The 103,782-nt window shown below is 39.3% G+C and overlaps 1 protein-coding gene and 1 pseudogene across 1 annotated transcript; both read right to left on the reverse strand.

The window, feature by feature from the left end:
- Positions 1 to 13,156: 13,156 nt before the first annotated feature.
- On the reverse strand, positions 13,157 to 103,230 carry C6H4orf19 (chromosome 6 C4orf19 homolog). The gene is made up of 4 exons (XM_036763456.1): positions 103,100 to 103,230; positions 29,421 to 29,470; positions 14,979 to 15,032; positions 13,157 to 14,232 (listed from the first exon to the last, which is right to left on the reverse strand). The coding sequence occupies exons 3-4, from the start codon at positions 15,008 to 15,010 to the stop codon at positions 13,338 to 13,340; spliced, it is 927 nt and encodes a 308-aa protein (XP_036619351.1). The 5' UTR covers positions 15,011 to 15,032; positions 29,421 to 29,470; positions 103,100 to 103,230; the 3' UTR covers positions 13,157 to 13,337.
- On the reverse strand, positions 32,992 to 34,160 carry LOC118853403 (annotated as a pseudogene).
- Positions 103,231 to 103,782: the final 552 nt, after the last annotated feature.

A 103,782-nucleotide genomic window follows, 5' to 3' on the forward strand; every position in this document is an offset into this window, starting at 1 on the left:
TGTGTGACTATAGTTAAGTTGGGCAGCTAGGAAGTGCAATGGATGGAGTGCTAGACCTGGAGTCAGGAAGAGTGAGTTCAAATCCCACCTGATGCTTTAATGGCTGTGTGACCCTGGGCAAGTCACTTAACCCTGTTTACCTCACTTTTCTCATCTGTAAAATGAACTGAAGAAGGAAATGGCAAACCATTCTGGCATCTTTGCCAAGAAAACCCCCCAAAAGAGGTCACCAAGAGTTAGACACAATTAAAAATGACTAAACAATAACATGGTTAAGTAACTTAAGTCGTCAACCTCAATTTCCTCATCTGTACAAGGGGAGTATTGATATCTGTAGCATCTACAGAGTTTCTGTGAGATTCAGATGAGGTTATTGTGGGCAAAAGAGCTTTGCAAAATTTAGAATACTATGAAAATGTTAATATTCCATTTCCCCCTTTTTTCTGTAAGCCCTAGTTACTTACCAGTAGTGAAGAGAGAGGGAAGGACAGATATCTATTAAGTGCCTGTTATGTGACAGGTACTGTGCAAAGCACTTTATACATATATTATCTCATTTGAGTCTCACAGCAACCGTGTGAGGGAGGTACTGCTATTTTCCCATTATACTGTCAAGAAAACTGAGGCAGACAGCGGTTAAGTGATGTACTCACATAGCTAGTAAGTGTCTGAGGCTGGATTTGAGCTCAGGTTTTTCTGACTCCAGTTTCAGTGCCCTCTAACAGCCCACACCACAAGACTGTGCTTCTCTGTGTGTGGAAGGCAGACTAGCCAATATAAAGTGTTGTCTGTGAGAACATAGATCACAGCCATTTTAGAGACCGGCATTGGAATGAGGAAAGGCCTACACCTGAGATGACAATTCTTCCCCTTCCTACAACTGACCAACACTGGGTTATTTGAAATGCAAACTGGTGCTCTGTCTGCTAGAGAAGAGCTTCTTGACCTTTTAGCGTCTTAGGCTCCTCTGCCACCTGGAAAGATCTATGGACCTCTTCTCAGAATGTTTAAATTTAAATTTAAAAACAAAATAAGTACAAAGGAAACCAATCATAATGAGATATAGTTATCAAAACATTTAAGAAAAGTTCACGGTCCCCAGGTTAAGAACTCCTGCACATCGTGGCGAATATAGTTGGCACAGATGTTTGTTTTTTGTCTCACTCCAATCTGTCAAATTCTGACCTGCTATATGGGATCTAGACTGGATTTGACTGGCTAATTAATGAGCTCTGTTCACTTTTTATATATCCCAGAAATAATGTATAGAAGGGTAGATTATTCTTTGCTGAAATGCAGAGTTTCTGGAATTCCCCTCCTGGAGCTCATGACAAGTAATTTCAATAATAGCATATATAATATATATATAAAATTTGATAGTTTACAAAACACTTTCCTCACAACTCATTGAACTAGGTAGGATTGCCGACTCCCTTTCAGGGCTTATCTCAAATGTTCCCTTCCGCAAGAGGCCCTTTCTGGGCTACAGCTTCCAGGGCCTTCACCTCCAAGGTGGTTTTGTGTCTACTCTGTATGGATCATTTTTATATCTATGTACATGTTGTCTCCACTATTAGAATATAAGCTCCTTGAGGGCAGGGAATTTTTTTGCTGTTTCCTCCTACTCCCTAGTGCTTAGCACAGAGTCTGGCACATTTCATTGTGTCCTACTCTTTGTGGTTTTCTTGACAAAGATACTGGAGTGGCTTGCCATTTCCTCCTCCAGCTCATTTTACAAATGAGGAAACTGAAGCAAACAGGGTTAAGTGACTTGTCCAGGGTCACACAGCTAGTATTTAACTCCTGAAGATGAGTCTTCCTTATTCCAAGCCCAATGCTGTATCCATGGCGCCACCTAGTTGCCCACCTGACACAGAAGAGGAGCTTAATAAATGCTTAGGGATTGATTGATTTGGCTAGTTTCCTCATCTCATTTGTCAAATGAAATAGTTTTACTAGATGGCCTTTCAGGTCCTTCTAAAGACCCTAAATTGAGGAACCTGTGGATTGAAGTGATTCTTCCAGGGTCAAATAGCTAGTGACCAACCCAGGACTCTAACCCAGGGCTCCTCACTCCGAATCCAAAGCTGCCACCTTTGATAAGAAGTGGAAATTTCACTGATAGTGGGCTGATGTAAATGGGTTATCTGTTTTCACGTGAGCCTAAAATGTAGCATATGAGAGTGTTTTCTTTCTCCCCTCATTGTTCTGTTTGCACTAAAATGTTACCCTTAACCAAGTTGTAACAGGAAATAAAAGGATTGTAGCATTCTTAATAAGAACTTAAGCAAAAGTTCCCTCATTACAGCCTTGCACACTAATTAAGAAAACATGATTTTGCTTGAATAGACCTATTTCATTTGGGGCTACAGAGGAAGAGAGAGTAAAAAATCCCCAACAAAACCTTAGCCTTCTCCTTCTCTTTTAGACTTTTGCCTTCTATAAAAATTAACTGGAGGAGGTAATGGAGAAAGGGTTCTATTTTGTCAACCTGAATTTGCTCCAAATAAATATGTGGGTTTTGATACCTTGAACCATCTCTTTTGTCACCTTTTGTCATGGTGTAGTGGCAAGAATAGCTTTGGCACCAGAAGACTTGAATTCAATCCCTATGTATGCCACTGACCCGACCACTCCCCTGACCTTGGCAAAGACAGCAAAATCACTCTGTGTCTCCAGGCTTCAGTTTCTTCCTATCTAATATGAGGTTGACAAAATTCTATCGTCCTAATTTAATTTTTAAGCTCTAGTGCTAAGAGCTTGTTTGGGAGCCCATCTTAATCTCTTGTCCCATCTATAATATGAGACAGGTAGAAACCCTCAAAGGCTTGCCTACGATGCCCATTACTGCCCTCTGTGGCTTGAAAGGGGAAAACCCTTCAAAGCCTAGAAATAGTAAAACCTACATAATTTTGCTAGGATTAAAGGGACTTTTCACCAGTGGAAGAGAGGAACTCAGAGAAGAGAGGTATAGGTGATTCATGGTACATGTCCCCTAAAGAGATCACATTCTGTCCTGTAGTCCAGAGTTGTGAAGTTGCCACCAGCATATGAATTTCCCCATTCATGAGCTTCTTTATTAGTTGTCTCAAGTCTGTGTCTGCCATGAACACAGTGTGCTTTGGTGGGAGTGTGTGAACCAGGTTCGTGGCTGAATTGTTAAGTTTTGGTGAGCCCTGCTTTTGCCTTCTCTTTATTAAATGTCATATTATGATTATTCTTACTTTTCCCTTCTCATTTTGTAAATGTTTATTGTTTAAGAGTTAATGTCATTAAATAAATGCATATTTATTAGTATATTAATTAGTGAGGACTCAGAAGCAATAGTGAATGTTTATTTCCTCCATAGCAAGTAGTTACCCAAGACTCTAAGAATAAGCTGTAACCGTGTGGCCATTGCTCTGAGGAGCTAACATGATCGCTACCATGAATGCAGGTGGGCATAAGGTTGGGCACAGTCCAGGAAAAAGAGCCTAGAAAAAGAGTTGAAAAGTGGTTGTCACATTCTTTATGGGACTTCCTGATCATGGCCAAAGAGGGGAGATGTAAGAAGACACAGAAAAAGAAAATGAAGAGAATTCTTTTCTGGAAAGAATTGTTTTAATCCTCTTACAAAAAGGATGAAGAGATCTCTTGAGAAGTGACTTTAATTGGCATCCTGAGTGAACTGAATGGTTGGACTGTTGTTCTAGAAGTGAGGATAAGTTATCAACCGCACGGTTGTAACATCCAGCTGATAGCACTGACTCTGTGATCTTTCTCACTGCTAAAACACTGCAATTATTTGTTCTGCTCCTGTTAATATTGTATATCCAGAAACTTTGATGCTTATTTAAGCCTAAGAAATTATGATGGATATATAGAAAGATATGAGCAACTGCTTATCAAAAAAGAAGTTGTTCTGGTTTATCAAGTAAGTAATTTTTAACAAACTCAGAGATAAGTGATGAATTAGTGAGAGAAGCTACAATTTAAAAATAAGGAAATATCTAAATGTAACCCTGGATCAGGAGGGTGAGAATGAATGTGGTAAAAAGACCAGTAGAAGTTTGAGGAGTGACCACCTCTTGTGAGAATGTATTCCCTAAACCAGGGGTTCTTAACTTGAGGTCTATAAACTTACTTTTTAAAAATAGCTTGATAACATTTATTTCAACATAATTGTTTTTATTTATAATCTTTTGTGTTTTATTTTATGCATTTAAATACATTATTTGGAGAAGAGATCTATGACACAAAAAGATTAATAACTCATGTTACAATGAAAATAAGTATCATTGCCCTAAAGTGTAAATGTTCTTATGGATAATGATAAAAACTTTTTAATTCTCTGTTTAAATTTTGCTTGATATTTAGATATTCCCCATATAAGATACATATGTGAAAAAATGTTCTTTTTAGTTCCTCAAATGATATGTTAAGAGGTTTGTTTCTTCTAGCACATGCTGACAGCCCAATGAATGATAGGCCAAAGGTCTTCTTCCTTTAGTTTATTGATTTTCTGAAGGTATCTTATATCAAATGTATTTGCTGTACTTTAGATATCAAATATGGACTTTTTTATAAAGAGAATTCTAAGAATTTGTTTTGACCATGAGTAGTAAAATGGAGCTTAGTTTATCAGAGATTTTCAATAACTATACCTATCAATAATAATGATGTTAACAGGAGACATAGAAACATGTAACTTATGATTGGTTAAATTAATTCTCATCTTCATTGTTTGATTCATTATTTAATGGGTATTCAAAGATATATTTTCCTCTTGGTAGCAAAAACTCTTGTTTTTGTTTTTTTTTTCCCCAAAAGAATCCTTTAGATTTCATTAAATGAGGGAGTGATCTTTACTTGTTTACTACCTATTTGTCTTCTAATAATGTGATAATCCTGAAGTCAAATCATTCCATCCTAAATAGATGCATGAAATCTTTGACTCCTATTCTAGGCACCAATACACTAAGCAAATGGAGAAGATTCCTTTTGGTCAGTCATTTCAAATATAAGTGGCAATAACACAGAAGATACAAACCAATGTAAAGGTTACCTGTGTTAATACTTGACTGTCATAAGTCTGCCGTTTCTTAATCTCATTCCTGACCTCTCTGCAACATTTAGCATTTGCCGATCATTCTGAACTTCTATAAATTCCTTCCTCCCTTGGTTTCTGTTGCATTGCACTCACTTGATTTTCCTCCTGATTCTATGTATGTCTCTATCTTTTGATGGGTTCTTTTCTTCTTTCTGCACCTAAAGGTTTGCACTGGCCAAGTCCTGCCCTTTTCTCTTCTCTCTCTGTTTTCTCTCTTGGTGATCTTAGACCTCCCTGTGGCTCATTTCCTCACCTTTCAAACCCTACATAGCAAAACTCACTAACCTGACATTTTCCCAGCATGTTCTGCTCTTTCCTGACTCTTTGCTTCTGCTTATGCCTTTTCCTTCACCAAATGCTCCTCTCAAGCTTTTCCTATTCAATTGCTACTCGACCACCAAGGTTTAACCTAAATGCCATCTTCTCTATGAAGGCTTAACTGTTCTCTCATCAAGAAGTGCTGTTCCTCTTTGAACTCCCATAGTACTTTGTACCTGATAGGTCACTTTTAAATCCAACTGTGCATTAAAGTTACTTGTATACATCTTATTTCTCTCTCCCCCCATAGCACCCAGCATAGAGCCTTGCTGAGATCTAGAGTTGGGAGGGACCTTACAGGTCAATAGTTATCGGGTTATAGATTAAGAACCGGAAGGGATCTATCTAGTCCCTTCATTTTACAGATGAAGAAATCGAGGCCCGGAGAGATAAAGTGCCTTTGCCCAAGGTCACCCATGTACTAAGTTGTAAAGCTGGGATTTGGATGGAAGTCCTTTTACTTCAACTCCAGGGCTCTTTCTACACTCCCACACTGCCTTCTTATAGTAGCTGTTATTGAAATAGCGCTTGGTTTTGCAAAGTGCTATAAACGTACTATTACTCATTTGATCCTCGTGATGATCCTGGAGATCCATTATCTCCATTTTATAAATGAGGAAACTGAACTTAGAGAGGTTGGGGATTTGCCCATAGTCACACAACTGCAAGTGCCAAAGGCTACATTCAAACCTAGATCTTTCCTGAGACAGGTCCAGTACTCCATAATCCCTGCTACTTCTCAATCAATATTTATTGAATGAATGAATGAATGAACTTCTATTTCTAGTCCCATACTTGCCTTTTCTGAGCTATCCTTTCTTACTTCAAGTATACATCTACAATTTTGTCAATGTGGATACTCCTTCCGCTAACATTGATCACAGCCCTCTTATAATTTAGTAGATGATCTTTAAGACTTACTAATCAATTTCTTTCTTACTTTAAGGATCTATAATTTTGTCAATGTGGCTACTGCTTTCACCAACATTGATCACACCACCTTTATAATTTTAGATGATGATCTTTAAGACTCACTAATCAATTTCTTACTTCAAGGATCTATAATTTTGTCAATGTGACTACTCCTTCCACTAACATTGATCACACCCCCCCCCTTATAATTTAGTAGATGATCTTTAAGATTTACTAATCAAATCCTTTTTTACTTCAAGGATCTATAATTTTGTCAATGTGGCTACTCCTTCCACTAACATTGATCACACCCCTCCCCCCTTATAATTTAGTAGATAGTCTTTGAGAGCTGTCATGGCTATAAAATTCATTCTCCTGTAGCCAATCAGGACATGAGCCTCATTGAATTTATCAGGATTGATCCTTAACAGACATGCAGACCATCACCAGGACCATTCCTGAAACCTTTTAAAAATAGTGTCATAGTTGTAATTTAGCATTCAGGCTCAACGGGATTACCCAAATTACAATGAAAGTATCTCTCCTGTTCTTCCCCATGTCCCTAATGTATCTTCAGAGCTACATGAAAGCTAAGTGGGCTATCTTTGGAAGTAGTGAGTTCCCCTTCAGTAGAAGTTTCCAGGCACAGGGTGGCTTCTACTTGGTAGAAGCTGTCAGAGATTTGACCCTACTGGCATAGCTTTTTTGAGCCCAGAGTAACTTTCATTTTACAATGGGGCATCAGGACTTTGGTGAAGGATTTCCCACCCCCCCCCACCCTCTTTTTTTTTTTTGTTGTTGTTGTTCAGACCTGTGACCTTGGCAATAAAAAGGAACAGCCAGTATGGAAAACTCCCTTCCAGTATGGAAAGTCCTTTCACAGGATCCTGGAAACTTCATCTTGTGGAGCTTTCAAGAACCTTTGAGGTTAAGTCACTTGCCCATAGTCACACAGCCAATAGGCATCAGAGGCAAGGTTTGAAGTCAGGCCTTCCTGACTTTAAGGCTGCTTTTTCTGTCTCCTATGTCACACTGCTTTCCTGAGCTAAAAGCTAAATTGGTTTTATGGACATTGTTAAAAAGCAGGGAATCTATAGAAAGAAGAACCTTATTGTTTAACTTTAAAGGTTACAAGATACAAATTGGGCAAAACATTCTTATCGTTATAGATCTGTTTCTTTAATGCAAGCTTGGGATGAATAATTTAATAACTTGGACCAAAACTCAGTTGCTGCATGCTGGTTGCTAGGTCAGGTTTTAACTTAAATTATTCCAAAACGTACGCTCCTGAGAAAATGCCAGTGCACCCTAAAAGCAAACTTGAATTGGCAACACAGGGGTGTCAATGACTGTTGATTAAGTAGTGTCAGGATGGATTTTTTGATGCTTTGTTCTTTTTCAATCACAGGCGTTATTGGAGTTAAAACTGATTTACAGTAACAGAGATTAGAGTATTTTGATCATTGGCTTTGGGAAAAGGTCCCAATGAAGACTTAGTCTCTATTTTTATCAGCATGGCCATCATTGATCTCTGGATAGCTTAGAAACCCAAGATCAGGCTACTTTTGTATCTCTTGTTCAGGATATTTTATGCCATGCTATTCTAAGCAAGACACCCTCTAACTCCCATTGCCTGGCTTCAACCTTGGGAAAGTTCTCTTGGTTACCACGGTGCTGGAAAGTTTCAACAAAGATGCTGAGTTTGCATGAATGTAGTTTCACAATGCCCAGCATCTTCCAGACTGTATGACCTGGCAGTGAGGAGGCAGGCATCAAGAAATATGACCCCGCGTATTTTGTTTTTACCTCTGGGAGCCAGGAAAATAAAAGAACATGAAGTATTTTGTAATAATTTTAAAACAAGGTTCTGAAGCTTGAGTTCAGGGTGATTAAAAAAAACCATCAGTCAAGTTCAGTCCAAGTCAACAAACATTTATTAAGTGCCAACTATCTGTAAGGCACTAGAAATACAAAGTTGAAAAAGGGACTCGGTGTACAAAGGTGAAAAATGAGGTATCCTTGTAATCAAGGAGCTTACATGGCAGAGCTTCATAAATGGGCCTTCAAACATTGGTTTCCCTAATAACTTTGTGCACCAATCTGTTTTTTGTCCTCTAATTCAGGTTGTCGTCAGTTTATAGACAATCTCATTTTATAGACACAATTACCATACGTTCCTCAATCTCTCCCGGCTCTCCTCCTGACTCTATGTTTCTACATGGGTACAGTAAAATCTCCCTGTTCAGACCAAGCGGAAAGGCCAGTTTGTTTGTCAAAATTACAAATTGTGGTGTGTTTTTAAAGCAAGGCCACACAATTATTTTCCAGTACATACGGAAGCTTGAGCTATGTAAACAATGTTGCTTACTAGAAACCTTCAGGGGACCTATTTTAATGAATAGATAAGAATAAATTGTGTACAGTTTTCCTATATGAAATGTTTAAAAAGTTTGTTCTGAAGTAGAATCATAGCATGTCAGGGCTGGACGATAACAGCTTGTCTGAGATCAACATCACAGTCAAACAGCTAATGCATCCATCTAACTGAAAAGCATGTTGCTTACAGGCCTTGTTTGCATAAGTAAATTGCATTATTTACAAAGTGAGGATTGGGCAAGCAAAGGTAAATTCTATTCCAGTCATCCCACACGTCGAATGACCGGAGTTCAAATGAATGAGGTTTCATGGTAGCTGAAAAAGGAGAAAAGGTGTTTCCACATTTTTTGTCATGTCAACTCCTTACTGTACAAATAGGAATCATTGCCTATTAAGAATAAAACTGGGGCAAAGGCTAGAAGAAGTGCCCAGTCTGTGCAAGAGATAGGTGAACTCAAGTCATGGGAGCACAGAGACTGAGCAGAGACCCTTGGAGTCATTCAGCCCTTTTATTTTATAGATGAGAAACTGAGGTGCAGAGGGGGTAAGTGACTTGCTTAGTTAGGCTCCATAACTAGTCAGTGTGTGAGGCAAGATTTAAAGACAGGTCATCCTTTTTTTTTTTTTGGAAGGGGGAAGGTAGGGCAATTGGGGTTAAGTGACTTGCCCAAGGTCACACAGCTAGTAAGTGTATCAAATGTCTTTGTCTGAATTTGAACTCAGGTCTTCCTGACTCCAGGGCTGGTGCTTTACTCACTGTGCCACTTAGCTGCCCCTAATGACAGGTCATCCTAACCCTCAATCCTATTTGCTATATCACGTTCCTGGAATGTGGAAATCAGGACTATGGTGGGAACGGAGAGAGTTCATGTTTCACACTTTCAGGTATTATGTGATGATGGGATAACCAGTGAGGAGAAGAAAGAAGTCCTTCCTCATGGAATCACTTTGGAGAATTCATTTTTTTTTTGATGCCCCATCGCTCTGTTAATGACTGAAGAATGTAACAATATGACTTGCTCCATGATTCCTTTTAAGGAGGCGGGGGCGTAGCATGGGGCAGGGAGAAGCAAAAAAAAAAAAAAATGACTCGTCCCAGATGTTCATTGACCATTGGCAATGTTACATGCTCCATTAAAAAACAATAGGAACTCAGATTGTTGCTACCTCAGAGCACCTGTTTGATTCATCATGGCTTGCTCCAGAGCTTTTCCTGGGTGCTTCTGCTAGGAATAAACACCTTGTCTAAGTGATACATAAATACAGTTATCCTTTCCACATCACTGTGGTTAGGGGTGTGATGCTTCCGTGATCTGGAAAACCCCCGTAAAATTTTTTGGCCCTCCCTTTGTACCAGAGAAGTCTGAATTTTTTTTTCTTTTATGAGCTGTTTACAGTACCTTATTATAAAATTTGGGTTAGGTATTTGGTCATAGGCTCTACGTTGTCTGTAGCTTCTGCAAAACTCCCCCCAAATTCCCATTTAATTTCTTGTGCCAACCTGCAACATATCAATACCACACTGGGGAAAGTTGTGCTGTGGAAGGGATAACTGTATGTGTTTTTATATTCACCTGATAAATTAATTCCTTTATGAAAAGAAAAATGCAAATACCTAGCCCATCTTGCTTATGTACAATACACAGATAATCTTATACCAAAAATTAAATGTGAAGAGAATTCTACCCAGACACAGACATTCAAATGCTATAATTTTCTAAGTAACCATCTCTAGGAATGCTACTTCATCTAATATCCTCCCACCAAATCTTTCCTCAGAGTGTTGTGATGACTCCAAAAGACCTGAAAACATTTGAAGAGGTATGCACATTCAGGTACTGACTGATCTAGTACGCATGTGCACCCAGCTGCTGCAAATCCCTGGATGAGACAGTGCCAAATTAGAGTTTCTTTTCATCTTAAGGGCACCAACCTCTCTGCCATCCTTTGCTCTATGAAACAGATATTACAGCAAGAGCTGGCAGAGGGTAGAATATCCTGAAATCCCTGCTTTGAATTCTCAGGCAGCCTAGTCTTCCTTTGGTAGTGACTGATATACAAATCTAGAAAATATTACCAAGCTGTTCTCGTGTTGAATTCAGAATTCAGTTCTCTTCCCCTGAAGCATTTGGGAGATATGAAAAGGACAGTCGCACCATTATTGTGTTTTCCTTTGTATTCTTTTTCCTCCTCACATATTGAGGAGATATATTAAGATTTTTTTTTTGGTTGCTTCAAATGCTCCCTGCTCACCCCTCCCCCACTTGGCTTAGAAATAACCATCCTACTATCAACCCAGAGGAGGCTTCTCAAAGGCACCACAGACAAAGGATTACATTAATGGAGCCTGGCCACTGGCCACCATTTGAGCTGGGGAAAGTTAGTCAGCATGATTTCTCATCTCTCTCCCTTCTTTGGATCTTTCTTTTACCACCCTTGGCTGGGAGCGGGTAGTACTGCTGGTCCCTCCAGAGATCGCCAACCCTGAGGGAATGTTTAACAGAGCTGGGTCTGCAGTAGCTGTCTGGACCTCCTTTCCATTAAGCCCAAACTAGAAACCTGAAAGGAAATTCTGAATGTAAATGGAATCTTCTAAACACTTGTATGTCATCTCACACTCATCTCTCCAAAACCCAAACAACCAAGCAGTGAGGAATTTTTCAAGGAATAACTTTGCATGTACTGTAAATTAGTGGGTACTGAGATATTAAGAAATTAGTGTTTTAGGTGCCTCTCAAACCTACCAAAGGATGTGATTCGTAACATTGATCCTTCCAGAAGATTATAAGCTTCTCAAAAGCAAGGGCTGGGTCATTTTTTGTCTTATATAGCCAGCACCTGGCACAATGCTTTGCACCTAGTAGGTACTTAATAAATGTTTGTTGAATCCATGAATTTCTAAACAAGGGCTTGATATACTTTTTACACATAGAACTATTCTGAACATTATACTATGAGACAATTGAAAACCAAAATATATGCATTAAACATTTCAAGGGTTGTGCTGCTTGGGAGGTTAACATGATAGCTTTCCCTGAAATACTCAGCTGTCTACATGAGACTGACTGAGATGCACATGTGAACATGACCTTCTCAAAACCAGGGCTTGGGGTGGTACACACGGTTTATTTTTAAGGTTTTGAATTTTTATTGAACACTGGCATTTTCCAAAATATGTTTACTATTATCAATGCTTTACCACAAACTTGTGAGGTATATCAAGGTTCCTGGATATTTATAAAGTAGGATGCTCACACAAATACAGGTTCTTTAAGTATTGAAGAGCAGGAGGGAGGGGGGGCACACAATGTGTCAGTGGCAAAGAAAAGAAGTGAACTTAAGGAATTGGTCTCCTTCCCAGGACTGGGATAAACAAATTCACTTGGTCTGCCTTCCCTTTGGTGGTTTTCCTAGAGCAACATCTCTGTGATTTAGTCACCTAGATACACACACTGTTTCTTAATACTTTCCAATAATATCATCATGGAGCTTTGATACTTAGATAGCTAGGGAAGAATTAGCCCTGCCCACCCTTCCCAGCACAAACACACACACACACACACACACACACACACACACACACACACACACACACACACTCCCCCAGATTTAGAAATTTAGAAGGACTATCTGGTCCAACCTGCATCTTAACGACAGTCCCCTCTACTAACAAGTAGTTGGTCATCGACCTCCAGTGACAGCACCTTTTTCCCTCCCAAAGCAACCCCTTCCAATTTTAAATATAGTTCTCTTCAGACTTTTCCTTCCATCATGTCTTTTGCTACTTTGCAACTCCACCCATCACTGATAGTTCTCCTCTTTGAGGCCAACGAACAAGTTTAAACAAAGTCTGAGGGCTAACAGCATACGATGCTCCTATTTGGAACCCCACCTCCAATCTTTAATAGAGATAGGAACAGTAATGTAAAAAAAGTTAAGGTCAAGGTGTCTGCAATATCCAAACTGAGAGCTAATCATTTATTCATGGATTAATTCTGCTTTACCTCCAAGACTGTCCAGTTTAACTAGTTCAACAGATAGCAAATGATTATTTATGGGACTGATTCCTACCTGAAAGTCACACTCTGCATATACTTCCAAGGAATGCATTAGTTCTTTTAGACCATGAAGATAATGATTTAGAAGAGGCTAGCCCAACCTTCGTCCAATAAAGACCAGGTTAGTATTTGGTAACTGATGAGATTTTGTTGTGCTTTTTGTTGGAGGGAGAGAAGGTGTTGAGGTTTTATAGCTTGTTTTTTTTTCTTCAAAAAACATGTTTACCACAGATCTTTTCATTTTACTGTAAATGTGCCTAAGCTGGGATTTGGGGATTGGTCAGTCAGTCAGCTAGTATTTATTAAGCACCTACTATGTGTCAGGCACTGGGCTAAGTGCTGAGATAAGTTTGTTGACTCTCCTTCTGTACTGGATATCACCACAAGCTTCAAGCTGGCCCAGTTTGATTTAATGCATTATTATTATTTTAATGACCTGAATGACAGACTCTTGAGGGAACTAAGGAACCTCCCAAGTGTTTAGCATACATCCAGGCAGTAGCTTAGTTACCTAGAGGATCTGGCCCGATAGGTAATGAGGAGAAAAGAGTCTACTGACTGATGTCTGAGGCGACTCTTTCCTCCTAGTACCCCTCTTCACCATCCTCTCCTGCAGTGGCAGCTTCTAGGGCTGCAAGGGCTTCTGCCACAGCAGCATCCTCCTGTTCAGGGCTCCAGTCAATGTCATGTTCAGATACATCCTCATTAATGCTAATAGTTAAGACCTCAGTCTTAATGGTTTCATTTAATGAATCCCAGCTTCTCCTTTTAGAAAAAGACAGGTCTGAGATGTGATCTCCATTTGCATAATCCACTCGGTCCATCGGCTCAGCCTGGAGGTGATTACTCAGAAAACAGTAATTTTCATCAATAACCTCGTTTATCACTTGCACCTCAACTTGAGGATAGTCAGGGACTGGTAGCTGGCCGATGTGGTTTTGGATTTCCAACGAGTGGTTACTTCCTGGGGAGGATGCATTTTCTCCCGAAGCTTGGGAACCTCCATTTAGGATGACTTGAGTCTCTTCTACAGCTTGACGCATATGACCGTTTTTCCCTGGGTCACTTTCTTTAACAAAGTGTTCACCGGGGTCACTATCACTCACAGCACTAGCCAAAGACCCGCTGCCACTCTCATGGGGAGTGATTTCTTTTCCTTGGCTAAGACTGGGATTTACATCGGGGGATACAGCAGAATTGGCACCAATGCCATTGAGAGCAGTGTTGGTCTTTGTCAAAGAGTTCCCCGCATGATCCTCGTGGATCGGAGGTCCTCGATGATGCCAAAAGGGCTCCTGGGCGCTGTTCAGCCTGTTTTTGGTTTCAGTCCTCTGTAGCTCCTCATTTTGAAGGTCATTTTGATGTGCTAGTATTTCACTATTCTCTTTGAGTTTGACGTCATGTTCTTCCTCTGGCTTGTAACTGTTTACTTCACTGATACAACCAGCAGGTGGCGCATGAACTGGCTCAAAGAGATAGCTAGGAAAAAAGGTTGGGAAAAACCAGTGGCTTAGATTCTTCAAACCATTAACATTTGTAAAAAGCATTGCTGATGTGCTTTGTTTTTACATTACAAGCATTTATATATCACTCTTACTTTGTGAGAAGTTTCTTGTAACAAATTAAAACAACTGAGTAAAACCAATAATACAGTGACCTCATCTGAAAGTGTGTGCCTGGTTAATAACTTTCTCAATGTTCCATTTTTCATTAATGATAATCTAACCTTCTATAATTAGTAGGTCTTTCAACCCAGTACAAGCTTCTCTTTGAATCAAATATATGTGCCTGGATACAATTTTAGTTTGAATCAATCCATTTTGCACAAATGAACTTAATGTGCAGGTATCAGCTATGGAAAGCCCAGATTTTTTTTTTTCAATCGTGTAGAAGCTACTTGGGAAATGCCAAATTCAAATCATATTCTGCCTCAATAACCCATTTTGTCTAGGTAATTGAAAGGATGGTTACTTCCTCCCCAATTCCCCCCCCCCCCAATTAAAGAGCCACTTATAATGCTGATCAACATAATACTTTGAAAATATAGACTGAACACTTTTTTTAATCAATATCATATCTACAGAAACTCTTAGCTTATCTTCAATATATACTTCCCTCAGAACCTTAAAAATAAGTGTTTCTGAATGGTGCACTAAATCAAGAAACATTGCCTTCTTATGACCCAAAATTGTTTTCTTCAGATAGAAATCTGTGTTCTACTTTACCTTTGTATCATTTTACAGCACCTGCACCCCATCTGGATTATTTTTTGTTACCATCTGGAAAAGAAAATATAAAGGAGAGGGGAAAAATGAAGCTGAGGTGGTGATTGTGTTGTATCTTTCTCCCAAAGACCCAAAATTGAAGAGTCAAAAATTTATGTCTAAAATATGAGACACTCATTACCATAAGGATTTCTTTCACTGATTTATAGGTCTACAGGCAAGGATGTCCTGGTAAATATTTACCAACTGGCTCTCTGAAACGTATACTGGACATACTTTTAAGTTTAATCTTTATTATTAACATTTTCTTCATCTCTTTTTTAAGTGTAGACAATAAATGAAATAATCAGTCAAGCGTTAATTTGTAGTAGCCTTTGATGACTTCTGCTGTGTAAATGCTCATCCGAAAAACTGAACAGTTGGCCCTTGAGAGGTAGTACCAGCCAGCTCCAGCACAGTAGTGCCTATTAGGACATAGACTTAGAGCTTGGGAAGACCTTAGAGATCATCTCATCCCACCCTAATTTTGTGAATTGTTCAAGGCCACGTGTAGAACATAGTAGCAGAGCTAGGTTCAAATGCACATCCTCTGATTCCAAATTGGGTGTTCCTCTACTATTCCACACTTCCCAGTGAAGACACAGGAAGTTCAAAAGCAATGGTCAGCATTCGGTTAAAGGTAGGTTTATTAATGAGGTTTAGCTGCAGGACCAAAAAGGACCTTGTCATAAGGCAGTTCAATATAGGGAGATCTCATGACACAGACCTCAAAACTATGGATCTCCAGGGGTTTGCTGCCAATTTCTATAAGGAATTCCAGTAGTAAATGGCTGTGTTTTCAGTTACATCATTCCCATTTCTTCTGTGGAGGTAACCCTGGATTTTCAAAGGCCATAGTAGTTAAGTGTAAGACCTACTGGGTCCTATTAAATAGGAAAGGATAAAGATGAGCTCAGCAACAGACTAAATGTGCTTATCCCCTGATCAAGAGGATCATCACAAGACGACTGTTCACCAAGAGATGAAAATTTTTAGTTGTAACAACTGGAAGATCTGCTTTACTACTGACAGACAATTCTTTTTGCTTTTAAAAAGATTGTGAAGATGGATTTGGATCCACCTCACCCCTTCCCCTCCAAATTACTCCCCCTACTTCCTCTATGCCTATTCTCCCCCTGGACCAAATATTATTCCTGACACATACCTGAATTTTGTGCTTGTGTGTCGGTAAAAAAAATTGTCAGCAACTAGGAAAATCTTAAAATTAGCACAGTACATTTAAAAAAAATTAAAAAATTAATCTCAAAAAAATGTTCAAAAATTTTCCCAGATCACTGTTAAACTTCTGTACAAACTATGCTAACTACAGTGTGAGGAATTCATGAGTTGTAAATTATATACCATTAACTCAATGCAATTCGACAAACATTTGTTAAGTGTCTATTACGTGTTTGATGCTGTCCTTGGTTCTGGTAGTTTCTTACTACATACTTTCCCAGTTGTTTTCAGTTTCTCGTCCTGATTTAGCCTTCTAATCATCACCCCAAAGTCAATGCCATCTCATTCAATACTCTACTGGACTGGAAAGGAGAGGTTCTCTCTGCCTTAGAGAGGTTGACCCCAAAGTCAACCCTTCATTACAGGTCAAAACTTCTGGCCTCAAAGCATCTCTCAATTTGGCTTTCTATTTTCTGGGCACACATTCTCCTGGTAAGCTTTCTTTGAGCTGGCCCTATTTAAATAATTTTCCTCCTTTCAGTCTTTATTACTCAAAAACCTATTCAGCATAGAGAAAAGAGGATTAAATTTAGATTCAGAGGACCTGGGTTTGAGCTGTAGCTTTGATACCTTCTACCCATGTGACCTTGAATAAATCATTTGACTTCCCTGGGTGTTGGTTTCCTCATCTATAAAATGAGGATGCTGGATTTTAAGGTCCCTTCTGAATAGCAATCTATGGTCCTATGGTCCTAAGTGCTAACCGCACTATTCTCAGACTCGTCTCTCCCCTCTCCCAATGTCAAAGACATATTTCCCAGAATGCTCTACCACTTTATCCATAAAGAAAGGGACCGGACACTTTAAAAACAAACAAATCATATTGGCCATGGTTATAAGGGAAAGGAATCTCATGAATAAATAAAGTCCAGGGATAATCCCCAAACCACACATTAGCCATTACTTCAAATCCTTTCAGGTGGAGAAATATACTGGTTTTTGTGTCCTCTCTTTGCCCCCAACTCATTTTCTGGCAGAGCTACTATCATAAAATGGTCCAAATCTAGGAAATGGAAAAAGAGAATCCAGAGGGTTGGCTAATTCATAATTCAATGATTATGCCTTAAGATTTATATTTCCATATAATAAGACCAATTTTGCTAATCAATTACTTTATCAACTTTTTTTTTATAAAGTATCGATTTGCATAAGGCTCTGGGCTAGCTATGATGATGGTGGAGGGAAGTTGGCAAAGTATAGAATGAAGTCCATGCCTTTCAGTGTGTCCCCCTAAGAGTGAGCGCGTGCGCATGCGCACACACACACACACACACACACACTCACACACAAAACTAAAAATACAAAGCCACAATTTATGGAATGGACAATAAGTACAGCAGGAGCTCAGAACAGGGGGACATTACTGGGCTGGAACAGGCATCTAGACACAGGGCTTTATGTTTGCTTGAAGCACTTTTCACATACATTACCTCATTTCCAAATCCATTTCCTCCTAGCCCCTGCTCCCCACCTTTTGGCCATCTGCTCCTACTTATTCACAGATCAGTTGCTAGATAATCATGGTTGAGATGAAATACTGTGGAAAATCCCTTCTTGGTGCCAGCCCTGCTCCTTTCCATTCTTGCTCAGTCCTCTTATCCCAGATGTATCTCTGGGGTAGGTAGAATCCCTCCTTTAAAAACACTCATGGTAACTACTAGAAGTGGATAGCTTCACTTGTTCGATGAGAGATAGTTTTCTTTGTAAAAGAAGCCCAGCATCTTTATTTGAAGGACAGCTTCCGAGGGCCTCAAAGAAAAGGAGGCCAAGAGTGGCCTTGGGAGCAAACTTCTTGTTGGCTCTGGGAAGCTTTGCTCACAAGTCATGACCAAGGGTCAGAATGTACATGGGAATGAAACAGCGATTGGCTCTCTACCTCTGAGCTTAACCATCCAACCCAGGGAGCTCCTAGAATTCCTCTCTGTGCTTGAATCAACATGTTCTTCATTTCTCTTTTCAGGGAAACAGCCTCAGAGGAAGGGGACAAGAATTATGGTTTTCCTTCAAAGCTATACTTCTGAAAAGTTGCTTTGGTTGGTTTAGCGCCCTCCGCATTATGTTTCTGGCATGATTCATTTTTCTAGTCACTTTCCTTTCAATTTCTATTCTACCAGAGGTGATTTCCTTAAAGATTTAGCTCCCTACCTGATGCAGATGTTGTGGTAGAACTCCAGACTCCTGCGAGTTGAATCTCTGTTCTGGTTTTCAGCTCCCCTGCTTTTTTTCTTCCCCAAACCTCCTTTTTCCCCTTCCCCAGCCTACATTCCATCTCTCAGTAAAACTGGCTCTAATGTCCAAAGTTGTGTGACCAGCTCCTGAACAGGTAATGACTCATGTATTTATATTTAGCCCCATGCAGGGCTAGTATCTGCATTAATTCCTGCTTAGTAACCCTTCCTGAGATACTTTCATCTTTAGGTCATACAAATTCAAATCTGCTTCTGCTCTATTTCCACATCTACTTTTTTCCCCCACCAGGTAGTATTTTCATTTGTAAATCCAAGGAGAAAAAGCTGTGTTTGGCCATGGGGCGTTGCATATGGAGGCAACTTTTATATGGCCTGTGCTAAAGATTCCTCATTGAAGTACACTGGACACAGTAGATGCTAAATATATTTGTGCCAAATGAATATTATTGGATGACTAACATATGACCTGAAAACAAGAAGCCTACACTTGATAGTTTTTGAACTCGGGAGAATAAAATTAAGTTGGAGAGAGTAAAATGTGTAGTTTCTGGTTTCTTTTCATAGCTAGCTAAAAGGTGACAATCTGCAGTCAGGCACCCTGAATTCCCTTTCCCTTAGGATTATAAAAAAGCAACAAGGAGTGAGGCAAAGAGCAAATCCCTCTCAATCATCACTTGGTTTACACAAGAGAAAAGCAAATATCATCAGAATGAACGCGTTCATCTACTTCTGGCTCTCTCTGCTTTATTCCTGTTTTTGATGGGTGAAGTCTGCTCTGGGTATGTGTGGAGGCTAAATGCTGGTGAGTTTTAAGACAACAGTGCTACTGCATTGTCATTTACTCAGGGACAGAAGAAAAACCTGTTCTGTGGCACTGAAGATGATTGTGGGAACCTGCGGGTGCAAGCACTGGGTAAGCACTTAGTAGGGACTTAAACATTTGTTTGTTGAATCCAATTGAACTGCACATAGCTGCGTACACACTGAGAAGATACAATGGAAGGCATGAAGGACAGCAGCTTATCCAGCAGCTGGTCTGCCTTTTCCAAAGTGAGAGTAGCAGGAGGTAGATTTGTTCCTCCCCAGCTTTAGCAAGGGCTAATGATGCCAGACATCCACCAGTGGGTCATCTCTGTTCTTTTATTTATTTAGTTTCCCTTCAAGAAAATAAATGCCTTTCCCAGTAGGAAAGGACAGAGAAATGACTAACTAGAAGAGTTCAGAAGACACCTTGGTTTCTTCTGAGTTTTCTGTACATGCCAGAGACATGAAAGGAGAAGGTAGGAAAAAAGCTCATTTTAAGTCCTGGCCTAAGGTTAATGTTGTCCTTGGTCAAATGTCATCTACATTGGCCAGTAGAAAGAAAAAGAAGTTTTATTCAAGAACAGAAATGTGCCTAGATAGAGAAAGGGAGGAAGGGTGGAGAGAAAGAGAGGAGAGAGAGAAGGAGAGAGGGAGAGACTGAGACAGAGAAAGAGAGGGAGAGAGACAGAGACAGAGAAAGAGAGAGGGAGACAGAGACAGAGACAGAGAGAAAGACACAGAGAGAGACAGACAGAGACAGAAAGAGACGGAGGTGGGGGAAAGAGAGAGAGACAGAGAGAGAGAGAGAGGGAGAGAGAGAGAGAGAAGAGAGACAGAGAAAGAGAGGGAGAGAGACAGAGAAAGAGAGAGGGAGACAGACAAAGAGAAAGACACAGAGACAGATGGAGACAGAAAGAGACGGAGGTGGGGGGGGAGAGAGAGAGAAAGAGAGAGAAAGAGGGAAAGAGAGAGAGGGAGAGACAGACTGAGACAGAGAAAGAGAGGGAGAGAGACAGACAGACAGAGAAAGAGAGAGGGAGACAGACAGAGAGAGACAGAGAGACAGAGAGAAAGACACAGAGACAGACGGAGACAGAAAGAGATGGAGGTGGGGGAAAGAGAGAGAAAGAGAGAGAGAGAGAGAGAGAGAGAGAGAGAGAGAGAGAGAGAGAGAGAGAGAGAGAGAAAGGGAGAGAGAGAGAGAGAGTAGAGAGACAGAGAGAGAGTGAGAAAGACACAGAGACAGACGGAGACAGAAAGAGATGGAGGTGGGGGAAAGAGAGACAGAGAGACAGAGAGGAGAGAGAAAGAGAGGGAGAGAGACAGAGAAAGAGAGTCAGAGAGAGAGACAGACAGAGAGAGACAGAGAGGAGAGAGAAAGAAGGAGAGAGAGACAGAGAAAGAGAGACAGAGAGAGATGGGGGGGGAGAGAGAGAGAGAGAGAGAGAGAGAGAGAGAGAGAGAGAGAGAGAGAGGAGAGAGGGAGAGAGAGAGACACAGAGAGAGACAGAGCACTGCCCCTCTTCTTTTAGGAAGAATTTTTAAATGCTGTTGGGAGCTGGTTTGTGTTTGTGGGACAAGTTTTTCAGACAAAAGAATTCCATACTAAAATCTAGACTCTTTGTTTTCAGGAAGCCAACCTGATAATGTCTGAAAGACACAGACAGGTTGGGATTTAATAATAAATTAAAAAGTCAAACAATGGACAAGTGTTCAGTGAACACCTTTTGTGTAGTAAGCCCAGAGATTCCCTGGAATTAATTAATAAAATTTAATTAAAATTAATTTTTAAAATGTCTCCTTAGTACTCAAACATCTTTATAGTTAAGATTTTCTATCCCCATAGGGAAACCACAGGCACTTCTGCTCTATGATCCTATGAAGTGGAGAAAAGAGAGTCCACATGAAGAATCTATAGCAGAGGAAGGGCTGGAAGACAGGATAACTCTAACTTTAGAGCTAGAAGGGGCCTTGAGGCTACTGTCAATACATTCTTTTTACAATGATTTGCTCAATATCACACAGGCAGTCAGTGGTGGAGGTAGGATTTGAACCCAGGAACTTTGATCTGAGAAATAGTGCTCAGAGGTTCACTACAGATTTTTTTTTTTTGGAGGGGGAAGCAATCGGACTCTCCCAGGGTCAGGTAGCTAGTAAGATTCAAGTGTCTGAGACTGGATTTGAACTCAGGTCCTCCTGATTCCAGGGCTAGTGCTCTATCCACCCACTGTACCACCTAGCTTCCCCTTTACTACAGATTTCTTAAACCGCCAGTATTCTACCTACGACAACACTGTTATTGGCTACAAATAATCTTTGGAGTATTTGTTTCTTAGTGCTTCTGATATTAAACTGATTAAATTCATTTTAACATCTGAGGTGAAAAAATGGAAGAACCTGATGGTTGCGTCTTGATCTTGTCATCAACAAATAATGTATATTAAGTTCCTTCACAACGTGGGCCCATGAGTTGAACAGGAGAAGGAGAGTGGGCTTGATTGATTTGGGGAAATTATGCAGTGTTTTTTATGACACCCCCCTCAGCTTCTTCTTGAAACAAAGGCCCATCTTTTTTAACAACAATATTCTTTCTGTGACTTTACATGGCTGAGAGCTATGAAATACCACGATCTTGCAAGGGTCACCGAAAGGGCAATGGAGAGGTGCATGGTGGGCGTGAGCAGGATTGCAGCCCATTACAAATGAGGAATTGTGCAAGGGCAAAGGCAGAAAAGATGTAATCAGAGAGATGTGTGACTGGGGAATAAAAAAGATGGGCCAGTCACGTGGTAGGAAACTGATAGGATGACCTGTGTGCTCCATTGGCATCCAGGCACTGCATCAAGATCTTGGTGGTTGGGCGGAGACCCTGAGGGAGACTGACCGCGTGATGAGTCAGGAGTCACACAACATTGGCAGGCACAGATGGGCTTTGAACCAGAAGGGAGTATACACTGAGCAGACCCCAGGTCCATTGAAAGAAGTCTGCTATCTGCCCCATCTAGTTACTTATGAAGGGAGTTCTTGCCTGGAAAGTTATTTTACCATAAAAACACCACGAGGAAAAAAAAAAGTGTCTTAATGAGGTCTAGCCCCAGGCAAAACGTGAAATAGGAGATACTGGCTTTGGTCTTTTCTCACTTCCCCTCTTCTTCTTTGTCTCTGTACCTCAGGGCCTAGTTTTCATTTGGCCGTGACCACACATAGGTTCACAGGATCATAGATTTGAAGCTAGAAGGGGCCTTGGTGGTCATCCAGTTCAAATTTTATTTTACAAAAGGGGAAAGTGAGACTCAATGAGATGAAGCGAAGTATCCAAGATATCACCAGGAGTAAAAGAGGCAGAGACCCAATTTGAACCTGATTTTTTTTTTTAAATTCCAAAGCCTGCCCTATACTATACTTCTTCCCAATATGATAGTAATGATAACAACTGACATATACTTATCATATACTTAAGGTCTGCAAAGCACTTTACGTATATTATTCTCTCTGTGTGTGTGTGTGTGTGTGTGTGTGTGAGAGAGAGAGAGAGAGGGAGAGAGAGAGAGAGAGAGAGAAAAGGAGCTACTTTCTATTGCCTTTAAATGTGGGGGGGTAAGGGATTGGGATAGTGATACTGTTGATAGTAAAGTCCTTGAGGCTGGGTGAGTGGATGATCTTCGGTAGGGATTCCTTTTGTGGAGAGTGGGGATTCCTTTCATGGAATAGATGGCAACAGAGGTCTACCTCCCTGCTATGAATCCTGGCAAATCTCACCAGGGAGGTGGAGTGGAACTGTGGGAGAAACAATCCCAGGTGGACCTATATTCCTAAAGATCAAAGAAAGAAGAAAAGGGCCCATTTGTACAAAAAGATGGATAGCATCTCCCTTTGAAGTGTCAAAGAACTGTAAATTCATTTGGGGAAGGGCTGAACAACAACATATGGGTATAAATGGAATACTATCATGCCATAAGAAATGATGAAAGGAATGGGTTCAGAGAAACCTGGGAAGACTTGAACTGATGCATAGTGAAGTGGGAAGAATCAGGAAAACAATTTGCAATAACAACACTTGTGAAGAAAACAACTTTAAAAGACATACTATCTTTATTCAATGCAATGAATCATCATAATTTCAGAGACACATGATAATGTATGCTATTTACCTCCTGACAGAGAGATAATGGATTGAAGATGTAGAATGAGACCTTTTTGGGAATGGCTGATATGAGAAATTGTTTTGTTTGATTATGCATATTTGTTACAAGAGATTTGTTTTTATTTTTCTTTTAAATGGAGGTGGTATGAAAGAGAAAGGAAATAAATGCTTAGTAATTGAAAAATAAAAATAAACCGATCTACCATATAAGGCTTCAAGATCTAATAGTTGGAAATCTCCTGACAATGGTACAACCCTTCCTGATGACATTTTCATTTTAATGGAAGATCTTGACGATGAAAAGCCTTAAAGAGTTGGAAGAACAAATCTTTAACATGACAGAGTTGATTTTGGGGAAGGGGGCAGGGAGGAATAGAGAGTGAGGTAGGTAGGTAGGTAGGCAGAGGCCATCAGCATCTACCTATCAGAAAAAGGAAGTCTGATGGACAAAACTCCTCAAGTCACTCAACAGAGTGCTTTGCACAAAATAAGTTCTTAATAAGTATTTGTGGAGTTGAATTGACAAACCTTCCTCAATAGCTATTTCATTCATGTAGCCTGAAAGTGGTTCAGTCCTTTGGAAGACAGGAATAGATACCATGGTGTAGTAGAAGGAATGCTAGTTTTTGGGGACCTGAGTTCAAATCTTGGCTCTGCTACTTCTGTCTAGGCCTCTAAAGTCTTCTCCAGTTCTAAATCTTATGACCTTATGAAACCTGCTTGGGAAGTTTGCCTGTGGATCCTAGAAAGGAAGCCTTTCTTACAATAAAGTTTCTTCATATCATCTCAGTGCAAAATTCACTAGTATAAAATTCACTACAAGAAAATTAGGTTTCCAGGCAGCTGCTTTCTTTGAGACAGCTGTCCCTCTTCATCCACCAGATGGCAGCACAGTTAATTTCTTTGTAAATGCCTTGGAAGGAAAACCATAATAAATTGAATCAATGGTAGGACTTAACTGAGAGAATATATTTTCTAGGCAGCAAAAAGGGAGAAGGGTTGTTGATTGGACATCTATACCAGAAAGCTTTCTCCATTCCTAGGTTTCCTAGGCTCTTTGGGCTGTGGCCACATCCCCACATTTTCCCTTCCCATGCTTTCTCTCTCCATCATCCTGATGACCAGTTGCAGCTCTTGAGGGAAGAATTTGATTTGGGGATGGAGGACTTGGAGAATGGACCTTGGACCTTGAGATAGATGCCCTTCTCTTGGGAGACACGTTGGGATACTGCTGGTTGGAGAGAGGCACAGATTCTGCTAGTGGGGTGGGGGTTGGGGGGACAGCAGAGGAAGGAGCTCATCAACATGTAGCTGCTGCTAGCAGGAAGCCCATCTAGTAGCTTCCTATTTTAACTAATTATGTGTGTTACATAGTGCTAAGCTTAATCATTTTTACCTTTCAGAGCCCTCTAAATTTCAGCATTCCCAACAGCTTTGCCTTTTCCCCTTTCTAGTCCTGGTGAAAGGCTCTGGAGGGATTACTGCCAGGCCATGATAAGACTCCCACAGGCCATCATTTTCTTAATCACTGCTGTTTCATGTTTCTCCGAAGGTAGAGCCTAGGCTGCTTGGTCTTATTTGAATGTAAAAAGGCCTGGGTGGGGGTCAGCATGGTGCAGAAGGATAGGGCAGATTGCTCCCTCCTTTCTTCCAAAGGTAACATTTGAGGCTGTCAGCTTTGTTCATTCTGTCTTCTGCTGAAGAGCAGCAAGGCATCCTGGGGGAGACATAGGAGGTAGTGTGTGCCAGTCAAGCCAAACCGCTACTACCACCATCTTGATTCTCACTTCTCTTCAGACACTGATGGAGATAATCCAGGAACCTGATCCCAAGAGCCTTGAGAGTGGCATCATTCAGCCAAAACCATTCTCTCCAAAGTTACCAATGTTATTTTTAAATGCCGAAATCGAATTGCCTCTTAAAAATTCTCATCCTTCTTGACCTATCTGTAGCTTTTGATATTCCTTGTCTCTTTGGTAATTTTTTCTCTCTACATTTCCGTGGCACTACTTTGTCTTAGTTCTCCTAACTGGGAGCTGATGAGATCACCAAATTAAATAATCTAGAAGGAGAAGCAAAGAGAGCTCAGGACTAAACCCTGAGGGAGATCTATCTGTATTGGGTGTGGCTCGGACAAAGATCTAGCAAAGAAGTCTGAGAAGGAGCAATCACATATGGAGAAGGGATTTATTCTTCCGGCCACCACCAATACCAATTGTCACTGACTGGCAGATAAGACCAAGGAAAGGGGTAGAGGAGGGTGTCAGGGCCCCTCAGCCCACTTCTGCTTCATTAGCTCAATTATTATCAATGAAGCAACTCTTATGTATAAGGGAGTCAGCCATCCCCACCAACAGCAGACCAATTGCCACCTATGGGGCTGGCAAGCCAGAGTAGCTGAAGCAGTGAAACACCCTAAAGGAGAGAAGGGAGGTGGCATGTTCTCTGTAACTCAAAAGACCACCACCATCTTGACCACCCACTCCCCTAAGACTTGGGAGATACTCCAGCAGTCTGAACCCAAGACCCCTAGGAAAAACAGTGCCCTCTAAACCCTTGGTCCCGCTTCCAATCCCAGCTTCATTGAGAGAAGCCATCACTTTGGAGAAAGAGCCTACCTTCCTCACTATGACCACAACCAACTGCTGACCAACTGCACCTGATTAGCAAGTAAACTCAACAGCCACAGGAATGACATCACCTCCCAGACCACTTCTTCTTTTCACCCTCCCATCCCTTTACCCCACTCCCCTACATACCACTACTAAAAATCCAGAAAAGAAAGTTCTTGCCATCCAAGTCCAATGGTTAAAGCACCAGAAAGTGACATGATTTTATCAGTAAAAATGCCATTAAAGAGGCATGACCATTTGCTTCTGCTGCTGCACCCTAAGGACCTTGAGACCTTTTGCAATCTGACATGCAACAGAAACCTTTTATATGTGTTGTTTCTCTCATTGGAAAGTGAAAGTCCTTCAGAGCAGGTGCTGTGTTACTTGTCTGTTTGTAGCCCCAGAGTTTAGCTCAGTGCTTTGTACATAGTAAACTCTTAATAAACACATTTTCATTCATTCATTCAAAGATCAAAAAATTTAAAAGCTACAAATAGCATTAGGGAACCTTTGAGGGAACTGAGTGTCAACAGTATTCAAATATATGCCATAGACTTTTGTGCAAGAGAAGTGGCCACTGTGACTAAATCCCATGAAGAAAAAAACTGGGATGTTAATGGAATTCCCTAGGGTTTTAGATAAAGACAGCTTTACCTTTGGAGATTATCACCCACCAACTCTACATCTTGTACTCATATAGTTATTTCCATTTTGTTTCCTCCATTAGAACATGAGCTCTTTCAGGACAGGGACTCTGTTACTGCCTTTCTTTCTATTCCCAGAGTTTAGTAGAGTGCCTGGTACTGAGAAAGTGCTCAATAAATACTTATTGTATTGAATGACCAACTGCCCAACCATCCCATTATATAATCCAGTTGGGAACTGGCCACACTTTAGAACCCACCTCCCTGTTTATCTTTAAGAATAGAATAGTTATCCAGGATCTGTTACTCAGTCTCTTGGAGCCTCAAATCTCTGCCTCTAGAAAACAGGCAGAGTGGATTAGATGACTTCTAAAAAGTACCCTTCTAGTTCTCAAGCTATGATCCTATGTGTTGACCAAGAGTTTTTAGAGTAAGAGCAATTCAAGGAAGTTGACCTGGAATCTATAAGCCCAGAAGAGGGAGAACTTCATTCGGGGCTATACTATGGTCAGAACCACATGGGAAATTATCAAGTCAGAGCAGCTTTGAAGAGAAATGCTTGATCAGGAATTGAAAGGTGGGCTTTGGGTCTAGAAAGTGAAGACTACTACTCTTCTCTTCTCTTGCATTGAGCTCAAACTGTAATTTAGAAGGGTCAACTGGGGAGTGGAACTGGAAACTGTTGTAAAAGCACATAATAATAAATTCTAAGTTCCTAGCTCAAAGCTTTGCAGAGAATGAAACAATCTCCTCGAAGGAAAGAAAGAGTCACTTTTATTTTTTTGGTCTTTGTAGCCACAATGCCTAGCATAGTGCAATCCAGGGCTGTCCAACCTTAGGTTTTCATTGAAACAACAGACAATAGATTTTGATTTGCCATTTTAGTGAGAGCTCTGCAGTAGCTCAACTTACTTTACTAAAGCATTTATGTAAATTTCTATGCTTGTAGGTGGGCCACATAAATCACACTGGGGCCTCATTGGTTCGGATGGCCCTGATGAGACTGGCCTCCTTGATGTCCTTCACACATCACACTCTTCTCTACCAACACCAAGCATTTTCATTGGCTGTCCTCCATTCCTGGAAATCTCTTCCTCTTCATCTCTGCCTTTGAGCTTCCTTGGCTTCCTTCAAGTTTCAGGTAAAGTTGCACCTTCTGCAAGAAACCTTTCCCAGTTCTCCTTAATTTTAATTCCCTTCCCTATGAATTTATTCTGTACACATCTTACACATACACAGTTGTCTGCATGGTGTCTCTCTCATTAGACTGTAGCTCCTTAAGAGTAGGGACTATTTTTTGCCTTTCTTTGCAACCCCAGTGATTAGCACAATGCCTGGCACGTGGTAAATGCTGGCTGACTTGACTTGTTGAATTATAGCTTACTTGAACAGCAGACAATATGTTTGTTGAATTAGGTGACTTGTATCATTTATAACCCATGACTTCCTCCACTTTAAACGGCTAACTGAGTGTGTTTCAACATCAACCAGAAATATTTATTGAATTCTTACCATGTGTAAGGCACTATGCTAGACACTGTGGCGGGTGCAAAGAAGTATGAAACATGTAGGATTGTACATAGCAATTTTATTCTTGTGACTTTAGAAATAAGGGCAATGTAGGAATATAAATAATTAGGAAAGGAGAGGGAGAATGTCCAGCAAGGGGCTGGGCACTCACTCTAATTGGGGCATGCTGCCGGATGCCTCCGTGATCTTGTCTCTGAGAACTCAATCTCTGTCCTTAAGGGACTTAAAATTTGATGAAAACTATGTGGAATGGATGGTGCAAAAAAAAAAAAAAGCAATGTGATCATGCAGTCATGCAAAGAAAAGCTCCTAATCCCCTGGGCACTGCCAAGGAAGATGTACTCAAGTGGTGATGAAACTTTGGCTGGGATGTGTTCTGTCACTTCTATTTGAGAAGGTTTTGACGGAATCACAGCAACTACAGGAGAATAATAAGGTTACTTATTATTTAAACTCAAAGGGCAGCTAGGTGGCACAGTGGATGGAGCACTAGGCCTGGAGTCAGGAAAGCCTGAGCTCAAATCTGGCCTCTGATGCTTACTAGTTGGGTGACTCTGGTCAAGTCTCTTAACTCTGTTTGCCTCAGCTTCCTCATCTGTAAAATGAGCTGGAGAAGAAAATGGCAAACCACTCCAGTATCTTTGCCAAGAAAACCCCAAATGGGGTCATGAAGAGTTGGGCATGACTGAAATGACTCAACAACAACAACTGAAACCCAAATAAAAAAAGAAGAAATAGATTTTTCAGGATTGCCCTGTGTAATGCAATCAGAGTTACATTGATGGTAATAAATTCTGTACATGGTATAGTGGAATGAATACAGAATCCCTCTTCTAAAGAACTGGATTTGGAATCAGAGCCCCTGAATTCAAGGCCTGGCTCTGCCTCTTACAACTGTGATCACCTAAGTTCTTTGAGTATCGGTTGCCTCTTTTGCAAACCAGGTGACCTCTCATATCCCTTTCAGATCTAAATCTTTAATCCTATGACCTCAGTTATAGTCTCCACAACTGTGCTTTGAGCCCCTCTCCCTGGGACCTCAATTATTGCACCTATAAAGTGAACAGGTTTGATTAAATGATCTCAAATGTTCCTTCCAGCTCGAATACTATATAATATGATAAATGCAATATATAATATAATATGATATAATATATCATAATAAACTAAACCTACTTAGTGGTAAATTGAAAGTGGAGCTTCTCTTTTAAAACATACAAAAAGAAAATGAAATAGCTTACCTGTGGGGGGGATTGTCCATTAGTTTTCTTGTAAAGTTCAATTTCCCTTCCTGTAAAAAAAACAAAAAAAGGTTAGATATCATGTTTTGTGAGTTGCTATCTTTCTATACTTACAGTATAAGAATATGAGAAATCAAAGAACCTGGGGAAGGAGATGGTTTTGTCTTTCACAGCCCTGCTCCTACAGGAATTATGCAATGTCTAGGGATGGCCATGAAAAGAAAGCATGTGATGGAAAGTAATAAGAATCCAAAGCAACCACAAAACTCTCTTTTACTGTCTGAAGATGATGCCAGGACACCTAACTTACTCGGAGGTCACATTCTGCAGTCTCAACCATCTGGAACACATCCCCAGAACAGCTTCTTCAAACTTAGCAAGGATATTCTTTAGAGGATACATGATTTGTCACTAGGTGTGTATTCAGTGTCTTTTCATGGCCTGACGGAACTTATGATGTGGTATATAGGAGGCACTGAAGTGGAGAGAAAGAATATGGATTGTAGGTAATGAGGTCCTAAACTTTTATAGTGGATATAGAAATGAAAGTGAATTGGGGCAAGGAAAAGATGGATAGATCTGAGTCATCAAGAAAAGTGTAAATTGGGTTCAGAGACAGCATGTTTTTCTGGACCAGAGAGCCGGCCTGGGAGCTGTGAAGACTTGGGTTAAAGTCTAGTCTCTGACACATACTGGCTGTATAACTCTAGTCAAGTCCCTTAAGCTCCCAGTGCACTAGTATATTCTCTAAGAATGTGAACTTTCTATGGAGTGTCGATCTGCATTGGAAGAAGAAATTCCTTAAAGGGAGCTTTCTATATCAAGCCAGGTAGTATTATTATCTTAAAATACCCATCTTCTGGTTAAATGAGGTTAAATATTAGTTTATTCCAGATTTATCAGGGAATCTTAAAATGGTTAAATGTATTTTTGGCTCAGTTTTAAATTTCTCTCTAAAATCCATGCATTTAGGCAATATTTTTTACTTCTAATAACTCTTTAAATATGTTTCCATTACTTGAAAATAAGATGCAATTTTACCTTTTTATACTTCTTGGAATTAATGCAGTCAGAAGACAAAACATTAAGCCAGGTAGTGTTATTATCTTAAAATACCCATCCTCTGGTTAAATGAGCATCCAGATTTATCAGAGAATCTTGAAATGGTTAAACCTATTTTTGGCTCAGTTTTTAATTTCTCTCTAAAAGCCATGCATTTAGGCATTTTTCTTTGCTTCCAATAACTCTTTAAATATGTTTCTATTACTTGAAAATAAGATCAATTTTACCTTTTTGTACTTCTTGGAATTAATGCAGAAGACAAAACATTAAACCAGGTAGTGTTATTATCTTAAAATATTTTAAGCCAAAGGATCACATTCTAATCTCCATTTCTATGGTCTCATCAGCATTCAAAGTATGTGCCTATGTTTGCAACAAAGGCCATATTAGGAGAACATTTGTATAAAGGTAAGAGTCAGCATGGTGTATTATAGCCAGGGAGCTGGTCTCTAAGTCAGGAAGACCTAGGTTTAAGTCCCACTTCTGATAAATACTGTTTACATGGCCCTGGGCAAGTCATGACCTTTTAGAGCTCTAGGCAGCCCTCCAAGACTTCAGGTTATTGAAGAGGCTGACCTAAATTGGAGTAGGGAATTTCCTTATATGGGAATTCTTTATACTAATGAAATCACAGGCTTAGTCCTTTTTCCTATAGGTAGAAAGAGGGCAAATGCGGAATAGACGAGGAAAGAAAATGAGAAAAATATATGCATATACATATATATGCATGTATATATAAACTTGTATAAAGGACAGTGATGAATTCCACTTGACTTTGTAGAGGAAGAATGTGGGAGGATTATAGAGGGCTTAAACTTGATTTAGCAGGCATTATAGAACAAATTGTTCTTTGAGCAAGAGAAATGATGCAAAGAAAGTGATGCTTAACAAAGATTAATTGGGCAGTAGTGTATGGGATGGACTGGAGGGGAAAAGGGCTATGAGCAGAGAGATTACTGTGAGGTTGTTGGAGGTATATGGATGAAGGGTGATGCTCATATGGACCAGTATTGTGGCAGTGGGAATGGTGGGACTGGGGATGAATTCAAGAGTATTTCAAAAACAAAAAGTGGTAAGACAAAGTAAAACACTAAAATTTTTGGGATTAAATATAGGTAAAGGTCAAAGATGATTCTAATATTTAGTCTAGGAGGTTAGAAGAATAGTGATACAACTGACGAAATGAGAATAATTAGGGAGGGGAAGAGGAGAATATGAGAATGAATTTGGCTTTGGACTTGTTGAGTTTAAGCTGATGGAGGAACATTCTATTAGAGTTGCACCATGGCCACTTGGAAATATACAATTTAAATACTAGTGAAAGATCAGGGCTATAGGGAGATAGAGTTTTGGGAGCCATCAAGGTAGAGGTGATATTTGAAGAAGATTTGATGGGACAAAGTCACTGAAGGAGTAAGTGTAGACAGAAAACACAGAAGGCAGATTTCTATCTATCAATAGTATTTCTGCACTTGGAAAAGTTGCCAGGAAACCAGCAAAGATGGTAGAGTAGGAGGAAACAGACAGCCTGGTTCTTTTTTACAGCTACTGCAACAAATATCTAAGAAGAATACGAGATGCCATAGTTACTGGAAAAGCTGAAGAGAAAGTTCAGTAAGTCATTCCTCTAGCTCAAGATTGTAATGTCAGCCCATAGCCAAATGATGAAAAGAGGAGCTCTGGAACAGGGGTAGGCCTGAAGATCCATTGTTCTGACCCTGGGAAAGGATGCAGGTCAGGTGTAGACAAGGTGTAAATCAAGCCTGCTGCTTGATTGCTCTGACAGAGAAGGGGCATTGTTGATTCAACCCAAGGGTGCAGATTAGTACTGGGCCTATAGTTCTATCTTTCTGATCACAGAACATGCAAAGCTCAGATCATCAGAGAAGTGACCTGTGTACTAAAGCAGATTGCTTAAGCCTCACTGAAAGTTTGCATTTCTCTGGACTGAGCTGCCCCTTAGTTCCTTGAAGAATGCAAAATTCCGTGCTTGGAGATTGCAGTGACAAGGCCTCAAATAATATAAGCCAAGACAACATGAGGCCCCAATTTTCTTCTAGAGCTACACAGAACCTAGCCCTAACACAAAGTCACAATTTAGGAAACCAGGCAGGAAGAATGAGGAAACACAAATAGAAACAGACAATAAAGGGCTATTATGGGGAGAGACACTCCCAAGACACAAACCCAGAAGAGAATGACTCCAAAACTTCTACAAGAAATATAATAAAGAAAAATATAGCTTGGTCACAATTTGGGAGTGGTTTTTATTATGCTTTGATGATCTTAAAGGCAGAAAAGAAAGGAAGGGAGAGGAAACGAAGGGGAAGGAACAGTGAGGGAACTCACAACGTAATCAGGATGTGCAAGAAAAAACCTATACAAATAAGGAGACAGAGGTTGGAGAAGCAGGCATCATTTGTACTTTTTTTTCCTTTCTTTCTTCCTTTTTTAAAAAAATCATTTCAATTTATTGATAATCCATTAGCTCCAGGCTGGCTTGGAAACATTAGGCAGCATCTTCTTTAGCAACATGGTCCTTTTTGAGACCACTGAGACCACTCAAAAAGTGGTCTCAGGAAAGTTTTCTTCTTCACAGTCTTGAACCAGCCATGGCCAAATTTGGAGATGATGCTGATGAATTTCAAGTCAATGTTCCCCAGAGCCCGACATTTAGTCTGTACCAGCAGATTTTCGTAGGGTGAAGACATGTACTTAGTCCCAACATCATAGCCTTTCAGCATGATAAAGTCATTGGTCACTTTACCATACTGGACAAATCCTCCCAAGAGTTTCTTGTCAGACAGGGTGTAATTAGTGAATACACGGTTTTTGATCAGTTTCCCACACTTGATCCGATATACCTGGCTTATAGATCATTTGGTTGATCTCAGGGCAGTGATGGTAGCACTTCTGACCAGCCTGAGCCTCAGAGAATGCCATAAGAGTAGGGTGCCAACCTTCAATACAGACAATCTTATCCAGACCTCAGTGGTTTTTTTCAGGGTAGTTTCTTTGTGCGCCAGCAGCTGGTGATATCTTTGTAACCGATGTCATTGGTCACTCCAATAATATCAACCAACTTATTCTTGCACGTCCAGTCTAGTTTCTCAGGCATGCTCCCTCCATTCACCTGTATCTCCATCAGGTGAGACTTCTTCTGTCTCTGAGAGAGCAGGTACTTCTGAGTGCGGGCAATGACTTGGATCACCTGGCAGCATTTTTTTTCATGCTGTTGAAGTCTTTCTTCAATGTTTCTTCCCATCATCACCCAACCATTACTTGCAATACTTGGTGAAGGCCTTCTTCTTGGACTTGTGCCAGTTCTTGTAGAATTGCCTCTTACACTCATCACTGATGTGCTCAGCAAAGATTGTTTTGAAGGTCAATAAGGGTTTGCATGTAGTCCATGATATGATTACAATGACCACGAATGGTAGCTCCACAATGGTAAACAACTCAACTACTTCCTTCTTGTTCACCTTACAGCCAGGTTTGTCCACTTCCTGGATGATGTGGATAATGCCTACCTTATAGTCTGGAAAGGCAATGAGGTGATGGGTTTGGTGGGGTCATCTTTAGGGAAGATTTCACCTTCACATGATGTCTGCTGCTTTGCTTTCAAGGCAGGAAGTCCAGAGACCCACGCCTGGGAGCAAAGAATTTCCAATGGGACATACACAACTGCCACTGATGTGATCTGAGAGAGCTGTATATTGCTTTTAATTGAACCAATTGAAGGAGGGTGGAACACAAACAAACACACACACACATACACACACACTCAAAAAGTTTGGTGTAGAAAAACATTCAACTGAACAGGGAAACTGGAAAGAATAGGGAGAGTTAAAGGGTGGAATAAAAGAGAAGGCAGAATCAGGGAAGGATTAGTCATAAGCAAAATAAAGCTAACTTTAGAGGGTATATTGGGCAGAGAGGCATAAAAGGAAAGAAAGATAAAAACCTGTGATTGGAGTTTGGGAAGGCATCCCACATAAAGCACTGGTGTTGAGCACACTTCTGTCTTACCACCTTTTTTTATTTGTAAATAAGGGGCAGACAACCATGAAGGAAAGGTATAAAAGAGCAGAATAGAGGAAATACACAATTAATAATCATAATTGTGAATGTGAATGGTATGAAATCACTCAAAGTGGAAGAGGAAGGCAGACTGGTTTAAAAAGCAGAATCCAACAATATGTTTTTAAAAGAAACACACATGAAAACATAAAGATTTATACAGAATTAAAGTTAAGGGTTAGAAAAAAATCTGTTAAGCTTTAACTGGACTAAAAAATGCTGATGGATCATGCTAAAGATCATGATCTCAGGCAAAGTAGTAGCAAAAATAGACTTGGTTAGAAGAGATAAACAGGGAAACTGCATTGAGCTGAAAAGTACCATAGATTGTGAATTACTCAGCAAGTATACACTGGATACTTGCAAAAATATAAAATGCTCAGATTAATAGAAATGTAAAATAGGGAACAAGCTGTAAACAAACTTCAAAGAAAAAATATGGTATGATCAGATATATTTACAAGTCAATTCTCTCAAACATTCAAAGAATGATTAATTCCACTATTACTCATATCATTTAAAAAAACAGCAAATGGGATCCTATGACATTTCTTTTATGATACAAATATAATTTTAATATCTAAACTAGGTAGAGTCAAAACAGAAAAAGAAAATTATAGACCAATATTATGAATGAATATTGATGAAAAAATTTAAATAAAATATTAGCAAAGAGGTTCTACATCCAGGTTGGATTTATACAAGGAATGTACAACAGGAAGGAAATTACATACATAATAGAACATGTTAATAACAAGAACAATAAAAACATAGGATTATATCTCTTGATGAGGAAAAAGCTTTTTGAAAAAATATAACACCAATTTCTGTTAAAAACATCAAAAAACCCATAGGAATAAATGGATCTTTCCTTAGTATGGTAAGCAGTAGCTATCTAAAACTAAGAGCCAAAATTATATATAATGGGGATAAACTAGAGGCCTTTCCAATAAGAGCTGGATAAAGCTAGGGTGCCTATTGTCACAACTACTATTTGATATGGTGCTAGAAATGCTAGCTATAGCAATACAAGAAAAAAATTACAGGGATAAGCACATGCAGAGAAGAAACAAAATGACCACTTTTGGCAGATGATATGATAATTTTCTTAGGGAACCCTAGAGAGTCAACTGAAATTAACTGAAACAACAATTTTGGCAAAGTTGGAGAATATAAAAGAAATACACAAAAATCACTTGCATTTTTGCATGTTACCAACAAAATCCTGGAGAAGAAATAGAAAGAGATATTTAAAATTAGAATATATAAAATATGTGAGAGTCTACCATTCAAGACACACAGGAACTAGCTGAATACAACAAAAAATTACTTTATTAATTGCTCATGAGTGGGCTAAGGTGGCAGCTAGGTGACTCAGTGGATAGAGTGCTGGACCTGGAGTTAGTAAGACATGAGTTCAAATTCAACTTCAGGCATTTATTTCCTTCCTTCCTTCCTTCCATTATTAAGTGCAAATAAGTCATTAATCAAGTACTATGTTGAGTGCTGAGGGAGATAATTAAGACTTGATTTCTGTTCTCATGGAGCTTATACTCAATATCCTAAAAAAATTATAGTAAATATACCGGAATATAATAAGAGCATAAGAGAATTATGAAGGTACACAAAACTACAGGATATTGGAAGAAGGGAAGATCATTTCTTTTTCTTTTTTTTTTTGGTAGGGCAGTTGGGGTTAAGTGACTTGCCCAAGGTCACACAGCTAGTACATGTGTCAAGTGTCTGAGGCCGGATTTGAACTCAGGTCCTCCTGACTCCAGGACTGGTGCTCTACTCACTGCACCACCTAGCTGCCCCCTGGGAAGATCATTTCTAAATGTGGTGAGGCAGAACTAACACGAAGGCTTTAGAAAGGATATAGAATTTGAGCTGAGCCCTGAAAAATGAAGGGAAGACATTCTTGATAACAATGTATGGTGTGATCAAAAACACATCGATGGCTAGCACCAGATGTATTTGAAGGATAGGAAATAGAACACTTTGGCTGAAACACAGCACACGTGAAAGCTGGAAAGGTATGATGGTGTCAGATTATAGGGGACTTTGAATGCCAGGTTAAGAAACTGAAGAAATTATTTTTTCATTAGGCAACAGACCATTGAAAAGTATTAAGGAGAGAAGTGATACGTGTATAAAGAAGATTAAACTGGGGAAGTATGAAGGTCGGAATGTTGGGGCAAGGACCTGGAGATGGGAACACAAGTCAGGAGGCAGTTGTCATAATCTATGAAGATGGGGATGAGAGCCTGAAGTGATATGGAGGCTCATGGAAGCAAAGAGGAAATCTGAGACTTGAGAAATATTTTGGAGTTGGTAACTGACTTGACGCATGGGAGAAAAGAAGGAGGAAGATCTAGTTGCTTAACACCAGGGTTTCATGTGGGGTTCTCCTTCCCCCACATTTGCATTGATCACCTCTGTTTGTGTCTTGATTCCAAGACTATGTCACTGTCAGAACAGAAATAAAATAAAATAAAATAAAATAAAATAAAATGACCAAGGAGATACATAGCTGAAGTACATTGCTGACATTCATGAAACGATGAGAAATCTACAAGAAGGCCACTCTGTATTCTGGATAAATCCTGTATAAAGGATGGTGGAATGAGAAGGAATTGTGGAAGGTCCTTGAGGGAGGGAACTCTTTTCTTTCTGTCCTTGTATTCCTAATGCCTAATTACAAGTGCCTTGCACATAGCAGGTATTTAAGAGATTGATGAGAAATAACCTTAGAGTAGCTGCCCAGCATTGGGATCACTGGATCAAACCCAATGATCCATTTTATTACTTAAATTTTGCCAAACCATGTTCTGAAGATATTGGACCAGTTTGGAATGTCACTGGCAATGAATTAGTGTACCATCCGGCAACCACATCTTAGATCTTCCTGCCTTCTGACTTTACTCACACCATTCCCTTAGTCTGGAAATCCTTCCCTGCTTATGGATGGAAGAATGAAAAAAGCATTATTAAACACTTTCTCTGTGCAAAGTAATAGGCTAATTGCTGGGAATACAAATAGAAAAGCAAGACAATCCCTGCTCTCAAGCAGCTGACATTCCAAAGGGTGAAGACATCACATAAAGGAAGTTTCAGCTACAAGTCAAAGAGGAAGGCCCTATGGTCCTTAGGGTACAGGAGCAAAACAGATGGTAATCTATTTTATTGTCATTTCCATCGATAAAACCATACTGAATTCTGATTGTGAGCCATTTAACAATGCTGAGGACTTAGCCAACAAGAACTTTCTTTCCCAGGTCTTCCACAGATATGGCTGCTGAGGAGTTAGGAGCTGTAGAGGCCATTGATAAGTTTCATTTCCACAAGGGTTGTTCCCATTGTTGAAGGCTGTGAGATTCAGTCCGGACCCAGGACTGATGGTCTTAGGGTCACACTAATTCCCAGTGCTCTTGAGGTCCTGGAAAACCTACCAGAGTCCAAAGGAATTGTTGGCTTTGGTTTGATCAACCTGGCCTATGATGCCTCAAGTCTCATCCCCACTTGTTAAAATTTTACTTAGGGCAGCACTGAATTTATTGAATAGGAGGTGATGTGGTTAGACCTCCACCGTAGGAAGATCAACTTATTGGCTGAGTAGATGATTGAATGAAGTACAGAAGAGACTTGAGATGGAGAGACCTACCAGTAGACTGTTGCATTAGTCTAGGGATGAGGTGATGAGAGCCTGCACCAAGATGGCGGCAGTATCAGAGGAGAGAAGGGGAATATATGAGATGTCACCAAAGTAGAATCAACAGGACTTGGCAACAGATTGAATATGGGGGTGGGAAAGTGAGATGCTGAGCATGATACCTAGGTTGTGAGCCTGGGTGAAAGGGAGGGTGGTGGTTCTTCTGACAATAATAGGGAAGACAGGAAGATGGAAGAGTTAGGGGCAGGGGAAGATCATGAGTTCAAATCTCATCCCCGATATTTATTACCTATGAACCCAAGAAAGTTAGTTTCTTTAAGCCTTAGTTTTCTCAATTGTAAAATATAGGGCAGGACTAGATAACTTCTAAGATTCTTTCTGTGATCTTATGATTTCAACAAAAGAAAGAGAAAAAATACTAACATCACAAAAATGTGAGATATATAACACCTATTTAAACTTAGGTTTCCCCTAATTTGAATAGTATACTTGAACTTCCTTCTACTCCACCCTTATTTCTCAGAAGCAAAATATTTCCTTATGCTTTCATTTACTTTTGCTCTGGCTTAAGGCCAATCAATTGGTTTCATTCAAAAGTCAGCATCTATTCTGATCATTCCTGGTGACTACAGCGAAGTTTCTCATTGGAGTGCTTATACTACAAACAGTAGTACAATAGCCTAGACTTGTGCACGCTTTAATAGTGTTAAGATTTTATATTTATATTTACTGTTAATTGTTTTTATGAAATTCTTGCCAGGCTTTGTTATCCATGATGCGTCCCAATAAGCTGTCAATGTGTTATTTTTATTGGGAGTGGATTCCAATCAATAAAAACTGCAAGCAGAAACACCAGAGAGACAGAGAGATCAAGTTATTTTTTGACTTTTTTTTTCAACTGGATACATTCTTGTATTATGAATTTTTACCTAAGCTACTGTATTCAAGATTTATAGGATTTTATAGCTGGCAGGGGGCCTTGGAAATCCTCTAGTCTCATGTACAATTAGTTTTTGTTAATCAAACAGAAAGAAAAAAGAAAGTAATTACCCTAAGTTTAATCATCAACCTAACAGAGAATATTTTCCTTTAAAACCTGGACCTAAACTCCAGTGGTAATACAACTAGGGCACAGAAAACTTTCAACTCATAAAACAAATTCCAGGCAGTATTTGTCTATTTGCAAAGCCACTGGACTAGGAGTCAGAATTCCTTAGTTTGGTTCCTATCTTGCCTCTTGAGCTGTATGACCTTGGGCTAATTATTTTAACTCTCTGGTTGCCAGAGAGTTAAATGGACTAAATGAGCTCTAAGGACACTGACGGAGCCAAGATTCCACGCCATGTAACCTGAAAGACAAATGTGGAAAATTCTTTAATCTAAACCAAGCATAAGAGCGTCTGAAGGCAAGAGCATTGTTAATGCAGTAAAAGTGGACATTGACATAGCCCTTGGAGGTTTAAGCCTCATCGCAAGGCTGTATGGGAGAAGTTACAGATTCTAGGATACCCATTTCATGGATAAGAAAACTGAGGCTCAGGAGAAATAAAATTTGGACCTAGAGTTAGCAATTGTCAGAAGTATGATTCAAACTCAGATTTTCCTGACTCCTTATCAATCACACCACATTGCCTCTCGTTTACTTGAAGAATTTTTAAAGTTGCTGCCACATCGAACAATGTGTAACGGGGGTTGAGAACTTACTAGTATCTTGAGCTTTCCCCAGGGGGAATGCTTGTCCCTCTGAGTTACAAATCCCAGGATGACAGTCCATTCTCAACCCCCATTACAAATGTAAATGTTAAATACAACCTATTTAGAAAATAAAGAAGAGGTGTAGGTTATTAGAACTGAAGAGACCTAAGAGTATAACTAAACAAACTCTGTTATATTTATAGACAAGGAAATGGAGTCACAAAATGCCTTACCCACAGTCCCACAGCTAAAAAGAAGGAGTCACGATTCAAACTCACCATTTCTGGATCTTGGAACAAGGATCCTCCATTCTGCCTAGCCCTAAAGACAACTCTCTTGTAAGGTCCTTCAAGCACAGAACTGATCTCCCATTATTTTGCATTCTCCCCTTCCCCCATACTAGAAGCTCAATAAATCCTTGTTTGATTGAAAATAGAAAAAAAAAATAGGGAATTGTAAATAATTGATAAGAAAGACTGAACTATAAATAATCAACAGGAAGGAATGGGAATATTGAATTCAAATCCATCTGGTATGGATTTAAAAAAAACCACAACAGATCTGTGAATAAAAGGCCCTTGGTTCAAATATCAGCTCAGCTACTCACTACCTGCACGACCTTTGGCAATTCCATTAATCTCTTAGAGTCCCAGGTTCCTCCCTCACCTATAAAATGAGAAGCTGGGTTAAATCATCCCTGACGTCCTTTTTAGTTCTGAATCTCTGATCCTAGGATTTTTAGTCTGGCTCTGTGATTTTGCTGGTATTGGGAAATAATGGTGATGAAACTCCTATCAGTGAGGATGTCCTGAAATTCCTACTTTTACTGAACTAAAGGTGGTGGTGGGAGTATACCAAGGCACAGAGAAGTTCATGACTCACCAAAAGTCACACAGCTAGTTACTATGTTAGAGGCTGGACCTAAACTCAGGTCTTCCTGCATCCGAGGCTGGCTCTCTACCCACCAAGCCAACCTGCCTTTCATGACCCCATGAGATAATCCAGATTTAGAACGGAAGGCATATAATAGACCAGTGTTTGATAAATCCAAGATGAGAAAACACTGGGAAAGAGAATCATTATTCATTAAAAACTATTAAGAAAATTGAATAGCTTTATAGTGAAAAATCGCATTAGGGTGATGTTCCTTACGTCAATAAATTCCAACTACATCAATAATGCTTTTTGCATTGAGTTCAAATCCTGCCTCAGATCTTACCAGCTACTTGATCCTTGGCAAGTCACTGAGTCTCTAATACTCAGTTTCCTTGTTTGTAAAATGAAAATAATGGTATCTATCTTGCAGGGTTGTTGTGAGGGTGAAATGAGATAATATATGTAAGGTGCTTTGAAATTTTAAAGTGCTATAGAAATGTTAGCTATAATAAAATAAATTGTGAAGGAAATTATGAAGGAAAGTGCTTATTATTCAACAAATATAAGAAGTTGAGGTAAAGGAAAAAGTACATTTGAATATATGCATAAATGCTTTTTATACAATAAAAAATAACATATACAGACAAAAAAAAAGAAAATAACCAGATTAAGAAAAAATATTTTGGCATAAATATTTCTGATTAAAAACCGACAGCCCAAATAAAGCTATAAGAAGTTGGCACATCCGAATGATTCCCTAGTGAATAACTGTTCTGATCTAATCCAATCCAATCCATTCCAACCCAATATAATCGAGAAGGAATTTATTAGACACTTGCTCAGTATGAGGCACTGTACTTGGCACTTGAAATAAAATGAAAAACAGTTCCTGCTCATAATTGGATTTGGGATTACACCGCTTCAATGGGCAAAGATAGTTAAAAACAATAAAATTCAACGACAGAGCGGTGGTGGAGAAACAGGAAAGCTATTACAGGGCTGGAAGCACTGTGAGTTCGTGCAATCTTTTTGGAAAAGAATGTAATGCTGTATAATAAGAGCTACAAAACCACATGTACCTTTGACTCGGTAATCCCACAACTAGAGCTATACTTTTAATGGTGTTTTTGACGGAGGCAAAAAGACCCATCTGTACAAAATCATTCATAGCAGCAATATTCATAATACCAACAGACTAGAAACAACCCAAGTGTCAAGAGACTGGGGAGTTGTTGAACAAACAGTGATAGGTAAGTGATTATTCCACCATGAGCAATAACAAATATAAAACCTACCAAAATAGATGAGAAAGCCTGTCAGACTCCCAGTTGCTTTTCCTGCTGCTTTCTCATACTTTCAGTGTAGGTGAAATGGTACAGTTTTTTAAAAGCAAGATATGGAACATTAGCTTGTAAATGTATTTAGGATTCCTGTGTGCTGCTGCATAAATGGATCAACTTAGCCTATTGTAGAAAGACAGCACAGTTTATGAATGGAAAGTATATGATTCATGTTTAAAAGTCTAGGTTATCTTATAATGAGAATTTAGATCTAATCATGGCTTGACTCTACACCCAAGTCAGGCAAGAAGCAGAGGTGACCTTTTGTAGTGGGAAGAATGTAAGATTTTGGCTTTACAAGACCATGTTTGAATCTATCTTTTCACGACTCTAGGCATGTCACTTAACCTTGTTGAGCTAGTTTCCACATCTGAAAACTGTTTACGCTCAGAACCTCAAAGGGATGTGGTGCAATGTTTGGTCAACCTTAAAGCGGTATAGTAATGTGAGTTATTTTTGTTTTTTTCTCAGTGCTTGTCTGTGATTATTCTCAGGCAATTGTGTTTCTTATGAGTGTAGCTAGTAGAAAGAACATTGGCCTTGAAGTCAGAAGAAAATAAGTCTGGTACTTTCTAAGTGAGTGGCTATGAAGGAAAAACTTCCTCTCTTTAAGCCTCAGTTTCCTCACCTGTAAAATAAAGATTATAGTTCCATTTCCTACCTCATGGGGTTGTTGTGAGGAAAATGTTTGTAAACCTTAAAGTGCTGGGGAAAGGTGAGCCATTATTATTACTAATTTGAGAGAAAGTGCTTTCCAAGACACATGATTAAATTCTAAAGAAACAATGCTAAGCTTACTTTGGCAGAAACACCCGGAGCTTCCCCGGGCAGCCCTTGAATGAACCTTTGCATCATCATTTGCAGTTGTGTTTATGTTTGCCTTGCTTGGTTTTGCTCTGTGGTTTTGTCCTCTGTAAATTGGGCCCATAGTTCAATTCCAAGTGTCTGTTTACACTGATTTCTTTTCCTGACCAAGGTTTTTGGGCTCAAGTTGACCTTTCATGGGAGAGATCTCAGACTTCCCTGAGGTCCTGTAGAAACTCCTGTACCTTCCAGGGCTGCCTTGGTCCTAAAGGCTCCAGGAAGTTAACCAGTGCTTTGCACAAGAAAATGTCTGCTTTCTGTGTGAAGCTCCTCAATGGCTGGAGTGTTGGGATTTATGTTGAAAAGAAACAAAGGTGGGATGTACTGCTTCAAGATTTACTGAAAACTAAAGGTCTCAGTTAAATGAGAAAAGTACTAGGCCTAGAGGGCTCTATCCATTGATAGAGTTTTTATATTTTGATCCTTAGTTTAGCTATGTGTCAGTGCAACACTTTTTTTTCCTTTTTAAAAGAAAGCGTGAGCTCCTTACTTCCTTTCTCTGCTTTGTAAACCTTAATGTACTGTATAAGTACTAGCTATTATATATATTATGTCTAACAATTAAAAATGAAAATGTTAATCTAAATTTTTTTTAGGGTGGGAACACTATTTCTTCCTTTCTTTCCTTCCTCCATCCCTCCCTTCCTTCCTCCCTCCCTCCTTTCCTTCCTTCCTTCCCTCCCTTCCTTTCTTCTCAATGATCCAATCTTTAATCAATCAACAAGGAATTGTGTATTTATTAAGCTTCTACAATATGCTAGGCACTGTTCTAAGTACTAGGGATAAAAAGACAAAAGTGAAACAGTCCCTGCTTTCAGGAAGCTTACCTTTTAATAGGACAGACAACATGTACATATATATATATATGTATATAGAACTATATATAATACATATACAGAATATGACATGTAAATGTGATATTTCCTGGCAACTAAGAACCAGTACCAGGGCCAGGAGAATGCCTCATGCCAGAGAAACATTGCTGTTCTAAACCACAACTAGGGGCAGGGGAGGAATGGCACTATAAAACCTAAAGCAATGACCATATTACATGAAGAAATTTAACTCTCTGTGGCTCTCAGCCCATTCCCTGGAAGATAAAACTTCAGACAGTGGTCTCTAGGAAATGTCACTCTAGAGTAGTGAGAGTCTAGGGCTCTTGTAGACTTCCTGGGCATTTGTGAGGGCTCAGAAATGCTTTATTTATCCTGAAGACATCCTCATCCTCATCCCACCCCCACCCCACATCCCCCACCCTCCTGCCTACACACACCGTTTGGGTTTAATTTTCTCCACAAAAGTGTGGCCATAAAGACATCTAAGGTTTTCCAAAAGTCCAAAGGTATGTCAGTTTATCTAACCCTGAGGACAGGACAGGGAGCAATAGGATGTGGCAATGTAAGGACCTCATGAAACAAGTCACCCAGGTTTTAGCCCAGTCAGCATCACTATTTACAGGCAGGCTATGCTCATGTGACTCCCTATCTGCCATGTGCTGTGTAGTATCAGTGGGAGGAAGGATGCATTGGTGAGGGTAAAGCCCTGAGTATGGACTAGGTTTGGTGGTGTAACCTTTACAACTCTCACCCCATTTCAGTCAGCCCAGAAAATCTATAGCCTCTTTCTGGGGCTCTCTACAACCATTACCCAAAGGGTTCTCAGATATAACCATAAATCAGTCTCCTGCTTCTTCTACTATCTTTCCTGCTGATGAAGGGAATTCCTTTGGGATCCTGGGATAAGATAATAAATTAATTGCAATGAATATGTATATGTATGTTCATATACATATATATCACCTTTTACTGAATTTAATTTTTAAGAAAAAAATGTGTTAGTCTAAATGGAATAAAACAAACCTTATTTATATATTCCTTTTAAAAAAATCAAAGGCAACAGTGTGGTATACAAAATTTGCTGTCTGCTTATGATTGATCTTGACTTTTGGCATTATCTGAATGGATTTTTAAAAGGTTAATATTATACATATCATCATGCCTAATTCTTTTCCTCTGGTTACTTAAATGACACACCATAGAAATGATATTGTCCTTTGCTCATTATGAAATGGAATGGAGTTTTTCCCAGAGTGAAGAGGGTTATCCTTATCTTCTTTGCTCCTTGAGAGATGCCTCAGCAGAACAGGAGTATGCTTCTATGTCCTGTTGCTAGGTACCAGGCCTGTCATGTTTGCTAAGGGCACAGTAAAGAGCACTGAAGAAGTCAGATCTGGGCTGTGTAGTCCCAGCTCTGATACGCTTAACAGTTCTGAGCATCAGTTTTTTGTACAATGGGGATAAAAGTACCTGTCTGAAATAAATGGAGGTAATTATAAAATAAGAATCAGAAGAAAGTTTTCTCATTGTTCAAAGAATTCTACAGTTTGGAAGTGACCTCAGGCCAACTACTCCAATCCATACCTGAACAAGGTTGTATTTGTCCTTCGTTTTCGAAGAGGACCATGGCATCAGGGAAATGATGACATGACTGGCAGTTGACTTTGATTTGAGTGAGGGAAGGCTGTGCAAGGTCACCAGCCTCACTTTCTCCTCCAGAGCCATCTGGGTCCAGTGGCCTGATATTCACCAGGATGCTCGACTGGAGATGGTCCAGGATGCATTAGGAGACCCTGGCCCTTTCAGGCTAAGGCCTTTTCAGGTTCTCACTTTGAGTGAGGTAATGCCCACTCAGTGAATAGACCTCTTTAGGAAGTGAGTCAAGGGATGGCCTCTTTAATTAGAAAAAAAAAGAAAAAAAATCAAGTAGGGAGGGGAAGACCCTCAGGGTTGCTCTTCCAAAGAGAAATAGTTACCATGGACATTCACTCTAAGCCAGGAGGGCCCAAAATACAGCTAGTTAAGTGGAACGTGGGCAGGGACCTATTGTGGTCCAATCTATGAGCTTCAGAGTGAAATAGTTATGCCCTCTGTAACAAAAGTAAAGCTAAATGCTTAGGTAGCCTTCACTTAAAGACCTCCGGGAAGGGTAACCCAACACCCCTTTCCCCTAGGCAGCCAATTTGACTTTTGGACAGCTCTAATCATTAAGAACTTTTCCCTTTGCATCAAGCTTAAATGTGCCTTACAGTTATTTCCACTCAGGAGTGGTTCTGCCTACTGGGGACAAGAAGAAAAACCATCTAATCCATCTTTTATATGATAGCTCTTCAAATACTTGAAGATATTTATTACATATACATTAAACCTTTTCTTTTCCTGGCCAGACTTTTTAGTTCCTCCATCTCAACTTCATATGGAATGAGAGGAAGGCCTGACCTTTTAATTAATTTTAATTACCTTTAAACATTTTCTGAATACCCAGATTACTTAACTCAATACTCCAGAACTATCATCTCCTTCATTTCAAAAAATAATGCTGCCTATGATCACAGTAATTTCTTTTTCAAACTTTATCACAGGGTTGATGCTCAGGGATCCCAAGCAGTCCACCAAAACCCCTAGCAATTCACATGAACTATGGTCTAGCCATTCCTCCTCCACCTAGTACTTGCACAGTTGATTCCTGGAACCCAAGGAGAGCATTTTACATTTATCTGTGTTAAATTTCATCTTATTAAGTCTGGCTTATTATTCTAGTCTGTGAGCCTCTTTTTGGATCCAGATGTTGTTGTACAATGCGTTATCTCCCCGCCTAGTCTTGCATCCTCTGCAAATCTGATATGCCTTCACACAAGTCATTGATAAAAACACTGAATAGCACAAGGCTAATTCCTCCACTAACATTCATGCCTCTGCATGGCACTGGATTTTCTCCAAGACTATGCTCATGGAGCACAATCTCTGACAGGCCCAACCAAGTTGGAAGGGTTTCAAGTAGAAGACTAGCCCAGCCCGTGGTCCAGTAGAACTAAATTCAGAGACTCATTACCCGAAGGCTGGCTACCTGGTGATTAATTTCTTTGATCATATTGACTCATGAAGATCATAGTTACCCTGCCACTTCTGACCTGTGTGGTCTTCTGCAATGTCCCTGACTTCTCTGGGTCTCTGTTTAGAAAAACTGAGGCCCGTCAAATGGAGGCATTGAATGAGATGATACCTAAGGGCCCTTCCAACTCTAGAGCCTATGGTCTGCTTTAGTGTGAACCAGTTGGGATTTGTACAGATGAAATCACAGATCTTTAGCATCATCATCAAATATTATTCCCCTATACCTAAGAGTTTATCAGTGTGGGAAACTCCCTCTACCAATGAAGATCAGCTACTCATCTATAAGTTCTAGTCATAGAAAGTTGTCCATGAAACCGAAGAGGTTAAGTGACTGGCCCATGGTCACACGGTCAGTATGTTAGAGGTAGAACATAAACCCAGTCCTTCCTTGGTGGCTACAAAGTAGGCACCCTATCTGTTCTGCCATGCTGCCTCGCTTCACTATTGTGAGCTAACTTATTAATAACATTATTAATACTAATAACAAAAATGAAGATTTATAGGTCAAGGATATGAATAATTAGAAAAAGAAATTGGCCAATTGTATCAAAAGAGAGACCACAGGTGGAAAATCTGAGAGGCCCACAAATACCTTTGTGATAATAAAAGAACAAGCAGGTCTCACCTACCTAAAGAGGCAGATCCTCTTTAGACGATTTATGGGAAAATACGAATAATAATCACGCAGGACTTGAAAGATAGAAAGGCCCATGGGTATATAGTTCTTCTACAACAAAATCTAATTACATTTTGTGGTAGTAAAACACTGGAAATAAAGTAGGGGTCCAACTATTGGGCTGAACAAATTATAGTTACATGAATATATTACTACTATATGCTATAAAAGTGACAAACATGAAAAATTTAGAGAAACATGGGAAGATATCTGGACTAATGCAGAGGTAAGTAAAGGAAACCAGGAAAAAAAATAAAAAAAAAAGAAAGAAAACCAGGAAAACAACATACATAATGATTACAACAATGAAACAGAAAGAATAACACAAGGAACTAAATGATGTGCAATTATAATGACCAAATTTGGTCCTGGAGAAGAGTTGAGAAAATGTACCACCCTTCCCTCATTACAGAGGTTAGAAAATACATGTATGGAATATTGTATTTGCCTTCAGACATAATTGATCCTCTGGGTTTGCTGAATTGACTTTTTTTTCTTTTTTAATCTTTGTTACAGAGGAAGGCTTCTTAGATTGAGGAAAGGGATAAATAGAAGAGAGATAATCGGAAATGAATGTGATATAAAAACAAAAGGCTTCAACATGAAAATGATTTTTTAAAAAAGATCAATGCTCATTTGAAAGCATCATCTGGGGGCTTTTTAACCCAGCCCAGCTGGAGAGGGTAATTTCCATTTTCCAGAATGATATGAGATAATAGTTTGACATAGTAGGGTCAGGAAGCCTTGGAGTTAGGCAGACTTGTCTTTAAGCCTTGACTCTGACACATCCTAGCTGTGACCTGGGCAAGCTGCTCAGCTTCTAAGTGCCCTCAGACAACTCTCTAGGACTATGAATTATAGCTGCAGATTAGAATTTGTGGAGGAACATTGTAAACCTGGAGTTTTCAACACTGACGAAACCATGTATCTGAACAAAACAAAAACAGAGGGTGTATTGGAATTGGCTTCCAAACAGCTGAATCACCATCTCAGCATCTGGGAAGAAACCTACTTTAGACTTGGAATAGACCCCAGAGGTCATCATTTTTATAGATGAAGAATATGAAGCTCAGACAAAGTGATTTGCCCAAGTTACCAATAGAACAAAGTCTTCTAACTCCCAATCCAGTGCTCTTTTCCATGTGTCAGACTGAGGTAATGGGTATCCAGAGGGTTTCAGTACTTTTTGTTCATCTCTGAGAATAATTATAATATCGGTAAAAACAATTTCCCATATATATTTAAATAAATACCCACAGCAGCACTTCTGGCATAGCAGAACATTATAAATGACATATGCACCCACTGATCAGGGAATGACTGGACAAATTGTGGTATGCATAAGCATGTAGGAATAGGGTTTGGAAATGGACCTGTGATTTCCTTGATAAAGGGAAATCTCAGGCAAGAAAACTTCCTCTACCAATGCAGTATTTAGCATCTTCTCTGTAGCTAGGTGGCACAGTAGATACAGAGCTGGGCCAGATAAAGGATCATCTTTATGAGTTCAAATCTAGCCTCATGAATTTACTAGTTATGTGACTTGGGCAAGCTACACAATGCTTGCCTCAGTTCCTCATCGGTAAAATGGAAGGGAGAAAGGAGTAATAATTTATAGAGTACCTACTATGTGCCAGGCACTGTGTTTAAGTGCTTTACAAATATTATTTCATTTGCTCTTCACAACAACCCTGTGTGTTGTTAAGTGCTATTATTATGGCCATGTTATTATTAAGCCCATTTATCATTATCCTCATATGTAAAATGTGAACACCAATAGCACCTATCTCCCATAGTTGTTTTGAGGATAAAATCAGATATTTGTAAAGTGCTTTGCAACCTTTAATGTACTATATACATGTTAGCTATAATTATTTTTCTTTGTTACAAGAGAAGGCTCATGGGATGCAAGGGGTTATATCTGGAAATTGCTATGATATTAAAACAAAAGGCGATAATACAACTTAAATTTTTTTAAATGTAAAAGATATAAAAGGACCTAAAAAATCTCATCAAATTTGACAAGCAAAAGACAAACTACTATGGATGGCTACATCCACTTCCCAAGGAAAATAAATATGAATTTATGTGACTGCATAACTGCTGAAGTGGAGTTGGCTTTTCTTTTGATTTTGAACAAGAGAATGAATAGAATTAACTCTTGGACTTACTTTATAAAGAAACAGTAAAGCCCTCTCTCCCTATGACTTCTCATTTCCCCCAGATGTTATAAGCACACAAATGTTATTGTGTATGTACCCTTTAAAGCTTGCCAAAATCAACGTGCTGGATGGAGCTGAATGCTTCAAGCAGGTGGCAAGCCAGCCACTGTGACCAATCTCTTGTTCTCTGAAATCAAGTGAAGCACAGCCAGGGGGAGCAGAGGGCTTTGTGGAAGAAATGTCACTTAGAATTGGAAAACGTCAGAGTTGGAAGGGAGTTCAGAACTCGGCTAGTTCAAATTCCTTCCTTTTTTGACACAAGGAAACTAAAGTGTAGAGAAAGGAAATGACTTGGCCAAGTTAATTAGTGATAGGGCTCAGATCTTCTGATCTCTCACATCACGGACCCCGAGCTTTTCTGCTCCTGCTGTTGTGTAAATTGCACATAGAACCTCCCAAATGGCTGCAAGAGAATCTCATACACAAGAATGAGAGAGAGCAAAAGTGAGAGAGAGAACGAGAGAGAGAGGGAGAGAGAGAGGGAGAGAGAGAGAGAGAGAGAGAGAGAGAGAGAGAGAGACAGAGAGAGAGAGAGAGAGAGGAGAGAGAGGAGAAGAGAGAAATGGCTAAAGGCTTAAGGATTTTGAGCTCAAAGGAATTTAGAGGTCCAAACTCTGCATTTTGATGAGGAAACCTGGGCCCAGAGAGATTGTGACCTCTTCAAGGTCATTCAGATAGTAAGTGGTCAAATTAGAATTTGAATCCAGGTTTTCTGACTCCAAATCCAGTGCACCACACTGCCCCTGGTCAGAAAGACTTCACAAAAATAGTATTAGGCTTCTGTACTGGTTCACTGATCTTTGAACAACTAAGGCATGTTGCACTGTCATCCTATCCCTTCACTGCAGCTTGTGTCCTCATATGTGGACGAAGTCACAGGCTCACAAAGGAGCCTGCCATCTCTTGCTAGAATGGAAGAGGAATTGTGAGGGATAAGTGTAAAAAGGCTGCAGAGGAATGTGTTGGGGGATGCAGGAGGCAGAGTGAGAGGGAAAACCTGAGAAATGAGAGGAGACTGTACTCCAAGCCATTTCTCCCACTCTGAGTGGTTTATCCCCTTAGGATTAAAAGCAAAATACAATAACTGACAATTTACACACTGCATTATACACTGTTTGCCAATAACTTGGATGCTTCATTTTTGTCTTTGAATCCCTCCCATGTAGCTTAGTGTGGGGGGGGGGTGGGGGAGGGAGAGGCACAGAGCTGATAGACATTGATATTTCTGGGTGTTTTCTTGAATTCTAGCTTTAAGTTGCATAAGTGCATTTGTGTAGTGTGTGTTTGTTTCTTTTTTTAAAAAAATAATCTCTTATGGATGTTTTTAGTCTTCTTTTCTAATGTCTAGTTGTACACAGGATAATTATGATTATTAGGACAAATTAACTCATTCTGTTTCATCTCAAGTCTGTGCAAAATGATTAATGAGTGGATAATTATTACTTGTCTTTGGAAAAAGCCACAACAAAACAAAACTCTTTTTTCCATGAGATTGTAGAGGGAATGGCATTATAATTTTAGACAGTGTAGTCATTAAGAAATCACTGTGAACACAACACAACCACCTCCACCTCACCTATCCTTAAAAAAATCTTTCTGGAAGGCTTATCTCTAGGTCTTTCACTGTGCAGAAGTGGTAACTAGATGGGAGGTGGAGGGGGGTGGGGTGGGGAAGAGGTGTGAAGCAATGCCCAGACAGAGCCCAGGGCCCAGTAGGGGTGGAGAACATGTGGCCTTGAGGCTGCAGGTTCCCCACCCCTGGCCCAGAGGAGTGAGTGTTAGACTTAGCTAAGTTCTATTCTTAGTTCTACATTAACTGGTTGGGAAACACTGTGCAAGTTACTTAGTTTCCCTGTACTGGTTCTCTTGTCTGTAAAACTTGGATGATAATATTAATAATAAAGATAATGATAATGATATTTCTATCACTACTTCAGGAATCTGTAATTTTCACCAGTATGAATACTCCGTTCAATGACAGACTGACTGCAAGGTATCTGTATATTGGTTTTTGGTCTTCATGAGTTGTTGTGGCCAAATGGATTCATTGTCCAGTAACCAGCACTCTGGCAACGAGTCCCTGTATACGTGGCTTGGGAGCCTCTGGAGGATAGACATACAATTCATTTGCTGGTCAGGATGTGAATGAAACCTTTCCACCTTAGGAAGACCTACCAAGCTGGCAGCTAAGTGGTACAGTGGGTAAAGTTCTGGGTCTGGAATCAGGAAGACTTATCTTTGTGAGTTCAAATTTGGCCTCAGATACTAGCTGTGTAGCCCTGGGCAAGTCATTTAAACTTGTTTGCCTCAGTTTCCTCATCTGTAAAATAAGCCGGAGAAGGAAATGACAAACCACTTCAGTATCTTTGGGGAGAAAACCCCAAATGGGGTCACAAAGAGTCAGACACGACTGAACAACAAAAAGGACCTACCAATAGCCTGCACTTGATGTCGTAGGAAACTTTTGAGAAACCAGAGTCCCCTCCATGTCATGATAAGCAGAACTTTAATCTCACTACAAAGACTGCAACAGCCTCATAATTACTTTCCTGCCTCAAGTCCCTCCACACCAGTCCTTCCTATATGTTGCTGCCAAAGTGATTATCTTTAAGTGTACCTAGTGGTGTACTGGTAAATGTTTAACAACGGGCTCTCAAAAAATTGGTATGGCATACTTCTAAGTTTCACCTGCATTAATAACAATTTAATGCTTTTTAAAGCCTAGATAATAAACAAAACAAGAAATCAAACCCAAATTTGTAACACTTGCTGATTTCTGAAGTATAAATGCTTGTACTGAAAACTTAACAATTCACTTGCTGGTGCAAACCTTCTCCAGCAAACAATTGCATTTATCTGACCATGTCACTCCTCTACTCAATAAACTCTAGTGGCTCCCTATTGCCTCTAGGATAAAATATAAACTCTTCTGTTGATGCTCCAAACTATCTTTTCAGAATCATTTGACATTATTCCCCTTCTTACACTCTTTGATCCAACCAAACTGTGACCAATCTGCTCCTCACATGTGATGCTCCATCTTTTTTTCCTCTGTGCTTTGGTACCAGCTGCACTAGCTGGGAAGGATTGTTCCCTCATTTCACTTCCTAGAATCTCTCTCTTTGACTATATGGAACTCAAGCACTGTCTTGTACATGAAACCTTTCCTGATTGTTCCAAATGGTAACTCCCTCCCTCCCAAACTATGTTTTAGTTAGCTACTTTGTATTTATCAGTCAATAAGCATTGATTAAACATTTACTATGTGTCAAGTCTTGGGCTAGCTAAGCTCTAGGCATGTACAAAGAAAGCAAACAACATAGTACTTGCCCTCAAGGAGCTCACAATCTAATGAGGAAGACAACATGCAAACAACTATGTACATACAAGACATATAGAGTTTAAATGGGAGGTAATCCCAGAGTGAAGGCACTGTCAGAAAGGGAGACCATGAAAGGCACTTGTAGGATTTATATGTATGTGCATACATAATGTATTGTATGTACATATATCTGTAGGATCCATATAATCATTTCTGTATAATCTGTATAATTTGATATTGCAAAGATACATAATTATATCACTGTGGATATTCAGTGAAGCAGTGTATTTCTCTCTAATTTTTCACTGTATTTAGGAGGAGACTTGTCCTTATTTAGATCTATCATTCAAATTCTGAATCCCAATTAAATTTCTCACTTTTGAGGGTGCTGAATTCCCTCTTTCTCCTTCACTCCATTAAAAACTGGTTTTCTTTTACTATGCCAATGTTCTCCAAAACTTTTTTGGTCACTTACCCTCAATCAGTAAAAATTTTTTGGGCACATACCCACAATATATGTATATTTACTTGTAAATTATATAAACGTACTATGAAACATATTATGTCCTATATATACACATGAAATGGAAATTAGAAAGTTGTGATAAAGATGAAATAAATATTAAAATTTTTCATTTTATTTTAGAGGTATAAAATATTTTACTCTCATATATTACAGTTAATACCAAAATTAATAATGTTTGAGTGAGAACAATGTATTTGAATGTACTCCATTCATTTTAAAAATATGGTTTAACCCTTGTGATATAGAGATTTGAAGGTCTGAATCTAAGTTTACATTATTTTGAAAATTTGTTTTAGTGACCGTCATACCCAAAAAAAGATACTTCACTAAAATATATAAATCCAACTTGAATAGATATATCATGGACTACATTACTGGCTACTATTTTCTCATTTGCCTGTGCTTACATCATTAGTATCATCTTCAATCTATGGTTTCTTTATAGGAATATTTTTTAAGCCACTTGTATCCTTAGGGAAGAGTAGAAATCTACAATCCCTTAGGATACCTAACATATAGCATATTACTTGCCATGGAGTGGAGGTACCAGCGTCTATCCATATATTAAGAATTAGCAAAGCTTATTTTATTTTTTTAGATTTTATGATAATAGATTTAGAGTTGAAAGAGGTTTTAGAGATCATGGAGTCCAACCCTCTGATTATGCAGATGAGAACTGAGGCTGAAATTAAGTGATTTGATCAAAGTCACATAGCTTGTAAGTATCCTAGGCAATATCTGAACTCTGCTCTTCCTGGCTATGAGCCTAACACTCTAAACAAAATAACAATAAGTACAGATTATACTAGTGTCTCCACACCCCAGTTTTCGCTAATGAAATCATCAAGGTTTCATTGATTTGAACACACCACATATTTACCCTAATTTTTTTTTCTTTTGGTTAAAAGGTCAAAGTGCTTTATGTTCTGTCCTTCTGAGGACTGCCAACTTATCAGTGTGTCACTAGTAATTGTTCAGATCAGCTTAAAGCTTTACATTAAGAAGGTGATTCTCAGTAAGAATAAAGGTAGAGAGGTGGGTACCTTTCACATTTTTTTTGCATGTCAAGGGAGGTTTGCTTATTTCTCAGCTAAAATCAACAGAACCACCACACCTTTGCTTCCTGGAATGTAATGAGGAAATATGTTTTGCAAAAAAACCCAGACTGAATTGAGATAGACTTGAGTAACAAGAGTGACTGAAAATAAAACAAACTTTACATTCTATTGTTCATGGAAAGTGGCATGGGGGGCGGAAGTTATTCTGGGGGAATAGAGGGAAATAAGTTCAGAAAATGAAGCTCTTTGCTTAGCCAAGTGAACTAAAATTAGCTAAGTGTGAAGTAGGGTCACATTCTTACAGAGCTTGAAATGCTAATGACTTAAAATGTAAAGTGTGCTAATCAAGCGGATCTTTAGAAAATCCCCCTCGGTCAGACCACAGCAGGCCAAGTGGAAAGCCTAACTGGCTTCTCTTGCTAACTATTTAGAAATTTAACTATTGAGAATCCCAGAAATGGAACTTACTGACCCATTAACCATGGGAGGTCATATTGGCACACCACACCAGAATGGGTGTGACAGTTCTTTTAGCTGTGACCTCCTGCTGGAGATTTGAAAATCTCCTGGTTCTCTTTGATTACAAACAAAACGTTAGGATCACAGGATCATAACTTTAGAGTTGGAAGGAAACTTAGAAGTCAATTATTCCAACCTCCGAGCTTTGGAGATGAGAAAACTGAGTCCCAGAGAGCCTGAATGATGTATCCGAAGTCACAGAGGCAGAAAGCAGCAATGTTGGACTCTGACCAGTTCCCCTTCCTCCGAGTCCATATCTTTTATCATCAAAACTGAAAACTGATCCTCAGAAGCATTTCTAAGGCCTTTAATTTCTACACTTACTTTTTTTTTTAATGTTAAGGCTAAGACCCAATTAACATTTGCTGGTTGAACTGGCAGAAAACATTCAGCTATGTTGAAAAACAGCTTCTTTTGCGGGGGGGGGGGGGGACGGGGACAGGGGAGGAGAAGGATCCAGAATGTTGTGCCTCACATTCACAGACTTTTGGAGTTTTGATGGTAATTGTCATTGTTAGTATTTTTGAGGCTGTTGTAGGACTGTTTGTTAACGCTAACCTCCAATTACGTCAGCAAAGGCTACCCACTCAATGTTCCTAGGGAATGGCAAGCCCCTTTCCTTCATTTTCTCCAAGGCCCTGGGTTACTAAATTACCAGAAGACTCAATAAAGAGCTCCTAGGTTCCAAATGTTATCCTATGCCGATGATCAAAGGAAGGTTCCCAAGGCTTCTTGCCTATGCTAAATAAAGAAGACATTTTCAAAGTCACTGACATCGAACATTTCTGAGCAGCCCAGACTTCAAGTATATGGAAGGTTTCTAAAAGATACTGGAGGAATCAACTATTTCTCATATCACAAAGGAAGGGAGAAAATAACAAAAATAAGTTAGGTGCCGTGGGATAGACACATATTAATCAGAAGGAATTACTCCCCAACATGAAATAGAGTAAACTTGGGGTCTCTAGCAATAGAAAGGCAGGTTGGCATTTTCTACGTTGACCTCTCTTTCTGCCTTTCAGTCTTTTCACCTAAAATGGAAGGACAAATGATAATAGTGGTGAGAGGGTGTTGGAGGGAGGGCTGACAGGAAAAAAAAAACTGACTTGGTTAAGGATTTTAAAAAAAATCTCTGTAAACACAGGTTGGCAGAGGACAGCAAACATTTTCTTTTGTGGTTATGTTATTTCCATCAAAGACTTCATGATGACATTATGAAACAGCCAATACCCTCCAAACTCTCAATAAAATGGTTTTCTTTTCTTCTTTTGTGGCTGTCACATTTAATGTTATGTTTCTTTCTTTCCAATTAATCTCAGTTTTATTGGAGAGAGGAGGGCAACAACAACGTTATTATGATATCTCTTCCAGAAAGAGATTGTAGAGGAATAAACCAGTTCATTCCAGTCTTCTCAGTGGTGAAAATTAGAAGGCTGAAATCACTCAATTCCACTCCTCCTTCGGAATCATAGAATCTTGGGCTGTTTAAAGTATCTTCTGCTTTGAATACTACAAAGAACGAACAGTTACTATCTCAAGGTATTACGAAGTCATAGACACTGAGGAATCACTGCTCTGAGTTTACTGGGTATTTTGTACAAGACACACAGTCTTGACTAGTCTTTCTCCGGTCCCAAGGTCTCAAGGAGAGATGCATTAGCAGCCTTAAATGAGTAGCACAAAGTGAGAGATAAAAGCTGAATGAAAAGTAATTACACGTGTGGGCCACTAGGGGGCGGAGTGGATCGAGTGCTGGGCCTAGAGTCAGGAAGATCCATCTTCCTGAACTGAAATCTGGCCTCTCATTCACTGGCTGTGTGACCCTGTGCAAGTCACTTAACGCTGTTTGTCCCATTTTCCTCATTCATAAAATGAGCTGGAGAAGGAAATGGCAAACCACTGCAAATGGGGTCAAGAAGGATGACAATTGCATTTACAGCATCAACAATGTAGTATTTCACTCTTGAAGAAATTAAAATGTTAAAGGGTGAAAGAAGAATTCATTGGGACACTTTAGATAATAATAACAACAGATAATTTTATACTGCTTTAAGGTTTGTTTTCTTATTCGGTCCTCACAACAGCCCAGTAAAGTAGATACTGTCTTTATGCCCAGTTTGCAAGAGGAAAGTGAGGCAAGATTTGAGCTCAGATCTTCCTTACTCCAGCTGCCTTCTGCTGACTCCATTATAAAAGCCAACAACAAAATGGTTCAATTTATTGCTTTAATGTTTACATGTCACAAGCTTTTTGAGCCTGTTTCTTTATCTCTAAAATGAAGGGTTTAGATTGGAATCCCTCTAAAACACCTACTAGTTTTATATCCTAGATCTTATAATTCTATGTATTTAAAAAACCATAATTTAGAATGTAAAAACCCTTTTTAGAATATTCAAAGGTAATGGTATAATCTTTCTATGCACATAATTTACGGAACACAGTGGAGTATGTAGAGCAATTTTTCTCAATATCGCTGTATCAATTCTTAGACCCTTTAAAGTAAAAATAACCTTTTTGATGATACATTGTCTGACTCAGACTCAGATTTGAGATCTGGCTACCATAAATGAATGTATTTGGATTGAAAGCAACTACACATAGTAAAATAAATTTTTTTCTCAACTTTGCTCACTTCACAAACTTATCAAATATTAATTTCTTTTTAAAAATGACAAAGAAACCTTCCCCCCCCCCATCAAAATTTCCTAGTGTTCCAAAAAAAGGGTGCAATTCCAAGATCCCTGTCTGGTCTCAAGCTAGGTGCTCTTCTAGACTTTTCACATTTCATTTGTAAAGTTCAAAAGCTAGCTCTCCAGCACAGAACCATTATGAGTTTTCCTGTTCAGAAAACTGAAACTTTAAAACACCTTTAAATTTCTTCTCTTTTAAAATGATATATAACTATTCTGATGACCTGGAAAGATGTTTCTGCAGCAGGGTTTTAAATATTGAAATTTGATATTCTTACCAGAGACAATGCAAAATAAGCTTATGACTCCTAAACCTCTAACCCTTCCTCAGCCTGTCCTTAAGTCTTCCTGGGTTACATGTTATCTGTTTTTTGAAAGGTCTTGATTTGGGGCAGGTTTTTTGGGAGAGGGCTTACCTCCTCAGTGGGACCCCAGCAGAGGGTCTGCCTGGGCCTCCCTTCCTGGGAGAGCCTGGGGTGGGGAAGCCCCCTTGGATCCCAGGTAGAAGGAGGCTTCCAAGGTGCTCCAAACTCCACGTGCAAGGGAGGAAACTGGTTTGTCCCTGGACTCTCTTGGGTGGGGTCCTGCCGGTAGGATATGTGGCCAATTGCTGAGGCTTGAATACACTTAGCCCTCAGCAGGCCAGATCTGCTTCAGAGGTGCCAAGTTTATACAGTGAAAGCCAGAAACAAAACACCTTCCCTTCTCCGAGGGCAAGGAAATGTGTAAGAAGCTGAGAGAGCCTTTCGGTCCAAGTCTTCCAGGGATTGGGTGAGAAACGACAAGGCTCAAATGAATGCTGAGGAGTTCTGGGAAGTTAAGGCAGGTTTTCTCAGGACTGTGTGAGAGGCAATGAGTTTCCTGAAGTTGATGAAGGGAACAAGTCAACTGGAGAAAAAGCCAGAGAGCAAGCCACAAAAACCAACTAGAGTCAGGTCAGCAGCACAGTTCACGTTTGTTTTCTCTGACTCATTTAACAATCTGTCCCCTAGAAGATAACTTTTTGGGGGAATATTTAGCTTTTCCACTGTTGTTGCTATTCAGTCGTGTGTCCTACTCTTCATGACCCCATTTGTGATTTTCTTGGCAAAGAAATTGATGAGGTTTGGGGTTGAGGGGTGCTTGAGACCCCAAAACATCGACACTCCGGGTCCTGCCAAATGGATTCGACTCAAGCCTTCTCAGCCAAGGAAAAACAAAGTTTGTTAAAGATTCGCCATACTGGGTAGTCTCTTAGGGAGCCAGCAGGCCAAAATTACCCAAACTGAGCTAGATTGAATCTGAGTGGCTTCATGGAGGCAAGATGAGACTTATCTACAGAAAGATTGTGGGTGGGATTGAGGGGTGGTATTGAGTAGTCTGGGAGGGGTTTAGAGTGGACTGGGGTGAGGTTAGACTCCAGGGTGGGAAATAGCTGAAGGCTACGTGGAGATGACTGACTGTAGAGGGCTAGGGTAACAGAACTAGGGTATAGATATTTTGATCAGGATCAAGGGTGGGAAAAAGCCAGAAGGCAATCGAGAGGTAGCCAGAAAATAGAAGGCTAAGCTAGGCTATTTGGGCATGAAAAGTCAGATCAAGTGGGAAGATTCAGGGTGGGGCTCAAGGGGGTTCCCACAGTCTAAACCTCATCAATACTGGAGTGGTTTGCCATTTCCTTCTCTGATGGACTTAAGGCAAATGGGTTAAGGGACTTGTCCTGGGTCACACTGCTAGTTAGTATCTGAAACCAGATTTGAATTCAGGAAGATGAGTCTTGCTGACTTCAGGTCTAGCACTCTATTCCCTGTGCCACCTAAGTCCTGTTAATTCTGTCTCCTCATTTCTCTCATTACTCTCCCAGCAGACTACTGGACTCATGCCCTTACCTGAGGGTGTTCTGTCCAAAGGAAGGTAATTTTGATGGCCGAAACCTACCTAGTTAACTTGGGTTTTACTGGCTAAATTTCTTTCCCAAAGACCAAGCTTTAGTTCACTTTGGGGCTCATTGGTTAGAAAACAACTGGTCCCTGCCCAAACACCACTTAATGGTTTATTTTTAGGCCTCCTGGCACAGAGTGAAGGTAAATAGTAATTGTTTCTCTTTTGGCCAGCAACCCTGAGGGTCTTCCCCTCCCAGTTTTGTTTTTTTTTTTATTAAAGGGGCCATCCCTTGACTCACTTCTTAAAAGAGGCCTATTCATTGAAGGAGCATTTGCCTTATTCAAAGTGAGAGCTTGAAAAGACCATAGCTTAAAAAGTCTGCCATTGCATCCTGGGCCATCTCCAGTCATCCTGATCCATATCTGGCCACTGGATCCAGATGGCTCTGGAGGAGAAAGTGAGGCTGGAGACTTTGCACAGCCCTCCTTCACTCAAGTCAAACTCAATCATGAGTCATCATCTCCCTGATGTCATGGTCCTCTTCTAAAATGAAGGACAGACCACAACCACAAATGGACTTGGAGTCAGGAAACCTTGGGTTTGAATCCTGCCTCAGATGCTTATCAATTCTGTGGCCCTAGGGCAAATCACTTCAGTTTCCTCATTGGTAAAATGGGATGAATTATAGCATTCTTCCTGTGCAGGATTATTTTGTAGATCAGCCAATAGTTAGTCAATAAATATTTATTACTATGTGGCTGGCACTGTGCTAAGTCCTAGGGATACAAAAAGAGGCAAAAGTAAGTCCTTGCCTTCAAGGAACTTACAATCTAATGGATCAAATGAGATAATGTATGTAAAGTGCTTTGTAAATCTTAACACAGAATAACTGGGAATTATTTATTATTATCACTCTTCTTCATCCAACAAAGCCTCATTCCCTCCTAACTGAACTCTCAAGGATTTAATTATCATCCCTGTTTGCAAATGACTCCCAGGCTTATGTATCCAGCCCTAGTCTCCTTCCTGTTCCAAAACATTACTAGCTGCCTGTCAGACGACTCAAATTGGATTTCCTATGTTTTCCCTTAAACTTGCTCTGTCTTGTGTTGATGGGTTGTGTTGAATCATCTTCCTGGTTACTCATGTTTACAAACTCTATGTCATCCTTTACTTCACACTCTAAATCACCCACATATCCAATGAGTTGCCAAAGCTTGTTTTGATTTCCTTACCATGTCTTATATCCATCCACTCCCCACTACAAACAATATCTATCAATAGTTTAGCATCTTATCACCTGGACCATCATCTTGCCTAGATTATTCCAATAGCCTCTTGATTGCTCTCCCAGTTTCTAATGTTTTCACAATCCAATCTATTCTCTACATAGTTGATTATGGTCTCCCCTACCCCCTTCAATAAACTCTAGTGGCTTCCTTTAGCTCTTTACCATCTAGACCCATTTTTATAGTTTCATCATTATTAGACATTACTAGCCTATCCTCTAAGGTCGAAATGAATGGATCTTCTTGTAATTCCTCCCAACCCACACTCCATCTGGGTTATATCTATGCCTTTGCACTGGCTATTTCCAATATCCAGTCCCCTCTCATCCCCACCTTTTAGAATCCCTGGTTTCATTCAAGCTCTATTGCCAACTTCTAAGCATGAAGCCTCTCTTGGTCCCCATAACTGCTGGTGTCCAAAGTACTGCTTTTGTGTTTTGTGTAGGGGTATTGATTTTTGACCAACCTAAGAAGGTCAGGATCTAATCACAGGAGGTAAAGGACAAAGAGATGTTATGCTACTAACAGAGGTGAAGTGTGAACAAGATTTCCTTGATTGGATTGGAAGGGACAAATCCATTGACAGAGAAATGATTTGTTATACCTCTGGTGGCCCCTTATTACTTTGATCTTGCTAGTTCTGCAGAAAGTCTATGGTAGGAGAAAGAATTCATGGGCTGCTTAGAATTGGGAAGCAAAGTCAATCAGTGGAATATATTAGGTACACAACATGCAATAGTAAATGAGCAAAGGAGCAAAAGATGTCTTCCCCCCAGAATAAAAGGTTGGGTATCTAGCCCAACCATAAGGTCAAACTAGAGAAGACAGAAATGAGATATAAGTTGCCCATCACCACAGGACCTTTGCCTCCCTGCCATTTCTCACCTTAAGTCCTGGGTAAGGTCTTGGAACATTGACATCATAACCAACATCCTCAAATTAGTCAAGGGCTGAAACAGGAGGTATTATTCTTATTGCTATTTCTACTACTACTATTTGGAAGCTAGATGGCATAGTGGATGTGGAATCAGGAAGACCTGAGTTCAAATCCAGCCTCTCAGACACTTCCTAGTTGTGTGACGCTGGGCAAGTCATTTAACCCTGTTTGCTTCCATTTCCTCATCTGTAAAATGAGCTGGAGAAGGAAATGGCAAACTGCTCCAGTATCTTTGCCAAGAAAACCCCAAATGGGGTCACAGAGTCAGCTATGACTGAAACAACTGAACAACAAATGAATATTTTTATACCACAAAACAGCAGCTATTCCTCACCTAATACATGTCAGTGTTTTTAAAATGTCACTTCAAAACTCTCCTCTCCTCTTTTCCCTTCCCTTCCTCTCTCTCTTCGCCTCATGAAGGAGAAGTAAATACTGATCTAGTTGTGCATGCTATTAAATATTCATGTATTTATAGAGTTTGTATATCTTAATCCTTGTTAAAGGAAACACAAAGACGACATCCACTCCTTAGAGTCTACATCAGTCTCTGGTCTCTCTAGTCTCCATGCGGTCTTTGGTTACAAATGCCCCTGGGAACACTTCAGCCCAGTAGCTGTGAAGAATTTTTAAGGAATATAAACTTAATTGCCCCTTAGACAATGTAATAGGTATTTGCTTTCCTTGAAAGAACATGATTTATAATGCATTAAAGCTCTGGAAACTGTTTTACCAGAACGAGGGACACAAATGTTAACACGGATGTGCATATCATTCCCTGACATTTGCAAACGCGCCTTTGACTCACTTGATTATGCACAATGCAATGACAAGGGATTTGGAAGAATGAGTGGTGGTGTGAACTCCTTAGTATGTAGATTTAAAATTTTTATTGCTATCTTTTGGTTTTTGCACCCGTGATTTTTCCTTACTACACCCCAACCCTCGACACTGATTTCGTGCTTGGAAAAAAAAAACCCCAAAACAAACACCTAGGTTGAGCCAAATAACATAGCTGCCACATCTGACAATGCATACTGCATTCCACATTTGTAGTTCCCAGGACAGAGAGAAAAGTGCTTCATTATCGGCACTCCAGGGCTCAGATGGTTTATTACAATTCATCGGAGTCTAACTTCTTTTTAGTGTTATCATCTACATGATTGTAGTTATTGCATATATCGATCTCTTTGTTATGCTTCCTTCTCTCTCTGTCTCTCCATCTTAATGACTTCTTTTTTGTTTGTTTTTTATTAGAGGGAGGGAAGGCAAGGCCATTGGGCTTAAGTGACTTGCCTAAGGTCACACAGCTACTAAGTGTCAAGTGTCTGAGGTCGAATTTGAACTCAGGTCCTCCTGACTCTGGGGCCGGTGCTCTATTCACTGTGCCACCAACCTGCCCCTCTCAATGACTTCTAAGGTACTTTCTAGATCTACTTATAAGGCAGCTAGATAGTACAGTGGATGGAGCTCTGGGAGTGTAGTCGAGAAGATATGAGTTCAAATCCAGCCTCCCGCACTTACTAGCTCTGCAACCATAGGCAAGTTATTTAGCCTATACCTACTTCAGTTTTGTCAACTGTAAAATGGGGATAATACCACCAACTTCCCAGGGTTGTTCTGAGGATCAAAAGAAATGATTATTTGTAAAGTGCTTAGTACAGTGCCTAGGACACAGTAATTAATAACTGCTTGTTTCCTTCCTATGATCCTAAATCTTCCCATGCATTTCTCATATTCATCAATCTTAATGGCATAATAAGATGAAATAAAATCCATTCTATTCATATATTACAATCTGTTCAGTCATTTCTCAATCAATGAGCCCCCCTTCTGTTTTTAGGTTTCTGTTATCACAAAGAGTTATCACAACTATTTGGTTATATATAGGACTTTAATTCTGTCGTTAGTCTCTTAAATCTATAAAGAGTTTTGTACACTCTAAAACATTAAATTGCTAACAATTATTTCTGTTATTATTACCACCACCACCACCACCATCATCATCAGGTATATTTCCAGTAATGAAACCCAAAAAGGCATGAACAGTTTAGCAGCTTATCGTATGATCAAAATTGAATTGGAAGGTACCTGTAAAGCCATTTATTCCAACCCCCTCATTTTATATATGACTTTACTGTTTATATAGCATTTGATCTTAGCTTGGTTGTAAAATTAGGCTAGTAAGCCCTTTGGACCACTATTGTCTGGACTAATTACTTATTTGAAATAAATGATGAGCACATATTTCACTTTCCTGAGGCTCTTTTTTTTTAGTTTTCCTGTTGAAATTCAAAGGGCTATGCTAAAGTAATATTTATGAGTGTTGTGTGAATATCTTTATGATATAGATGGATTAGTTTGATACATCACCTAGGATCCAGCTAGGATTACAAGGAAAGAATATAGCAGAAATGTCTCCAAATCCACTTACCTGCACAACTCCTGCTCTAATACTTGATTTTCTCTAATGTTCTGTCCTTGCCCTTCTACTATCTCACTAATGATTTTATTTTCTTCCACAGATTCATCTAGCATCTTCATGAAGATTATTCCTAAATAAATATTATAGTTAGAATAACTCCAGGAGCAGAAGCAGAATGAGTATGGGTCAGAGTAGCAGATGGTTAAAACTGGGAGGGATGTTAGGGGGATTTCTCATTTTATAGCTGAGGGAATCTGAAGTTCAGGAAAGTTAGCTGATTTGGTCAGGTAGTAAATGGCAGAGTCAGAATTTGAATCCAGGCTCTCTGACTATCCCAGGCTCTTTTTAAAATTTAATTTTTAAAGTTCTGAATTTAATGAATACTCCCCATGAACAAAAACAATTTCCATACAACTAGCTTTTAAAAAAAATAATAGATTTAATGTTACTTTCAATATTGTCCTGTTTTTTTATGCTTCCTTCTAAACTTCTTTTTTGTTCTTTTCTGTCTAAAAAAAATGTGTCAACGAGCTTTTTCTTTTCTTACGTTTTTGATTCCTCTCACCTCCAATCCCCAACCTCATATGAATGAATATAATGAAAAAAATATAAATATAAATATAAATGAAAAAAAAAGAAAGAAAAAAACTACAATCCTTATAACAAATAAGCACAATTAAGCAAAACAAATCCTCGTATTTGCATGTTCAAAAATATATGCTTCATTCTTGGTTCCTAGGTTTTCCATTGTACTATTGAGGGTACCATGCTTCTCTATATTTCTCTTCAATTCTGCAAGGCTCTGTCATCTCATCAGTGCGGTACTGTCCACTGATACAGATCACATCTCCCCTACTGCTTATTAGATGGCTTTCAAGAATTGATAAGGACGAAAAATGGTTACCCTTTGGCTAACCTAGTGATGACCTTAGAACCTTGCTAAGGAGCTCCACAGACAACAGGAACCCTTGAAGCCTTTCCAGTTTGGTTTGAACAGCCAGAGCTTGACAAGCTATGGGATAAGGTTGCTGGTAGAAGGAGTCAGGTATTTAAAAATGAAACTAGGATGGACAGATACTAGAAGAAAGCCCATTCAAAGTAACAGCTGAATGAATTTGTTTAAGTCGCTTTATCTCTCTTGGATTCATTTTTATTCAGCTAAAAAATAAGGAAGTTGGATTGTTTGATCTCTAAGTTTTCTTCTGTCTCTGAAATTCTTTTATTCTATTGTTAACCCCTTAACATTATTATAATAGCTTATTTCCATAAAAATATATTTGTTCATCTTGATGTTATTAGTAGGGATCAACCACATATTTCCCCTAATTTATTTGATTTACTATGTATTTCCTCATACTATAATATACAAAATATACATAATACTCAGTAGTGAATGGGTGGTCAGAGATACAGTTTTTGAAAAAAAGAGAAATGGTCCATGACCTCCTGAAAAGTTGTTCAAACTCTCTACTTATCACAGACATGCAAACTAAAATGACTCTGAAGTAGCATCTTATGCTACTTATCAAAGTTATTACAAACCACTTAGGCATCAAAACTGCCGCGACTATGGAGAAACAGATACCCTATTACTTTGTCAGTGAAAGTTTGAATGAATTGGTGTGATTTTGAGGACTGACATATTGTACTGTAAGTATATTATATTTTACATGCATATATATAAAATATAATATGTTTACATTATAATTATAAAATATGTCACTGTTTGACCCAATAAACTCCTTCAGGGACTATTCTCTAAGCATGTTCCAAACAGAAAAAAAAAAAACCTATCTTTACAAAACTATTTTAATACAAAACTATTCTTGCATTTTTATATTTGTGATAGCAAAGATTTGGCAACAGCTCACATGTTCAATGTCTGAGAAGTAGCTAGACAAGTTGCAGATTATGAATATTAAATCTATATCTATATATTTAACTTACATTTATCACAGACAAATGATACAATGGATGGAACTTTTTACTTGGGAGTCAGGAAAATCTGAATTTGAATTCTGCCTCAGACACTTAACCAGTTGTGTGGCCCTTGGCAAATCACTTAACTCTTCTGAGACTCACTTTACTTATCTGTAAAAAGGTACCTACCTCATACGATTCTGTGAAGATCATAGGAGGTAATATACGAAAATGTTATGTAAATGTTAGCAATTATTAATATATAAGAAATATGGAAAATATATGAGATGATGCAGAGCAAAAAAAGGAGTTACTAAAACAAAATGAATACTGAAAGCATTATAAATAACAACCACGGCAGCAGCACAAAAATACAGAAAAATTCAAAAAGAAAAAGAGTTGAGACAGGTGTGGAAACTGACCGTTTTGTTATTATCTTATTAATATTAACAGATAAGTTTTTCTTCAAACAAACTGCATATTATGAGGCTCTGTGTTTCATGTATGACCATTTATTATTCTGGTTTATGTATTTGACTGCTTTTGTTGATAGTTACTAAGTAGTTTGGAACAAAAACATAAAATAAAATGTTCTCCCACTAATAGCAATAGCAATATTAGATTCTGCATGAAATCCAATTTTAAAATGCAAACATTTGTCAGAAACACATTAGTTTCAGTTTTTCTGCCCTCCCCCATTCAAAGCTGGATGTGATCTGGGCAGGGGATTAAAGTTCACCGGAATTCCCGTCTGTTTAGACTCTGGCCTGTGATGTACAGCCTACTGAAAAGTTAATATTTATCTTATCTCAATGAGTTCAGCTCAGCTTGAGATCACAGAGAAAAGAAGAGAAAAATGAGAAGGGAAAATGTGGTAGAATAGCCGTGTGCCTGAGGACTTTTTACAGAAGTAGGGGAGGAAATATTCTTCCTTTTATAGGTTTTATAGCTCACAGCAACATTAGAGATCATCTCATTCAATCTCATCATTTTACAAATAAGGAAACTGAGACCCAAACTGATATGACTTGCCTAAGTTTCCATCAATAGTACACTGTAATGTCAGGATTCAAACCCAGTCTTCTGATTTCAAATACAGTTTTGTTTTTGTTTTTTGCTAGCAAAGAATCTAACCGAATGAAACCTGAAGTGAGGTAGCTTTCCTCAAGTCTAGCATTATCCTTTTCAGTGAAATTGCAGTCAAGAAAATCTTGCAAAATAAGTTTCACAGTCTGGTTTGTAACCTTGGTCTCATCCTCAGCTTCTCACTCTCATTCTCCCATATATCCAATCAATTACCAAAACTTGTGTTTAGACTTCTGCAATATCTTCTGCATTTCTCAGTTCTTTTCCGCTCATAGCCACCACTCTTGTTTCAGGGGCCCTCCTCACTTCTGGCCAGCGCGGTTGCAATAGTTTCCCTTAGTTTCCCTCGCTGTGAGATTCTTCTCATTTCAATCCATTCTCCCCATAGCCATCAAGGTGATTTTCCTAAAGCATAGGTTTGAAATGCCTCCCCACCTTAATAAGCACCAGTGGTTTCCTATTACCTCTAGGCTCCAATGTCAACATCTTTGTTTTGTATTTATCACCTTTTACTCTTTGGCCCTGACCTGCCTTTCCATTTTCATTCACTACTCCACCCACACATTATATGGTCTAGCCAAAACTGGCCTTATTTTGTCTTGGTCCCAGCTCTGTGACTTTGCATTGGTCGACCTTTTTGCCTAGAGCACCCTCCCCATTCTTTTGTGTTTCTTATCTATCACTAGCTTCCTTCAAGACTTGGTTCAAGTGGCACCTCCAGCATGAAGTCTTTTCTGACCTCCCCAGTTCCTAGGGCCTTCCTCCATTTGTAACCCAACTCTAAATCTAGGATACTTTGATCCCACAAATTGCTTTGCTTCTTGCTCGCATTTGTTTTGTAACATGGCTATATATCTGAATATTGTCTTTCCCTCATAGAATTGAAGTTCCCTGAGTGCCGGGACTGTTTCACTTTTGTCTTTCCAACTCTAGTGACTCACACAGTGCTTGGAACTCAGCAAATGCTTAATAAATGCTTACTGGTTGATCAATTTTTAAAAAGTTAATTGGAATGGAGAGCATTGTTTGGTCCCTAAAGACCTAAGAGTCCACCTGGTCACTGGGGTGAGAGAAATGCATCTGAGAGGAGAGAATTTAGCCATGGCAACTTTGGAATGACATGCACAAGACATCATGAGTCATGACTCTCTATGTAATGTACTGTAATTACTCTTAGTAGGGCTTGAAGCTACTGTATTTTCGTATGTAGGAAACCATCATCTCTCACTGGTTTTCAAACTTTTTGGTCTCATGATCCCTTTATACGTTTAAAAATTATTGAAGACTCCCTCAAAGAATTTTCTTATGTGGGTTATATCTAATAATATTTACCATGTTGGAAATTGAAACTGATAACATTTTAAAATATTCAATTTATTTAAAATAAATTAATTACATGTTACTATTAAAAAATTTAATGAAACATAGCTATATCTTCTAAAAAACAAAAAACTAATGAGAAGAGGGGCATTGCTTTACATATTTATGCAAATCTCTTTGTCTGGCTTAATAGAAGACAGCTAGATTCTCTTATCCGCTTCTGCATTCAATCTGTTGTAATACATTGTTTCGGTTGAAGCAGATGAAGAAAATCTGGCCTCACACAGACACTTAGATACACAATTACTCTTCTAAAATGACTTTAATTTACTTTGATAGCAAGGTACTAGTTGCTTCGTCTAACTCACCTAATACAGCTCAATCCACTTGGAATCCTATTGACAGAAATAGCTTGTTAGCATTTCTATAGTGCTTTATGGTTACAGAGATATAATATATATGTAATATATTATATTATATATAAATAGTATACATTATTTCAGAGATAGATATAGTGAAAGTATCACCCCCATTTTACAGATGAAGAAATGGAACTTTTAGAGAATTTATTTAAAGTCATAGCAGAAGTAGGATTAATCTCAGGTCTGAAGGAGCCTACTGTATGGCTCTTTCTCCTACAGAACTTTGTCATGCACTTGGTTATTTTCACAGAGTAGATGACACTGGACTTTTCATGCTATTTATACTATATACTGATCAGTTTGGATTCTGACACAGATTTGGGGATCGTGTGCCAGTGCTATCCACATCACTGCCATCCTTTCTGTTATACGTGAGGAAAAAGTCTTAAAGAAGATGAGAAAAAGAAAATGAATAGAGAAAAATAGGAAATTATGAGATAACTCTTGGAATGTTAATTCCTTCCCCCTAAGGCTACCAAATATCTTCTCTGCATGTATCTTGTACATATTGATTCATGTTCATATTGTCTCACCTATTTGAAATGTAAGCTCCTTGAGGGCAAGAATTATTGTTTTCTATTTGTATCCTCAGGACTTTACACAATGCCTAACCCCATAGCATATGCTTAATAAATGCTAACTGATTGAGTCAATGATAGGAGAGTCATAGACCATGACTATAAGTCATGTGAATGAATTTATGATTTGCACCTTTGAGAAAAAGGAAGAAAACTTTAGAACAAACGTTAAAGTGGCAAGCTACTGGGAAGAAGCAACATTTGCTCGTGTGGTTGTAGGCAATATTGTTATATTGAGAAACTGAGTAATAAAATTACTTTTTCCATTTAAAAAAAATTTCAACATTTATTTTCTATAAGTTTTCTTTTATCCTTCCTTTCTCTTTTGCTTTTTCCATTTTCTTTTCAGTTTTATTAAAAGCTGAACTTCAAATGGCAGCTCTTATAATTAGTTGTATGGACACTAGTTAACCTCTATGACTTTCAGTTTCTTTATCTATAAAATGGGGACACCTACTTCCCTACTTAACAAGGTATTACAAGAAGAGTGCTTTGTAAGCCTAAACATGACTCTTATCTATGTATCTATCTATCTATAACATGACACATTATAGGAATTATTATTATTACTACATTATATGATTTCATTGGGGCAGCTAGGTGGTGCAGTGGATGGAGTGCCAGGCCTGAGGTCAAGAAGACTCATTTTTCTGAGTTCATCCAGCCTCATATATTTACTAGCTGTGTGACTCTAGGCAAGTCACTGAACTATTTGCCTCAGTTCCTCATTTGTAAAATGAGCTGGAGAAGGAAATGGCAAACCACTCTAGTATCTTTGCCCTAAATGGGGTAATGAAGAGTCAGACACAACTGAAATGACTCAATCAAAATGGTTTTTTATTACATTATATTTTATAAAGTTTAATTTATATACTTAAAATAAATCAGCTTTAAAATCCATACAGAAAAAAACCTAAAAGGATGAAAGTTGTGCATTGTCTAGATTATGTCATGCAGTTGGATGGCCATTGAGTTAGACCTTCAGTACATACATTTTGGATAGGTACTGCAAATGGACAATGAATTGGGCCAGAACTGAATAAGAGGAAGAGAGTAGGCCGGATTACATTTGGGAAATTGCAAAGGTTTTTCATTGATGCAAACTGTTCCTGGGACAAAACCTCATTTTTTTTCTTTCTTAATACCTGTTCTCCCTGTGATGCTGTATAACTACAAATCTTGGTACACCACGACGTCCAAGGGGAGAGGGAGATAAGTGCAAACAAAGAAGAGCCCTGGCAAAATGTTATGCACAATTTGAGCTTGGAGAGTACATTTTTATTTGGAGATTGTGAGTTAATAAGTATTTCTTGAGTACCTACTATGTGCCAGGCACTGCCCTAAAGTGCTGGGGATACAAAGAAAGGCAAATTAAAGTCTCTGTCCTTGAAGAGCTCACAGCTTACCAGGGTGTGTGGGGTGTGAGGTGGGGGGAGTGGAGTGTGGGGTTTGGGGGTGGAGAGACATGCAAACATGCAAACAATTATATACAAATAAGCTTTATACAAGATACAGTGGAGACAATCGTCAGAGGGAAGGAACTATAATCAAGGCAATTTGGGAAAGGCTTCCTGCAGAAGGTGGGATTTTAGCTGGGACCTGAAAGAAGCCAGGGAAACCAAGAGGTAGAGACGAGGGAGAGAATTTCAGGCACGAGAGATAGCTAGTGAAAATGCCTGGAGTCAGGAGATGGTGTGTTTTATGTGAGCAACAGCAAAGGAGGCCAGTGTTATTGGATCTCAGGAAATGGTGGAGTTGGGAATAGAAGATGTACGAAGACTGCAAGGGAAGGAGACTGGGGAAAGGAGCTTGGGAAAGGCTTTGTGGAAGAGGGTAGACCCGAGATGGACTTTGACAGTAGAGAGGAAGAACTTCAACAGATGGAAATGGGTCAGGGTATGAGGAACAAGGAGGGGAATCCTCTACAATGGGGAAACAGTAATGCTGAGAAAGTGACTTAGAGCCATCCTGGAGGGTTCTGCACGCCAGGAATAAAATATATATTTGAAGGCATTAAATAATATAATAAATATAGATTAAAAGTCTCTACTCATACCACTAAATGTGAAAGGTTTTCTAGAATTGAATACTAGGATTGATGGGCTGTCCTGAGAGAATCAGTTGGGTAGGCCTCTGAGTCTTCTTTGACACATACATATTCTGTTTCTTTTGGATAATGAGAAGTGGACATACAGGGTGACTTTTTGATGTCTCTCCTTTCTGAGAGACTGAATTTTGCTCGGCTCAGTTTGTTGGGGAAGTTTTCCTTAGATTGAGCCTAAATGTGCCTCTATAGGTCTTATACACACTGTTCTTAGTTCTTTCTGGGGCCATCCAGAAAAAAGTTTTTCTACATACAAGTCCTTCAGAGGCTTGCTGGGCCATCTCCAGTCATCCTGATCAATATCTGGCCACTGGACCCAGATGTTTCCGGAGGAGAAAGTGAGGCTGGTTACTTTGCACAGCCCTCCCTCACTTTAATTCAATTGACTTGCAAGTCATGGCATCATCTTCCTGATGTCATTGTCCTCTTCGAGAACGAAGGACAAACAACACACACTTTGTGAGAAGAAATCACACAAAAACAAGTAATAACATGTGGCTTCTGCCATGCTTTGCTAAGCATCTCTTTCCATTCCAATTAAAGAAAAAAAGATATATATTGTGAAGTAATTCCAGAAAAAAAAGATTAGTGCTAAAGACATCCCTTCAAGTCTCACCTCACAATGATAAGAATCCATTATGACTTTTTTTTTTAAGTTAACATTAACTTTCATGTTATCCTGGTACCCAGGCAATGGTCATCTAACAAAGGTTGTCCAGCTCAGAACTGTAAATCAGGAATGTTTTTTACCCAAGGCAAGTGGTACAAAATGTGCCCAGGAAAAGCAGCATAAAACATATATTCAGAAGCTGTGAGGCAGTCTGAGCGGGCTAGGGGGATGGGTAGTGGCAAGGACAGAAGGACCAGGGAGGGGTTACCAGTGGGTAGCAGCTAGTGGCGGCAGGAGGAAGAAATGGAAACACCACCTGGCAGCTTCCTATTTTAAGTAATTATTCTTACTAACTAGGCACAAAGCTCAGTTACTTCTAGGCTGAGAAGGATCACATGGGCTTTCCTTTCCATTTTAGCACCTTGGGCAAAGCTCTAGTCATCTTGTCTAGGTATGGCTCTGAGACAACTTTGGGGCCACCAGTCCAATGCCAGGCTTTCTTTTCTGAAAAACACCATGGAAATGGTACAACAGAAAGAAAAGGAAAAGAAATGCAGAGACTAAGAACCTGAAGAGCTAGGTTTGAAACCTGGCCCTGTGCTGCCTGGCTGCTGTGACTGTGCGTATGCCATGTATACTACTTAACTCAGGGTAAAACAACTGGCCCACAGACATCATAGCTGGGTGATGTCAGAATCAGGTTTCAGCAGACAAGACCACCAAAGCTTTGCCCAAGGGTACTAGTTTCACACAAAACCTAACCAGTTTCACTCATGCCACCAGCAATCTTTAAAGTAATTGTGTCCAAAAAGTTTTACCAAAACCAGTCATTTACAAACTTTGAGAGGCATCAAATCATTATGATGCCAAGGACAAAAACATCTACACTAAAGTAGGAAAGGCCAGTGTTGCAAACAATATTCCTCAGGAGACTGTTATATGAAAAAAAGACTTTGTAAATCTTAAAGGGCTATAGAAATGTAGAATATTCTCTGCAGCATTGGACTTTTGGGGAAAAAAATTGCTTTAAAGGCAGCTTGTAGTATGTCTGAGATTGGTTAGGTTTTGTGTGGAATTAGTAAGTAACCCATGTAATTATGAGGCTAACAACAGATGTTGAGTCTGATACAGAGGAGGAAAGAAAGCGTAAGAGCTTTCTATCCTGTATTTTAGCTACACAAGCTATAGCGCCAAGCCTTGCCAGCCATAGGGAATAAATCTTGGGTGTGCATAGGCTATTAAAAAATGATAACAAGCTAGACTTGAACAAAGAAATCTCAGTCTCTGATCCATGTTATTTTGTGTTATGAATAGAGCCCCCAATTCAAGAGTGTTTCATGAAAGAGGACTTACCGATACCAGCTATGGAACAGAGACACATGCCACAAATTAGTTGCTGGATTAGTTGTTCAACCCTATGTTGAACAAGTTCAGTGAAGCCTACCTTAATCACTACTGTACGAATTGCCATGTTCATTTAGATGTGAGCATCAGTGGTGTTGGGCAGAGTCAAATAACTTTCCAGGCAGGATTCTGATTGTACTAAGTGCAAGTAAACACCTGTTTCATGTCATTCTGGAACTATAGGGTGAACACACTTTGTAAAACATGCAGAATAATATTCAAATTCCAAAACAGAAGAGATATTTTGTTTGAGGCTTAACAGAATTATTTTTTCTTGGTGAAAAAATCCTTAGGAATTACACAACAAATAAATAGCTTGCTTCCATCAGTTTGATTCATTTGTGACTCCAATAGACACTAATAAAGTTTAAACAGTGACATTTACAAGCTTGGCTAAAGCAAGAAAATATAGGATGCATGGGAAAATTTCCATTTGACTATGGGAAACTTAAATACTACAAAATGGTGTTTAAAAATATCTTCCATTTGGGGAGGGAACTGAATTCTTTAAAATCCAATCCAACTCAACAAACACTTATTAAGTGCTTACTACATGTAACCCACCATTTTAAGGGCTAGGGATACAAAGAGAGAAAGAAAAGCAGTCCTTACCATCAAGGGACTTATATTCTACTAGAAAGATTCAACATAAAAACAGAGAAGAATGTATACTTGGTACTTTGAGTGGCAGAAGACATGAACATATATTTGGTAGGAGTTGGATGAGATGAGATGGCCTCTGAAGTCCCTTTCACCTCCAAGTGTAAGATCCTATGAGAATTCTCCCATCTCAGATTCTATGATTCTACGCAAAGCCATGGAACAAGCATCAACCTCTGGCCTTGCCTCTGTGCTCTGATATTGCATGTGGGCATAAAGGAGAAAGCATTCTTGAGTAACTTGAAGAGGACTTGTGTAACCTGGTTACATACTCTTATATATTAAGTTATATACCTCCCTACTCATCCATGGCTGTCAGCAGGCTTTCTATCCAAAGGTACTGAGAAAATTTGGACAGGCTGAGAAAGGTGGAATGAAAATAAGCTCGAGTATAGCATGTGGGTATCACCTTGAGACAAAAGACCCTTTTCATCAAAGGTGAAATTTCCATATTACCCAGCTTGAAGAGAAAACTTGGTTGCTTTCCTCTATTCTGCTGAGGATCTTGAAGGAAGGCACTATGGCTTGTGTAGCTAAAACACAGGGTGGGAAGCTCATATCTGTTCTTTCCTCCTCTGTAATAGACAACACCTGTTATTGCTCTACTAGTTCTGCACTAAATCTAATCAATCTCAGACATTCTACCAAGCAGTCTTTAAAGCAATTTTTTTTCCCAAAAAGTTTTACTGAAACTAAGCTGTTCCTTGTATTTTCTTATCCTTGTTGGTATTTTATAGGATTACCAATAAGAAATCTGATTAAGTAACACAAAACTTGCTGCAGCTTGTATTGGATATTTGCCATAATTAATGGTTGGCCCTGGCCTATTGTGATCTTTTGGGTCCTTCACAGGACACCCTGACTTGGTAATGTGACGGGGGAAGGGATCTTGACCACTACCATATTCCTGTGTGTCACAGATGGAATAATCCCACTGCTCAGAGAATGTGTAGATAACTTCTGGAGTTTTACGCACATCCCTGAGATAACATCTGCTCCTAGGCTAGCAATTTACACACACTAACTTATTGATGAAGATAGAAGAAAAAAACCAAGAAGCTATCAATAAACTCAATGTTTTAGCTCATGAAAAAATTAGGAGAAGGTAAGAGAGAAATGGTTTTTTCCTTTAGTGACATATAATAATGACACATTAATATAAGGCTTTATGATTTATAAGATGCTTTCCTCCCAACAGCCCTGCAAAGTAGGCAGAATATGTATTATTATCCTCAGTTTACAAATGAGGAGATTTCATCTCTGAGAGGTTAAAGTATTTATTTCCCCAACCAAAGTCAGATGCAGGATTTGACCCTGGCTTTCTTGATTCCAATTTCAATGTTCTTTCTAGCATGCCCGAATTTGGCACCACTCAGGATAACATATCTCTAAAGTTGGCTAAGGAAAATGAGTGAGTAAAGTCTTTAGGTAGTGCCTTCCAACTAGCATTCAGTTGTTTTAATTGGCTTGCATGAATGATGAGCATAGGTACCTTAAAGACAATGGCATGCCAACAACTGGCCATTGTTTTAATTTTTCCTTCAAAATAGTTGGTCTGTAAGCTTAATTATTTAATGCTATCTTTTCTTTCTTTGGGGTGAGTATTCTAGATCCTACTCTTCTCTTGTACTGACAAATGACTAAGCAATTAGCAAGCCAGATTCAGAGCGATCACATAGGAAGCAGGGCAGGATCCTCAATTATGCATGTCTTGATTTCTGGAAGCAGGATCAGCAAGCATCCATCATGCTTTGGCAGCAGGAAGGGCATTCTGTGTAAGTTGTTACACCTGTATATGCAGCACATCACTATAGGAAGAAAGGCTAACCCTGGCTGGAAAGATTTAGTAAATAAGTCAACAGATATTTATATACAAGGCACTTCTGTGCACAAGGCACCATGGAAGGTGGTACTGAGAAGCATAAAATATAGTTTCTGTCCTAAAGAGTCTTAGAGTCTCTTTGGGATAATAAGCCAGAGAGCTTTGCAAAGAATTACAAAGATTGATAGCTGAAAGAGACCTTAGATGTTATGACATCTAAACCCTACTCTGCATTTTGCAGGTTAAGAATTGAAGTCCAGAGGAGTTAGGTGACTTTCCCAGGGTTACACACAGCTTGTAAATATAGGATTTGGAATTAGAACTTCAACCCTTTTGACTCTAAGTACAGTGCCCTATCTGCTACACCATGGTTCTTCTCACTGTGGCAATGTCCAGCATGGGAGGCTAATTCCTAATAAAAGGTGAAAGGAGAAAAAGCAAAATGAAGGGCATAAAAAATGAGTGCTGGGGGATGTCAGTACAGGAGGAAATCACTGTGGGCTGAGGTGGTTCACAGGAGAGGTAGGATTTCAATCAGCTCTGCTTTTGAAAGAGGATGTATTCTATTACACAGGTAAATTTTCCCCCTATACCATAACCTTCCATTAGAATGCGACTGATGCTGCCTCATGGAAGTGAATTAGGTTCCCAATGGATATCCCAAAAGAAGGTGAACTGTGGCAGGTCTTGACCAAACTGTGAAGGCTCAAGTATGGACCTGGAAATAGACTATGTATCCATCAGCTGGGAATCTGTCTAACTAGGTTTGGAGAATTTCCTCACCAGGTCAACTGCAGTGGATGAATTTTTTGGCCATGACAACTCTCAAAACCCAAGTTGTAGAACAGTGGAGATAGTGCCTTGATGGAGCAAGCCCCTTCGCCTGGGAAATCACAAACTCTTGAAGTGCTGAATTGAGAGCATAACACGGAACAATGGTTTTTATAGGGTGTATTACAAATGTTAAGCATTTCTATCGTAAGCAAACTGAAGTGTAAAGAAGCCGATTACTTATCTAAGTTATATTTACAATTATTTTAGTTCCTTATTGGAAAAAGACTCCAAAGCTTTAGGAAGTATTTGTTCCTTTAAGGGCCGGCCTTATTTTGATGGACTTAAGCCAAATAATTAATCCATTTTTTCCCCTAAAGAAGAATAGCCTCAGTCTGTTCACTCAACTTATCAAGCAAGATTGCACAATAAAATATGACATGTGGAGTCTGTTATTACAGTAAAGTAGCTCGCAAGGCTGGATACAAGGAGAACATGTCAACATTCCCATTCTAACCCATTATTTTCAGAGGTTTATATCTTGGCTGTAGAAATTTGCTCCAGGCTCATGATTAGTATGCAAGATCACATCCTAGAGCAAATGCTATTAATAAGTTAGAAAGAAAACAAAATGCTGGAAATGGTGGAAAGACCAGTTTAAACAACTCAAAATAAATGGTGCTTTGTTTTTAAAATGGTGTTGGATATCACTGCTTTGGGGTCATACTCTTCCAGGATGTATGTAGACCTCAACAGCTTCTACCCTTGGAAGAAATGGAGTATTGTCTCCAAATTATTAGGTTAAACTTAGGTTCTGCTCACAAATGCTCCCTTAAAAAGAAGTTGACTTGTACGCTTGGGGCTAGAAATGGATTTTCATCAAATAATTTTTTTTTTTTTAGAGAAACTTGTTGAACTTGTGAGCAAGATTATCCACTAAAATCTGCTAAGTCACAGCCTGTGAATTTAGAGGACATGGGTGACTAGGAAACTGACAGCTCATACAATTCACCCATAGAATTTTAAGCTCGAAGGGTCTTTAGAGATCAACAATAATGTGAGGTAGTGGAGAGAGCCCAGGATTTGTAATCAGAAGACCTGGACTGAAATCTCTGTTTTCCGTTTGCTCCTTATGTGCCAGAGCGTTACCTCCTGGGATCTCATGTCCCTCTTCCATAAATCAAAAGGGCTTGACAAATGCTTGTAAGGAACCTTTCAGCTCAATGATCAGCCAGTTCAACTGCTTTATTTTACATAAGAGGAAACTGAGTTTAACTGTACTGTTGAATAATTAGTTAAAAGGTACTACTTTTCACATGGTATGTGATTTGTGCATATGATTTACCAGTGTTTTGCACGTATTTTATATTAGATTATTCTGGGTAAGCATAGAAGTTACTCTAATTCTCATAGGAGAATAAATTCTGAGAGAAGATTATTCCAGGGTCTTCAATTCCTATCCTGAACAAAAACTCTTAAAAGAAAATCTATTTATTATACTCAGATGGTTCTGGGAGGGATTTTCTTGGGGAGATAAGACATTTTTAATTTGGAAGTTACTTTTGTTTCACCTTTCACCCCAGGCTGAATGCACATCTTGGGTAAACACAGTTTCCCATACAGAATGTTGGACTTGCAAGGGACTTTGGAGATCATGTAGGACAACCCTGTCAACTTACAGACGTGAAAGTTGAGACACATTGGCAAAAAGAGATTTTCCAGGTTCTAGGACGCATGCTCTTGCCAAAGATATACCAAGCTTAAAGAAATCAGCTAATGACACTCAGTGCCAAGCCTCTTGATAAAGACTGATAAATTTCACATTGTGTATTTTAAGAGTATTTATCCCAGTAGATCATAAGGCTTCAGGTAAATCAACTAGGATTAAATTTTGTTCTGTTCATAATAGGCCTTAGTCGCCTAAAGCAACCGAAGACTTTATTGCCACATCTGAAAAATTAGAACATTAACCTTCCTAGAGGATTATTGTGGAAAAATGACACAAATTTACTAATCAATAGACTTCTATGTATATATGCACATATGTGTCTACATGTACACATGTAACAATACATGTTTATATATAAACATTTATACATTCATATATATATATATATATATATATATATATATATATATATATGTAACAGGGGATTGGCCAATGGGAGCGCAGTCCTCAGAGCATGCACAGAGTGCCTTCTTGTTGCTATTCCATGAAAGAATGCTTGGTGATCCTGTTTCCAGAAATCCAGAGATGCATAATTGAGGGCCTTGCCCAGGTGAAGAAAAGCCTTTTAAACTAGATGCTAAGGGGGACTTGAGTATGCATACAAAGGACAAAATCCCTGGAGGCTTGCAACTGAAGAAGAGGAAGAACACCCATGAGTCTCTAGGTGGGAGAGTGACCTGGTTTCTCTTTCTACTTAAGCCAACAAGTAGCTATGAACATATTGTGTCTCCATTTCTTTGCCTTTTTGTTTGTCCCTTCCTGATCTCAAGTAAAGGAGTGTCAAGGATGGTCATGACCTTATGAGCTTCATATGGTTGGGAAAGCCACCAACAACTCAGGAATTGGAAATCATAGCAGAATTTGCCAATTGCCAAGCATTGAGAAGAGTGAGCCTTGGAAATGACCTACTTAACCCAAATGAGCAGTGAATTAACCCTATGGCTGAGAAAGCACCATGCCCAGATAGCAAGGGAGTGACTTGGCCAACAACTATGCCACACCTAGAAGTGAACTTGTTGGAAAAAATGTTTTGTAGCAATCAGTTTGAGCCTGAGCTCCTCTGCCCATGGATCAAAGGGAAGAGAGAGTGTTCCCAGATTCAGTGATTAATTGATATTGGGGGAAAATAAACCAGATGGGGGCTTGAGCCTATAGTATTAGAATCTTCACTGCCTTTCAAGGCAGAACCTTGACAGAGATGTAGCCAGCTAGGTTTTGTAGACCTGACCTTACAATGCACATGTGGGTTGAGAGAATAAATCTAGAGCATGTATGTACTTCATATATGTTTATGGGTTTACTAATCCAATTTCAGAACCAGGAAATATGGGTATAGTTAGATAAGAAAGGATTTCTGTTACTTTTTTTAAATGATTTCATAGAACTGATGAAATACTATATTTTCTCTACTTTGGAATTGAAAATCAGTTTAAGAACAATGAGAAATATTTTGAATCTTAGCTATAACCTCTATCTAAAATGAACAAAATAATCCTGGGAATCAAAAGTAGAATCTAGCTATTTTGGTTAAATACTATGAGCCAATGAAGTAGCGTAAGTGGATAGAGAGTTGGAGTTAGGATGATGGAAGTTCAAAGTCTGACTCAGACATTTACTAGCTCCACGAACCTGGGTGAGGTAATTAATTCTCCCAGCCTCTCTCAGATTCTTCATCTGAAAAATCAGGATAATAGTAGCACCTATTTCATAGGCATGTTTGAGATAAAATGAGATAAAACATGTAAACTATTTTGCAAACCTTAAAATGTTTTATAAATATTAGTTATTAATAAGTGAAAAGCTCCCTCTCTCACCTGAAGTCCCTTCCTAGAAACATATCCCAGGGACCCTGGAGATCTAGCTCCTGCATCTTCATCTAGCCTGCCTATCTTCTTGACATGTCTATGTCTGACCTAGGCAAATGGAAATATATGGATAACTGACCTTCTAATAAATTCATAATGGAAAGTATTGTGTTCTTTTTTAAAATGAAATTTTATTTTTCCAAATTAAAAAAAAACAACTTTATCTTCTTTATCTTCCACCACTTTACTGGAAAAAAAGAAGCCTTTGAACAAAGTATTATAGTTAAGCTAAACAAATTCCCATATTGTCCATGTGCAAAAATTTATGTCTTGTGCATATTGAGTCCATCACCCTTTGTCATGAGGTGGACGACATTCTTCACCGCTGGTCCTCTGGAATCACTGCATTGATTAGAGATCTTAAGTCTTTTAAAGTTGTACTTTTGCTGCCATTCTATAAATTGTTCTCTTGGGTTTACTCGATAACAGTTCATATGAGTCTTTCTCTGAAACTCTCCCACTTGTCATTTCTTATGGCACAACAGTATTCCATTACTTCTACAGGAAGCCTTATGTAACCTCTCTTGCTTCTAGTACCTTCTCTCTTTTAATTATTTCCTATTTATCTTGTGGGGACAGCTAGGTGTTGCAGTAGATAGAGCACCAGGCCTAGAGTCAGGAAGACCTGACTTAAAAATCTGGGCTCAGACACTAATTGTACAACCTGCATATCATTTAACCCTGTTTGCCTAAGTTTCCTCATTTGTAAAATGAGCTGGAGAAGGAAAGGCAAACCACTCCAGTATCTTTGCCAAAAACACCCTAAATGGGGTCATGAAGAATTGAACACCCACTGAAATGTCTGAACAACAACAAATTTATCCTGCATATAGCTTACTTTGTATATATTTGTTTACATGTTGCCTCCCTGTTAGATTGTAACCTTCTTGAGGGCAAGGATTATCTTTTGCCTCTTTTTGTATCCCCAGTCCTTAGCACAATGCCTGGCATATAGTTGAAGCTTAATACATGTTTATTGATTGATTTACAACCACATGCCTTAATTTATTTTTTCAGCTGAGGTGGCTACCGTGGAGGGGAGATTTCCTCCTAAAGCATACAGCAGCTCAGTTAACATGTCCTGTGGCAACAGGATGACTCCCGCAGTGGCTTGGTGAACTTGGTGGAGCAATTGCTCCGTATAAACCACTTTAAATCTGAGCTCTCCAGTAACCAAGATGGTGCAGGGGATTATGTGTCCCTGGTTCAGGGGGATGTTTTTGTACTTCTATATTTACTATAATTTTTCAGTAAATATCCTTTTATAAAGGCTATTATTGGGGCAGTACAGTAGCAGTTGATATTGGGGAAAGCACATCAGGATTCAATTTGACATCCTTAGTGACAATTGCCTCTCAGGAGCACCCCTAGAATCTTGAAGATTAGGAGACAGGTAGCTGCTTTCTGGGGACCTGACTTGCTAATGTGAGTGGGAATATGGATAAGGACACTACACAGTTTGTATCATTATATGTAGGGCTGCAGCAAAAATAAATATCGGCCCTTCACATTTTGGGAGACTTTATTGGATTCCCTATTTTGGGGAGTCTCAGGAAAAGAACCTGGCATTTTTTTCCTCTCTTTTTTGTTGTAGGCTCTAATTGTACAGTCAGGTTTTCTGGCATGTTTTCTTTATAAGTCAGACTAATTCTTTTTGAGATAACTTTTATAAAGTTGCTTGTTTAAGTACTGATCCCTGCTGTATTACTGACTCCTTTACCAGTTTTGATATTGAAGCTAATATGAGAAATATAGATTTTGTCCTAAAATGCCGGTGCCTAGCTGATAAATATTCATATTTTTATTCTGCTTTTATGTAGTCACGTCTACTTGGTGCTTACCTGCTGGCCTAGAAACCCCGAGTAATTAATCCAAAGTATCAAAGCCCTTTCCTTGGGAGCATCACACTTGTTTGGAGCTTACTGAACCTCTTTCTTTCTTGCTGCCCCTGAGGCCAGATCCAGAAGTCCAGTGTGGGGTTTACCCTGTCCCCCTTACTGCCCCACTCTATACATTGGGCCACCCTTAGGTACATGGCCATATCTGAGACGGGGCAGCCTCCTGTATGTGTCTTCTTTCTTTTGTTACAGGGTCTGGTGAAACTTCAAAAGCCAGAGAAATGGAAGTCCAGTGACGGGAGTCCATAACAGTTTGCTGGCATTTGAACCAAGTGTGCCAGAAAAGCTGTGAGGAGCAATCTGCCTAATATTGCCCCGTAGTGAATCTACAAGGCAGCTGAGATATTGTGGCCAGCAGGGAAGAAAGAGGGAGAGTCTCTCTGTTGGAAACTTTTGTTTGCGCTCTTGTTTCTGGTTCAGCAGTCAACCAAAAGTTCTTTTCTTCACTACATAGTAAGTAGATGGGTAAGAGTGTGTGAATATCTATTTATGCTCTAAAGTAGAGAGTTGAGCCCCTCCATTCTGTGTCATCGTGAACCTTTAGAAGCAGGTTCACTAAGCATCCACGTGGGTCCCTTGTACATGTTCCTAAGACTGGGTCAATCCTCTATTATACTCTTTCCCTTTCATATGTTTGCCATCCTTGGCTAATCAGATGGGATGTGTTTTGAAAACATTGCCCATGTCCTCAATCTAGAATGGTTCTCCGGGGTTCTGGGGCTATGTGAGCTTTGTCCTTTTACTTGCTTCCCCAGCTCTATACAGAGAAAAAAAATCTCAAAGCAGTCAACATGGCACAGGTCTTATACTGTACCACACGTACAGGCAAAAATCATAATTGCCCCAAATACAGAGTTATGCAGACTTAGTAAACAAAGAACACTTTATAGAGTTTATCAGAGATTACCTCTTGCTTAGAACTTACGAAATATTTTTCAGTGTTGAAATGGCCTTCCCCAACCCAAAATACTAAAGAAAAAGAAAAAAAAAACTGCAAAATCAAGCTTCTCATCTCAGAAGGAAATTTGGTCCCTACCAAGGATCCCAGACCATGTGGAACTCTCTCTGAGAGGATTTAGGACTTGGGGTCAACTGGAAGTCACCCCTTCACTCTCACGCACGAAACCAAACCAATTTGGCTTGGTGCTTACAAACTACCTTAGGTTTTAGGGCCTGCGGCAATAATCTCTCTTTTCTGGGAGGACTCCTGCTTCTTACCTCAATTCTGGATCCACACCCATAGAGAAGGTTTAATTATGTAAAATTCTGCTAGGCCCCTACAACAACATAAGACACCCAAACTTTGCTCTGGGGACCCACGGAACACATAGAAAAGCAAATTTGGAGGCACAGACAAATTATCTATAGATATCCTTTTCTATATAGTTCACAACAAAATTCTCCCATGGAGCCCAAACACAGCAAGGGTGATCCTAATGCAATTCCAAACTCACCCAACAACAGGGCAGGTCCCTCCTCGAATCTCACTTTTCCAACAGCCTGCTGCTTCCTTTCCTGGCCTTGGTTAGCCATCTTATGGTCTTTTCTTTATTGCATCCATCCCCCATGATTTGCCTTCTTCCCCCAGATCCTGAGGGAGTGGGAGCTAGACTTTCAGGTAGACGGATTGCTTTCTTGTTCAATGTCATCACACCTGCATACCCAGCAACCTCTCTGGTGCTACTCTTCCTGTTTCTTCCTTCCTTCCCATTCTGGAATATCCTCTATATCATTCCTGTCAGGTATCCTTGCTTCTCTCCCTCTCTCTAAGGGCAGGGGTGGCCCACCTCCACCCCCCCCCCCCCCAACACACCCACCTTACTGTTCTTGTTCAAGGGGAAAGTATTTCCAGTTAAAACTCATTTCAGTCAGTGATCCAGAAGACTTAGAAGGTATAAAATCATAAAATATTAGAGCTGGGAAAATATCAGTGATTATCTTTTCTAGTAAGCCCACTTTATAGATGAGAAAATTAAAGCCCACAGAGTTTCAGTCCCCCAAATTATTCAGCCAGCTTGTAGCAAAGTTTGGGCTAGAGAGCCTCTCACCTAGCTTGTAGGCTAGTGCTATTTTGGATATATAATCATAAACTATGATGCTTTACCATGGCTAGAATACCATTCTAATAGGACAAAGCCAGGTTCGAAAGGGTATCAGTACAGGCTCAATGATAGGGCAGTCTATCTGTTGGTCAAAGACCAGTGTACTCACTTTTGGACTGGCACATCACCTGACTGGCTACAGGGTAATTACATTTTCTGCTATAGTAACTCTCTAAGCCCATCTACTAAGCTACAGAGATGTAATTGGTTCTGGTTGAGCATTTATACTTATGAAATTACATATTCTTGAAGTATTTATTAAACGAGAAATCATCTCACGTTGCAGTATGTTCTTTCCAAGTATTTCATTGACTGTTATGAAAAGACAATTTCTCACCTGCTTAAATTCTTTCTTGATAACAAGAGATATCTTGAATTAATGTAATATTTTCCCCAAGGGCAATATGATAATTTGAAGACATCAAATCTAGTCTAGAAGTCATTAAGGTCTATAAGACCAGGTTTTCCATTCTGCTTAATTTCACATAGCTAAATATATTAGAGTTTTCTAATACTTTTAGATAATTTGTTTCAAAAGAAAATATTGCTCATATAAGTTAAGCAAGTTTCTAGGACTTTGCCAGAGGGCACATCAAATTGTGAAAGCAGGTATTTAGTTCCTAGAATTTTTCACCGAGAATCATTCATTATATAGTAGAAGAAATCCTTAGTTACAGTCAACTTGCCAGTTTTAAAGAAAGATGCTCATACATTCTGAACTGGTCTCCATTAAAAATGATATCTGGCCATGTGATAGAAGTAGGTGTGGAGGAGATGAAGTCCTATACTGTAACTAAGGCAAAATCCTGGCTCTGTGACCTACTATCTGTGTGACATTGGGCAAATTAGGTAAACTCTCTGGCCCATAATTTTATTTGTACAATGAAGCATTGAACTAGGTGACCACTAGGGTTTTTTCCAGCTCCAAATCTATAATTTTATGAACTTGAGACTTTGGGCCAGTTATAAACTCGCTGTACTTCATTTTCCTCAACTGTAAAATGAGATTGGACTAAAATGCCCATTAGTAAGGTTCTTTCCCATTCTAAAATGATGGCCATCAACAGGGCAAGACAGTTTAGGAATAGATGTAGTAAGAAGGCAAATTTTTTTTTCCATGGCACACCCAATGCAGACAAACATAGAAACTTCAAGGAAGATTCAAACTTAAAGATACAGTGCTTTCTTCCCTTGTAAAAGGAAAAGGTTAATGGTTTTGCTCTTCCCAAGTTTAACACCTACCTTCCTTAACCCAAGAGGAGAAGAGTTCTAGCAAACTGCACATTTACTCCCTGAATTAAAATATTATTTTTACTAGTTTCTTCACTTTGAAACCTCATCAGGGGGCTGGAGAAAAGATAGCAATGTAGGATTGGAGACTGGTCACTTATTAATCTAGTCCTTAGAAAGAAACCTCACTCTGCAGTGATCACTCTGTGTGTGACTGAAAATATACTTTAGCTGCCAATAACCCTTTTCTCTCTAGCACAAAGCTACTTGCACCATCCAGAAGAAACACCAGGAAAGATAGCATAATCTTAATAGCATATCTAGGGTTCAACAAATCCTTCCTTGTCTGAAAATTCTTATCTGCCCTAGATATCTTGATGTCAGTATGGTGTAATTTCATTTATTGTTCCATGAACAGTGGAAGCTGAGGTCATCAGCTGATCATTACCCTTGCTGGCTTCATCCTTACCCTAGGAGAAGAGGTTTATATAGCACCAACTGTGCGCCATACACTATGCTAAGTGCTTTACAAATATTATCTCATTTGATCCTCACAACTGGGTGAGGTGGGTGCTGTTATAATGACTACTTTACATTTGAGGAAAGCGAAATTAAGTGACTTGTTCAGGGTCACACAGCTAGCAAATGTGAAGGACATGATCTCAGGTCTTCCTGACTCTAAGGCCAGTGCTCTATCAACTGCACCACTCAGCTGATCTTACCTTGGCCTCATCTAGCCTTAACCTTAGTCCTCTCTTGTTTAGGATAAAGTATTAAAAAGGGCAGCAATCAAGAATTTTGGGGCAATCCAAAACATAGCTCTTTTGGATTGGGATAGGCTCCCAGCAAGCTGACTCAGAGATACTTGAGGGGAAGGGAATTATAATTTATAATTCATTATTATCATTTTCAAAGTCTATTAAAATACTAGTTTGTTCCTTATATAACTGAAGCATCTTGTACTTAGAAAGGTTCAGAATGAAGATAAAATCTCAACTTTAGCAGCATTAGAAGAGTTTCTGGAGACACTGAAAATTTACCTTAAATCACAGATGAAGAAATAGGAGCTTCATTTGGATTATAGTTTAAGAACAAGAAAATGGATAAAAGTTAGAGTAGTCAAAGGAACCATCCTTATGTGGCCAGGGACTAAAAGAAATCAGGTAAATATTTTTAAAAAAATAAGAGATCATCAGGTTAAAAAATATTAATGATTGCAATGGAAACAGAGTATATAGGTTTTGGAGTCTTTCTTGGCAATAGAAAATGATATAATAGGAACAATAGAATAATTTTCAAAAGGCAGTATCTCATTTAGGTGACAGAACACCAGATGGTAAGTGTGGTTTGAGGTAGATAATTGTATCAACCCTTGGGGGCTAGAAGGAAAAGAGAGCTATGGAACCAAATTAGAGAATACCAGATATTAACATGTGGCTAGGCTTAAACAGCTCCTGGAACTGCCTCTGGCTTAGGACTGGGATGGGGATGGGAAAGTTCCTGTTCCTCAGATTCAGTTGAAGGAGGGGAAGCAGAAAGGGTTCAGTGGCCTGTTTCTCAGGACAGGTGCTGCTGTATTATACCAGCAGTTCTTAACCTGGGATCTATGGATAGATTGGGGGTGGGGTGGGGTCCTGGGAAATTAGATGGTTAGAAATATATCTTTATCTTCACTAACCACTAACTAAATTTTAGCATTTCCTTCAATTATTTAAAGATATTATTCTGAAAAGAGATCTAGAGGCTTCATCAGATTGCCAAAGAGGTCTATGACACATAAAGAGCTAAGATATCCCATTCTCTACAGTTTATCCATGGGCCCCTACTTGATACTTTTTTAGTTTGGGAGTACTTGCCACAGTGTAACTGCTGGCCTTGTCTTGGAGAGCTCACGATCCTGATTATGTAGTATGACAAGGCACTGAAGATGGATTTTAATAGAAAGTGCTTTCTGTTTCGCCTGATTGTCATGAAATCTTCCTACTGAATAATTGTCCTATAAGTCCATTCTTCTATAAAACAACAGTACTAGAGATTTACTACATTCCTAGCATTTTACCTGGACATAAAAGTTTGCGCAGAATTTTAATAGACAATGGAGATTGGAGTAGACAGCATTTCAAGTGGAAGGAACAACGTGAACAGGAATGTGAAGATGAGGAAATTTGGGGTGTAATTGAGGAACAATGAGGAATAGTTGGAGACAAGGCTAGAAAGGTAGATTGTGGCCAGAGGGTGAAGGGCCTTAAGAAGTAGGCTCAGGTACTTAACTTATCTTGACAGGCAATAAGGAACAACAGAAGGTAAGATAGACTCCAAGGTGAAGCAGAATATGGCCTGGCTGGAGTCAGGAGACTAAGAAACTTAACATCCATGCAACCATGTGAGAGCCGCTCAACTTTTTAGATTTAGTTGTTGTTTTAACAGAATTATAGTTTTCTCATCCGTGAAATGGGGTAATCTATAAAAATGTAGTACCTCTTTCCCAGATTGTTGTTGGGAAAGCAATCCTTTGGGTGGTATGGGAATTGTGTACTATTATTTTTATTATTCTTTTCAATTTAAGTGAGTTATTATTTTGGAAATTGCACCTATGATTTCATAGGTGTGCAGAGTTCCTGGGGAGGAAAACCTATCTATCAACACAAAATTGGCAATGGTTCTGAAACTTCTAGCCTTAGAGAATTTCTGGGGTACTTTGAGGTTAAGTGAATTGCTCAGCATTATATAGTCAGTATATATCAGAGCTGTCATACCCAGAGCCTGGAACACTTGGGGTTCAAATCATGCCTCAGATACTTACTAGTAAGCCTGGGCAAGTCACTCCCTGAACCTCAGTCTCCTTATCTGAAAAATGGGAATCATAATATTTGTACCTCTCTCTAAGGGTTGTAGCAAGGATCACATGAGAGAATGATGTGTGGGAAGTGATTTGCAATCCTTAAAGCCCTAGATAAATGTTAGCTATTATTATTAGAATTATTCTTGCCTTTAAAAGAAACTTCTAAACCTTCTTTCTGGGGAATGAAAGATCCAATTCCAGATCTCAGGAATACTACCACAGTAGTAGTGCCAGCCCTGTTCAAGGAGCCTAGGAGGACTTTAAGGAATACAGGGAACTCTAAAAGATTAAAAAGGACCTCAAAGATCAGTATTGAGGGTTACTTTCATGCCATGAGATGAGTCACTGGCGTAAGACTTAGATGGAGGAATATCCAATATTTGCCTTTAAATTCTGTAGGGCAAAGTAGTTATTGACCAGAAGGACAACCAGCACAATTTAATGGGGGTCAGATAAAGGAGTTTGCAGATCTCTACTTCTTGCTGCTTTGGGGGTTCAGTGTCTTTGAAATATTTCTTGTGTCCACTTGGCCTCCTTTGGAAAAACTAAGTCCTAATGCAAATAATTTCTGTCCTATGACATGCCTAGTCAAGTTGAGTTAAAGGGAGAAAGCAGAAAAATTACAGTCTGGAAACTGATTGTTTGATGACTTTCCAACTAGCCCAGTTATAGGATTATAAGTGAGCTTATATTCTGCCTTAGCTAGAAACCAATGTTGTTGCATTATAGAATTCAGTTTTGAATAGATTTCAATTTTGACTAGAAGCCAAGGATCATAGAACTTTGGATCACAGATTGAGAGCTGGAAAAGAACTCAGAGTTCAGAAGAAAGTATAAATATGCAGGACAGTTTTGAAAGTTAGTTGGATTCATTACATGCTTTCTAAAAAAAATATAAAAGTAGTATGGATTAAGGAGATTCACAGTTTCATATTATAATATTTTTGTGTTCTACCTTGTAGATTGGAAATATTCATTTTGAGGTAATTGCTAAGTTCAGAATAAATAAAAATATATACATAAAATAAAGCTTCCTTAAAAAACAAACAACCTTAGAGACACTCTAAAGATGGAGTTCTTAGCTTGATGTCCATGGACCCACAAGGTTAATACAGATAGATTTCACAGCATCTGTGAATCTGGATGGGAAACATTATGTTTTACTTATAAATAATTGGTTTCCTTTCATAATTTCCTGTATTTTATTGTATACATTCAAAATTACTACTCTGAGGAGTCCCTAGACTTCCCCAGACTGTCAAAGGGTCTATGACACAAAAAAGGTTAAAATTCCTTGCTTTATAAGTAATGCAGTATAGGGAAAAGAGCACCATATTTGGAGACAGAGGATCTGAGTTCAAATCTCAATTCTTCTGCTTACTACTTGTGTCATCTTGGCCAGGTAACAACCTCCCTGGGCATCATTTTCTTTTCTGTAAAATGAAGGGGAAGGACTAGATGACCTATATATTACCTTCTGGCTATAAAACTGTGATTCTTCATTTTTAAACATGAGGGTACTGGAACACAGAGAAGTTGAGCAACATGGAGAGAGTCACACACAGAGTAAGTCCCAGGGCCAGAATTTGAATTCAGGGCCTGTTACTCCAAGTCCAGTACTCTTTCCACACATGGAAACTTCCAGAGTTAAAGACCTCTAAAATGATGTGGCTCTCAATGTTACATAGCATTGATAAGAAAAGGTTCAGTTCACGAAAAGTTGCCTTGAACCAGTAAACAAAACACAATTTTCTTCTAAAATCTGATTTCAAGTCAGGGAACCTGGGTTCAAATCCTGGCTCTGCCACTTATTACCTGTGTAACCTTAAACAAGGTACTTAACTTTGTTGGGTCTGAGTTTCCCAATTTGTAAAATGAGGGGGTGGGGCCAAATGATTTCTAAGGTCCCCTCTAAAGTTACATTCCTTTGAGTTATGACTCTACTCTCAACTTCTCCATTGTGCCCATCACCTAGGTTTAAAACTTGGTTATCATCTGTGATTCCCTTTCCTTCCTCATCTCCAACCCACATCGAATCCATTCCCAAGTATTACAGCCTGTCCCACTTTCATCTTGAACATTATATTTATTAAAAATGTAATATTGGGATCGATAATAGCTCATTTAAATTGCTTGTGAAGAATTCGAATGCATAAAACTGCATCACTCTATCACTCCTCTTAAGTCTTCAGAAGTCTTTAGCTATTCTTACTCACTTTTCCTCCTATGTGGTTGTAGCTCTGTGTTTGTATTGCTCTGCTTTTTCTGCTTTGAATTATTTCAAACATTTATTTCTAGATTTTATTATGGTTTGCATGCTTGTTGGCTGGCTGTAATGGGTTCATATTATTTCATTAAATTGATGTCCCACAATTAATTTGTCCATTCTATGGTTGGATGTTGAGACTTTCCAGTTGTGTTTCTTTTTTTATTCAATGGCATAAAATGCTGCTATGAAAATCCTGAAGGGCTAGTTCATTTTTGTTTGTTTTTTAATAACATTTTCAGGGTACATTCCCAAACAAAAGAATTACCAAATTAGTTTTCCAGCTGGCCTAGCTGCCTCTAATCTCACCCTCTTCTAATTCATTCTATATACCTACTGCCAGAGAAATCTTGCTAATGCGTGTTTCTGATTGGCTCCCCATCCCTAAACTTCTTAATGTAGCACCCAGTTATATAACATTAACATACCTTTCAAGACTTATCTCACACTAATCCAGGGGTGGGAAAAGAATCTGCAGCCTCCAGGCCACGTGTGGCCTTTAGGTCCTTGGGTGTGGCCTTTTGACTGAGTTCAAGTTTTACAGAATAAATCCTTTTAATAAGGGGATTTGTTCTGTGAAGTTTGGATTCAGATTCACACTTGAAGACCTGGAGGGCCACATGTCATCTCAAGGCCAAAGATTCCTCACCCCTGTGGGCCTGACATTCAATCTATTCCCTAACCAAACTGGGTTACTTACCATTCTTCAAAACTGCCTCATGTTTTCCTACCTGTGTTTCTGTTCCCGTTGTCCATTTGTCCTGCAATGCACTCCCCCTTCAATCAGCCTGTTGCAATCCTCATCCTCCAAGGCTCTGTCTAGATGCTGACTTCTTCAAGACTTCTCTCTTCCATTAGCCAGAGGTAATTCATTTCTCTTCAGATTTCTCTTAGAAATTTACTGCTCTTCCACATTCATCTTATCCAGATTTATATTATAGTTGTGTATGTGTCTTATCTCCTCTTGTAGATTGTAAGCAGCCCAAAAGCAAGACTGCCTAGTCATCTCTGTGTCCCCAGTTTCTTGCTAAGTGTCTTATATATAGAAAGTCCTTAGTAAATACTTTTTGAAGTGAATCCAATTGAAAGCATGCTTCTGAAATTTGGGAGTATGGCCAGTATACAACATCGGAATCGTATTATTATTATTTTGTACTGATTAAGTTCGGAGGCAGCATGGCATGATAAGGAATAGAAAGAACTGGGCTCAGAACCAAGCAGCTTTGTATTTAAGGTCTGCCTCTAAAACACACTGCCATTGGTGAGTCAATCAACCCTCTCAGGGCTTTAAGCAACTTCTTAAGCCTAGACATTGCAGAGAAGTTGTTGATCTGTGATTGAAAATTAGTTCTCTGTTCCAAATGAAATAACAGGTCCCGTGCTTATTCCTCCAGTTTGGAGGCAGGGGATACATACAGAGTAATAACGGAAGACCCTAGAATTCTAAGAAAAATGTGTACAATGTTCTAGCTTAGTGATATCTTCCAGAGCTTCTATGCCACTGGCATAAGCTTTGGAGAACACTGGGGCACCTCTATACCTTGATGGGGTACTGGAATAGGATTTTAATAATGGAAGGTGGAGCTTTGGTGGAGGTGACTCAGAAAACATTAGCAGGCCACAATGCATCTGCCAGTTTTCTTTTTTTCCTATATTACTTTTTATGAGCCTGAGGTAATCACAAATCAAGGGTATACTTGGTGATATCATGGAGCCAAACAGGCAGGCTTCTGCAGGTGATTTTCTTTAATAGGCCACATCTTTATTGCCATACAGATGGCTGAGCGGTATAGAGAATAGAAGATCTGACTGGGCTTTTCCACTTATCGATTTCAAAAAAGCATTATGAAGCAGCCTAGCCAAAGGGAGCCTTGAAAGGTTTCTCCCATGCAGGGGGTCTCCTGTGTGTAAATCCAGAACTATAAGACTCTATGAGGCTTATCCTGTAAATTAATTCAATTGTTTGTTCTTTGTTGAGATTTTAAAGAAATAGAAGGAATGAAGGGCTACACTAAAATTATAAGGAGAAGTATTAAGCAGAGATAAGACTTACTGCATAGATGAGGAACTATATTGTACTTATTCCTTTACCCTCTATGATAATATAGCATGTCCAAAAAGTCTTAGTGCACTTTAATAACTTCGGAAGTATAAATGCTACACTTAACTGGAAACAACATTTGAAAGGTTAATCACTTATAATTTTAAAATATGATGTTTTTAATTACAATCCAACATAACCACCATCTTTTGCTATGTAGTATTTTAACTGATTTCCTAACTTCATAAAGACTCTCTTTGGCTGCTGCTCAGTGACTGAAAGGATTGCATTTGTAATGCTAGCCTCAAGATCATCCACAGTGAGGTTTTCATGCACACATGACAGTTCTGATGTGATTCTACAAGACACAGTATAACAGAGATAGATCAGGCAACCAAGGTGGCCAAGCAACAGGACCTCCTCTACTAGTCCATCGGTCTGAGAGAAGTCATTCAGAAACTCTTGCAAATGCATAATGACAAGGTGCCTGTCTTGTTAAAATTAAGACAAAAATTTATAATTAAAAATTCACGGAACTGAATAAGTGTACAAGAAATTTAAGTAACTAAACTTAAAAATTGTTTTTAGGTTTGTAGCATTTATACTTCTGAAGTTATTACAGCTTAAAACCACACTAAGAATTTTGGGACATCCTACATGCTCTTTGGGTTTTTCTTCCACTTTTCTAACTAGTTATATTCAACAAACATTTATTACATACCTATTATCTATAAGGTCCCATGCTAAATGCTGGGGATACAAAGATGAAAAATAAAACAAAAAGTCCCTGCCCTTATGTTACAAGGCTGAACTTATAATGTAATATGAGAGATATTATGCATACTCAAATAAGTATGACTTTAAATATATCCTCTTGCTTCTCTCCTATATTGGTATCACTTGCATGTAGATTGAAACCCATCCATGCCTTCTCATCTTGGTTCCATTTCTGTCCTGCCTACCCTGCCCCAACTTTCCCACATCCCATACACCCTGTAGCTCAGGAAATTTTAACTTTTTGGGGGGGTCATGGGCCATTTGAATAGACTGGTAGAGCCTATGGACCCCTTTTCTAAAAAATATTTTTTCCAAAAGAAGTCAATCATATTGAAATATAGTTATCAAAATATATTTTAAAAAGTTCACAGACCCTGGGTTATGAATGCCTGCTCTGGTTCTTGATAACGTGTGGCCATGAGAAAGAGCAAAGTGCTAGGAGAAGATATGAGGAGGGAGAGACTACTTATTGCTGGATGAATCAGGGAAGCTTAATGGAGAAACTGACACCTGAGCTGGACCTTTAAAGAAAAGGAAGATGTCCAAAAATGGAAATGTGGAGGCAATCTGTGTTCTCTCTGGGGTGATCTCTGGGAATAAACACAGAAGCAGGAGAGTGTATGATGAGATGGGGAAACAGTAGTTCAATTTGGCTGAAGCATAAAGTATGAAGGGAAAATATGAAATTATACTGGAAAGGTGAGTTGGACTCAGGTTGTGGAGCACTTTAAATACCAGGCTAAGGAGCTGCTATTTTTTTCCTACAGGCAATGGGGAGCCAATGAGGGTTTTTGAGGAAGGGAGTGAAATGGTTGGACCTGTACATTAAGATAGCTATTTTGATAGTAATGTGAAGTGCTGATTGAATAGGGAAGAGACTTGGGGCAGGAAGATTACATTAGAGGCTCTTACGATTTCTTAGCTTAAGGTAATTTCTTAGCTTCAGGTAATTGCCTGAAACAGAATCAGAATAGGGGACTGGAGAGGAAAGCAGAGATGTGAAATGTTGCAGCTGTAGAATTGACAGTATTTGAATATTTGGCACCTGTTTGGAAATTTGTGGGAAGAACCAAAGACTAATCTCAGGTTTTATACCAGGTGACTGAAAGAATTTGCTATAGAAGTAGAAAGGAAAATCGGAACAAAGGTAGTTTTATTGGGAGGGGAGAGTATAGGGAAGATTATAATGAGTTTAGTTCTAGATATATTTTATATAAGTGTGGGGTGTTGGGGGACATCCATATGGAAATCATAAGATCATGTATTTAGAACTGGAAGGGTTCTTCTTAGAAGCCATCTAAGACAAGGCCTTTATTTTATAAATAAGAAAACTGAGGCACAGAGAGGTTAGGTGATGATTCATCCAGGGTCATATAGCTAATAAGTATCTGAAGTAGGATTTAAACCCACGTCTTCCTGACTCTCAAGCCCAGTGCTTCATCCACTACATGATTTCCAACAAGCAGTTGGAGATATGGAACTGGCAACTCAAGGGAGAGGTTGGAAATTTAGAAGTCAGCTACAGAAGGATAATGATTAAAGCCATGGGTATGCATGGTAAGCCCAAGGGGAAGGTATAGAAAAAAAAGAGGAGATTGGGGGGAAAGTATTAAGAGAAAGTCAAACTTAGGAGGTGGGAGGAGGGAGATGAAACAATAAGGCATGATCAGACAGACAGAGAACCAGGAAAGATGTGATACACACAGATTGTTGATGGAACTTGAAAGAGAGTACCAAGAAGGCCAGGTGGTCTAGGGGGGAATGATCAGACGGAAGGAGTAACAGCAAGCACCCTAGCATACAGGATGGCTGCCAGCACAGGTTCTTTCATCTGCTTTTCTAGGAAAGACTGCTCAAAAAGGGGTTAACAATCCTACTTTTAATTACATTCACTAGTTCAGGAGAAGGATCAACACTCTGAACATCAGAGAAAATACAAGCAGAGAATTTAGCATAAAGACCAACAGACAGGGCACTGACTGCCTGAAACAAAGCAACATTGCTATACACTTTACATACACCACTGGATCGAGAGAGCCTTTATATCCAAGCAGTCAGGGGCTCTGAACATACAGCTACTCTAGGAAATCAAAAGGTCCTTCTCATAAGCAAACCCCCAAAGCAAAATACCAACACAGAGTATATATATACACTTCTCAGAGCTAGAAGGCATCAAAACCTTCATGAATCACTGCCTAATTAGAAATTAGCAAAAGGTGCTAAAGCCTTCCTACAAGTAAGCCTCCCCTAAGCAAGCTTCCCTCCGGCAATGGGCTCTGTGACTCAGGATGTATCACAGCTGTGAGCTGGGCCAGAGCTCAAAGCAGGTCGCGTAGGCCTATTGATGGACAGGGAAGATCTTCCTATCCCATTAACATTACAGAAGGAAAACCAAGAAAGAAGGGATACACTTAATAGATGGCTATTGATGCAACTGGAAGGAGAATAACATAGAAGGCCAGGTGGTCTATGATTTCAAATCTCCACTCCCCCATCAACAGGTATAAGATGTTTTAGTAGAGTGATGAGGAGAACACCGGAGGTTGACAAATGACTCAACTAGGCCATGAGCAGGAGGACAAGGAGTCAAGAAATTCCAGGGTGGAAGATGGTGCTTTGTTGAAATGTCTGATTTTAGGATCAAAACTCTGAAGTTAGGGAAGTATTACTAGAACATTGGCCTGAGAAACTAGAGAGGGACTGGATATAATGATGGCAAAGAGCAGTTTTAGGTAGTGGGAGAAGTAGAAGAACAGGAGATTATGATCTAAGAGTGGCAAATTCTGAAGTTAGGACCTTGGAGATAATTAAGATTGAGGTGTACACACACACACACACACACATGTGTATACACACATATGTATGTATATGTATTTATGTATGTATTCATTAAGGCATTCTCCTTTGTTTTCTTCTTTTCCCCCAACACTGCTATTCTTGGTAATCACATCTACTCCCATGGATTCAATTATCTTGTCGATATAGATGACTCTTAATTAATCAAATCAAATGATACAACTTATGTAAAGTACGAAATAAATACTAGCTATTGGTATTGTTATCTCTCACCTTATCCCTGAGCTTTATAACCATATTTCTAACTGGAAAATAGAGATTTTTGCTTGGATGTCTTCCCAGCTTCTCATACTCAACATGTCTAAAACTTAACATCTTATCTTTTCCCCCGAACTGGCGCCTTATACCACCTTCCCATGTTGGAAACTTTAGTGGTACCTGTAACTTCCTCCATCGCCACACAAAAAGTTTTCTGTTTTATTTATAAATTTTGTTTGAAGACATCTGATATCTGAAACCACAAAATATACGTACCAAAACCTAATGGGAGCCCCTGAAAATGAATTTGTAAATAGGTAAACTAGTGGGGATGTATCAATACTTTTAGCAAAAATAGAATTAGGAGATGAACAGTTGTGGCTGGAGAAGACTTACTCAGGGGAGACGATGCACCAGATTTGCTTCTAGTTTTCTTCTAGTATTTAGCTGCTGTTCCAGGGTCTCCATGACACTTTTGGGAGCCTCCCTGCACAATTATTTTCCCTTTACTCTCTCTCCCCTCAGCCATTCAATCAGTGTCCAAGTTGTGGTGATTCTGCTTCTGCTATATAACTCAAGTAGGGATGGGGAACCTGTGGCCTCAAGATCACATGTGGCCCTCTAGGTCCTCAAGTGGGGCCCTTTGACAGAATCCAAAGTAGTCAAAGGGTTGCACTTGAGGACCTAGAGGGCCACATGTGGCCTTAAGGCCACAGATTCCCTATCCCTGTCTCAAAGCTTTCTCCTAATTTGCACCACTACCACCATCCTAGTAGAAGGTTGTTACAAACTCTTGCTTGGATTTATTCTAACAGATTTCCAACTAGAATTGCTTCTCTATCCTGGGAAGTTTGGGGGCTGTGAGGGAAGGAGATGTCTAATTTCTCTTTTTTGAGCTTCCACTCAAGTCAGAAGTAGGAAGGTGGTGACAGTGTCAACAAATCTAACTAGTTCTTAGGTTCCTACACCGGATGACAAGTAAAATGGTGGACTAGATGAATTCCATTATTAAAATTTTCTAATCTAAGTTAGCTATCAAGACAAACACTATAGATCTTATCCAGAAATAGTCAGAGAACACATTGAATAATCTGCTAAGTACTGGGTTTTCATGTGGCACTCCTGGACATTTTGTGTCACCATTTAAAGTTTCTTTTTTTGTGGCCCACTTGAATAAAATTTGATTGGAACAGAGTCAGTTGGGTGTGGTGCCTTTAAAGATATGCTATCTATCACTTTTGCCTTATGTTGACAGCCCTAATTGAAACTCAGGAGTGGCTTTTCTGAGATGCATCAGGAAATCTATGAGTCAGTATTTTGGGTCCTTTTAATGATCTGCTTTGGGATAGATACTCATCTGCTTAGAATGTCTATTCATCTGTTTCTTGTTTTAAGAAACAACTGCCTTGATGTTTTGTGGGGGGCACTTTTAGAGGTTCTAGTTTCTATTAGCCCAAGGGAATTTTCTGGTGAAAATGAAGACAGTTGCTGAAAGGTGTTCATTTTGTCACAACCATGACTAAGTAGATAATAGGATGGACCAGACTAGGGATAATTGACACATACCCAACAGGGTTGGGTGGAGCCTGGGGATCAGAATAGGGGAACATGGCTACAGGTCTGTTTTGAGTCCAGAGAGTGGAATTGGCCAAGGAAAATGACAGGTGGAATGCAGACACCATTTGCCAAAATCCAAATGGAGTAGAAGATCTCTCTGAATACAAGGTGTGGAGTAGGTAATTGGCAGAGGTTCAAAAGGAAGGCAATTGGTGAAATTGGGAAGATTTTACAGTAGGTTTCAGAGATTGAGTCATAGAGATAGTGGGGTATATGGCATGAAATCCAGTTCTCAGGAAGGGGCTGGACTATAATGCAGAGAACACCATCGTTGGAATATAAGGCAGGGAATGTAGTCAAAATTTATTAATCACTTACTGGATACATTGCACTAATGATATAGGGTTTAGATAAGATATGGTCCTTGTCTTCTTAGAAATTATAATAGAGGATATAATTCATAAACAGATAACTATAATGCAAAATAACCTACAATAGATACATTAGAGGAACATAAAACAAAGGCATTTTTGGGTTCTGTTCAAGGGAATAAAAGTACTAATGTCTGGAGGTTCTAGTATCTAGTAGTAGGGGCGCAGTTCATGTCAAATACTATGTTGAAATAAAGGAAGATAAGGACTGAAAAAATTACTTGGACGTGTTGATCTAGAGATCATTGCTGACCTTTTGATAGAGCAATTTCAGTAAAATGGTGGGGCATAAGTTATTCTGCAAAGACTAGAGAAGATAGGTGATAAAGAAGTAGAGGAATCAGGTGTAGTCAACTTTCTTCAAGAGTTTGGCTGTGAAGAGGAAGAAAGAGAGGAAAGAAGCTGGATGGGATAGGAAAATCAAGGTTGTCCTTTTCTAGGATTGAGGAGTCCTGGCTATGTCTGTAGGCCAATGGGAAGGAGCCAGGAAACAGTATGGGAAAGATTGAAGATGCATGGGAAGAATAACTGCTGGAGTGAGGTCTTAAGGAAGGCAGAGGGGGTCAAGGTTCAAACACAGAGATAAATCTCAGAGAAGAATAGAGAGACCTCTTCCTCAGTGACTGGAGGACGTGGAGGAGTGAGTAATAGTGCTAAGAAGTTTTAAGAGTGGAGAAGGGAGCTGCCACCATATGGTCCCATTCTCAATGAAGGAGACAAGCCATCTTATTACTATGAAGTGTGAGAATACAATTTGGTTTTTACCAAAACCTGAGCAGAACCTTCAATAAGAATAATTCAGTGCTGAGCTAAGCAGCTACTAATCCCTTTCTATTTCCCCTTTATAGAACCAGGAGGTGGGTTTCTAGAATGGGGGTGAAATACAGCAAGCTGTAAGTGTTTGAAGACTTCATTGGAGGGGAGCAAGGCAGATCATTACCCATAGAGGATGCTGGCAGGTTCATTACTGAGTTGGATGCATTAACCTGTGGATTATTAGACTAAAAAAAATCCAGGTGCGCTTAAATTTTGAGTGTATTGGTTAGTCTGTGCAAGAGGTGGTCACGCTTAGTGATTTCAAGTATTAGTGGCAACCAACCTCTGAGGATCAAGTTGGTCAAAAGGCATTTACTAAGTGTTTATTGTGAGCCATGCACTTTGCTAAGCACTGGGGATGCAAAGAAAGGCAAAAACAGTCCCTACCTTCAAGAAGCTTACCTTTTAAATAGATGAAATATCTAAAAAATGAAATATGTGAATATGTGTGTTTGTGTGTGTGAGAGAGAGTGTGTGTGTGTGTGTGTACAGAAAAGACAGATGGCAGGTAATCTGTGAGGTGAAGGCTCTAGCATCTGTGGGTTGAGAGACCAAGAACAGCTTGGTGCACAAGGTGGGTTTTCAGATGAACCCTGTAGCAAGCCAATGAAGATAAGAGGCAAAGTGGGGAGGGCAGAGGAAGCAGAAGGACTTAGTAAGCAGGTACTGGGTAGTGTGCAGAAAATCATAATAATAAGAAAATCCCATACCCCACTTTTCTCATTCTCTTTTTCTTCTGCTGTCTCCTCTTTCAGTGATCCAGAAAGCTACACCTGACCCTGTACAGATCCAAACTTCAGTCTCTCCATGAAAAGTCATATAGTGATAGTGCTGTGCTTCTCAAAGCGTGGTCCAGGACCCCTGGGTCTCCTGGAGACAGGGAGTACTCAAGGTGAAAAACTTTGCATAACAATACTAAAGTGTTTTAATTTTTAATACAGTAAATATCTATTTATCTATATCTCACATAAAACAAATCCTTTTCTTGGGGGGGAGGTCCTCAGTAATTTTTAAGGATATAAAGGGATCCTGAAGATCCAAAAGCTTGATGATTCTACTCTAGTTGACAGAAATGCTAGCCTTGGGGTCATAAAGACCTTGTTCCAAATAACGCCTCAAATACTAGCTATCTGAACCTGGCTAAGTCACAAAAACCCTCTTGCCCTCAGTTTCTCATCTGTAAAATGAGGGGGTTGGAATAAATGGCCTTTAAAGACTCTTCAACTTGAAATCATTAATCCTAAACTCCTCTATAAAATGAGGGGATTAAGTAGATGACCTGTAAGGTCTCTTCCACTTTTAAATCCCATGGTTCCTATCTTCTGAGTAGCTGAAAAGTGAGGCTGTATAGCAACTGTGCCCAAGTCAGGGTTTCTCTTGATTTTCCAAACCAGAATGATTGTTTAGAAGGTTAACTTCAAAAAACATTTAACTAAGTACCCACTATGAAGAGAGAACTCTATGAGGCAGATAACAAGATTAAATAAAAACACAGTCCTGGCCTCCCCCACAGGGGCTGGAGTCAAGTTACTTGATCTCTCTGAGTCTCAGTTTCTACATCTGCAAAATGGAGATAACAGTACCAGCACTATTTATCCCACAAGGTTGTTGTGAGGGGAAAGTTGTGAGTTGTCATTATCATAATTTCTGCCTGTCTCCCCATTGCTCCTTCTAGACTTTTTCCATGACTGTTTCCAGTATAAGGTTACCAGGGAATGCCCTTTTAAAAGCCAAAATACGGGACTTAGAATTTAAAAAGGGCAGCTAGGTATCTCAGTGGATAGAACATGGGGCTTGGACTCAGGAACATCTGTGTTTGATTCTGGTCTCAGACATTTACTAGGCTGTGACTCTGGGCAAGTCACTTAACCCTGTTTGCCTCAGTTTTCCTCATCTATAAAATGAGCTGGAGAAGGAAATGGCAAACCACTCCAGGATCTTTGCCAACAAAACCCCAAATGAAGTCAGAAGAGTCAGACATACAGAGAAACAACTTTACAGCAACGAACTATATTGCTTTGTCATTCAAAATATTTAAAAGTCTCTTTCTTTTCAAACAGAGCCATCATACCTAAAAAGAATGGGACAAGGGAGACATTCCTACAGGAAAGAAAATCTTCCTCAATCAGCCAAATGAATTAAACTGACTAGCCCCAAATTCTTCAACTTTGGGATCCTCCTAAAGGAAACTGCTACAGGGAATTAATCAAAGAGTTAATGGGGGGGGGGAGGGAATGGAAACTGAAATGTAATAACCTGCAAAATTAAAAAGCATTAAGAGTTTAAAACTGCACTAAGTCTTTTACCTTGCATAGGTACATGAATTGAATATAAGTGTACATATTCGTCCAGGTCGGTGTGATCAGATACAATTGCCTAAGTGTGGCCAGGCATTGCTTGACTAATTATTCGTATTTAGCAAATAGCTTGTGCCCATTTCACCGATTACATTTTGCTCTCCATTCAGTTCCAGAAGTTTGCTATTCATTGCCGCCCGCCGCCCTCCCCCTTCCCCTCCCCCTCCCCGCCCTAGTCCCAGTCCCAAGCTTGGGCTCAGGGTCCTGGCAAGTTACCTGGGTTACGTTTCCCGGGCTAGGAAGGGTAACACAGCCTTTCACTTGTACTTAAAAAGAGCAGCTGCATTCCACTGATTTTATTTTCTAATTTAAACTATTCCCACGTCTGTCATGGGGGCGGGAGGGGGTGGGGGAGGAGAAGAGAGAAAAACTACAGTTTTGCTTTATTTTACACATTTACATATTTGTTATAGGGGTTTTCATTTTCTTTTTTCCAAGGCGGGGGGAGAGAAAATAGATTTTTTAATTAGGTCAAAAAAATTTTTTTAGTCAAACTATCCTTACTTTTTTTTCAACGAAAGGGTTGGATGATTTGTAATTTTTAACAAGGTGACATTAGACGGCCACGTTTCCATACACAAACTAGCCAAGTGCTCAGGGTCAGGACCCTGGAGATGCACCTTTAGGCGCCTGCCTTTCGTCTTGGATTTTGTGGACTAATCCGAGTTTCCCTGAAAGAGGCGAAATTTGATTTCCCTCCCAACATTTTTAGGAAAGAAAGTAACCTGGGTAGCTGGAGGAAGTTCAGACTGAGGTCCCGACATATATAAATAGATGAAAGAAGATGAAAGAAAGATCTCTCTGGAGATCCCAAACCATCCCTCCTCCCACACTAACACCGCCCCCCCCCCAAAAAAAAACCCCAGACCACCGACCCCCCGGAAGTGTAGGCAGTGTAGTCCGAGGACGCGACTCGAAATCCCAAACCAAGTTAGGTACTCTTCGCCTACCTGGGGTTTCCAAGCAGCGGAGGAAGCCGCGAACTCGGCCGATTACCATCTCCCATGGCTCCGCGTGCCTCTGGCGTGTGAATGTAAAAAATGTAAGGCTGCCCTGTTTAGCCCGACAGTTTGTCTGACCTCTGGATGAGCCACTGAAGTTGGTGTCATTGGGTATTAAGGTATCATGTGACTGCAGATGAAAATAAAATCCTTTAAAGTTTGCATTTAATACTTCCGAGAATCTGTAACCCTTTACCTGCGTGCAAGCCAGGCGCGGATGGAGTCTGCCAAGGCAAACTTACTATTTGCGGTTTAAGGAGGAGGGAGAAAAAAAAAAAGGGAAGAAAGAAGTAATTGAGTCCAACTCTTTGGGTCCCAAGAGTGCTCCAGGAAGAATGCCACTAAGCTGGCATATTTTGTACCTGCAGCCCTTTTAAGAAATAGGACCAATCTGGGGTGGGCAGATTTGGCACAAGGTGGAAATCTCTGACTCCCAGCGCGTTCCCCCAAGCCATGCGAGTCTGACCCTTCTCGCCCCTTGGAGCGGGGAGAGCGCTGTGTTGGAATCTGGGCCAAGTGAAGCAGAAAATCCAGGAAAGTTGCTCTTTTGAGAATGACACCCGGGTTGCTTAGGAGGCTTCTTCGAATGCTTTCGGGGTAGTGGCGTTTGTTTGTTTGTTTGTTTTTCCTTT

The sequence above is a fragment of the Trichosurus vulpecula genome, chromosome 6 (assembly GCF_011100635.1).
Source record: "Trichosurus vulpecula isolate mTriVul1 chromosome 6, mTriVul1.pri, whole genome shotgun sequence".
NCBI classification, from domain to species: domain Eukaryota; kingdom Metazoa; phylum Chordata; class Mammalia; order Diprotodontia; family Phalangeridae; genus Trichosurus; species Trichosurus vulpecula.

Excerpts from the sequence above, each read along its gene's own strand:
- C6H4orf19 (XM_036763456.1), bottom strand. The coding sequence starts at position 15,010 with ATGGGGTGCAGGTGCTGTAAAATGATACAAAG. Across the intron at positions 14,233-14,978 it reads TGCTGTAAAATGATACAAAG|CTATCTCTTTGAGCCAGTTC; the intron begins GTAAAGTAGAAC and ends CTTTTTTCCTAG.